Here is a 144179-nt window from a genome sequence, read left to right as displayed (position 1 = left end):
ATGGTCAGGTATCATCAAATTATGTTTACATCAAAACATACTTTAGCAAATATCGTACAAGAACAAAATGGCAAAACATTAAATATTTCTAAACTTTAATGAAATTGTGTTAAACTGATAAATGAAAAATAAAAAAATAAAAAACTAGATAAATGCCAATTTACCCCTTGTGTTGTTTTTCAAATGCTATAAAATAGTAATGACTCTGTGGGGAACCTCTTAAAGTTATGTGTGCAGACAACTCAAGATGAAGAATATAAATGTTTTTTTTTTTCATTAGAATGCAATATTAAAGTATTAGTAATACAATATTTATAATTAAGACCATTTGATAAAATAGTTTGGAAAGATTCAACAGCAAAAGTAAGGCACTTTAAATTTACAAGTTGCTGTAAGAAAGTAATGTTATTTGTATAGCGCATTTATCGTGTATGGCCATACACCCAAAGCACTTCACAATCATGAGGGGGGTCTCTCCATACCAACACCAGTGTGCAGCATCCACTTGGATGATACGATGGCAGCCACAGGACAAAGGCACCAGTGCACTCACCACACACCGGCTATTGGTGGAGTGGAGAGACAGTAATAGAGCCAATTCGGTGGATGGGGATGATTGGGAGGCCATGATCTGTAAGGGCTGATGAAGGGATTTTGGCCAGGACACCCCTACTCTTTATGAAAAAGTGCCATGGGATTTTTTTTATGACCACAGAGTGTCAGGACCTCGGTTTAACGTCTCATCCAAAAGACAGCACTCACTGACAGTATAGTGTCCCCTTTACATTACTGGGGCATTAGGACTCAAACAGACCACAGGTTGAGCACCCCCTGCTGACCTTACTAACACCACTTCCAACAGCAACCTAGTTTTCCCATGTGGTCTCCCATCCAGGTACTGACCAGGCTCAACCCTGCTTAGCTGCAGAGAGTAACCGGTTTTGGGCTGCAGGTTGATAAGGTGTAGTTGCTGCTCCCACAATTTTTGACAAAAGCATGTTGGATATAATGTAGTGTTGTGACATCAAAACCCAGATATCTTTTAGTTCCCCCAGAATTTTTGAGAGGGTTGTTCAGTTCTTGAGTATAACGTGGTCAGATATCATCAAATTATGCTTACTTCAAAACTTACTTTACAAATGAACTGAAAAATCTCATTACAAAAACCCATAGGAAAAATAGCAAGGGAGTCAGCAGCAAATTTATCTTCCTCATTTTGACTGCAGCATAAGGTTAATATTGTATATCTGAAGAATAAAGTGAACAACAAATGGTTGTGTGTACCTTTTGTTGTTTTTTCTATAAAAATGTATGGTAAAATACAGTTTAAATGTTAAACCCCTAGAAATATAGCCCCCTGATACAATACATTTAGGCTAAATTATAAGCTTTGTGGTATTGGCATAGATTTTCCTTTCTTCTCTTTTTTTGCATGCATTAAAGGTGCAGTGGGTGATCTGAAAAAAATGCTAACCGATTAGCATAATAGCTTTGAAACACAGCCCTCCTCTACTGTCCAAAGCCACGCCTCCAGAAACACGAAAGCGCACCTTAAAGATGACAGTAGACAATCCACTAGTTCATGTCAATCGCCAGTTACAAAAACTTTATAGTACTTTATAATACTACAATTCAGAACAAAAAACTGTTGTATCTAGCACGTTTTCAGTCAAAAAAACTGTCATAATAAATATTTACTGATGTTTTGTTGTTAAACTAAATAAGAATCTACATTATCGATGTTGTAAAAGGTACCTTAAGAAATTGAAAATAGTCACATTAATAATTCTCTGGAAGATTTCAGTGGCGAAACAACACTTCTGTGCATATAGCCCGTTCGTAACAACAAAATCTACATCACCATGACTAAAATAGTTTTAAAACATAACATTACTACAGCCATGCTGTCATCCTTTGTACAGCGTGCAAAAGTAACTCCAATATTTATTCAAAAATTTTTAAAGTTTTGATTCAGCAGTTGATTTTACCGCTGTGTCTCGTGTGCACATGAGCGAGTTGCGTGCAATCGTATGTACACGCGCAAATGGCGGATCTGTGTGAACAGATGCGCAGTTGTACAAATCTACATTTGTTGACAGACAGTTTGGGCTACTTATCAGAATTATGGCAATTGCAGGCCCAACAAATTTTAATTGGATAAACATTTTTTAGTTTTATGCCTTATCCAGAATATAAAAATACACAGAAATACATTAAGATCATTTACTTTAATCATTACCATTGGAATGTGAAGAGACTTTCAACCAGCACAACAAACAATGCTTCTGAAGACAATCACCTACTACACCTTTAAGTCGGTATACAAAAGAATAAAAATAAATAATAATAATAATAATAATAACAAAAAAGAAAACATTAAATTATTGAACAACAAATGGTTTACTCTACCTTTTGTTGTATTTGCTATAAAAGTGTATAGTAAAATACAGCTTAAATGTTAAATAAAGTAACCTTTAAAGTGAAGCACCATGATGCAAATGAGACTCACATGATCAACATGTTCCAAAACCAAGTGTTTCACATGATTTTAACATGTGAAGTTCTTTTGTTTTTTTTTCATTGGGAAAATACAGTAAAGAGGCATTTTGCTGGTGCAAGGGAAAAGTTGATAGAGTGATGTTTTCTACTGGGTGTATTGGCACGTCCACAAACTGCCCAGCTATTAGCAGCAGTACATCAACAAACTCTTTTAATGAATCCTGTCCTCTGACCCATCTATGTGTTTACGAATACAAGGCTTGCTTTAATAGCCTCTGATCTAATCCATCACTTGACACAGACACAATTTCAGCCATCGCTGACTGTAACCTCATGGATATTGATTCTGGCTTTCCAGAAGGAAAAAAAAAACAGCATTGTCACTAATAAGCAGTTTCTTTAACTAACCCCGATCCGATAATCACTTCAAAAAATGTTTATTCTGAGATCAAGCTTATAAGATGTAAGAGAGCATCATGGGGTTTGTCAAGACCTCGGAGTACACACAGAGAGTCTACAGCAGATGCAGGAATCACTCAGGGGACGCTATGATCCTAAAGCAGAGAGACAGGGACGAAACAGCAAACAGATCAACGTGTGCGGCCCCTCGCACAGCTGTCTCCGGTTAAATAATGGCTCCTGCTGATCCCATCCTGCTAGCACAATTACCCAGAGCTCCGGAGACCAGAGCGCAGACGCTCAGAATGCTCGGATAATGATTCCCAGCAAATTGATGACACCAGTGGCCTCGTTTGCACAAGCTAGATTAACCTGAGCGGGAGAGTTTGGTGAACGAGGGCTGAGCAGATACTGCGGTAAAAGCAGCATTTTGTATTGTGTGTTTGTGAATTGCATCCTTACAGAAGGGCAGTTTGTCTCGCATGAGCGCTCACCAAAAGTACAACCGGAGAGCGATGCATCTTATGTGGTGCATCTTGCAGGGCTGCGGAATCACCTGTTGATTTGGGTTAACAAAAGCACCCTTTTGTTTATGTACGCATGCAGGAAAGTTTGTGTGGCGAGAATGTCACCTTAAAGGAAACTCAGCACCTGTGGAAATTGGTCCCTCCGGACTTCCATTATTTCAGCTTTTGGTGCTACATGAAAAACAAGCAATTGCTACTGCCGGAGTGGATATATTGAACCGTAAATAACTGTAGCAGGTTTTCGCCCGTCCCATCTCTTGGCCCGTGTTGCTTCGTCAGTGTGTGTGCATTGATTTTCATTCACCAAGATTAATTGGCCTCTTTAATAGACTAATTTCACAGAGGAACGGCAATAATCAGGGACAAATGAGCAACAGACTGGGTTTGTTTACTTTGCCTTTATTATGAAGTGCTTAAAATGCCTTGTGTCTTGTGCTTACATCATTTGAACATTGGCTCAAAAAAGTCGCAGGACATTTTTTTCTTGTTTGTTTTTCATCCTCAAACAGTGGATTCATCTACAGTAAAAAGGTTTTTCCTCTTCAAATGAGTATCTACATGAAGATCATCTCACAAACTGAGCTTGTTATTCCTCTTTTAAGATATAAAAAAGGAAGATTGAGCTAGGTAACATCTACCTGAATCTAGGGTTTTCTTGTGCTACTTTTTAAGGATTTCTACAATGAAGTGCTTTCAACCTCAGGGACGACCAAACTGGAGGAAATGAAGTGTCGGATCTGAGCTGTGAGTGCATTATAGAACGCCTATGCAGATGGTACACCTTCCTATCACTCCAGTCCTTTGCTTGTCCTTGCGTGTCCCTTTGAGTTAACCTCAGAAAAGCCATTACATGCCCCGCACTTCGAGAGAATGGTTCTGAATTGCTTAGAGTGGGGTTACAGCACTTTGGGCCTACATCCTAAATCTACGTTTAAATTCGAGGCAGGCAGTGCATAAGCAGAGAGCAAAGGAAGATGGTTTGGACTTTATGGATTTCGTCTCACTAAACTCTACATTGGCATTTTCCCTGATGTGGCATTTTTAAATGTTTATTAAGAGTATTGGATCCAAACATACCTGATTTAGAAAAAACTGCTATAGGTAATACTTTTATTACTTTCAAAAATACCATGCATTATGATTATTGCTTTTTATATTCTTATGAGAACCCCTAGAAATATTGCCCCCTGATACTATCTCTACATTTTGGCAAAATTATAAGCTTTGTGGTATTGGCATAGATTTTCCTTTCTTTTCTTTTCTTTTTTTTGCATGCATTAAGTAGGTATACAAAAAAAATCAAGAATAATAATCATAAAAAACGAAAACATTAAATTATTATCATGGATCTAAATGCTTTGGCATGTTAATAAGTCTGGCATAACCCAAAAGGCAACATTATTGAGAAAGAAAAGGCCAAATGAAAACAAAAAGTGCATCATAGACAATCATACATCCTAGATGGAGTAATTGAAACATACAATAAATAAAAAAGTCAAATAAATTAATGAAATAAATACCGGTTTACCTCGATTGTGAATATGTTTGGGCCACTTGCAGCAGTATGATAATATCCACTGACAATACAAAAGAGTTTTATTTTAATGAGGAACACGGTGTCACTCAAACCTTCATTCAACGCCGGTCATAGTTGAGTGCTGCGCAGCGTCAAGGTGAACTGTCTGAACGTCATTTGAGGACATGGGTGCTGAAGTGCATGCGAAGATTCCATATTCCTTTAAGGTCAACTTTGCGAAACAAAAGATAAAATTGTGCTATTATTGGGTTTCATTTTGATTGTGAAACTGGGTAAGAGAGCATAATCATCCTAACACGTGACAGGGAAGTGAGCGCTGACAGACCGGAAGTCACGCCTCGATGGACGAGTGAGGTGAGAACGCACCTTTAAAGCACGCAGACTCGTAGTGCTTGTTCAGGTAGGACTTGAGCGCGAAAGTTTTGTTGCATCGCTTGCATTTGAAATGCTTAAACGCAGAGTGGGTCTGCATGTGTGCCCGCAGGTTGGAGCGGTCGGCGAAGGCTTTTCCACAGTGTGCACATCCAAAGGGCTTCTCGCCCGTGTGAGAGCGCATGTGGCCCTGCAGGAGCCAAGGTCTGCTGAACGCCTTCCCACATATGTCGCACTTGTGCTTGAGGTCATGGGTGAGCAGGTGCATGGCCATGGCTGGCATGGACACATACACCTTTCCACACGTCGGGCACTTTTTGGCCATCTTGCTGTCTAAGCTCCGATGTGTCTGTTTGTGCCTGCTCAGGTTGGAAGACGTCGCGTAGGTTTTACCACATTCATTGCACGTGTGCCGCTGGAGGGTCCGCGAGCCACTTATCACTTTCCGACGGGACCTGCCGTCCGTGATGAAGAAGGCATCTACGGTGTAACCCTCGCTCACCGCATTGTCGCCATTGATATAGCCGGATGTGATCTCTGACTGCGGGCTGTCAGGTTGGTCTGAGTCAGGTGCCCCGTAGTCGCTGTGGTTGCTGTCATAAATAGGTCCTGGAGAAGGTACTTTAGTGCCTCCGTCACTCTCTCCATCATAAATGGCCGGGGTGATGTAGTCACTGATGTAGCCTAGCATGGAAAGAACAAGATCTTTTATTCAATTATTCATATTCACAAGGGAATCGGCTGAGGACAATGGGGTTCGGCGATGCAACGACCACTTTTCCGCTCAATTTATCTCCACCTTGGCAAAGGCGACCAGCAACCAGATTGTGCCAGTGCTCTTTGAGATTCATTATATGTTTAACAAATTCAGCATTTCTCTTTGAATATAATTAGACTTAATGACCACTCACTGCTGGAAATTTCACATCGAACAGTGTCAGGTTGGCTTCACATTATTCCAGAGTTATTTGAGGACAAAGTCAGGGAGCTGTGAAGGATACTACATCCGCTGTGGACTTACAGTATGAGCACAGATAGCACTTTTTTACAGTAGGAGATTAATTACCCCTTTCTAAAGGCACCACCATAAGCACAGTGTGCAGTGTGCAGCTGCCCTAAGCGTTTCTTTGATTTGCAGAATAAACAAACACCTAAGCTCATTTGGAAGTGACTGGGCTCCAAGTTGCTGAGAAGTTGAGCATTGTTACCAGTAGATGTTTTTATATAGCGTGCATGCAAAGGTTACTGTGCGTTTTCAGTGCTGGAATCTCACTGATTGTGTTTGAATTGTCATCATGGTTTTAAATAAATCACAAGCAAAGCCTTGGGGGTGCTCAATCCAGCCACTTTCATTACATAGTTTATTTTTTACACTGTAAACGAGCCCCTTTTGTAGCAATCTCTGTTATATTTAATTTATGGTTGCATCTAAAACTAAACGGTAAAAGAGCAGAATAAACAAAAACGCATTCCTTTGCATTTACCTTTGTCGTGAATCCGAAAGCTGAGATCGGTCCTGGACCTGCCGTACGCGCTCTCAAGTTCAGAGGATGAGAAATCATCTAGCTTCACCTTTTTCACCAAAAAAGACCTTGGCATGTTTAGAGCGCAGAGCTGAAAGCCTCTTCCAGCACGTTATCCTCTCTTTATCCACCGCACAATAGAAGAGTTGATCCTGCAGGGCTGAAAGTCAAACACCTGAGCCGGGGGGAAAGACGCGGAAGCTCCGGAGCTTCAGCTGAGCACGAGGCGTTCCGCACAGACGAAATGCAACTTCAGCACTGGACAGCGCACGCGACGACTGAAGCAACAGCAGCAGCAGCAACAGATCCGCCTCCCCGAGCCTGTGTCAGAGTGCGCTCGGACCCAAATGGACAAGCTCCAAAAATGGGCAGTTTTAAATTCGAGCACGTTTCCGGAGAAGCTGATGTTGTTAAAGCAGAAAGACCGAGAGAGAGAGTGAGAAAGAGCTGCGCTCGCGCGGGTCGGTTTGATGTCTGAGCTCTGCTGATCAGCTGCTGGGATTTATACGCCCGCGATCAGGTGGGAGATGGAGATGGAAGTGCTTAATTTCATCCATCAGAAATCTCCCGGGAACAACATTGGACTAGAATGATTTATTGATGCTGTTATTCGTCTCTCAGTCTCATTTTTTCCACGTTCACGGCGCCCGCCATGTTTCCACGGAATAAGAATAGAATTTATTGAGGAAAGTCGAGTTGCGACAATATGATCCTTATAAGCTTGACAAATCCACATTTCAGAAATCAAAGTGAAATGATTTTTTAATGCACTGTGATTTTTCGAACAATGAAAATACGTGTAGTGGTCCTTTCCTTTTTCAACAGCAAGTCACTAGTAAAAATAGCAGAATCACCTCAAACTTGGTCCGATCCTCGTTTTCTACTGTTCTGTCAAAGCTGCGCAAATCACATGGGACATCCAGACGTCCCAAAACCCCTTAGTTTTCATCCATTTACATCAGATGATACACAGATAAAATGAATACACTAGCAGTCATTTACTGTATAACGCTACTGTTTTGTGCAACAGATGAACGAATGTAAATCTCATCCTTATTGTTATTTTAAATAAACACCACTAGCACCATGACAGAGGGAGATATCAAGTATACCAGAAAAAGATCATCAGAGAGTTTAACATTTTCACACTGCTCTCAAACATTCATTTCTTCATTCTTAATCCTTGCTATCATTAACTATTATTTAAAAAGGGGGTAGTTCACCCAAAAATTGCTGCTAAACCTGCTGTGGCTTTTTTTCTTCAGCAGACTGTAAAATAATGTTTTAGCTGAAACTTTGAACCTCGATGATTCATTAAATACCATCAATAAATTCCAAAAAGCCTACAGGCAAAAAATAATACTAATAACTAATGCATGGTGTGTGCCAGACGCTGAACATTATTTACAACATTATTACAATCAATCCAGAGCCTCAGGCAATTCTGTGCCTTTAAACTATCCCTTTAATTGCCAAATCTCTCTGTTATTTGTAATAGATTTAGGTTTATGAAAATTAGAAACCACATACAATAGTTGGAAAGTTTCTAAAAGGATGTAAAATGTTAAACAGCTCAAAAATGTCCCTAAACGGGGCTGATTAACCCCACTTGCACCATCTCTAAAGCTTCCACACAATACAGTACATCTGCAAACTCTATAAAACACTTGTTTATATTACAAATATAAACAGAGAAATGTTAAATGGCGAGTGTGTAAGTGAGAAATGATGCATGATTTCTTCTTAAAAACAATAACAGTAACTTAACTGATTTAAAAGGTAACTGCTTTTACAATTTAAATGGTGGCAAATTGATGGTAATCATGTGTGTGTGTGTGTGTGTGTGTGTGTGTTAATGTTAATTATAAAAAAATCAAGAATAATAGACAAAGATGCTGTTACAGAATGTAGTTTTTACATATTTGACATGTTTTTTTTAAGAATAATAATTATTCCAGGGTTTTCACCTTTAAAGGGCACCTAGGTTACCCCTTTTTCAGATTAAATATGAGTCTTTTGTGTCTCCAGAATGTGTCTGTAAAGTTTCAGCACAAAACACCCATCAGAATTTTTTTATTATACCTTTTATAAGATTCTATTTTATACATTTTTGCACCAGGAGGCTGTTTTGTTGTACTGCACCTTTAAGGCTAGTCCTCCCCGCCTACCGCTTCTACGTGCCTTTCAGCGTGCCTTAATCTCCTCCCTCGGCTGCATCAGACAACAAACAGACATAAAGGAAGCAGATCTCACGTGGCGTTCATGAGAAATACTACAGTAAGAACTCTACCAATGAGTATTTGATGCATTTGCTGTGTTAAGATTAGTCAACTTAACGATGAGTCACACACAATGTCGTTACAAAGTTCATGTGCACACACACACACACACACAGCGCAGCAGACACACACACACACACACACACACACACACACACGCACATAACACACACACACACACAGACAGACAGACGGACAGAGCGCGCATTTAGCTTTGCACTCTTTTTGCATGCATATGTGACAGGTTAATCTCTACTGCTGTTTGGATATCTGTTATGTTAATGTACAAAATAAACCTGATTTAACATCCACAAACCGGGATTGAAGCGTCTTCCTTTATAATTGTTCTGACACGCAGCTGTGCTGATGAAGTAAAGCTGAAGTGAATCGCTGTAATTCACTACACACATGCACTGTTTTAAAACATTTTAAACTTGTGAAACTCACTCTTCTTGATCCTGTTTGATGATGATTGATGATCCTAGCAAACTGAACAGACCTTTTATTCCCGGTTGCTTTGCACTCGTCCTCTCTTGTTGATATGATTATATACGTGACTACCGGGACATGCTAATACGCAGCTGTCAATCAATTCAGTGGGCGAGGGGACCACACTCCTACATAAAGTTGTGGTCGTTTTGAAAACCGCTCCAATTGGTCCACCGTTTTTATGTTGTTAAATTGAAAAAAAGCACTAGGTGTCTTTTTATCACCCCACTATGATGGTCTATACACCATATCTACACATAAGTCTGTCAAAACAGCTTGAAAAGGAGATTTTTCACCATAGGTGTCCTTTAAATGTACAGGACTGTGGAGATTACAGACAGGAAAGTGAGGGGAGCAGAGAGAGAGGAAAGATTGGCAAAGGAACTCGAGCTGGGAATTGAACTCAGGTCGCTGTGAGCACTTCTGTGCTATTCACCTTATTCTTCATGTACGAGTGGGTGCAGCCATTGGAATCTTTTTGGCTCGAGACTTACGGTCTCATTCACGTCCATTCATTTTTAGAGGTTAAAAACAGCTCAGTTTGCTACTTGATGTTGCAAACTGACATTTTCTTATTATATTATTCTACTTTGTCTATATAGTCATGAAAACACTTGCGTGTAGAGCCAGTAGTTTGACCGTTTTCTGCCGTTTATTATTCCTAGTCATTTCTCCCATAGGCAGCTGAGTCGGAAGTTCTAAAACAATCGCAAAAACGAGCGCACTTCCGCATCGAAGAATAAGGTCAATATGTTGACACACTAACCACTACGCCTTTGGCGCTGACATACTACAAAAAAAGCTAACAGAAACTGATATTAATCGCAGCCCTAAAATGTATGTTCATCATTAGCTATGTTTCCATCCAAAAACGCATATTAAAGCGCATACTGGAATTTGTTCGGTGAAAGTGTTTCCATCGCAGTTTATTCGCATCTTTTCTTATCAAATACAAAGTTTATCCTACTCAGTTATGTGCAGAAGTTCTTATGCGCATTTTCAAAATTTATGTGCATCTTAGTGTTTCCATCAACTGATTTTTTATGCGCATATACAAAATTAGGTGGTTCTAAAGACCCACCCCTCACCGACAAAGGTCCGGAATTAGTCCCATACATGAGCTCATTTGTTTTGACAGCTATGCCATAGTAAATTGTGAAAATAATCCATTGAAGAAAGATTTAACACCATGCACAGTCCTCTGTTGGCTGTCACTTCAATGTGACTGAGGAAAATTGAATGTGCTGACCAGTTTGTTATTTAAATTCATGATATGAAAGGAAAATATTTTAGTTTTTAATTTAAAACTTAACAGATTTCAATTTTTTTTCTAATGACATATGATAATTACATCATATATCATTACAAAAAAAAACTGAAATCTGGTTTTTAATTAAAAACATAAATATTTTCCTCTAAATATCATTAATTTGAAAAAAAAAAAAGTATTGCTCTCATATTTCTTCATTCTAAATATTTAGGAATTTTTTTTTGTTGCATCAAAAAGTGTGGCTATGATGACCATTCAACCAGCTAATCCAGCAAAAAAAATTGTGTTTAAAATATCACTAAAGTGCAACCAATTAAAACAACCTAATTAAATAGAAAATGAGGCAAATAACTGTAAAGGGGTCAATTTTTTAAGAAAAAAGAACCACCCCTTCACCAGACCAGCTACAGGCCTGTATGGAGCATTTCCATTGCAAGGTTCCTTGCAGAGGAAAACCTACAATGTAAAATATGCTGGGTTCCACACAATTGCTTTATGTTGTCCCAACACAAATTGATTAAGTTAACTTAACTGTTTTTACGAATTTAAGTGGATTGAACTTAAAACAATTAAGTTGTGCCAAAAAAAATTAAGAGTTGTGTTGTTTCAACTCATTTTAAATAAATAGTTTAAACAAGCAGCAAAAGTCTTTTTTTAGTGCACATTAAAATGCTCTTTACAATCAGAAAATCTAAATGTTTTTGGGAGGGAAAGAAAAATGAGTGTTCTATGCCATATTTGAGGAAAAACTCATGTGACATGCGAAATAACATTGCCTTTGATGCATTGTTTTTGAGTGATTTTTATTTTTTCTCCCTAATTTATTGTTGGTGGCTGGTTTTGCCCTATTGACTTCTATTATAACCACATTATTTTGATTACAAAACCATGACACCATATAATCATGCATCTTTGATTGTTGGTGGTTTTCCCTGTTGAGAAGAGGTGCAATTTGTAATTTTTACTGTTGATCATCAGTTGGCACCATTAACCCTTTAGATGCAAAAAAAAAAAACGTAGTTTCTGGATTTTATATGGCATATAACAGCAAATTGAAGTGTGTGTATGTATGTGTGAGAGTGACCTTTACGCACTTATCTTGCTGTGTCTGAGAAAATCTAAATATGCATCTCAGCTCTTAGAACTACATGGATTAAATAAAAACAAAGACTGTGTATTTATGCACCAACAAATGTGGTTATAATGGGAGACAATGAGGCAAAAACAGCCACCAACACTAAATTAGGGAGAAAAAAAAGAAAATCTAACAATGCATCAAAGCCAGTGTTGTTGGTAAAGGGAAAAATGTTGCACACAATTACTTTGAAATTGAAAATATGTAATTTGTGTGTGTTTTTCACCAAATCAGTGAAATAATTTGTGAACTTGGCAATTAAAGATGTAAAATCCTGTACTTTTTTAAACAATTTAGCAGTTTTGATCAGGACTGAGGTTGATTAACAGAAAGAATGCAAAAAAAATTACATTTACCTGATCTAAAATGCTCTTTACAATCAGAAAATCTAAATGTTTTTGGGGGGAAACCGAACTGAGTGTTCTATGCAATATTTGAGCATATTTTGGGCCTTCGTTTTAAAGTATGCAACACTTTAACATAAAGTAAGCTTCTCAGATAAACATGTGTAGATTCTATATTGTTTACCCTGCACTTCCACTCTGTGCCATCAGTAACTAATCACCTGGCTAATCTGTGAATGTTTTCAGCAGCAGTGCTATAGGCTGCGTAGGCTCTAGTTTACAGCTGGTGCTCGTGTGCAGTGGCAGAGGAGCAGCACATTCAGGCTCTGCAGCTGCTGCGGCTCCTCCACGAGCAGATGGAGCCTAGTGGGAACAAGGCGGAGATGGAGGGGGGCAAGGAGCAGCAAAGGGGAACTCAAAAATCACTACAAGGAAAAGAAGGAAGGAGTTTCAGAGAAGAGTTTAGTCGCAGTGTGGTAGAGATTAACACAAACAGGTAAACAGTCTGAAAACAAGAAGTTGACCCTGGGAAAATGTGCTGTTCTGTGCTTACCTAGTTGCTGTGTGCTGTATGTTCTTTCAATTCAAGGCTAAACTGTAGTCTTTTAATTTGCACCAAAGATTGTTCCAAGGTTTTTAGGGGAAGTCATGTAAACATATAATAAATATTTAAAATAAATATAAATAAATATAAATATTAAAAAACCTTTTCTGAAAAAAAAATGGTAACACTTAATTTTAAGATGTACACGTACTATTTTATTATGAAATCTATATTTATTGCAATTACACATGCATAATTAAATGCAGCTAAACCTAACCCACATTCTAACTCTAACTATAGTCTACATGTAATTAATTAATATTGTTCAGTAGTTAAATGAATAATTACACTGTTCTTTTGCATCTTTTGAAAGTTTCATGTATAGACGGCAATGTCAAATCCTTCCCCATTCACACAAACCTGGAAACTTGACTAAAAGTTCTGTATTTTGTATGTTAGACAATTCTTTTTCTTATTTTTTAATGTATATGAATCACTAGTTTTACAATATTTTTAATGTTTACATGGAGACTTGCACATTAAAATCTGTTTTTGAGATAGATTTGAGATAGAAGAGTTTGTAGGGCTGCACGATACAGGGTAAATAAGCAATATGGTTGTTAAGTGTTGCGATAACAATATATCTTACGATACTTACAAACTTTAAAAATCATTTATTTATAACAATCGTACTAAAATAAACAGTGAATATATATTTTATGAGCTCATAAAATCTGAGTAGACTTTAAAACACCACAAATGATTGAAAACCTCAGCAGAAATTCAGATTCTTTTTAGCTGTTGTCATTTTACTCTCTTGTCTTTTGTCTTTTCAGCTCTAGGTTCACCTAACAGCACACACTGCAAAGGTGGGGATACAGATAGTAAAGGCCCCATCTGATTGGTCAGATTTGGACAACCTATGAATGCAGCACATAAAGTTTATTTCATTTATTGAGGTTTCCTGCTGGAAGTAGCCATCAGAAGATGGGTACACCGTGGTCATAAAGGGATGGATATAGTCAGCAACAATATATGAGTATATTGTATATACCTGGCTGTGGTGTTGACACGATGCTCAATAGGGTATATGCCGAGTGGGTTTCCCATACTGATAAACTTCCGGTGACCTGTTATTGTGAGTTTTTTCCATTTTATACGTTTTTTTTACAGCATCGATGTTGTAATGTAATTCAAATACAATCAGTTAAACAGACTTTGGCATTCATTTAGTTGCTCAAGCGTAAAACGAGACAAAAAGCCGTTTAATCGCACGTGCCCGTCAGATTCGGCAGGCTAGCGCAGACTCTCCATTGAATATACTAGGGTAAAATAAATGCTCATATTATAAAGACATGGTGGGGAAAATTGTTATTTAATGCAGTGCTTCTTGTACAATCTGAGACCCACTTTATATCGGATATCACTTAGCCAGTGGAGATCGCTGATTTTTTAAGAAAACAGACCTTAAACGCGCCGATTTTGCATTGGCATCCAATTCACCGAAAATTATTAACCCAGGTTACTGGCAAATTAAAAGTCCTATTAGCATGCTTCGGCATATACCCCATTGGTACTAATGTGCCCAAAGTGTGTCAAGAAAATATCCCCACACTATTACACCACCACCACCAGCCTGAATCCTTGATACAAGGCAGAATGGATCAATTCTTTCATGTTGTTGAAGCCAAATTCTGACCTTACCATCCGAATGTTGCAGCTGAACTCAAGACTCATCAGATCAGGCAACATTTTTCTAATCTTCTATTGTCCAATTTTGGCAAGCCTGAGCGAATTGTAGCCTCAGTTTCCTGTTCTTAGCTGACAGGAGTGGCACATGGTGTGGTCTTCTGCTGCTGTAGCCCATCCGCCTCAAGGTTGTACATGTTGTGCGTTCAGAGATGCTCTTCTGCATACCTCAGTTGTAACAAGCGGTTATTTGAGTTACTGTTGCCCTCTATCAGCTGGAATCAGTCTGGTCATTCTCCTCTGACCTCTGGCATCAACAAGGCATTTGCGCCCACAGAACTGCCACTCATTGGATACTTTCTCTTTTTCTGATCATTCTCTGTGAAACCTAGAGATGGTTGTGCATGAAAATCCCAGTAGATCAGCAGTTTCTGAAATACTCAAACCAGCCTGTCTGGCACCAAAAACCATGCCACGTTCAAAATCGTCTTGACCATGTCTACATGCCAAAATGGATTGAGTTACTGCCATGTGATTGGCTGATTAAAACAGTTGGACAGGTGTACCTAATAAAGTGGCCGGTGAGTGTATGTATGTAATAAAATTAATGTCTAAAAGTAAAAACAAAACTGACAATTTTTTACATTTTAATTGTTTAACTTTAACTACATTAGCTAACATAGAAAAACACAGAACATAGTAAACACATTTAAAAAATACTCATGTCATATTACTCAAATTATTTGACTTTAAGTGAGCATCAGATGTAGACAAAAAATGAAAAAGTAAAGTACGACTAATAAGCATGCACAATTTGCTGTAAAACTTGATCTCATAGACAATCCTTCACACTCCAGCTACAACAACAGTGGTCTCAGCGCACAAATAAAGTAGACTGCTGGATATTATCCTTCAGCCTGCTGTCGCAATAATAACACTAAATATTGCTGAGTGCAATTCTCAACAGGCCAGAAATGCTGGTCTAGGTGTAAAACACACATTGCAATCTATTATTTTTTGTTTTGTTTTGTTTTCTTGTGACTTTGAGTAAAAAAACAAACCGCATTGGCAAACCAAGCAAACAAACACCAAAGTTAGTGGGTGGCACTACAATGTAATGCGTACTACAAACTCTCTTTCTCTCTCACACTCTCTTTCCCCCCACATTCACAGCAAATTGAGGATGATGCAAGCGATGGTGGGTAATTAGGATTCTCTCCTCCTCTTTGTCTCGAGCGCTTGAGCGATTTAAGTCATCACCACGCAAGTGTCAGTGGGGCTGCGGCGGATCTTCGCCTCGAGCTCTTTCCTTTACAAGAGTCAGCCTCCATCTGCGCCTTTGTACTTTCTTCATCCTGATGAGGAGAGAGGCTCCGAGGTAATTGCCTTGAATCAGTGAAATTGCATTTCTATACTTGACAAGCCTTTCTGTGAAAGAGCAACATACCAGAGACTGGGAATTCCGCAAGAAAAGAGAGAGAGAGATATCATTTAATTCTGCCGACAGTCAAACAATGGTGTGTCAGAAGTGATCAGAGGTTACATCCTTCTGAACCGTAAGACACGGAGCCGAGGGAGAGAGATATTAACACTCGCGCTGAGGTGATATTATAGCCTGCTTCCACACGTAAACACACACACGCACGTACCAATCCACCTCCAGATTCGTCTGAAAAGCCTCTTAGGTGATTTTTCAGGTCACTGCGGGGAGACGAATCACTCAAAGTGGACTAGTGGGGGGTGGGGGGGCGGGTCAGATTCCTGTTGAATTGGGTATTTTGATTAATATGAGGGAGATCAGGGGTGCTTTGTGGCATGGGGTGAGCTGGAAGGCATCGGTTTAACCACTGTATCATATAAGACCACCAATCTCATGAGTTACAGTAAATGTGATGTACTGTAGAAATTGTTAGTCTATAAAACAGGTAGTATTGTCAGATATTCTGGGATATCCAGAATATAAAGATGTTAAATTATTAACTATAATATAAAAACCATATAAGCCATCAAGCAGATTATTGTGTTTAATTCGATGCGTAACATAAAATTTTTTTTTTTTCGTTGAGTCAATCATTCATGTTCCTTCGGGTTAGTCAGAGGTCGCCACAGCTGAATGAACCACCAACTATTCCGGCATACGTTTTACACAACGTATGCTCTTCCAGCCGCAACCCAGTACTGGGAATACACTCTCACATTCACACACACTTATACACTTCTAAAAACCAATTTTGTTTACCCAACTCACCTTTAGCGCATATCTTTGGACTGTGGGAGACTGGACTGAGAACAAAATCGTTACTTCCTAATTAACTGGCACCAAATATCAAAAATAAATGAAGAATTTGCTGCAGTGGGAGAAGCTGCATGAGTCTTTTCTTTATTGAATAAATTACTTGTACCTCAGAAGACAGTATGCCGACACGCATTGAACATGTGGTGGCGTTTAAAGGCGTAATTAATAATCTAATAACACTAATACGGAAACGGTTAAGGCAATTTAGAATGACCAAAACAACATTTCAGATGTTTTATAGTGTGCTCAGCCTGCTGGTTTGTCCATTCACACACATTTTTAACATCAGATGATCGCTTATTAAAAAAAATCTGATGACTTTATTGCGCATGTTTTTGATTGATAAAAGTGATTCCATCGTAGTTTATGCGCATCTTTTCTTATCAAATAAAATGCTTATCCTACTCAGTTATGCTCATATGTTTTTTATGCGCATTTTCAAAATTTATGCGCATCTTGGCCTTTCGGTCAACCGATTTTTTATGGTTAAATGCGCATAAAGATAGGTGGTTGGAAACATCGCTAATGTTACTTCTTAATGCTAATCATTGGTGAGCAGATGAGACTTCTTCCTAAAATGTCAAAATAATCCTAAATGTTTCCAAATTTTTTGTGACAAAAATGAAATAAGCAGTTGAGCACGATGAACAGGAAAAATGTTCCAATTTTCCTGAATTAACTTTAAGTAAAATAAAGTAAAAATCTGGAATGTGGCTGGAAGGGCATCTGCTGTATAACACATATGAACGAATAGTTGGTGGTTCAGTGTGCTGCGGCGACCCCTGATAAATAAGGGACTAAGCCGAAGGAAAATGAATGAATGAATGGATGAATGAATGAATAAATTAAAAATAAAACCTAATTTTAAAAACACTTATTTAAAAAAATAATAATAATGACAAATAACAACAGAAAACACAAGAAAAAAAAAGCTTTTTATTAATTGATTAAATATTTTATGTGATCAATGTACATGCGACTCACTTGAAAATGCTTCTGGACTATTTACTTGGTCCACCAAGTGTCAACTCTGAACTGGTCTGTTGTTTCATAGCCAGAAAAGAAACAGAGGAAACAAAACAAAAACAACAACAAACTACTGAAGACAGCAAAAACGGTACTTGTGTGAAAGGCATAAAAGTTGTCTGCAACTATTTTAAATTAGCACAAAATCATTTTTATTGCTCTTAACATTTGAAGAGAAAAAAAACAATGGGCAAAATAAAAATCTTTCATTCATTCATTTTCTTTTTGGCTTTGTCCCTTTATTAATTAGGTGTTGCCACAGTGGAATGAACCGCCAACTTATCCAGCATACGTTTTACGCAGTGGATTCCAGCCGCAACCCAACACTGGAATACACCCATACACTCTCACATTCACAAACATACACTATTGACAATTTACAGTAGCTTATTCAATTCACCTGTACCACATGTCTTTGGACTGTGGGGAAAACCGGATTACCCGGAGGAAACCCATGCCAACATGGGGAGAACATTCAAACTCCACACAGAAATGCCAACTGACCCAGCCGGGGCTTGAACCACTGCACCACCGTGATGCCCACATTTCCTTGTACACTTTAAATGTACACTTTATTAAATTAATTAACAGTTAAGATAATTAATAATAAGGTAAAGATTAAAGCTTAACTGAATAATGCAGTTTGATATTCAGGATTACTGTTCTAGATACACTCATACCTCGTATCAATAACATTCCTTGCACCCCAGAAGACAAAATGCAATAAATGCAGAGAATTTTGAAAATGCATATGAAAAAAGTATGCGCACAACTAAGTAGAACAAACGTTTTATCAAATAAGATAAAATGTGCATATACTACAATGAAAATGCATTTACCGAATAAATTGTAGCATGTGCATCAAACACGTGATTTTATTTTAACAGATCATGTGACAACAAAAACGACTTTGGACTGTGGGGAAATCCTGAGCACCCAGAGGAAACCCACGCCAACACAGGGAGATAATGCAAACAAACTTCACTCAGAAATGCCAACTGGCCATGCCAGGACTCCAACCACTGGCCTTCTTGCTGTGATGTGACAGTGCTAACCACTGAGCTACCATGCAGCCCCATGTGAAATGTTGTTTTGGTTTTTCTAAAATGCTTTAGAATAAGAGCAAAAGTCTGTCATCACAGTAGTTTGGTATTATTACCTCCCAGAACTGTCTTAACAGATTCATGCTGACACATGACACAGGGGGGGTTAGGGGCAGAGTTAGGTGTATGCATTAAAAGCATTTCATGCAGTCTCAGCTTGCATGTGCACCCGGTCTACAACCAGACCCCTCTGAACTGTTTTGAGAGGCTGCCAACTGTCAAAGAGCGGTCTCGTGTCTGCAAAAGACACCGCACGTTCATTGTATTTCATTCATTCATTCATTCATTTTCTTTTCGCCTTAGTCCCTTTATTAATCTGGGGTCACCACAGCGGAATGAACCACCAACTTATCCAGCATATGTTTTACGCAGCGGATGCCCTTCCAGCCGCAACCCAACACTGGGAAACACCCATATAGTATTGCAATAATTCGCTTATTCAATTCACCTATAGACCTTTTTCTTACAATGCAAAATTACCCATTATCCTTTGCGTGCATGCTGATGCGTATAAACAGTCACAGTTAGACAGCTTTGAATCGATGGTTTTAATCTTTTTTATTTGCTTTTAACGTCTTTGAACTAATACTGTTGTCGATCAGCGCCACCTCCTGGACTGGTTATTTAAAAAATGCGATGTAATAGGATGGAAAACAATTGCTGCAAGGCATTTTCCCCTCGGTGTCAGATGGCATCTTGTGCCATTTAAATAAAGCCTAGTCATTGCTAAAGTCAACCTTTTCTCTTACTTTCAAATATATAACCAACCCAAACAAATGTAATTCACCAAAATGTCTGACACACACACGTAGGCTGTACTGTCCCATGAAGACATTGATTGAATAAGTGGCACAATGTGAAAATAAAGTGATGTTTTGAAATAACAGAAAAACACATACCACGGTAAATATTATACAACACAAACTAATTAAATGAAACATAAACGGCTCTCGATTAGAATCAACATGCAAATCAGCCAGCAGAGTATCAGTAACAGACTTTTATTGGTCATTTTTGTAAATCGCATAACTTACATACCTGTTAAGTTTCATGCCAGTAATCTGGTTTGCTCTTTAATGCTGTGAAGTATTGGGTGCGTGTGTGTGCGTGTGTGTGTGTGTGTGTGAGTGCGCATTGCTGAGCCGCTGAGCTAACAGCTGACAGGTCAGGAACACACTTACACACACTGTATTTCTGACGGCAGACACGTGAACTTGGAGAACGTTTTTCTCTCATGCTTGAACCAAATCTGACAGATTATAATGGCTTTAACACACACCTTTCAAAGTTGTGTGTCACAAAAACACTCTGTAATCCACTCAAAACACTATTGAAACCCATTTTCGGAGCACAAATTACCAGTTGTAAACGCTGTAAATGGAAGCTCTAAACATTCTACTAGAAGACGCCGGTCGCTATGGCGCCCTCTATGCAGCAGCCAGGAAAAAGGTCTATAGTGCATGTCATTGGACTGTGGGGGAAACCGGAGGACCTGGAGGAAACCCCCGTGAACACGAGGAGAACACGCAAACTCCACAAAGACATGCCAACTGGCCCAGTCGGGGTTCGAACCAGTGACATTTCTTGCTGTGAGGCGATCGTGCAACCCGCTGCACCACCGTGACGCCTTGTAATGTTCAATGCAAGTAATTTATCATACTGTATATGATAAAAGACAAGCAAATTCCATTTTTCATTTTTATATTTGGCATCAGTTTATCAGGAAATGACAATTTTGTTCTCTTTCACTTATGTTTTTTAGCAAATGTTTTATGTGATATTCCAGTTTAGGGCATAAGTCTAATTATCTTTATATGTAACGCATAACTACTGAGGTAGTTAAAAGCACAACATCCTGCAAATGATTATTTGTAAGTTCTCTATTGCCCCACCTAATAGAAAGACTGAATACCGTCTGTTCAGTCAAGCTGTCAACCCTCAGCACAAATCAAAAGTCCTGAGGTAAAGAAAAACGCTAACAAAAAAAAGACAAAAATAATAACACAGCAAAAAAATTAAACCAATATTTCTCTAAAAAAAGTCTAATCATTTTTCATTTAAAAAAAAAAAAAACTTTCCCTAAACATCCTAGCTGTCAGATTTCCAGTTTTCGCGAATAGCAGCATAGCCTACCTGGCAGCGTCTCTGACAAGCAGATGGGTTCAGTATTATATTTCATTAAAACACAAACAGACCAGAGGGTGCCCTCACCATGCTTCTCCCATGGCACGTGTGTCTTGGCTACAAGACAGGAGCAGGAGTTTCACAAAAACATTTCTATATCAGGGTTTGTATTCCCTGCCGCAATTACAGCGCAGTCTGCGGGTAACAGTCGGTGACCCCGTGTCTGACCCCGCCGTTTGGCTGCTCTCCATCAGGGTCCAAATGGCCAACAGCTCAAGCGTTCGCTGACCAGCATGTACTTCCACTAGCAGCTGAAAAAAGTCACCTATCACTTGCAGGACTGCGGTCTGGTGACAGAGGGACTACATTAATCTTATTTGTCATAAGCAGTCTCTCGGGAGAGGAACGAGCCAGCCTGGGACTCGGTGGAGCCTCTTTATCTCACACAATCGTGAAAACAGACCTAAACACACACACACACAGAAAGAGAGAGAGAGAAAGAGCTCTATCTCTGGCTGGCAGTCTGGAGCTCTAATTAGATGTGATAGTTAAAGAGACTGAAAACGGGGACAAAAGCCACATTATGCAAATGGTGTTTGATTTTTGCCCATTCTCTCCTCCGTCTTTCTTTTTCCGGGCTCTTTTTTCACACTGTGTACCCGACTTGTGAAAGGAGGGAGAAGAAAGCGAAAGGGAGAGTTTTGTGCGGTGCGGGCTGGCCTCGGTTTGTGCCCTTCCATGTGTGAAGACTCAGCTGAGTAGGTCCGATAATTGGACACTTTGGCTGGAGATAGTTTCATAATGGAGAGGCTTGTCATTGTACTGTAGGAGAGTGTGTTTGCGAGAGTGTGTGTGTGTATGTGAGGGTGCGAGAGGATTTTTAGGCGTAAGACACGGGAGATTTTAACTCGATGGGTTAAGCAAAATCATGCAGCAAAAAAACACGAGGGAACTGTGGGTCAGATAAAAATGCAGCGTAACCAGAGAGAAATGTAACACTATAACACAGCAGATGTGCTGTACTTCAAGAGTCAGAAGCTATTTTGACCCATTTTTCTTTTATAACTCATATATACTGTATATTTGAACATTAAGAATATTTGTTTTTGTTCATGTTAAATTTCAGCATTGATTAATGCAACCTCTGATTGAAATAGTGTTTACGTAAAGAGTATTCAACCGAGTTAACACAAACTAGCCATGAACAGCTGCATGTTTAATTAATTCTAACAAAGACTTCAAAACACTGTAACAAATGTATTGATCATTAGTACTTAATGCATTAAATACTGTTAAATAATGCATCTTATTGTAATAGTTAATAATTTAACCCATAAATAAATAAAAATATTAAATATTAAATGCAATTTTAAAGCATTTTATCATTTATCTATCTATCTATCTATCTATCTATCTATCTATCTATCTATCTATCTATCTATCTATCTATCTATCTATCTATCTATCTATCTATCTATCTATCTATCTATCTATCTATCTATCTATCTATCTATCTAGCTGATAGTTCTATCTGATAGATCTATTAACAGTATGTCTGATAATATTTTGTCTTATTTGTTTTATTTTGGCTAGAATAAAAGCATACTGTGAAAATTTCCTTGCTCTGTTAAACATCAAAAAAAATTGAAAGGGGGGCTAATAATTATGACTTTATTGTATATATATATATAGGATGGCTAAATCACTCGATAATATCAGGCCCCGAGAACTGTTATGGAATTTCATGAGACAAGACCACAAGAATTGCCATGCAATAAAACAATAAACTTTCTAGTCTGAGTAGCAGACAAGAAAGCTAGTTCTTCAACTGCCTCAGTTACCCTTCAAGTGCCCCCCTCTCTGCCATCCCCTTCATTTCTTCAATCAGAGCTCAGGTTACTAACATTCTACACTGAATATTCATCCTCCTCATATGGTGTATCTTGTGAATCTATAACTTTAACTTGTCGTGTTATAATAATATAATTAATAATAGTATCATTTTAAATGTCTCTGTGTGATTGGTAAATGGTCTAAATTTTGCAGTAGTCACTTGTATTATGATAATTATTGTCTGAGTTTGGGAAAAGTCTGACCTACAGAAGTGTTAAATTATCTGTCAATTATGAACTTTTACTCCAGGTGGTGATTAGTTTTTAGGTTAACATACAACCAGACAGAAGTCTTGGTGAAGCTTTTAGTATCTTTAATTTATGGTCTTTGTACTGAGTTGAGTAATTAAGGAAAAGGTGCAAAAATATCATTGGGATCTTGTAGCCAAGACATCCCGCTGTAACATGTGAGTCTCTGAGACCTATATGCTGAAGCGTACTTCTCTGGTCAGGTATGGTTCTCTAACTCTTTGATTTATCTTTGAGTAATGGATGTTGTATATTTACAGTATTATCTCTGAATTGGCTTTTTGATTGTTTTATTATGTAATTGGCATAATACAATTTTACCTGACAAATAAAATGTTATATTTGATTTATTTTGAATTTGACTGAAATCATTATTACCAGTAAAATGTGTGGACACTTTTGTTAACCTTTAGTGTTTTACTGTCAGTGTAGATCAAACTAGAGGATCACATATAAAGAAGCAGATTAGTTGATCTGGTGAGTTGAATGGTAAAAGTATGTGAATCTGTTACTAATTAGAAACATAGTCTAAATTTAATGATCACTTAAAATTGGAGTCAGATTAAATTCGGAGCTGGAAATAATTAATTAAATTCTAATTAATAACAGAATTCTTTTCAGAAGCAATAGATAAGGCTTACACGCACTTAACCTTCGACCATTCATTGGATTCTGTTGTTGGGCCAATGGAATGGACTTCTACAATTTTGTAATATATTTTGGTGGATTTAAACAAAAGAGTTAGTTTTATTAAACAGTTTGGTCACCTATCTTTAGGAATAGAAGAATAATTTTAATTCATTTAAATTCAAAAGTTATTGGAAAAATGAAATTACAAACTACTAATTTGTATTATTGTTTCTCTTGACTTCTACTGTTTATTAAAATTCAATGTAATATTTTCCCCCAAAATATACATTTTGGTGTACACATTTTTGGACTGTGATTTGTGAAGTTTTTTTTTATTTGTTAGATTAAGTGAGAGCTACACTGTAAAAAATAAATCCGTAAAATTTACGGTAAAAAAACGGCAGCGGTGGTTGACAGTATTTCACCTCTAAAAATACAGTACAAACCGTAAAAATAAGTTCTCATTTTTACAGTAAACTACCGTATTTCATTAATTTATAGATGTAATATGTCTGTATTTTGAATTACCAACTTTTTCACATCTTATGTTACACAGATAGACACTTTAACACAGCCACATGCTGGTGGTGATGAGAAAGTTACATAGTGAACCAATCCTCATCACAAACAACTTTTCCCACAAGCAGAAAAGTGTATCAGTGTATAGAAGGTGCTCAGTGTCATTCACACAGCTACTAAACACCAGTATGGTAACATGCATACAATTAAAGTCATGAAATAAACATTGTTTATCAACATTAGATGTAAAATAAACCCCTAATGTACATAACTGATGGGGAAACAACTAAAATGTTCCATAGTAATGATAACAAAATGCATAAAAAGGGATGTGCCCTACAGGGAATTCTGGGAAAGTCGATTTACGGTTATTCAAATTAAGGAAACATACTGTTAACCAGGTTACGGATTTTACTGTAGCATTTTTACAGTTTTTTATAGTTGAAATTTTTTACAATGTAGATTTGGCTTTGATACTGACTAATAATGACTAGTAGCAACAAAATAACCATTATCAACCCATTCCAATAATAAATAAAAATAAAATACAATAAATAATTAATCTCTAACAGTACTACCAAGAACTGATATGAAACTGATATACTGTATGTCCTAGAAACTTCATGACTTCATCCACACAACCGTTAATCAGACTTTCATTGAATCAAACGTCTTTCATTGACTCTCAAGAAGCAGCTTTGGGTTCATCCCCATCGCCCTCTGCATTTGACCTGTTAAAGCTCAGCAGCGCAGAAAGCTGATTATTCTCGCAGCGCACCATTGTTTCCTCGTATGAATGAATCAGACCAGCCACTGTGAATGGCGGCGCACAATGTAACAACATACAGCAGACAATGACCATATAATTAACAGATCACGATGAAAAGAAAAGACCGAGAGCGAAAGTAAAGGGGAGGGGAAAGGAGGCATTAGAAAATAGACATGACTTGGCAGAGAACTCTAACCCCGCAGACAAAAAGGACAAGGTCAAATGAATTAATCTGATTAGCATGTTTATTCTGAACCCGCTCCCTCGAGTACAGGACCCTACAAAACCCAAGCGCTCGCTGATGTAAGATAATCAGCCTCAGAGTTGAAGGGAAGTAAGCAATTTACCAGCGTACGGAAAGAAAGATCTGCCTAATATCCAAGACGTGTGTGCCAATGATCCTAGAGATGACTCTATGTGTGTGTGTAATTGTGAAGTTTATCGTCTCTCTGCTGGAGAGCAAGGCCTTCTTTGCTCTTAAGCATGAAGTCTGGAAGAGATAATTAGCTCATCTGATTCCATTCACTTCACTGGCAGACGTGCTGGCATAGATGCACTCATTACACTGAAGACGCTGGAATAATATTGCTTATAGCTGCCGCTGCTTGAATTAGGACGGGAGTAAATGCTTTAAAATCACTTTAAGACAAGACACTGCAGGTGAATTGAGTAAAAAAGTCAAGTTAATTATTAACTAATACTTACTCAGTTGATTGATTCTATTAAGAATTGCAAACAATTTTTGTATGACATTTTTAGATGCTATGTTTAAATATGCAAATGAGATATTGTTTAATTAAATGTGTGCTAATTTGCATATTTTCCAGCATAAAAAATCTGAAGGTTGGATGAGGTCAGGTCCAAATTCCTTCCTTCATTTTTCTGTGGCTTAGTCCCTTACTCATCAGGGTGTCACCACAGTGGAATGAACTGCAAACTTCTCCAGCATACGTTTTACACAGTGGATGCCCTTCCAGCAGCAATCAAAGAACTGGGAAACATCTACAGACACACATACACTACAGTCAATTAAGTTTATTTAATTCACCTATAGCTAGGGCCAGACAGTATCTGTAGACATTTTTTTGCTATTTCTGCTGAAAATTTTGTAAAAAATCTGAGGACTTATGCTAAATTATTTTGGAATTTTGATTTCATATGCACTTTAACACAAAACAAGATGTTGTGAACTAGTATTCATTGACATCACAGTAGGAGAAACACACTTAAAAATATCCTCGCTTGTGTTCAACAGAAGAAAGGTGTGGAACCAGTGGAAATTACTGTAAGTAACAGAAGTTAATCCTGTTACCTCAACTTGAATAGTCCCATAAACCTTTATACGTTTCTCCTTTCAGTTAAACATTGAACGCACAAGAAACCAGTAGCCACTGACTTTCGTAGTAGGAAAAAAATACTAAGGAAGTTAATAGCTACTGTTTTACATTATTTGAATCTATTTGTGTTTGTGGTTTGGAACAAGTAGAGGTTGAGTAAAAGGTGACATGAAATTTCATTTTTGGGGGAAATGTAGCTTTTTGTGCTCGTTCTACAGGGAAGACCTAATGTCTCGTCACTCATTACTACCAGTTCCACCATACACCATTCCACCTACATGACACAAGGATTACCTAATGTCACATCATTCTTTACAATCAGTTCCAACCAATAGTCACAAGACACAAGGAATATATAAGCAGTTCATTCATTTGTTTGTAAGTACTGACGCTGTCACAATCTCTAGTGATCTAATCCTTGCGGATCGCTGGAGAACTGCACACACACTACATTAAAGAACTGCAACTCCCAGCATGCACCTTGCACAGACCGGTTCCTGTTTTCTGCTAATTGCAAAAGCTGAAACTATTCATGGGCTAATTCAAAGACTATATAAACAGCACACACACACATACATCTGGGCTGAGTCTTGTTTATCTGTTTAGTGTACATTACGACACGTTTCACTTACGATCTTACAATTAAGATCACTGATCTTTGACCATGATTCTGGATTGTCTGTATGTATCTGTTTGACCCTGTTGCCTGCCTGATCATTCTTGTAATACAATTGCATTTGTATGCCAAACTCCATTGTTTGGCATCTATAACATGACAGACGCAGACATTCATCCCCCATCCTCTCCACCACCACCAGGTTGGCTCTGTCCAGGGGGTAGGCTCCGCCCCAGCCTTTGTCCTCTGGAGTTATAGCTGGATCTACAAGCTTCTGATTCAAGCTACGAACGGGGCCTCCACCAAACAAATCCTATGTTTTGTTAGTAATACTTTGTTAAATAATACTCTTGTCAAATAAATGTAATTCAATATCATATTCATCTCCCTGGTCTGTCTAGTAGAACTATTCATTATCTTTAAAATAAAAACATATCAACATTACAATTGAATTTGAATTATTGAAAACTCTAGTTCAGTGTTCTCAACAGGTGGGTCACGACCCAAAAGTGGGTCGCGGAGTGTGTGGTCAAAAAAATGACAAAAATTTAATTTGTAACTTATTTTGCTTATACCGGACTTTTATTTTGAAGTGTGCGCACGACAACTGTACTGTTTGACATGTGAAATTTCATTTCATTATAGCAACAAATATGTCGAAGCACAAGTATGACCCCGAAAATGTAAAGTATTAATTTACACATATTGATGAGAAAAAAGGCTTAAAACCCCAGTGTATTGAAGTGCTCTCACAAGAGAGCAAGAAACCTTCTAAATGAAAACGACATTTAGAAACCAAACATCCTGATTGCAAGGACAAACCTGTGGACTATTTTTAAAGATGACTCCAAGAGCTGAGGGCATCATAAAAGTGCAAACATTTTGTTAAATAACAGCAATAAAATATTGTTTAAAAAAAAATTTGGGCCGTGGCTTGATGACCATGTAAAACTGTGGGTCCCATGGCCAAACCAGTTGAGAACCACTGCTCTGGTTTGTGTAGTCTGAAGACTTCACATGTACTGTAATTCTCTTTGTGCAGCATGAAAATGTGACAAGCACTGAAATCCCTTTGGCATTAATCTAAACTGCTGATTCTCATTGATGAAAACCCTGCTCCTTCTTGCCGGATATTGAACTTCATATGTCCTGACTGTGATTGTGTGACATCATGCATATTTTTCACTGTCAGAGTGAAAGACAAATTACTTGAGAATGAAAATTTGCCGCATGGTTAAAACACAGTGAAAGAACACGTGTTTTCTATCTCATGTTTTAATATATCAAAGACTGGACAGATTGAATGTATTTAATCATCTGCTTTAGCGCATGATGCCAAACGAAATCAGTGACAAATAGCAAGAACACAATGACATTGCCTTAAAAATGGAAGTAAAATTCACAGTATGTTTTGTCATGAATTATTCCTAAATACACAATTTATATGTATTAAATCAAAATTCCAATAAAATGACATATTTTATTGTATAGTGTAAATGTATTTTTATATTTAAAATATGAAGTCTGCATGAAACCAGGTTGGAGGAAAGTCCATACCCCAGGTGGAGGAGTTCAAGTATCTTGGGGTTTTATTCACGAAAGAGGGAAGGATAAAACGTGAGATTGACAGGTGGATTGGTGCAGTGGCAGCAGTAATGCGGTCGATGTATCGGTCCATTGTGGTAAAGAAGGAGCGGAGCCAAAAGGCAAATCTCTCGATTTACTGGTCAATCTCACAATCTGAATACAAGCAGCCAAAATGAGTTGCCTTCGCAGGGGGGCAGGGCAACATTATAGATAGGGTGAGGAGCTCTGTCACCCGGGAGCAACTCGGAGTAGAGCCGCTGCTCCTCCACATCCAGAGAAGTCAGCTGAGGTGGCTCGGGCAACTGTTTCGGATGCCTCCTGGACGCCTATCTAGGGAGGTGTTCCAGGTATGTCCTACCAGGAGGGGGCCTTGGGAAAGACCCAGGACACGAAGTATTATATCATATTAAAATATTATATTATCTTTAAAATGAATAGTTCATCTTCATGTTGTTGCAAATTTTAATGGCTTTTGTCTATTGAAGAACACACAAAATATCATCTTTATTTTCAGTTCTCTTTGACTTTCCCTGATTAACATTACAGATTTACATTACAAAGTTTCCATACAAAGTTACCATTCTTCCAAATATGTTCTTCTATATCCTGCACAAGAAATTAAGTCATCAAAATTTGTAATGAGGGAATAAATGAAGACATAAATGAAGAAATGTTATTGTAGGTGAACTATACTACAGTATATGCACACACTGGCCTTGTGTCTCACCTCTTTCTCTCTCTCTCTGACTCTCGGTCTCTTTCTCTAGCTGAGAAAGATGTGGGTAAAAATCTCATTATCCTGTAAGTGTGTGATGGAGACTGTAAGTGCAGTGAGGTGGACATGAGATGGAGAAGAATGAGCAGAGATAAACCCTCTCTCAGACTGATCGCAGGACAGACCTGATGCTGTATTACTGTGGACTCTGTGACTCGCTGATGTTTATCTCCAGGGAGAGAATCATCACATCAAGGTGAACACAAGATCAACAGTTTACAGTTTATGGCCAGTGAAGGCAAACCCTGGGTTAAGCTGCAGAAAACTCTGACACTGTACAGACACTGAGATACTGTACATACTGTAACACATATGCATAGCTGAAGAAACTGTTTGAAGACTGTTAACTTTATAAAGTCCAATGTTTCTTTTTTTCCCTTCCCTTAATGGTTGTGGTTTGATAGAATGTATGATTATGATTATTAGACAGATTTATCATGTTCATATGTGTCTTATTCTGGCATCCCTGCTATTAAAATGTGCTTTTACAGTCAGATCAAAATGTGTTAACAGTGATAATAAAAGATGTTATACAAAGATGTAAAGTTCTCAAATTTTCTAATTGCATACAATTAATTGACAAAATCTGTTGTTTTTGTTAATTAAGAATTACTCATAGTTATATGTGTAATATTAAGGCATTCTTTATTCTTTTCTATAATAATAATAATAATAATAATAATAACAATAATAATAATAATTATTATTATTATAACTATTATTATGTTTACAATGTTTCTTAAATTATTAATAAATAAAAAATGGTATCTAAATTAATTAAATAAATAATATTTATTGTATATTAATATTTTATATTAAATATTATGTTGTGACTAATAATAATAATAATAATAATAATAATAATAATAATAATAACTATTATTATGTTTAAAATGTTTCTTAAATTATTAATAGATAAAAAAATATTTGTATCTAAATAAAATAAATAATATTGTATATGAATATTTTATATTAAATATTTTGTTGTGACTATTATTAATAATAATAATAATAATAATAACAATATTTATTTATAATAATTATTATATTATTATTATTACTACTACTGTTTCTTAAATTATTAAGAAATAAAAATAATGTTATCTAAATTAAATCATATTTATTTTATATGAATATTTTATATTAAATATTATGTTATGACTAATAATAATAATAATAATAATCATAATCATAATTATTATTATTATTATTATTATTATTAATAATATTAGTATTATTATTGTTATTATTATATTTATAATAATAATAATATATATTAGTAATATATATTATTATTATTATTATTTTATAATATTTGTGTTCGGCGACGCAGTGGCGCAGTAGGTAGTGCTGTCGCCTCACAGCAAGAAGGTCGCTGGTTCAAGCCTCAGCTGGGTCAGTTGGCGTTTCTGTGTGGAGTTTGCATGTTCTCCCTGTGTTCGTGTGGGTTTCCTCCGGGTGCTCCGGTTTCCCCCACAGCCCAAAGACATGTGGTACACGTGAATTGGGTAGGCTAAATTGTCCGTATTGTATGAGTGTGTATGGTTGTTTCCCAGAGATGGGTTGCAGCTAGAAGGGCATTCGCTGCGTAAAAACGTGCTGGATAAGTTGGCGGTTCAATCCGCTGTGGCAACCCCGGATTAATAAAGGGACTAAGCCGAAAAGAAAATGAATGAATGAAAGAATATTTGTGTTTGTATAAATTTATTTAGTAATTAACAATTTTTGAGATGTATTACTAATTAATACCTGAGGGTTTTCAGACTGCCCTTGTCATAAAAAGTTAATGTTTGGACTTTAATTGCATGCTGTGTTTATCACTCTGCTATTCAGCTGATGAATGATTGGCTTGATTCAAGCAAGACTATGATGAACAAACAGAGGCGCTTTATAAAGTGCTGTTTATGCACACACGGTGAATCTGGACAGAGAAATCAGTCAAGATAATGAACAGAAAAACAATGGGCTGATAATTAAATGCTAAGACAGGCTCAAAACAGCCGCATCTTTCTCTTACCTGCAGTGCCTTACACTAATATTTGCACCCTTGGCAAATAGGAGCAAAGAAAGCTGTGAAACGGATATCTCTATTGTTTAACATATTCATCTTTTGATCAAAATATTAACAATAAATAGGCACATTGATATTTTACATACTGAGGACAGTTGGATGACTACAGTAGGAACAGGAAACCTTTCAACCATGATCTGTTTCACAGGAATAGAAAAATGAGGTACCACATATGCCAAACTCACTTTTATTCTGTTCACTTTCAAATTCATCTACATATTCATATGTACATATGTATCAGAAAACACACCTACATATGTATCAGAAAACACCCTTATACCCTTAAATAGTGCACTATTTGAGGGAGCAGCCATGTGTAGTGTTGTCAGAAACGATAGTGGACATTCTGAAGTGCGCTCAATCAATCTCAAAATGCACCACAATAGAGAGAGTGTACAACTGATTTAGAGAACTGTGAAAGTTTGCATGCCTAATGAATTCCAGCCAAAGACTAGAATACACAAGACATGTCACTTGTATAGTTGTGAATGGGGAAAGGTGTAACGGTCAATATGACGAATGAAGCCTCACCTTCTTGTGCAGGAGCCAATCATCAATCTATATAGACTGACTATTCTCCGGGGAGGGCTCTGTCCAGAAGATGTGTGTTTTTTTTTTTAGTTTTTGCTGTTATGAACAAACTGGCACCAGCAAATGTACTTGCTTCACAGATGTAAAAACTTTATCCACATAAAATCTGAATGAAATCTGTAGGCGAGGTACAGTCAGTCCTATCCGAACCTCATAAAGTCCTTCATCCACCTTTCAAATGAAAATGTCATGACAGCAACCACTTGAATGCCCACAAACTTGGAAATGATGAGGTCATTGTCATTTTGAAAAGACATTTACCATCAAGACCAAGTATTATTCAGAGAATGATATTGTGTAACACAAAAACAGAATGTTTTGTTTACATGGCAGAAATCAAAATGCTTTGATTTATTACTAATAGACAGCTCATTCACTCCATTTATATGGTCTACATTAGGTATAATAGGTATAATTTATTTTCCTTTTTTTTTTGGAAACAACTTATAAATGTTCTTCATTTAGATTCTGATTTATTTGTTTATTAATTAATATCAAATTGTTTGTCTTTTTTGAGTATATGTTTTTGTTTGCTTAAGCTATGGACTGTGGGAGGTGGTTAGGGTGACGTTTGCTGCTAGTTTGCATGTTTGTTTAGTTTTGTTGTCTGTTTGTTTTGATGTGTTGCACTCTGTTTAATGGATGTATTTCTTAAGGACCACCTCAAAAATGAGAGTTCATCTCAAGAGGCTATCCCATTTAATAAAGTCAAAAAATAAGGGATGATTTAAAGTAGGTATATCAGCAATTTCAAATAGAGCGTTAGTCATTCATCACAATATGTAAAGACAAAAAAAAGAAGACGTTGAGCTTTACAAAATGAGAAATGGCTATAAGAATACAGCAAAATATAAATTATTTCCATCAGCAGGGCAAGAATTATTAACTTCCAGTCAACTGTAAGAGTTATGAGTGAGCCTGGAAGAGGACAAGTTTCCATCTTGTCTTGTCAGAATGATCCTTTGAGTGGGCAAAAAATCTTTAAAGAATCACAGCTACAGAACTGCAGAAGTTAGTGGAGTCTTGGGCTCAGAAAGTCTCCAAAACTACAATTCAACGTCACTTACATCATTACAAATTGTTTGGAAGATTTTCAAGAAAAAAAAGCTCTAATCTCATGGTCAGGCTTTGTTTCTGTGACTTAATTCCCCTTACTTACTTACTCCCAGGGCCGTTTATATCAAAGTTGAGTCGATAGTCCAAAGCTCAACCCCCAACCTGGAGGACCAGGACATACATGCATACACTACAGACAATTTAGCTTACTCAATTCACCAATACCGCATATCTTTGGACTTGTGGGGGAAACCAGAGTACTCACGAACGCACACAAACACAGGGAGAACATGCAAACTCCACACAGAAACGCTAACTGACCCAGCAGGGGCTCAAACCAGCCACTTTTTTGCTGTGAGGCGACAGCACTACCTAGTGCGCCATCGTGCCACCCTACTTCTAACCACACATAATCAATTTTTTTTAATGCAAGCATATACATACATCTTTGCTGCATATTATTGTAGCAGAATTTGTGCTTAATTATTTCAAATTACATGATAGCCAAGTGTTTATTATAGGTAGAGCATATCAGAGATTATCCAAACATCCCAAAGGCCTCAAAATCACCTTAGACCCCAGTGGGTTAACAACTAATGTGTTAATATTTTGAGCAAAACTTCAATCAATCATTTATTTCCAAACCCTTCTATGCTCAAATTGACCATTTCTGACAGTGAGGACACTGTTTGTACAGTATTTCCCTCAAACATTTCCTTTTTAATTGTTGGTGAATCACAAGAGCATTTTGGGAATGTGGGAGATTTCGAAACGATTAAATATGAATTAGTTGAGGCAATTAATCAAAATTACAAACATCTGTGTACATCTTACAAGCCCATTTAACCTTGATATGGGTGTGTTCTAATTAGACGCACTGCTTGTCATTACTCGGTTTAGAGGTGCAGTGTATAAGTTGGACTCTTATCAGCAGAGCGAATGATTAAACGGCTCTTGGAGGATCATATGAATCTTCACTCTGTCTGGGCGTGGTTTTCCAACAGACTCCCATTGAGCACCAGTCTGCTTCTCAACACCTTTATTCCAGATGGTGCATGACAACAAACACACATAAACACACACACAGTCACATTCACACTATTTGTACCATTCACCGTGCATTGCTCAATAAAGAAAGATGTGGAGCTTTGACAGATGTTAAGTTATTATTACAGATGGACATGGATGGAGTTTCAATACATGAAGTTGTTTCCTCAAATACCACAACAAAATATGCACGAGAAACTCAAGCAAGGGCTTTTAAAGTGCAATTAAATTTGTCAGATGATCAATATATCATTATCTTAATTTTTATCTTTATTGTTTGTGTTTCATATTCCAAAGACAGTAAACATATTTAAGATAATATTGCTTTGCTTCTTTCCTTTCTTCCTTCCTTTATTCCTTCCTTCCTTCCATCCTTTGCTTCCTTCCTTCCTTCATACCTTTCTACCTTCCTTCCTTCTTTCCTTTGTTTGAATATTTCTTTCTATTTACCTGTTCTATTTACCTGTTCTATTTACCTGTTCATCTGACAAATTTTGTTTGGAGAAGCCAAACTTTCCATGTGGGTTTCAAGGAAAAACAAAATTCAGAATAATGAATCAAAAGAGGTCTAAAGTTTTTAGGGGGGATTGTTAGTAGCTTGACTCTTTGAATTTGAATGGAAGAATTGTGCATGTCTATTATAAATTGACAGCCAATTGTGCAATCTTTGTTTGACAAATGTTCTGTTGGCAATGTTCTCTGTGTTGTTAATAGTGCTGTAAAGTCTGTTTTATCCTTGTAAGGTTTTGAATTTTGCTTAAATATCATGTAATAAAGATGTGTTAATTATGTTTTCAATCTCAATCCTTCTTTCGTTCTGTTATCCATCTTTTTATAAATATATTTCTATTATATGCATTAGCATGTATGCATTAGCTATTCAGAGCCCAAGCAAAACATGCACAGTTAAGAACCTGAACTCACAAAAAAACTTCAGTTCATTCAGTGTGTCCCTTATTTACTTACCATTTTGTTAATAGATCTCCAAAGAAAAAAGTCTTTACTCGTTCCAGCTGATTTTTTATCACCAGAGCTGCTTTAAACCTGCTGCTTCCTCCACGGATCCATTTAAAACTCATTAGAATGCTCTCGGGCAGATTTCTACTGACACTTATGTTAATCAGTGCTGTTAATGTAACTCTATTTGGATGCTGTGATGACACAGGAGGCTTACAGACACTGATGCTGACGTCTCATTGACTTTAGCAGGCATGCATCTTTTTTTTCTTTCTTTTACCTAATCAACCTGGTTTGGACAGCCAGGGTTGTTTTCATGTGCAAATGGTGTGTTGTGCTGTGGGTGATAGCTTACATACAAACAAACAAACACCCACGCTATGACCTCTTTGTGGAAATAGAGGGTGAGAGAGTTGTTGTAACTTTGTATGCTGGGCTGTTTTCATCTTATCTGTGCTTGTGTTATTATCACTGAAAGTGCAGGCAGGGTAAACGCCTGGATACAGAGGTAAAAAGCATGTCCTGGTTACTCAGAGACTTAGATTTTAAATATTGTGTTTTAGTGTTTTATAGTTTGCTGTAAATGTATTTTTATTTAAAGAAATTAATTCTTTTGTTCAACAAAGATACATTAAATTACCAAAATGGACGAATCCTGAATAAAAAAAATCATTATAATAGCTTGACAAAGATTTTTACTTTTACTAATGTCTCCATGCAGTGATTCATTTGACATAATGTGTGTTTTTGTTTTATCACTTATGTGTTTCTAGAGCAGCAAATTATCATATAAGAATGATTTCTGAATGATTATGTGACACTGAAGACTGGAGAGTAACATTGCTTGCTGTGTTTTCCATCAATTATTACTTTTTAAGAACAAATTGAAATAGACACAATTATTTTGATTTGTTCTAATAATATTTTTGACCAAGTAAATGCAGATTTTTATTCATACAAATAATATAGTATATAACATAATAAATATACATATACATACATACATACATACATACATATATATATATATATATACATATATATATATATATATATATATATATATATATATATATATATATATATATATATATATATATATATATATATATATATATATATATATATATATATATATAATCTTAACCTATCATTACTGCTATCAATAACTCATTAGCATTAATGTGGCATTTTGCAGATCATGTACATACATTGTCTTGTAAGTATTTAATGTTAGCAAATAGTACTTAAGGCCACCTAATATAAATTATGACCCAGCACAGCTATTTGCTAATTGCTTTATAACGACATCCAGTGAGCAAAATCTGATAGCATATTTTACTACATACTTGGAGGTAAATTACACTAATCACTAAAGCAGCTTCTTTCATTGATTTTTCAAATTGGATCCAACATGGGCAAATTAAGACTCATACGGTTAATTCACCTTTATGGATCCAGCAGGATGTGTCACAGGATTTACTTGCATCCATCTGAAAAACTATGATAAGCTCTGTATGGTGGACCTGTTGGTGCTGGTGATGAAGTTCAGCATTTAATTTCAGAATAACATAACATATTTGACAAAGTGTTTAAAGTATTTTAAATACAGTTACTAAGACTCAAATTACATTATACTCAAAAGTAATTAAATATGTATGTTTAATACATAAAATTACTAAAATACTGCACACCTTCATACATACATACATACACACCCACTGTAAAATTATATCTATAAAATTTACAGATGCCAAAATTATGCCATTAAAATATGGTAGTGTAACAATAAGTGCTGACAACAGAGATGGAGTTATTTTAAGAGAATGGTCAGCTGGCAGGGGTTAAAACAGGTGCAAATAACATTGTAAAAGTTAATTCAAAAAGGGTAAATCCAATAGGCAGGCAGCAAACAATCACAAAACAAAGAAGAGTGTAAAATCAAAAAGGCATGGCAAAACATGAAACCAAGAAACACTGGCAAATGCTACAAATAAATGCACTATACACACAATGAAGGTGTGTGAGTGTGGGGCTTAAATAGAGTGTTTAATGTGTTGCATGTGTCAGTGTAATAATCAGTGTGCAGACTTGTAAACTGTTTCAGCTGTGAGATGCAAAGCATCATGGTAGGTGTGGTCCAGGTGAATGGCTAGTGGAGTGCTTATTTAGTTGGAGTGCCCTCTAGTGAGTCTGGTGGATACTTCAGCAAATGACTCGTAACAGGTAGAAACTATTTGATTAATTAATGGTGTTAATGTTTTAAAGTACCTATATCCACATATTATACCTTTCTTACACAGACAAAAATCACAACCCAAAGCATGCAGAGATGAGAACGTCATATGATGAGCCAATGCTCACCACAAACTGCTTACACACAAGCAGAGAAACATTCACTTATTCATATTTCCTTCGGCTTAGTCCCTGTATTCATCAGGAGTCGCCACAGCGCAATGAACCACCAACTTATGCAGTATGTTTTACACAGTGGTTGTCCTTCCAGCTGCAACCCAGTACTGGGAAACATCCACATTCATTCACACATACACTCTGATAATTTAGTTTATTCAATTCACTTATAGCGCATGTCTTTGGACTGTGGGGGAAGCCTGAGCACCCGGAGGAAACCCACGCGAACACGAGGAGAACATGCAAACTCCACAGAAAAAAGCCAACTGGCTCAACTGACCCAACCGGGACTTGAAACAGCAAACTTCTTGCTGTGAGGTGACAGTGCTAACCACTGAGCCACTGTGTTGCCTAAGCAGAGAAACATACTACTGTATAATACAGTATAATGTGTCACACTACTATTTAACATGGTAACATACATTCAACTTAAGTAATGCAGTAAACATTATTTATGAAGATGATTACCTCTTTTTTGTTGTTAAAACCTCTTTTTTCCATTATCGCAATATCACACATCTTCATTCTTCTCTAACTCTTGCTAATACTGGAATCTTGGTCCATGCAGTAAATCACATCACATCTAAACTATTGGAATGTGTTTTTTTGGACTGCCTAAAAAACTTATTGCAAGGTTGCAATATGTTCAAAATTCAGCAGCATGAGTTCTCACCTCCACCAGGATTTCTGCTCCCATTCTCTACTACTGCACAATCTTTACTGGCTACCTGTGGCATCAGGAATACAATTTAAAATATTGCTCCTGACATTGAAAACATTAAATAGCCTTGCACCTCCATAACTGTCTGACCTACTGCACTCTTACTCTCCTGCCCAATCCGCTCAGATCATCTAAGCTTGGTCTTTTGTGTGTTCCTCGTTGTGGGTTGTCCACTGTAGGTGGAAGGTCATTTGGTGTTTGTGCTCGCAAATTATAGAATACCCTACCCTTATCACTTAAAAATATACCATCTCTGTCTATCTTAAAGTACATATGAAATCTAAACTAACCATATTTATCTTATTAGCTCACATTGCTAGTTTTAGTAGTGAACAATTAAGTAATGTCATTAAGAAAAATTTTTTTTGCCCTTCTAATCTAATCTAAAATTAAAATCTTCCTGTTTGTTTTCAGTTCAACTCTCAGATTATGTCTGTCTGAGGTTAATATTTAACCACCCCCATCTAACTGTCAGTTTTGACGGCACTATGATGACAAACAGAAGTGGTGAGTAGGAGGTGTCTGTTAGGCTGTAATAACTTTACCCAAACACCCAACACCTTTTCCCGATCTTTCTAAATGAAATGATTACTTTACTACATCAATCAGTTCGCAGCAAAAATAAACAAGCCACGCCCTACTGTTTTCTCATTTAATATTTCGTTTCTCTAGGAACTGTCACAACACCAAATAAATATGATCACAGTTTCTGATTCATGCCAACTTTAAGACTCTTTAAGAAAACTTTAAGAAAACTTTCTTTTTAATCTATATTTTGCATAATGTTACCTTAATGGCCTTGTATGTTTGTTTTGTCCACATCAAGTCAAGTGAAGTTAAGCTTTATTGTTATTGCGTTAAATGTGTGGACATACAGGGGAACGAAATGAAGTGTCTCGCAGGACAACGGTGCTACATAAATTAATCATAAATACAAACACAGCACTGGACATAAGAGCTATTTAAAAAGACCTATACATTAGGGCTGGAAGATTCTGGCAAAAATGTAAAATAAAGGTTAATATGATTAGCCTATTATTATTGTTAATTCTCAAACATATGATAAAACAAAAATAATAATATTAGGCCTATGTGTAGGTCTACTGTTGCTTAAAATGCTAAATTTTGTATAGTCATTATGGTGGACTTGAACAGATTTTCAATATGTCCTGTTTGTTAATTCACAGTAAAATTATGACATCCGAATAGAATTATTCATAATTATAAAGTTGATTGACAACATTATTAGACCGTTTGCTTTCACTTGTAAAATTAGAATTTTGTCATTATCAGATTCCTTCTTGCATTATATTCAACATTATATATAGGCTAGGGTTGTTATTCTGACACAGTAAACATAAATTTTTATGCACAACACTTTGTGTTCGCTATGAAAGAAAAAAGCATATCAAATGCTTGTTGTAATCATAACTTTAAAATGCGATATGATCATTTAAATGATGTGCGCACAGGTTTTACTATCACTTCCGAGTGAGGCTCATGGCTGCTGTCACTGTGAGAAAAAACACATACATGCAAATCAAACCTCCCGCACGGCCCTCAAACGATCGCTCTGCAACAAACTGAACATTATTTACAACTTCATTACCTGTTATTCACAGCCTATGCAGGTTGTGTTCACTAAAGCAGGCGTCATGCATGCACTCGCGTGTTCTCAGTAGTAAACAAACAGCTCGCGGTCAGCTCACGTGTGATTTCGCGGCCACGAATACATCAGTACATGAAGACAGAAATGACATTTTTGGGTGAGTTACACCTTATAAATACAGCTACATACAGTTATAATACAGTTATATATAATATAATACAATACAGTTATATGTGACACTTTTAACGCCATTTGAAGATGTCAATGTTGCTGTGAAGACTTGTGCGACTGCCTTGCTTCTCTCCTGACCTTGAAAATATAATTGGCTGAATCGTAGAAAAGCTGAATTAAGACCGTGTGTAGGGTCGAATCGAGATCGTGATCTTTTTTCGATTAATTTAAAATAGAAAGCATAAATTTTCTATATTTTGAACCGTACACCACACTGCTTTTAATGCCAACCGCAGACGTATTTATCTAACAGTCATCAGAAGAGCTGAATGGAGTGAGGACCTAATTAAAAATGCTCGACTCTGCAGTTCTCATTTCATATCAGGTAAGTTCACGCTATGCTGATTAATACACATTACTCGTTTTTGATTGCAGCAATGATTTCAGCAAAAAAATTGAATACTTAGAATGAAATGTAAACATGCACGTTCACATACCCTGCTGGACAGGTGCAGTTGTTTTGCTTGTTGATGATAACCCAGGCCTTGTATAGCTCCGTCTTCTTTCCTTGTCTTTGGCTAGGCAGAACCTCGGTTTTTAGCAATACAAAGTTTTGAATCTGGTAATCATGGAACATTATTTCTTGCACATGACCACACAGAACAAAATTGTTGCCATCCAAAGACTTGTAGGCCTTTAACTTCTCTCTTGTAAAATCACTTGGAGTTTCAATGAGATAGTTGTATATTTCTGGCTGGATGCTAGGCCATTTCGTCTTATCCTATATCCATTGGGAGGGTGCTATCGCAAATGGACCTGTCAGACAAACGCTGCTCACTTTATCGTTAATTTTGCAGAATAACTGTGCTTATCACTGGATGACAAGCTGTTATAATACGCTGAAAGCATTATGGAAATAATATATATCAGGGCTCGAAATTAACCTTTTGCTTGGTAGCACTGGTGCTCCTAACATTAAAAATTTAGGCACACCAACCAAAATCTAGTCGCACCCACCAATTATGAGCACCGTTACTACAAGTTTTATATAAACAGATTTATTGCATTTGAAATCAACACTAATCAAAACTAACAAGCAAAAAAATATATATGCATGCGTGAGGAAAATGTCTCAACGAAATCCCGTTATCACAAGAAAATACATTTTTATAACATAATTGAGTGACCAAAAGATACTCGGACCGTAATCTTAGTCAGCGCAAGCCCTTTTGCAATGGTGTATGCAGTGTTAAATTTTACATATAGCTGCCACTTGCATGGCTGACAGCATCTGGCAATTAAATGAAGGATTAAACAGAACCTCTTGTGCTTAAAATGTGTAGATGTGGCCAACAGTTACCTGAAAATTCCGTCCCACAGACTGAATGCTTTAGTTATTTTCGCAGCAGACTTGAAGCCAATGGAAGTCTTTTATCCACTCTTCGAAAAGTGCAGATGGTGGATTAACATTCACCACATGATCAGTAATCAGATGTGCCATTATTTGTAGCTTTAGGTGGTTTCTAAAACAAAATCTGTCAGTGTTGTTTTCATTCTCTCATCTTCAGCGCTTTACATTTTCGCAGTTGTAGCTCCTGTCATCTAAAGACAGGAGGCGTTGACTGAGTGATTGACAGCTGATTTTAACCAATCCATTCACGTTCAGTTCTGGAGCAGTGGGCCAATAAGAAAAGCGCAAAGGCGAGGCAAGCATTGAGGGCTTTGTTTACTGCAGCAAGTTTATATGATAACTGTTTTAAACTATTCCTGAGTGCTGCGTTTAAAGTGCAAAGATGCATTCTGTGTGAATGTCTCCTGAACCCGCGCATGTGGTGAACATTTTGCAGAGAAAACCGGTCGCACGCAACAATTTTTTGCACTCGCGCAAATGCTCCCAAATATATTTTGAGGTCGCATAGATAAAATTTCGGGTGCAACCCAAAACGTTTGGGCGTAACCCAAAACGGTCGCAATTTCGAGTCCTGTATATAATATGTAATCAATATAACTTATCTCTAATTCAACAACAAACTCTGTACCGCATTGGATGTCATTCCCTCACTGTAAATGCTAGTGCTCCATTTTTTTTGTCAGCAACCTCGATGCATGTGCATCCTAAATGTTTACAAACCGGTAATTCGCCTATCCCTTTAAGTTTATTGTTTGTAGAGTAAAGCTCACAAAAGGAGATCTGTCAGAAGGAAATCTGCTCTTAGAAGAAGAATCAGAAGAATACAACACTTAAAAAAACAGGATGTCCAGTAATGCGGCCTTGTCAAACCAACACAAAAATATATAATTTAGCTAATTTCAAAATTGCTATCCTTTTTTAGACATACGTTATCAGGGAACAGAAAGCTTTAAAACGGTATACCACACACTGGGTTATGAGAATTATCATAGAACACTTGTTTATATTCTTGACATAGCTTAACAATCAATAAACAAGTACAGTAAATTGCTGCAAGTGAGCCCACCAAGTCAAGGCTGAGTCAATTGTTCAGCCTCTGAGTGCGTCTGAGTAATCATAAGTTCTGAAGCGTTCAATAATTCAACATGACTCTGCAATAATCATAAGGATATTGCAGAGAGAATAGGTGCGCTCAGTCTTACTGTACGATTATTCCTCTTTCTCTTTGTGCCTGCTTATTCTAAGGCCGGGTTGTGAATGTTATTGCGAACTTTCCTTGACTCTTCAGGGTCCTCTTTACCACAGTGGATTCAATGAATATGCAGCTCTTCAGAAGACACTGTTTATTTTTTTCTTTCACTTGTTTTTGTTGTCTGTCTTCTCATTCTCTATATGCGGCACACTGAAGAAGAACCACTTTGCTTTCAGCAGTTACAATACCACCCCAGCTTTCTCTCGAATACAAACACTTTACTGTGCTTCACAGTTATTCTCAGTTTGTATTTACACCAACAGGTGGGAGATGTAAATGCCAGGTGGAGGCTTGCTGTGGGTGAAGTAGTTGTTGTTTTGACAGAACTATAAAGGTTTAGTCAGTGGAATATTCACTTGTCTTAATTCAGTCAGCTTTTTTATATTTATGAGCCTTTATAAGTTTTATTCGAAGTGTTTTTTCCCCCAGTTACCTTTTGCTGTTTTATCGCTGCTTTTAAGGGTAAGATGAGCAATATTCTTGACTTTTTTCACACTTCATAAAGAGAGACCATGGGTTGGATTCAGTTGCTGGCTATATTATTTGCTTCATTTTAAATTTGTTTACAAATACAGTGCATCTGGAAAGTATTCATAGCGCTTCACTTTTTCCACATTTTTTTATATTACAGCCTTATTGCAAAATGGATTAAATTAATTTATTTTCGCAAAATTCTACACACAATACCTCATAATGACAATGTGAAAAATATTTGTTGAAATTGTTGCAAATTTATTAAAAATAAAAACCTGAAAAATCACATGTACATCAGTATTCACAGCCTTTGCTCAATAATCTGTTGATGCACCTTTGGCAGCAATTACAGTCTCAAGTCTTTTTAAACATGATGCCACAAGCTTTGCGCACCTGTCTTTGGGAATTTTTGCCCATTCCTCTTTGCAGAACCTCTCAAGTTATATCCGGTTGGATGGGAATTCTCTCTCAGAGCAGAGAATTTTGCTTCTTTACCACATTTATCACAGGTGAACTCCAATTAAGCTGCTGAAACATCTCAAGAATGATCAGTGGAAACAGAATGTACCTGAGCTCAATTTGCAGCTTCACGGCAAAGACGTTGAATACTTGTTAATTGTGATTTTTCAGTTTTTTTTATTACTAATAAGTTTGCAACAATTTCAAAAAAAGTTTCACATTGTCATTATGGGGTATTGTGTGTAGAGTTTTGAGGAAATAAATAAATTTTATCCATTCTGGAATAAGGCTGTAACGTCAAAAAATGGAAAAAGTGAAGCGCTATGAATACTTTCCGGATGCACTGTATAAAACTTTTCTTAAGAGACATGGTTGTTATATTTTAAAACTACTATAAAATGAATCTTTATAACTATATTGCACTATACACTACATTTAAATAGTTAAGGGGTCAGTAATGCTTTTTGATTAATTCATCCTTTTATTTTAGCTAGAATGCTTTAAGTTCAGCAAAAGTTACAGCATTACATTTCTATTTCAAATGAAGAACTGTTCCGTGAGCATTAAATCAGCATATGAAAATAGTTTATGAAAACACTGAAGGCTGAATACACTACGATTGGCCAGAGATCGGTATCGCCCGATAATCACATTTCATGACTCATGAGTAGGCCCGCACGGAATCTGCGCACCCAGAATTCTGCAGATTTCTAACCTATCATTGAGTCTATTGATTTACTTGTGTAAATGTGTGTAAATTTATATTTATTCAGTTTTTAAATTAATTTCAGTTACATTATGGACTAATATTAACATATTCATATGATTTATTTACAATACAGTTTGTAAAGTAATATTTTCTGTCTTTTAGTAAATATATTATTTGAGAGACTTCCTTTGTTTACCAAATAAAGTGGATCTAATTGGATTAGCACTGTAAACATTAAATAAAAGTTAAAAAGGTCTTACTTTTTTATTTCATATATTAAGGTTTTAGTTATGATACTCCCAAAATAATTTGCATAAATCTGCAGATTTTAACACAATTCTGCGCAGAAATAGTAAAAAATGTCTGCAGATATCGTTTGGCCCTACTCTTGAGTTTACAAGCAGAGGAAAAAATGACGAGAGTAAGTGAACGAGAGAACAGATTGAGAGAGGCACAGTGATGTTATAAGCCTTACGTTGGTTAAATTAAAATCTTATGAATCAATTATGCGCTACAAACGTTTTCTTAATTGAGACATGTTGAAGTCTTCTTTCATCATTTGCAGTGTTTCTAAATTGCATTGTTAATCATTTCATACCAAATATTTTTATGTTTTATCTATTATTTTCTGTAAAACTCCTGACCATGCCATGTCCACACTAAATTGTTATAATAGATGTTTTTAAGGGATTATATGCTGCATCTTTAATTTGTTCTCTTAAGTAAAGAGAAAACTCCACTTAAGTATTTTTTGCATTATAAAGCTTGAAGCATCAGAATCGGTACACGGTATCAGCTGCAAAAATCCTGATTGGAGCATCCCTAGAATATTCTGCTGATGAAAATAGCTTTGAATCACAAGATTAAATAACATTTTACTTAGCTGTATCTAGCTAAACCTAATTGAAATTGTAACAGTATTTTACAAGATAACTACTTTTACAGCTATTTTAAATTAACTAATTAAAATAAAATAAAACTGAATAGAATGAAAATGCATTGAATAACTGGTAGTCAGAACTCTGAGTTTTCCCTCTGGTGGCTGAATGAATGGCTACCAGCCCTAATTGTTACAGATTCGTTAAAACCCCAAAATACACCTTTAAATACATCTTTTGTGGAGTATAATAATATTTAAGCCTTTCATTTTGTTTTCTAGCTAAAATGAACATCTCTACCACCTCAGTTAAAAAGACTTATTTAAAAAGGCATCTTTTTTTGACAACTTCAATACGATTATTTTGCAAGTGTGTGTGTGTGTGTGTGTGTGTGTGCGTGTGTGTGTGTGTGTGTGTGTGTGTGTGTGTGTGTGTGTGTGTGTGTGTGTGTTTGAGCATTTATTAAGCAGAGCTCATTAATATTCATGACTATTCCAAATATTTTTTTATAAAAAAAGAAACATTCAAGTTAAAATAATGTAAATTGTTGGAATATTTTGTCTAAGATTTACCAAGTGTTTTCATTTTGCCAAGTGTTCAATATTTACCAAACTTAATTGCAGTAGCGAACCTTCCCTGAGCCAAGAAAATATCCCATTATTATGCAAAAAGACAGCAGAGAGGACAAAATGAAAATCCCACAATCAGAAGTCACCTTCCTGTCATAAGCATTGACTACAGGTGGCTTAATCTGTGAAGCACAAGCTAATTATCAGGATTCTGGTCACACGGATGCACCGGCGGATCTCCTAAAGAACGGAGCGCCACTCCACATATTAATGCAACATACATGTGACCTGTACCACAGCAGGGGCAAAGCGGGGTGCAACATGCAGATTTCATTTGATTATGTAAAGCTCAGTGAGGTGATATGGATTAGTACTAGATTATTTAAACTCGGATATCCCACGAGGGTCGAGGACGGGGACATTTTAGTCAGCAAAGCTGAAAATCAGATGTGATTGTGCATTTGGTGGTAAAGCAGAGACAACACTGTTAATCATGTATATACATTGCCATCGTATTCTCATCTTTTCTTAACAGTTTTTTCAAAAAACTAATCAACACAGAAATCCATGAAAAATCAGTCTGTGTGGTCAGCTGCCACAAGCTTAAATCTTCTTGTGCTTCTTTATGGGTTTTACATTTTGCTGCAACCATAAAAAAGCATTCATTGGTAACTCAGTTTAAGTAAAAAAAAATGCTTTTCGACATTGAACAAAAAGCTGTGACAATTGTTAAGAGTTTATATACAAGAAAAGCAAGGAAATCTAACCAGCTGTATGTGGAACAGGGGCGTAACTCAGTTAAGACCCGAAACTCAGGGTAAAATGATCAAGGAAATTAAACCAAACCAAACATGACCATAACACTTTTTACTCCTTCTCAGACAAATTATGATTACAAATGGTCAATTAGTCAGTTACTCACTTTCACATTGTTAGTTTTACAATACTATTTATGACCTCAAATCACTTCAGCCAGAGTAAAATTTGTAAACTAGCACATTTAAAATTTTGTATTGGTTTTTTTGTAACTTTCTTTCAATGATTTTTTTTCAATGATTTTTTTTTACAGAACAACACCTTCCCCCAAAATTTGATCTCTTAGAGATTAGAAAATGCAAAAATTATAATATAAAAAAAATAAAAATAATAAATAAATAAATAGGAGTTGAGAATGATGAAGAGGGTTGGGGCGAATGCCTTTAACACAGAGATTGTCATTTCTAATTTGACGTAACTGTTTTATGTCAGTTTTTTTGCTGAGCTACAAAAAAGCAAACTGAAATTAAATGTTTCAATTAAATGTTGGAAATGAATGTGAGTTTTTAAAATGTAAATAATGTCTCTCGACAGATATACAACTATTTAGAAGACATCGGCAGGTAAATAAAGGCAAAAACTGTAATTCAGTGTAATTCTGTTATAATTGTTTTATTTTACTGTGATAAGTTCATTATAAAATGTAAAAAAAAAATACTGTATCTTTTAATATAAAGCAATGTTTTCTTGTCATTTTTTAATTTTATTAAATAAATTAGGAAATTGGGCGATGCCATGGCGCAGTAGGTAGTGCTGTCACCTCACAGCAAGAAGGTCGCTGGTTCGAGCCTCAGCTGGGTCAGTTGGCGTTTCTGTGTGGAGTTTGCATGTTCTCCCTCCGTTTGCGTGGGTTTCCTCCGGGTGTTCCGGTTTCCCCCACAGTCCAAAGACATGTGGTACAGGTGAATTGGGAGGGCTAAATTGTCCGTAGTGTATGTGTGTGAATGAGTGTGTATGGATGTTTCCCATAGATGGGTTGCGGCTGGAAGGGCATCCGCTGCATAAAACATATGCTGGATAAGTTGGCGGTTTATTCCGCTGTGGCGACCCTGGATTAATAAAGGGACTAAGCCGAAAAGAAAATGCATGAATAAATGAGATTAGGAAATTAGCCATGGCAATTATATTTACCTTCGGCCCACTAGCCTAAATCAAGTATGGTTTTTGGCCCTTCATAAGAAAAAGTTTGATCACCCCTGCTTTAATTGTACATATCTAATTATCTTGTGATACTGTACTTTTCCAACTCTTCTAAAAATGTCAGTCTTCATTTGTAGACATGCAGTGATTTTTTCCCATTACATAGACCTGTTTAAGTCTCTAAATCCATTTATTGCTTTTTTTAAATTCAGAAAATTTGCACTGCCGCTGATACAGGGTTGCTCTTTCAAAGCAGGACAGGTAAAATACAACTCAGGGAGAGAAAAAGATACAAACACTAGGTAAAATGCCATGATTTTTTCAGCAAAAGCATTTTTTGTTGATTGGTTAAGATTAGGATAAGATTTAGCTTAGTAAACATATTAAAACAAGTCGCCCCATTTATCTGCCATTTGATTTCAGAACTGCCACAATATATCCATAAACCAATGTCATAAAATATTGCCATCTGCCTCTGAGAAAACTGAACACACTTTAGCATCATTCACAAGATATTTCACTTTTTAAAAATGCACAAAAAGTAAAGAATATGGGTTTTGGTGCACTTTTTATTTAAGAGGCTGTGTTGCATATGACTCAATAAAGTGTTTTGTTTTCCTTAAGTTTTATTATTGTTTTTTTTTTTCCAAATGTAACAACCACACATGTTAAATGGCATTTTTTTTTACATCTCCAAGCAAGTGTGAATCTCCCCTTCTCAACTATGATTTTTCAAAGCTTGTTTTTGCACTTGTAAGCAGATTTTCAGTTTGGCAAGGAAATACATATTCTTAAAGTTATATATAGATGTATTACTATAAGTACAGTAGCTCTATAATGCTTAAAGTTTAATGCAACTGTGCCTTAGGCAGCAAATAGTTCCAGGCGCTACCTATAGAATCCTTACAATAGAGTTCTGTAGGTAAGTACAGTACATAAAAGCACATATTAAACTTGACTCATCTTAATCTTTCATTCATGTGCAAACCTTTCTACGCTCCTGTTTTTCATATAAACCTGATGAACTTGTAACTTCTAACAGAGATCTCCAGCAACCTGAAGAGCCTTTATTGATGCTACTCTGACTCCTACTCTCTAGGTGTCCTTGTTGTGATGGAGGTGGCTCAGAGAAAGAGGGTTTTTATTGGACCATGAGTGATTTTTGAGTCTCTCGACGATTCTGAGTGGGTTATTTCCACTGTGTAGCCCATCAAGTTCTGGGTCACCATCTGGAGTACCTACACCCTCACAAGCAGCCAAGGAGATTGCTCTTTATCTGCCTGTCTCCTCTCTCCCTCATCATCTCTCTTTCCATCCTACGTTCCTTTTTTTTCTTATTCACCGCCTTATGATTGCTTGACAACCTGCCAGGATAAAGGAGATGTGTAATAGGGGAAGAAAGGAGGAAAAAGATGAGAGTAAAGCTAAATCTCACCCACATCTCCCTGGACCAACCTGCTCCGCGTGGGGAGTCCAATATCATCATACCAATTCAGTTGTAGGATTGATTTCAGCTGTTTGTCAAAAGCCCAAAACTTCCCATGGGAGGGCATTTTCTGTGATTTAATAAGCAGGGATCGAATGCCAAAATCATCTGAAAAAAAAAACTGGATTGCCTTGAGCAGAGCTCATCTAATATTATTCACTTGGTCCATTTTTTTTCTCTTACAGACGTAATTTGAAGCATTATGCTAAATCAAAAACCAGCTGCTAAGGGAAAGAATGAGAAAATGGGGGAAAGTAAATGGGATAAGAGGAAAAAGAAAAGAGAAAACAGATAAAGCAAACAAAAGTTAAAAAAAGGTAAGAAGAAGGGAGGGTAAGATCAAAGTAAGATCAAAAGTAAAAGAAAAAAATAAGTTAAAAGGAAATGAAAAGAAAAAAGTAAAGTAGACTGAATAAATAAAGCAAAAAGAAGGTAAATAGTGGAAGGAGACAGGAAATAAAGCAGAAATTTAAAAGGAAAAATAAATAAATCCCAGCAGCACGGTGGCTCAGTGGTTAGCACTCTCGCCTCACAGCAAGATGGACACTGGTTCTGTGTGGAGTTTGCATGTTCTCCCCGTGTTCGTGTGGGTTTCCTCTGGGTGCTTCGGTTTCTCCCACAGTCCAAAGACATGCACTATAGATGAACTGAATAAGCTAAACTGGCCGTAGTGTATGTGTGTGAATGTGATAGTGTACGGGTGTTTCCCAGTGCTCAGTTGCAGCTGGAAGGGCATGCGCTGCATAAAACATATGCTGGATAAATAGTCCCATATGCTGATAAATAAGGGGACTAAGCTGAAGAGAAATGAATGAATCAAGATATAAATCCAAGGGATAAATTACATTGTATATGAAAAGGAAGCAAAAAATATTAGAAAAGGAAAAAAACAAAGACAACAATAAAGAAAGGAGGAAAGACAAGAGAAAAGAAAGTAAACAGGAAAATAATTAAAGACATTGGGATAAGAAAATTGTAGAGACTGTACTGAAAAAAAATACAAGGGAAGGATACAGGAAGGGAAAAAAATCTAGCAAGAAAAAAGGGAAACTGAAAAGGTTATGCTAAAAGGAAACAGGATCAGAAAGGAAAAATGTGGAAGGACAAGAGGAAAATATGAAAAACGACAAAAGAAACGGTAAAGGAAACAACAAGAGAAAACAAAAGCAAATAAATACAGAAAGGGAAAAGAAAACATTAAGAAAGAAATAATAATAGTATAAAAAATGGGATAGAAAAAAAAAGAAATAGGAAACAGAAAAAGTAAACAGAAGAAGCATACCAGAAAAAAATGGAATTTATAAATGAAAATAAATAAACAAAATTAACAGGTATTGAGAGCATAAAACACAAGACCAATTACTTTTGGACCCTTAACAAGTGGGAGGCACACATGCAAACTGTTGTAATTCCTAAAGTGTTCACCTGATTTGGATGAAAATACCCCTTAAATTAAAGCTGACAGTCTGCCGCTAAAGCACATTTTGCTTGTTTCATTTCAAATCGAGTGTGTTGGTATATAGAGCCAAAAAATGTTATAATTATGTTGATGTCCAAATATTTATGGACCTAACTGTATATAGGGGAATGGAAAAAGTATAAAGTAAAAAAAAAAGGAAAAAAAACAGTAAACTGTAAAGAGATGATACCAGAAAATGGATTAAAACAGTCAAAAGGAAGAAAAGAAAAAATGAAAGGAAAAGTTGTCAGATGAAAAGAAAGGAAAAGATAAAGAAAAAGAAATTAAAGAAAGTGGCAAGAGGAAAAAACAGGAAAAGGAAACAAACAATGAATGGAAAAAGAAGGGAAATGTGTATATTTAAAAAAAGAAAAAGAATGACATAATGAAGGAAAAGACAAAAAAGCATAACGGAAAGAGTAAAACATAAAAAGGAAAAGAAAGGAGAACTAAAATGTTCTTAAAGTAAAAAAAAACAAAAGCCATTAAATTGAAATCAATTGCAGTAAAGATGTCTTACAGGAGTCTGTGTGGGATACTCTGCTTCCACTTTACCACATTTACAAACACAAGCGATTCCCCGAGGAGCTTTTATTATAGACAAACACTTCTGCTTCTACAGCATAACTATGTGTAAACCCACACTTATTCTCTATGAGCATTTAGAAACACAGCCTCATACGCAGTAGAATAAACTTTTAGAGTCTTGAGCCTCCCCAAAGCTTAAAGTGTGTGTGTGTGTGTATGTGTGTGTGTGTGATGTCTGCTGTCCTCGATACAGGCTACCTGCTGCTCTAGGCTGATTTTCTCACTGCTTATCTCTAGTTTACATGGCCCACAGGTTTCAGGGAGCTTTTATTTTGCACTGTAAACACAGCTCTGAAAAAAAAACTTAAGAGACCACTTCAAAGTTCTCTGAATTTGCCGTTAATAGGTATGTGTTTCGTTTTATCCTGATAAAGTGCTTTCAGATTTTCAAATTTTATCATTTAGAGCAGTGTTTCTCAACTATGTTCCTGGAGGACCATCAACACTGCATGTTTCGGATGTCTCCTTTGTCTGTCAAACCCATTGCAGGTCTTTCTGTCTCTGATAATGAGTTGATAATCTGAATCAGGTGTGTTTGATAAAGGAGACATGCAAAATGTGCAGAGCTGGTGGTCCTCCAGGAACGTGTTTGATGATTTACAGCATATACTGTATTTGTAGAAAAGTGACAATAACTGATCAATGTAAGATATTCATGTCTTCAGATCTTTATATTGAGGAAAAAAGTCATATTTTATTTACTTATCCAGCTATAGACTTCCTAGACCCTAAACTTTACTTTATTATGTATGGGCGTGAATAATTATTTTGGCTTTATTCTTTAAGGTCATTTAGAGAATTTATTTGTCTGAATTAATTTGTTGTAATTGAAAATCATTTCATGAGAAATTAATGTCTTAACTCTTATGAAGTTAAAGGGCTCTATTTTAATGATCTAGGCGAAAAGTCTAAAGCGCTGGCGCAAAAGCATTAAGGTCATGTCCGAATCCACTTTTGCTATTTTAAAGATAAAAAACATACGCTCTGCACTACGGCCCATGGTCTAACAGGGTTGTGCTTTTTCTCTTAATGAGTTATGGGTGTGTTATGAGCAAAACATAAACCAATCAGATTGTCTTCTATTCCTCTTAGAAGTCAGTTGCGTCACGCCATCATGCATTTGCTATTTATGCTGCTGACTTTGTGAGTGGAAAAACTGAATGCTTCACTACTGAGAAAATAGTTATACAGACCATCTGCAGCGCGAGGATAAAGAACGGCATCCATTCGGCATCTTTACTTTCTCTTTACTTTACTTTCACTCTGTACTTTGCTCCTTTACTTTCGTGGATAAAGAAAAGGTGTTGTATGCACTACGCTGAAGACATCCATTAGCCTACATATTTAATTTCATTTGTTAAGCACAAATTTGTTTCAAAACTACTTGTAAATTCAGTTCTAATTTCCAGCAAACAAATAAAAGAGCAATAATAATGATTTATATCCAAACATACGTCCTATTCTTATGCCCCATATGGTGATGCATACGTCTCTAAAAGGTGACAGGTGGACAAATCTAAACTTGTTAATAACATTACCCAAATGCAAATTGTCATGGATAAACTGAAAAAGCACATGGTTTTTTTTTTTTGGAGGCGGTAGTTTTTGTATTTATGGAGAAAATAATAAATTTTGTAACATTTTAATCCTTTAATTTTTTTTTTATATGTAAAGATATTTGTGTATTGCTGTACATCGTGTGCGTATTAAGCAATGTGTACACGTTTAAACGCATAGGCACACACCTAACGTGGTCTGCACTGGATATTAAACCTGCTTTCATTTGGTCAATGGCACGGGCTATTTTCAGTTCCTCAAAATAGCTACGTGCCAACGATGTGCCTTAACACACCTCCTCTCTAGACCGGCACACCCATGAGTCCACAAAGTGGTGCAAATGAATTTTATTTCAACAACGTGGAGCAAAACGTGAAAATTAGTGTTGCGCTGGTCTCAAAATAGCAAAAAATCGTGCAAAACACGTCTTATGCTATATTGCGCCGGGTGTATGATAGGGCCATAAGTGTTGATTTTGGATCATCTATTGAATGAACATCAAAATGTCTGTAAATGTTTTTGTAAATTTATGCAAAAACAAATTTTGCAATAAATGACAAAAAAAAAATTTATTTGTCATTACTAGTTTACAGAGCACTCAAATGCATAATTTAGAGAAAATTTATTTTTCAAGTGTCTTACAAATATTTATCTGAAGTATTTATTTATGTGGAATACTTCAGATTGACCTATTATCATTTTAAACAAAATAATTTATTTATTTTTACTGTAAATAAATGCTGATTTAGATTTTTTCTTATTTGAAATGTTAAGTCACATTATAAGTAAATCATAAAATATGCAAAAAAGAGAACATTTAACTCAAAACACGTACCTAATCTCTGTAGAACTATTAATAACTCTACAGTCGTCTATTTTACTTATTTTTATTTTTTGCCAAAGCTGTAAATCTCATAAATGGGCCAAAAATGACCAAGGTTTTCCAAAACATATGATGTGTCAAATGATATAAGACGCCAGATTTGCTTCGTACCCTCTATTGTGTCTGCCCCTCCCCCAAAAAATATTATGCAGACGGGACTCATGAATATGCATGATTATTTTGGGATGAATAAATTCATAGCATTTGAGTTTTTTCTTTTTTTTCACAAATAATTCAGCACTCGCGACTCTTTGAAATTCAAAGCTTGCACAGCATGCGCACGCAATTGATTTGGGAAAAAAAACATTCAAGAAATAAAACAGTGATAAAAAGTAATGATTCACAAACTGAGCTGGTGCATGAGATGCTGCTGCTGCTTCTTCTTATAATTTTGTAATTCGGTGTTTTTATATTTATGCAGAAGCCTGAAGGAGGTTTGCTGACTTGGCCATTTCCTCAATAATAATCTTGTCTTATCTCTTCATTTAGTCTGTTTTTGTGCCACCACACCTCATTATTCCTTCTCCCCTCTGCTTACACTTCCCTGAAAAGCTCCCAAATAACCCTGAAGTGCCTATTCACCATATTAATGTTGTGCTGGAGCAACAAAGGCAGAGAGGAGCAAAGGAAGGTGGGAGTGTGGTGAAGGGGGGAGCTTTATATATGCTCAATGACAAAAGAGCTGGCAAGTCTGAAAGCAGTCTGGACCATCACACAAAAACAGGCTTCACCAACACATCACTTTACTTCTAACACACCATTACGGCCAACACAAACAAAAGCAAAGCATACGGTAGGTCTCCATATGGTACACATACATGTATACATATATATGTATATATATATATATATGTGTATATATATATATATATATATATATATATATATATATATATATATATATATATATATATATATATATATATATATATATATATATATATATATATATATATACATATATATATACATACATATATATATACACATATATATATACATACATATATATATACATATATATACACATATATATACACATATATATATACATACATATATATATATATACATATATATATATATATATATATATATACATACATATATATACATACATATATATATACATACATATATATACACATATATGTATATATATATATATATATGTATATATATATATATATATATATATATATATATATATATATATATATATATATATATATATATATATACATATATATATATATACATATATATATATATATACATATATGTATATATATGTATGTATATATATGTATGTATATATATGTATGTATATATATGTATATATATATATATATATGTATATATATATACATACATATATTCCTACAAATATATATATATTTTTTTTCCATGTGTCACCCTTGTTGAGTGTCTGTTATAGTTTTAAAGGCACTAAGGAGAACAATTACTGCCACTGTATAGGGGAATATTTGTTGGAAGATCTAGATTTAATTTAGTCGCTATCAGTGTGAAACAAACTGGCAACCCCAGAGGTCTGACATGGTCTGATAAGAGCCGTGCCACCAGAACACCCCAAAACACACACACACGCACACGCATGCGCGCACACACACACACACACACACACACGCACACGCACACACGCACACGCGCACGCGCACACACACACACACACACACACACACACACACACACACACACACACACGACACTGGCACCTATGAATGGTGAACATCCACCATTAGAGAGGCAATGACATGTAAAAAAGAGATCCTCAAACTGGTGGTCTTCAACATAGTCTGTGAGTTGAATGAGTGATAAAAAGAGTGAGATGCAAATAAATAAAATAATATAACTACTATTGATTAATTATAATACAGGTCAATGTTAGAATTGGCAAATGCAAACTATAAAATGCTTTACAGTGTTTTTATTTTACTTGCACCACATTTTCATTTTAATATTAATTAAGAATAAATTTCATTTTAACATTAGTTTGAGTTTTAAGCTATCTTGATAAGCTTTCCAGCATTTTATTAATTGCTTTAAAAAGTTATTAAAATAGTTTTAGTAATTTTACTATATAAATTATTTTAGTTTCAGTATATAAAAGTTTAAACCTTCCTCCACTTTATTTCAGAAAATAAATAAAATATTTTTTAGACTTTTAGTAAAATGACAAATTAATCGTCTTTGTAAACTGTTATCGTCTAATCAGAAGCTACTATGTATATTTTAGACTATAAATAAAAAATGAATATAAAATAAATAAATAAATAAATATAACAGTTCTGTCTGTTTTTTTAATCTGATTGGCTGATAGCCATGCAATATTACGCAAATAACAGCAAATAACAGCACTAATCCAGCCTCTTCACCCTTCACCTTCACAGTATTACTCTGCCCATATACAGCAACAAGCAGAGGACAGTTTAACAAATCATGCTGCTGTTAGACAACATAATGTACTTTTGAGGCTTTTTTGGTCAAGAATGTCGTTGTTTAGATTGCAATTATGCAGTTTGTTTATAAAGATTGTGGCTATTTAAAATATTTACAGTTTCTGAGAGACAGCGCGTTGGTAGCCATTAGCGCGTCGGTAGCCATTAGCCTGTCATGAGCAGAGCAAAGACGTTTGATGTTGTCCATCCACAAGATGTCGAAAGAGACCACATACTGTAATAAGTCCTCAGAGGAGAAAAACAGCCCAATTTCTAACTACAGCTGATCAAAACATTATTAAACTGGTAAGTGACTTTCTAAATCGATCTCTCTGTTTTGTATGTTGTAGTCCTGTATTTATAACATAGTAATTGTAGTGTATTAAGTGTGATATGGGACTCATATCAGGAATGTATGTATTTTGTGTTGGTCACTCTTTGTATAACCCTGAGTAACTTTTTGGTTGGCACTTGGTTTGTTTCTATTAAGTCTCCTGTTTTCGTTACTGCAGAATAGTTTAGTAAAAAGAAAAAAAGAAGAAAAGCCTGCATGTGTTTAGTGTTATTCCTTATCACAAACACAACAATAATGGTAGTGTTTGTGCTGCTTTGGCTTTTTAGGGATAATCTAAATATCTCAATTGCAACAAAGAAATACTGGGAAATCTCATGCCGTTCAGCCAAATAATCTTATAATGTCAGCAAAATCACCTGTTTTGTCATAACCTAAGACATTATGCTAGAGATTCATTCAAACACTCTAAACTCTAAGTGATGTTAGTGATTCAGTAGCAACTTCTGCAGTTCTGACGTCAGCTGCAGATGTGAATGAATGGTGGAAGAAAGTAGTTCCTCATACAAAAGGGTTTTTAGACTCTCCATGTTTGATTTTCTTTTTTATTTCAACGAGTATAGCGTCAAACTGTTGTATAAATGCAATATCACTCTCGTAGCAGTGCGATATGGCTGTATATCGTCACTGGTGGGACACTAAGACAGTCGGCCTATGCCAATATACAGCCATATCCCAATGCTACGATATACATATATAAAAAATTCACATTGACAATTAAAAGTCTTCTAATATTAATTTATAAAGTGATCAAATTAAATAATTTAATTTATATAATTTTTATAAGATAAATGTCAAGTTTGAAAAACCTAATAGCAGACACAATTAGTATCAAAAGGTATCAAAACTGAGATTCAAAACCCCACAGAGAAATAACTGAACCTGTTCATTTCATGCGAGTCCATCCAAAACAATCACATTACGCTAAAAAGAAGACAAAAGGTCCGAGATATGTGTACAACATGCCTATAAAATGCACTAGAAACGCAGCAACACATGCCAGCAAGCAAAAGCAAGCAATCCTACAATGCAACTGCATAATAAACAACCACACCAGCAAACAAAGCAGGCGTCCATTGTCCAACGACTGTCTTATCAGTCCACTCAATAGTGATTTTGCAGAGCGCTGATAGCACACAATGAGAAAGGAAAGCATCAAGAATTCGGTGCTCATTATCACCGATGTGTGTGTGTGTATGGAGCTTAATGTATTCTGGCAGCCATGTGCTAGGCAGTGTGTGTGTATCCTTATGTATTCTTCCAGCCGGGCCACTTAGCATGCGCTACAGGTCTCCTTTGTCCCCCGAGACAGTGATGAACGAGTACTTCTCTCACATAAAGACCTGGGAGTTTCACCCAGCAAACACTCGCACGCACACACTCCACAAGTGAAGTGACACACTCCGATGAGCTATAATTAAAATGGGCCTGAAATAAACATATTCGGCTGACAAACGGGGCTCGAGATGCTCCTGTGTGAAGAAGCGTAAGACATATGGCCTGTGTTACATGCGGCCTCGCACATATACATATGTATGATCGCATGTGTGCTCCTGTCTGTATGGATAGAAGCTGAATAATGTACTGTACAGCAGCACAGATCACTAATCTTTCAATAATAGAACATACACAAACATACAAAACGCTTGTAAGGGTGCTGTAGGTACTAAGTGGATGAATAAATGAACAGTGTGAAGAATTATTGCATGCATAGGATACTGCGCATTCATTGATGGGTCGTAAATATTGTTGTGGTGTAATTGATCAATTATTTATTTATTACTTTTATTATAGAATACATTTATCTGAAGATGCATATTTATGAAGATAATTAACATGTTTAATAAAGCTTAATTATTTATAAAATAATTCACAACTTGATGTAAATTGTATGTCCAATTACTTTTGTAATTGTTTGTGTATCTGTCATTTAAAAGTAAACAGATTTTCATTTAAATATTATTTTATGTATACCAAATATTCATTCTAATATCAATTATGAATAAATATTTTTTTTATTTTAGTTTGAGTTCTGTATAATGTAAGCTGAATATATCTGAAAATAATATCTCAAAGCTGTGAAGAAAAAAATGCAGCTTAGAGACCATAGAAAAAAGGTTTTGACACGACTAAAGCAAAAGGCAGCTGAGAAAATAATAACAGTTAAAGTGTGGTATATCAAAGCTTAATCAAATTCAACTTCAGTTGCTTGCTTCACTTGTGATGAGAAGTGTGGAAATGTGTGTTTTTATAATTAGTCTCTGTTGTGGACATTATTGCAGAGCTCTGGGATGTTTTAGCGCCTGAGGCGCAGCATCACACACTTAGGTCTGTTAATAAGCTGTCCACAAGCACAACATCTGGACCCGTTCTGCTATTTTTAACTGTCTATCTTCCTTTTCTCAACATGAAAACTTTGATATCTTACTTTCTTCCAAGAAAGTATGGCATGTGAGGTATTATATTCTAATAAATTCAACTTCATCAACTGCTTCAGCTCAAAAACTGTCATTTTATGCACAGCAGGGTGGAAGTACAGAATAAGATCTGCCAACATGCTGCTTCATGTAGAGGGTTGTGTTTCAATCCTCTCTCTTTACACTGGAAAGTGAACCATTTCTAGCGTTGTCCAATTATCAAAATATTCCAGCCAACTCCACAGAATGAATTTGCAGCATTCACTTACCAGAATTGGTGTAAAATCATCTGCACTTTCTGCAGGACAAGGCCCAATCTCTGAAACATTTAGTGACAAACCAAACATCAAGAAGTGTTTTATTTTAAATTATATATAGACAAAGTCTCAGAATGTGCAGATTAGAGATGTCAGGATGCATAGTCACCTCACTTTTCTGCAGCATCAATGCTTCATCAGGTCAGTTCATAGTGTAAAGACACTCAGCCAGCCATGATCTGGACAGCAAACAAAGTCATTAGGCACAGGTAAAACAACGAGGGTGACAAAGAGACAAATGACATTAACAAGTGTCTATAGTATATGATTTAAGAACGCACAAAGCAAGAAATTATGAAAAATTATGTTTACAGCAACACAATCATTACAAATGCATTAACAGAAAAGTCTTAATAATCAATGATGTAAGGTTTTAAGGGTGCATGTTTTGTGGTCCACTGTCTTTATTTTTTAATTTTTGTTATGCTAATGAGCATGTTTGAGGTTGTGCTACATCACAAACATGAGCATCTTTTGAGACCTGGAAGGGACGTAATGGTGGGTAAAAAAATGGGTGGAAAAAAAAAACTGGGTGGGAGAAAAAAAACAGTAACAAGAAAATATATATCTTAAGTTTTTGCGTTCTCTCGTAAAGATGTTTTGCAGCAAATTAATCTCTCATTTTGTTTTGTTTGATAACATTGGTGTCACTTTAATTTTAATTTTAACAGATCTATAATGAAAGCATTCAATTACTTTAGTAACTGTTTGAGCTCATTTAAGAGAAACTTAGTTGTGTTTATAATGAAACACGCAGAATGAACATGTTAAATATTATTAAGTGTACTTGTCTGTTTAAACACACACCCGAATTCCAAAGTGTTCTGCACTTCCGCTTCTCTTTCAATGGGGTGTACAGAAGTTTATCATACGGAATGCGTCCGTCAGTCAGTGCGGACTAAGAGGTTGCATATGAAGGGGGATGATCGACACACAGCTTTAATGGAAAGAATGTGAATGCAGACATTTTTATATTTATTTCAATGTGCTTTCAAGATTAAAAATACGTGAGAAATACGGAAAAATACTTAATGATAGGATGATAGTGGGATAGAATGGTAAAATATGGGAATCCCGGAAGGGTAAAAAAAACTGGATACACAATGAAAGTGCTTTTACAAGAAAGAGGAATGAAATGTTTAAGTTTTAATAGTTAACACTTGTGACTGGTAAGCTTGTATTAGTTTTTGTTATGTTAGCTCTTTACTGCCAAGCACCATATACAATAGCAAAGTAGCAAAGTTTTCACATTACCGGGTTTCTCAGAAGTGGAAGGCGTCATAGTTGGGTAACTTAGAGCGCAAGAAATATTTTTTACAACCCTATTTGCTGAAATAATTTAAACAAAAAAACTCCACGATGTTGTTATCAAGACTTTCAGAAAAAAAATAGTGTGAGACTGATGATGGCAGCCAGAAGAGAGAATAACGCCAAATTTACTCTCAGCCACATAGACGCTGCATTAGAAACACCTCGCATAAGCAGTAATTTGTTTTTTTGTGTAATTTGACATAAAGATGATGTAATCCATTCATATATGCATTTTAATGTTCATACATTTTTTTTTAAATCTAAATAATAAAAACGTTCAAGGATTTAAGATTATGATGACCAATCAATGCATCATAATAGTCTTGTGAAAAAGGTCCATAAGAATTATCATAAGAAACTGTGTCTATCTTTATGCACAGGGCACAGTGATTATACTGGCATAGTAAATTATACAAAAGTTGTCATAATTTTTTTTCTTTCGCATTTCTGCTAGGTGACATCTCTGCTACAGACACTACAAGCATCACCATATACTTCAGAATTTATTTAGGTAGAAACACTAAATCCAATAGGGTGCCTTGGAACCCTTTCGAAACCTTGCGTCCTTACAAACTCTGCTTTTCTAGCCATCAACTTACAAGTAAGTAAAGCAACATGGCACCTGCCTAAGGTTTCAGACACAGCCGATATATGTTTCGAGCTTGAGTTGACAGAAATGCATTACGTATTTTCAAGTGCCGCAGTCATTCCCTCCTCGTTTCTCCTCAGGGCATCCCACACTTTTTTCTCGAGAGCAGTCTGGGCAATTATTCCAATTAACTACAGAGCGAAGTTATTAAGCATATGCACAGATCACTGAGGGAGAATTTCACCAGGTGTTTCTCTCTCTTTAGCCTCCTCTGGGTCTGCTCCACCATTTAGAGGGGGGAAAGAGAAACAGAGTGTGGAATTTCTCCGTCCTGCTCGTGTCAGACTCTATCGTTCGTCTCTCAGGGACAGCAGATGCTCACTCGGTAATTATTTTCGGTGTGGAAGCTGGCGGCTGACAGAGTAGATGTGCATCACTCTAAATTGGCTGGGAGTGACCCCTGGCCATCCAGGAGCACACGGGGCCAGCGGAGATGGAGGGGAGGGGAGGCGAAGGAAGACAGAGGTCCTGGCGTACTAACAAGCAGCCAACTCAGGACACCGAAGGCCGCAAGCATCAGTCCGACCTGCTGAAACTTTATTCTTTCTCTGTGTGTGCTTCCTCTTTTCTTACAGTTACATTTCTTCATTGTTCTACCTTCCTCTGAATGTGTATGTGGGATCATTGGCCGGCTCAGCATCATTCATTTGTGCTTCCCAACAACATAAGGATGAATTCGACCACTTGCTGCAACCTAAACAGAGCAGAACTCACTTGTTCATACTGGGGGAATGAATTGCACTCAGCAAAGGAAGCATTTGTTTGCACACACTGCCTGTTTAGCTTTAGGAACTATGCAACAGACTGAATAAAAACAAAAAATTGTGTTGAGCTCACTTTACTTGGTGCAATTCTTCGTCTTGCAGGAATAACAGAGGCTAGCTAGTAGGAACTGTGCGGGTAAACCTATCTCTCCTGGCCTCAAGACACACTCGAGACTGATGTTAGAAGCTGAAACCTTTAGCGTTCTTACAGCACTCAGAAAATGGTGCCGTGACCTGGAAACTAGTTCTGTTTGGGGGTTGAGAGTTAAATCCCTGGATATACAGTCTCTGACAAAAGTCTTGTTGAGTATTAGCCTGACTTTTAATTAATCAATTGGTGTTAGAAATAGTTCATATGAAAAGCTAAAACCATTCCAAATGATGTTTAACGCACTGAAATAAATTAGTTTCACTGAAAAAAAGATTTATCATTTAATCAAGACAAAAAGGTCAAATTTTGGCAAGACAGAAGTTTTGTTGCCTTTACAGAAATTAAAGAAATGTACTGCAAATACAATAATATGTCAGCAAATTAAGCAGTGGTGCTGTGAGATCCAAATTTTATATATTGTATGACTTCCATAAGCTTGAAGGACTGTATCCATGCGGTTTGGCAAGGATTCGTGCAATTTATTGATAAAATCATCAGGAATGGCAAAGAAAGCAGTCTTGCATATATATATATATATATATATATATATATATATATATATATATATATATATATATATATATATATATATATATATATATATATATATATATATATATATATATATATATATATATATATATATATATATATATATATATATATATATATATATATATATATATATATATATATATATATATATATATAAACGTTGGGACATTATCCTGCACCACTCTATTAGGCTGTCCATCAAGAATCCTGATTTGCCCAAAAGACACAGGATTTGTTACAAGGTTTTGCAACTTCTTAATAAATTACCTCCTCTATCTCTTTCATATACTTTGACTTTGTTTCTGTCCCTAAAAGTCTATTTTTTTCCCTATGCCTCCTTGTGGACCTCAACAGAGGTTAACTTTTCTGTGTGATCCTGGGTCAGAGTTAAAAGGAGTCACAACATGCTGACATCACAGCAGCATGCAATTATCACCTCTTAATCAGAGACATCTCCAAACTGGCTGTCCTCTCCTTAGACACATATTTCTGAACAATTATGAGTAATTTCAACATGTTTGAAGTTTTCCCTCAGAAGATCTTGACATCATTAGCATTAATATTAGACAACGGCGCAGAGCTGTGATGAGTTTAACCATCTGAGAGTTGAATTCATTAATTGACAGTTATTAACACGCAAAGGTAGCTTGTCCTCTACCAGAACGACACTTTAAATTGATTCTGAGTGGCTCAACCAGACGTTTAATTTGGAGAGGCAGAGTAATTCTCTGAATGTCCTCTTGACAAAATAATTCTCCTCTCTCCCTGAAGGACGTTTGTCCTCTTCAACTACTGAAAACAATTTAAGAGTGCTTCTGATAAAATGGATCAAATGTTGTTTAATTAGTTTAAAGGAGTGGGTGATTTCTGGTTAATTAAGACTCTATTAACAGTGGTGATTCCTCATTAAAAATTGAGCACAATTAACTAAATAATGCCCAGTGCAGATGGTTCTGATCTATCATGGGGTGCCTTTTTGTCACTCTTAAAAATAGCACCTGTGAGTCCATGAAGAACCTTTAGCAAATAGGATACATATCATGGGAAAAGCTTCTTCGGGTTATTAAAACATTCTTTACATAAACAAATCTTTACAATTTTTTAGGAGAAAGCAAAACTGTTCTTCCATTGCATGATTGATATCACCAAAGGAAAGTCTGCTCACTTGGTGGCCATATTTGAAGCGCCTCCGGGAAGTTCTTCCAAAGACCAAGTCTTATCTAAATGAAATGGGGGGGGGGGGACTAAAATCTCAAAAACTGCTTGTTTAACACAACAACAAAATCTGAAGTGACCTGTCCCATTACCTTTGTTGCTGATTTATGTTTAAAACATGTTAATTCAAGTTTGCTCCGGCTACTGCACATGCACAAGAACTTCCTGAACTCAATCTTGTTTATGGCTGTTTCAACTGCACGACACAGTTACAAAAAATAAAAAGAATACAGACAATATTATATGAGATGGGTTGTGATGCAATGTCATTTTCCTGAGATGTGCTGACGCAGTACTTGCCAAACTTCATGGATTGCCATAATGAACAAGGGAACCTATACAAATCTCTCCCCCAAAGATAAAGATTGATGCGATAAAGATTGATGATTAGCTAATCTGACCAGAAGGCAAGACTTCCTTCACTGACATACTGAGCATTGCAATTTACCCCATTCACAGTAATGCAAGTGAACCGTTTGTGAATAGTACTTGATAGCACCCATCTGGAACCTTTATTATAAAGCCTGTTGTCAAGGGTCTATTGCTGGGTAGAGATATGCATCTATCTGTAAATCAACCAACCAATCAATAAAAAGTTTATCAACTAAAGAATGGACATGAAATTAAAATGTCACAAATATTATTTACATGAAAAAATGTTTTACAACCCTGTGTCACGGTGGCTCAGTGGTTAGCACTGTCGCCTCACAGCAAAAAAGTCGCTGGTTCAAGTCCCGGCTGGGCCAGCTAGCATTTCTACGTGGAGTTTGCATGTTCTTTCAGCCTGATCTCACGAAAAAACATAAGTATTTTACGTTTTGACAGTTTAGTGGCTAATTTGTACGAGTTCAGTCGTACGAAATTGTACGATTTTAAAAAGGAGGCGTGGCACCTAACCCCACCCCTAAACCCAACCGTCATGGGCGGATGAGCAAATCGTACTAAATTGTACGAATTAGATCATACAAATTCGTACGAATTAGCCACTAAATCAAAAAGTTACGAATTGCCGTGAGATTGTGTTGGTTCATCCCACATTCACATGGGATTCCTCTGGGTGCTCCGATTTCCCCCACAGTCCAAAAGACAAAAGGGTATAAGTGAATTGGATAAGCAAAATTGGCCATAGTGTATGAGTGTGTGTGTGAATGTGAAAGTGTATGGGTGTTTCCCAGTAATGGGTTGCGGCTGGAAGGGTATCTGTTGCATAAAACAACATGAAAGAACAGTTGGGGGTTCACTTCATGGTGGTGACCCCTGATAATCAGAGACTAAGCCAAAGGAAAATGAATGAATGAATAGCTGCATCCCAAATGGCACACTTTTCACTATTCTATGCTATTTTGTAGTATAAATAGTGCAAGTCCGTTCACACTAAAAGCTCTAAAAAGAATAAATGCACTTTAAATACCCAGATGATGCACTTATTCAACCATTAAAATGAAGTGTGGAATGTTGGACACTTCACGCACTCAACGATGCTGATTTGCTCACTTGGCGGAAGGGGTGGAGCTTTTGGGCACTATTGTTGGTGCAATATATCGTAAAACAAAAAATAGATATCGTGACAGGCCTAATTAAAATGTATAATTCTTATATATATTTTCATGAAAAACTGCAGTTCATATTATAAATGATTTATCGATGAACATGCATGTTGTTGTTTTTTTATTTTCTAGCACCGACAACTGTTGTTCTTATTGAGAGAAGGGCTAATCCAAACATACAATCATTTGCCCATAGACAAAAATCAAACACCAGCCCTACATGTTTTCTTTTTTGAGAAGCCTTTTCACTAAGTTGGGAAGAAAAGACTATTCCATCTTCCATCTCATGGCACCTTCAAGCAAAAAGCCAACATTAAGTCATCAGAAAATAAGGCAAAAGCACTAACTTTACGCAATATATAAACAAAATAATACCCTCATCCTCTTTTTGTCTTCATCTTCTTTTAATATTAATGTTGCTTTAAGTTGGTTTCCAAAGCAATATTCCCTGAAAAAGCAGCAGCTAATGCAGAATTCCATTTAGAAAAAGTTTTAACATCCACAAAGCTACAATCTATTTTGGCCCTGGCCTGCTCCGGCATCATCCGCACTGAAATATAATACCCTCAGAACTCTGGAAGGATTTTCTCCCATTGCATCACAGGGTATGAATTGATGGGCACTATCACATGTGAGCCAAGCAATCGAGTCTAAGATTAGATCCATATGTTCTCAGAGAGCCAGGTCAACTGCAGATACGCATTCGCTGTCTCTCTCTCTCTCTCCTGCTCTGACACCGGGGAATGAATGAGTGTAATTTCAGAGAAAGGGTGAGGGAGAGCCAGAAGGATGGATAGAGAGGGGGAATGAGAGGGAGATAGAAACTTTCCCTTGAAAGTGTGCGGAAATCATTATGGTGCAGAAATCGTGGCGTTTGTGGAGAATAAACAATTTGAGTTCTGTAAAGTAGCCCTGACTGAAAATAACATTCAGAAAATTATTCTGAAAACAGGGTCGATAAAAGTAAATAAACAGCATGTGCTCTTAGTTTTTTGCTCTGTAGGTACAAAGACATTTCAGGAGATTACTGCTGTACTTATAAAGCTGGAATGGGGTACATTAAAAAACTCAAAGCTTTTTATATGCAGTGATGTAAAGTAACAAATTACAAATACTCAAACTACTATAATTGAATAGTCTTTTTTAGGAATTGTAATTTACTAAGTAGTTTCAAAATATGTCCTTTTACTTCCCCTTGAGAACATTTTCAGTGCTGTATTGGTACTTTTACTCCACTACTTTGCTTCAACTTGTAGTCACTACTTTATTTTTTATGGGGATTAGAAAAATCAGTCCTGTGACTCTTATCCAATCGAATCACACATAGAAGTAAAGCGGTAAATCGCACATAATAAACTACCTCAAGACATGGGCGATTTACAATTGCAGCAAACTGTATGGAAGCATTAAAAGTGTCCAAGAATATGTTCAAAATCTTTACATGCATTGACCCAGAGACTGTTTAGATGCATGTCACTTATGAGAAGATGACGGATGTCTACTGCATGATGAATGAAATGGCCTTAAACAACCAGCAGGCACAAGACATCAACGTGACGTCAGATTGACATTGTATCCCAACGTCGTGGGGATGTTACATTTTGTTTGGAAATGAAAATCGGGTTGACATCAGAACTCAACGTCAGGCTGATGCCAATTTCCAACGACCAACCTAAAATCAACCCAATATCAACATCTAATGATGTTACAGCTTCATGTTGTGTGGATGTTACCACTATGTATACTATCAGACATTGGATTTTAGTTGCCATACCTGACGAATAAATGTCAGTATCAGACGTAAGTGACGTTGGATTTGAGTCATTTTCTAACACAACCTAAAATGAACCAAATATCAACGTCTAATGATGTTACAGCTTGATGTTGTGTGGACGTTACCAATATGACGTCTATCAGACGTTGGATTTTAATTGCCATACCTGACGAATAAATGTCAGTAGCTATTTGACGTAAATATGATGACGTTGGATTTTGGTCACTTTCTAACACAAGTTAAAATCAACCAAATATCAACGTCATTTAACTTTGTTATTGGAGGTCAAAAAAACGCTGTCCTTATAAGCTGGCTAGACATTAAATTTTGGTCACCTGACGTCACAACCTAAATCTAACCTAATATTAATGTCTTATGGATACCTGTCAACCCTCCCGTTTTTCCCGGGATTCTCCCGTATTTTACAGTTCTCTCCCGCTATCATCCCGTAAAAGTATTTTCCCGTATTTCCCCTTCATGTGCAATCTTCAAAACAAACAGTCATTAACGGTCCGTGACTGTCAGCTGACGCGCTCCATAGTGATAAATAGACGCTGTTTCCCAAACGGATTCTGTACACGCGATTTGAATTGGAGTGAAAGTCTGGGTTTTGGGTGCGTGTTTGAACAGACATATACACATAATTAATAATAATAATAATATCTAAAGATGTCAATCTTGGTGGGTTTTTAACTAATTCCGTCCTAAATGAGCATAAAAAGTTAGGAAAGCAATCGAATGCTTCTATTATAATGTTAGATCTGTGCATTTTTAAAGTGACACCTGTTATTTATTGCAATGAAAATAAAAAAATCTAAATAAATAAGAGATTCATTCGTTTCTCTTTGAACAGCTCCAAATGAACATATTTAGTATGTTTTGTACATATTTAGTATATTTAGTATGTTAGTAGGATTTTTTAAGTGGGGGGGGGGGGAGACATATCCCTTATTATGGTGCATATCCCTTATTTTCACATCCCAATGTTGACAGGTATGGTCTTATGACGTTGTATGCCTACTGAGCAATAACTAAACGCACTACAGAATCTTACGTTTACACACATATCCACAAATTACATGTAAATGCATCAGCTCTTTATAGCGTAATACTCACTACTCTTGAGTACTTTTAAAGGGGCTACGTTTTACTCGTATTTGAGTAATATTTACAACAGATACTTTTACTCTACTTGCACTACATTTTTTACGCAAGTAATAGTACTTTTACTTGAGAATGATTTTCAGTACTCTTTCCATCACTGTTTATAAGTTATATAATTACTGTACGTTGAGCAGTGTTAAGCCAGTTCTTTAGGTACAGTAAATGGAAAAATACAGTAGGCTACTCGGTGTGTGATTGTATCAGCTGAACTTCAGCTCTTGGCTCCAAATGCAGTGATGAAGCCTCCAAATTCTAAATGAAGCCTTGAGGAATTATCTGATGTCTCAGCCTGTTTTTAATGAAGAAGGGCCTGCTGTAATAATTGCTATGATGAAAGGAGCCATATTAATGTGAAAAGTGAGTAATTCACAAGCTGAATATTTGTCGGTGTGGCCTGGGAGACACGGAGGATGACTGAGGACGTTTTAAAAGTTCATTTATTTTCTCCATTTTCAGCCTGTTTTTAAAAATGAGGGACGTGCACAATGAAAACGTTATCAAACTGCAAACAAATGAAGGCTAATCTGGCTGCTATAGCCGGCAGAATAGGTGGAGAGAGTCAATAGACGTGAGCCGAAAGGCAAGATGAGTTTGATTAGTGAGAAGGACGGCGGTGCATCCAACAGAGAAAATTACCCTCAGGTACACACCACGTGTCCACAGTCACAATCTCATGTAGTCCTGCCTCTAATCTTTCAAACACCTTCATTAAGGATTAAAAGGCCTTTCTATTTGCCTGCAAATGTAATGTGATTTTGAAAATCAGAATCTAATCAAGGTAGCTTTGACCTTTTGGTCCAGTAGAATTATTGTTGAATGAGCAATCTCATTCAGTTAGGCTGGTCATTTATGTTGTTAGTCAGCTTTTAATGGTGGGAGAGGTGTCAAGGGGCTTCATTTACACACGACGTGGCGGCCTCTTGTGGCGGGAAGTGAAATATACACAGTAGTGTGTATTCAGGTTCCATTACAGAAAAAACAACACAAAAACGTGCACGATTATATCAGATGTTGAAATAGTACTTATGTGTTTGAAGTATCTCTACGTGAATGTGTTTTATGGTCAGTATCATGGTCTCGAATTTTGTATTTCTTTAAGAGGAAATGCTTACCTTCACAACAACAAAGCCTCGTCATGTCGTCAGAGAAAGTGTTAACAGTAACGACGACGTCTACATGTTTATAGCCAATTATAGCCATATTAATTTTCAATATTAAAACATTATTGAGATGATAAAAGCTTATTTTAAGACATCTTGGGGTAGTTGATAGAACATCAAAATACCTGAACCGGAAGCGCAGCCTGTTTAAGGCAAACATTTGACGCGCACGTGCCTTACGCACATAGGCCACAGCAGCTATATTACCTTATCAAATAAGACACAATTATCAGAACCCAGCGTCGGAACGTTTTTTGTTATTAGCCTAGAGTTGAAATGTTGTATTTTTGAAAATTATTTACATTAATTACGTTTTGTAAACTTTTGCAATTTTTGTTTAAACTATGATAATGTTGTAAAAAAATGGTTGAAAAGTGGTTACCTTGGTTAAACATAAAAATATTAAACAAGATAACACAGATTAACTATGGTTTTACTATAGACCTACCACTAACCAGTTCAAACATGGTATTTGTAGTAAAACTGCTTCCACAAATGGTAATAAATCCACCAAAAACACATTCACTATGATAAAAACATGGTCATTATTCATATACAGACAGACAGATTAGATAATATGAAAGCATCATGAGAGTTCTAGATTGTCAAATATAATAACTTTAATGATTCTGTATTTTCAATCGCCATCATCCAGAGATCAGCTACATGATACAAAACAATTTTGTCAAACAAAAAACATTTAAAAACAAGTCGATGATGCACATCAGACAACATGATCATCCAGCAGACCTGTGAAACCTCCGGTGGCAGTTTGATTGCAGACACGAGCATTCAGTGCTTTTATCCAGAAATTAATTCCACAATCATTACTACAATAAGTTCCTGACCGAATGGAATAACTGCCACTAATTGCTAAATTCTAAAGTATTCAGATTAATGGTCTGTGTCCTTAGTACAATAATGTCTTTTAATTGACTTGTGCTAATACATATTCAACAACCTGAGCAACAAAACAGATGAAATATTTTTCTCAGTTCACATCCAGAGCTTCAGCTCTTCTTGTGTCAAATGAAATCCACCATTTTGGAGAAAATCATTTATAGATATACTGTATAGTTCAAATATCTGAAGTAAATCCCCTCCTATTTAAGAGTAAAAGACAAATATTGTGTGAAATATTTGTTGTTTCTTGCAACGTGCATACAGTGATTTCATGCTCAATAAGGATTTTTATTATTATCTGCATTAAAACAGTCATGCTGCTCAATTGTATTGCAGAAACCATTATACACGTTTTGCTTTCAGAATATTTGATGAATAGAAAGCCACATCAAACCACTTATATGAAATATAAATTGTATGTAAAATGCCTTTACTGTCAATTTTGATCAATTTAATGCATCATTGCTAAATATAAATACTCAATAACCCCAAAACATTTGAACTGTAGTGTATTATACTGTATACAAGGTGATTCAAAAAGAATACCACAACTTTCGGGTTGATGTCACTCGAGTGTCTGAAGGGGGTCATATTGAACATCTATGAACTTGTTTTCTACAAAAAAAACTTTAAGTACTCTACACATTGATTAATTACCCAAGGTTCCATCAAGTTTCTTTGATTAAATACAGATTTTCTAAGTTGTGGTATTCTTTTTAAATCACCCTGTTTATTAAAATATAGTAGCATTTGACTCATGATTACTTTAATTATTTAAGACTCTAATGTTTGCAATTAAAAATGAGGCCTTTATGAATCACACTGGCATTCAAAAATTAAGCCATTTATCACTTTTTAAGAACCTTTATCATCCTTAGAAACTTCCATTCAACAAGCGGTTCTTCATAAAAATGTAAAAATAAATCTAGATTGTTCATCACACTAAGAAAAAATGGTTCTTTAAAGCACTGTTAAAGTGTTCTTTGGGGAACTAAAAATGGTTCCTCTATTACATCACCCTTTATTTTTAAGACTGAATGCCGTTTACAGAGGGGTTTGTTTACTAATTCTTTAATGCCTACATTCATTAAATATTAATCAGCCAAATCAATTAAGACATTATTAGGCTATTTACACTTAAAAAGACCCACTACATCAACTGTTTAATTTACAATTCTGTGGTTACATAGTGCTTCTTGAGGACATTGTAGGTGTTTTTTATCAAACAAAATAAAAAACACTTCAGATTAATTCTCTTCATGCTTAAACTCTGAAACAGTTGCAATAAATGTGAGCCTTTTAACATCCACTTCACAGATATAATTTACAAAACGGAACAAGACAGCTGGCACAGAAATACCAGCATTTATGTTTTGCTACACAGAGACGACTATGAAACAGTCAGAAAACCTTAATATCCACTATAATGCATTTTATTCTTTACAAATCTACGTTTTGGCACTGTTTTTGTTGCTTTTCCGACTTGGACGCACAAGAAGAACGCACAATTGTGTTTATACTGTATTGCATGAGATACGATCAGAACCACAGATGTCACAGCAAAACACTTTAAATGCTTACTTACAGTAAATATCATTTGTTTGATTGTGAAAAACAGATTTCGGTTGCTCTTAATGGCTTAGAAGCTTATGATAATAAACATCCCTATTAGGGTGATTTATTGCTGAAGCTTTATGGTGGTCAATATGACTCAACCGTCTGCTTTAAACATTGGATTAAACTCTGAGCACTACATCAGATTTCATTACCCCAAAAAAACCCTGCGGACTGGATTTCGGTTTACAATATATCGATTCATCCTACATACATTTTTAATGGTTTAACGATTCGAAGTGTTGATATGCATTTAGCAGGCTACAGGAATGGTCAAGCAAGTAATATCAGTGTACCCATGTAGAAACTTCAGTTTGACTCTCTATAAAGGGTTTTTCAGGTACTTTTCTCACTTTATTAACTGCCGCAGATAGAACAAAAAAGCATACTAGGAATCATACGCTGAACTTATATGTGCTGTAACGTCAATAACGTCTTCTCCTTTTTATTCTTCTCTTATCTTACAGAACTAGTGCACAGTCTTTGGTCGATAATAAAAACCGTTCAAGGCTTATTATAAAGCAACAACTCAAGGTTTCCTCCTCATTTAAAGCCACAAACTTAAAATCAAAGACTAATCTGATTGGTCGCAGGCAACGTCAGTGAAAATGACCCATGGCTTCTGCGGCTTTCACTCGTACAAGAGGATCTGGATCCTGCAGCAGCATCACCAGACCTGAAGAGGACAAATGTATGAGAGAAAATCATTTAGTTTGTCCATTAAATCAAAGATAAGGGATTGCTATTGATAAGCAGCATGGCTGACTTGTTGTTATAATACTTTTATATTGACTCCACCAGACGAATTGTTATTAAAATAGAAGCAGAAATAATAGATTCCTTAGGTGCTACGAAACAGCAAATGTAGCACAATAACAAGGATGTGCTGTCCTTCCTTAAATATGTCTCATGACTGCAGATATTAATATAGAACTGCAGTACCTACCCTTGGTCACTGACCCCATATTCATATGGGAGAAATGCTCATCAGGCAGGTTTCCAAGCAGAAAGCCTAAAAATACACAAAATATGGTTACAAAACAGACACAAAAAATATAAATACTAAAATAATGTTGGTTTCACTTTTCTTGACATTCCCCTGGAATCCTTCTGTTTGCTCTCTGTCATTTTTCCACTAAATGTCAGCTAAGTCTTGTTAAAGTAATACCAGACTGTAGTTAGAATATTTTTGTACACGCATCATTTAAAAAAAAATCTTTATTTAACATTTTCTTCTCCTCTGTATCAGCATAGGGGGCATGTTTATGAGCACTGTGCACTGTTGTATACCCTGGATTCCCGTACGCAACTTCCTGTTTGGAACAAAGCACAGGTGTATCTGAGATATATGTGAGCAAAGCAATATAGGACGCATGTTCATGAGAGAGCTGTGCTTTTTATCCATGACACACATAAAAAAGTGCACACATAAAAAGCACAGCGCTCTCGTGAACATGCCCCGTATACTGACCCCGAGAAGAAGAAACTGTTGAATAAAACTTAAAGAAAGAAATAGAGAAAAAAACACTGAAGGCATATGGACTGTTTTGAGGATTTTTCTTTTCTGGACTTTAAATGAGTCGGAAACCTTCTGTCTATGAGAATCTGGGAGCTCTCATATTTCATTCATTCACTTTCCTTCAGCTTAGTCCCTTTATTAATCACAGTTTTACTGAGTGCATAACCCAGTACTTGGAAAATATTTAATTCAAAACATCTAAATTAGAATTCCAAAAACAAACATACAAATGTGAAATTTCATATTTGTGTGAGCTAACACTTTAAGAAGTCCACCAAAGCATTTTCTTTCCAAAGCTAATGTATTTATATTTGATGTATTTTATTTTATTTATAGCTTTCAATGGAAGTGCCACATAAAAAGCAAGCATGGACAGAGTACATGGACACCAATTATCAGATTTTAATGCGATTAAGTCAATACTCTGATTAAGTATCTACCATGTAAACAGCCATTTCTGATTAATTTAATCCGATTAAGGTCATAATTGAACTAAACAGAAATCTAATTAAGACTTGTGGAGTATGCCGATTTTAGTCGCATTATTGAAGTGCAGTACAGACATGTAAACACCGCAATCAAACTATTGCCATCATGTAGGATTTTCATATGGACAGGATAGTCCATACACACGCCTGTTTGACACTATTTGCTGCATCTACTGAGTCTGTCAAGGATCACTGACTAATACACCACGCAATGCGGAGGTTTGTTTTTCCATACGTCATGAGGGATCAAATTCCATTAAAACTACACTCCTCCAGCAGTTCATACTCGCACCCAATATCTCGTTTGTCACAGGCAGATTGCATGAAATTTTCTTGAATGAAAGTAAAAGTGCCAAACTGCAGTTAAAGTTGACAAATAAAAAATGATACACCCAAAATTACATGAAACTCTGGAGGAAATGTGGATTGCGTGGTGACGTTAATCAAATTATGTGGTATAACATGTAAAACGGGATCATAAAAGGAACATTAAAAAGGCAACTCATGTAAACACCTTAATCATATTATTGTCTTATTCAGATTAAGGCAAATCATTCGATTACTGATGTCCCTGTAAACGTAGTCACTATCATTTTTAACCAGCCATCCAATCGCACTGGAGAAGGGGTAGGGCAAAAATTACACCAACCTACTAGTTATACAACAAAATCAATTGTAGCAGTATTATTCCAAATCATTATTTATTATAGTCCCACTTTATATTAGGTGTTTTTATCAAATAGGAACTTGTTGGTTCTAGGTATCATGTTAATGTTTTTTTTTTAAATTGCAAAACAAAAAAATTTTATTTTTAAGCTAAGGTGTAAGTTTGGTGTTTATGTGTAGGCTTAGCAATCGCTGTGAGAAATGTGAGTGTTATACTTTTTAAACGCTTTACAGTGGAGTCATTTATACAACATGTATGCTGTAAATATTGGATACACAAAGCTTACTGAGAAACAGAAGGCTGCTTACAAATGCTTGCATGTAATTTTTGTGTGAGTCCATTCTGAAGAGCATTCATGACATGCGGCTGTGCGCAGGCAGTTAAATGCATTTGCATTTCCAAATGCTTTTATGATGTAAAATTAATGTAAACACAGCCTGTTATGTCTTAAAGACGGAGCAAAACATCTGATATGTTAAAACGGGTCTGTGCATTAGGGTGAATGCAGCCTGTTAGACCTGCTGCTGCTTATGATGTCATCATTTATAATCAAACAGCAATAATGCTGTGAAAAAACAGAAACATTGTGCATTTCTAAAGCAGTCAGATGGTTAAAACACTCTCATGTACTGAAATGACTTATATTGATTGTATACGTTTTATTCTTTTCCTTTATTACTGCACTAGGTATATTGTGAAGCTATATTTAGTTAGAAGTTTATTTAATATGTATATTTTTTTAGTGGCTCTGAATTCAAAATTCTGTCACCAATTACTCTCCGTCCACTTGTTTCAAACCTATTTGAGTTCATGTCTTCTGTTGAACACAAAAGAAGATATTTTGAGGAATGTTGGAAACTGGTAGCCAGATGGATGGATTTCAATGGCAGTTTCCAACATTCAAACATTCAACATTCAAAATATCTTCTTTAGTGAAAAAAAACTCAAAAAGATCTGGAACCACTTACGGGTGAGTAAATGACAAGATTTTTCAAATTTATTTATCAATGATCTGTTCCTTTAAGTGTAATGTCTACAAATTTGCTGCTACATGCACAAGTTTCTTCTTCGGTCTAATTTTTGCAATGGCAGGACGTATGCAAATATACTTGGATAGAACATTACAGGGAAGTTGTCACATCCCTAAAATTAGTTTTATTCGTTGCATTTTGCAAGTTAATGTATTACGGATTCCCAGTGTTGGGTTGCAGCTGGAAGAGCATTCGCTGCATAAAACATGCTGGATAAGTTGGCGGTTCATTATGCTGTGTTTAATAAAAGGACTAAGCCGAAAAGAAAATGAATGAATGTATTACAAATATTTCCATTTCAAGGTACTAACAAAAGCTTGTATAAAAAAAAGATGAATAAAGCAAATGCTGTAAAATATACTGTACTGTAAATATACAGTCGAAGTCAGAATTATTAGCCCTTCTGTTAAATTGAAATTCTTTTATATTTTTCCCCAAGTTCTGTTTAAGAAGATTGTTTTCAACACATTTCTGAACATAATAATTTTAATAACTCATTTCTAATTACTGATTTCCTTTATCTTTGTCATAATGACAGTACATTATATTTGACTAGATATTTGTCATTTTACTAGAAGTATTCCGCTTAAAGTGACATTTAAAGCCTTACTGGGTTAATTAGATTAACTAAGCAAGATAGGGTAATTAGGCAAGTCACAGTAAAACAATGGTTTGTTCTGTAGACAAATCAAAAAAAAAAAATGCTAAAGGGGGCTAATAATATTGACCTCAAAATGTTTTTTTTTTTTTAATTAAAACTGGTTTTATTTCAGCTGAAATAACAAAAAATAAGACTTACTCTAGAGGAATAAATGATTAAAAATATTATGAATAGTGTTGCCAGATAAAGCTAATGTTTTCCAGCCCAAAAGCTGTTCAAAACTTGCCCAAATGCACAAAAAAAGCCCAAAATATTAGATTAATATTTTATTTTATTTTAAATGATTTAAATCGAAATTAACCTAGTTACTTTAACTGTCATAATTTTTGACCATACAGCAACCAGCACCAGCACTCACAGCATAACCGGATCACATCGAAACACTGCCCCCTCTCACCCACACAACTACTTCATGTTGTGTAGATTACACTAGAGTATAATTTTTGAAAGTAAAAATTCTTTTGGAATTCTTTTGGACATAATTAGGTGCTGCTTGTCAATCAGACAACGCTTCTATGTTTGTTTTTGCCGTCAATTGCAGAAAAGATTTATCAATAAAAGTGTCATGATAAAACATTGTGAGTTTAACTGCAGGTGCTATGAGTGAAATTTTGATAAAACTTTCCTTCACCTCCTGTTGCGGGTGGGGCGACGCAGTTTGCGCTATGCACTGGTCACTACTAACTGGATGGATTAGAAGCACACAGTTATGTCTTATATAAAATTTAAGTTTCAAAACCGGCCAAATTCTGTTAACCCACCAATGCCATTTTATACTCGCACAATTAAATTCAAAACCTCAAAATCTGGCAACACTGACTGTGAAAATGTCCATACTCTATTAAATATTACTTAAGAAATATTTGAAAAAGAATGAATATTTCACAGGAGGGCAAATCATTTTGCCCTAAACTGTATTTGTGAATCAAATTTAAATACTCTCCTCCCTTAAATTGTGTCATTTTGAGAAAACACCAACAAATAAATATAAAGGTCTGCTGTAAAAATAATGCTTCACTCCGTGTCTTCAATAAATCTTGATAGTACTTTACTAAAGCCTAAAGAGGGTTTGAGTTGGTGCAAATGGTTAGTAAATATGGTCCTTTATATGATTATGAGTCCAAGACAACTATTCAATAAAGCACACTAATGGAAAATATTTGCATACTAAACACTTAATTAATTTAAAACATGCTTTACCAATAAACATGGCAGCACTGGCTCTGATTTCAGCCCAGTTACTCTTGAAGAACTGAACCACTGTGATGTGGTAAAAGTTCAGCATGCCTGGGAAATCTTGGATCTGTGGGAAAACGCATGATAATTATTGTCATATGCATATCAGTAGCAACCAGTGAAGTATTAACATTCTGTTAGTCCCTGTTTCATAAAGTAAAACCGCTGAAATCATCAAAACACTGAGTGTATATATATATATATATATATATATATATATATATATATATATATATATATATATATATATATATATATATATATATATATATATATAAACACAACAGAAAGCAATGCTACTGTGACAAAGAGCAGTGATTATAATAATCTTCAGAACTCATAAGAATGTGGTTAGAATCAGATGAACAGAAAGGACTGAGAAATTGCATACCAGATATTTGGTGAGGTCATTAATAAACTCTCCATAATGCAGACCCTTCTCCTCAAGAAGATGATTCTGGAACATGGCTGAGATTTGCTCTGAACCTACGACCGGAGCACATATACGCATTGCATATTTGCATGCCTGGGGGGAACAAACACACACACTCAGCTTTTTACATGACATCAACTACAACTGGCTTTCAACATTGACAGCTATTAGCACAAAAGTAATGTATGGACTGAACACCGACCTTCACCACATGAGGGTTGGGATCACTGAGGTGCAACAGCAGGCTGACCAGAACATTGTGGATCTGGTCTTTAAAGACTGGTTCACCCGAGCCAAACTTCGAGAGGTTCCCCAGCAGCATGATGGAAGCACATCGGATCTCATCGTTCTCCTGAAAGCAAATGACAAAGAAGTTTTATTATATATATATTTTATTATATTTTAGACATTATATTTTAGACATAATATTACTAATAATACGTATAGGGTTTTTTACACTTCTTTATAAAACTGTCAGTAACTACATGTGTTCTACTTTTTATCAAATGCTGACGGTCAACAAATAAAAGATGTACGTATATATATATAAATATATATTTTGTTTGCGTTAACTAACATTATATAGTGTTATAGCATTCTATACTATATCAATACTCTATGCTGTATAAAATACATTAAAGAATAAGTGATCGCATTCAAATATATTTAAAATTATTTTAACTTAGTGGTTTAAAGGATAGTGTAACAGTGTTTAAAATGATAATGAATTAGTATTTTGGGTCTGAGCTACATCTGTTGTTATACTACTATACAACTGTTGTTGTATTGAATGACATATTATTAGGTGTCTTCTGTGAATCATGATAAAACTGTATGCTTGTCATTATTTTTTAAAATTCTGTTCATAAAAATGATGTTAATTTAAACAGGGTTCAAGTAATCACTTACAATAACTGGTAAAATGTTTTGGGAAAATAAATAAAAGAAAATTTTTATTGTATTTTTATATTTTTTATTATTTTAATTTAATTTAATTTTACTTTTTAAAAATAAAAAATATTATTATTATTATTATTATTATTATTATTATTATTATTATTATTATTGAAATTAAATGTTATTATTAAAAGATGGAATTTTTTATGTCGTTTTAACCAATAATGCATTTGAGATTATCTTCTATTATCCACTGAAGAATTAATAACATTTTTGCAGCTACGTAACTTAGGTTTAGATTGTTGTGTATTACTGTATGCCCTCCCTCAACACACTCACATTCTCCAGAAAGGGTTTAATCTTCATGAAGATGTACACCACCAGCAGATTGACGTTCTTTTGGTCCAGGTAAAGCAGTATCTTGGACATCCCTGACATGGCCTCTAGTGTGATGAGTTTTCCTGGATCATCTTTCTCTTCCATTCCTGAACTCATGGCTGCTAACAGCTCTTTTGCATACTTGTTCACCTGAAAAAACAACAAACATGCAGAGAGAGAACACAACATATAATTTGATGCTTAACAATGTTATCAAACATCACTTGACTATAGATAGACAAAATTAAATGCAAGGAACAGGGTGCGTCAGGGAGTCATAAGCAAACAACACTGTGGACTTTAAGGCAGCAGTTGTTAGAAGTTACTTTCTTGCCGATAGTTAATGTTGCTGATGTTGTCAAGAATCACTCCCAAAAAAAAATCAATGGCAACTCCTCATCCAGTGAGTGTTTTTAGATGTCCAGCGGAGTGTCTGTACCTTTTCAGGTGAGCCCACAGCGATGTTGCCCAGGCCTCGGACCGCCAGCATGCGGACTGTACCACAGGTATCGGTGATTCTTTCCATCATGTTGTTCATCAGCATGTCCAGAATCATCAGTTCAGTCACCACGTGGTGGTTCAGCAGCTTGAAAGAATGAATAAATAAATAAACATATTGATTTCTAATGCAAAACTATGTACACACTAAAATGAGAGTAAATAAGTTACTGTAAAAAAACTGTTCATTCTTTATTTCTAATTCATTGTTTATTTATTTATATATACACATACATTTAGTGCCAACTGCACATGAAGTCACACTTTTCCACTGCATGGTACAACTCAGTTCGGTATGGCTCACTTTTGGGGATTTTCTACTGTGCTGTGTCTATACACTCACAGGCCACTTTATTAGGTACACCTGTCCAACTGCTCATTAATGCAAATTTATAATCAGCCAATGACATGGCAGCAACTCAATGCATTTAGGCATGTAGACATGATCAAGACAATCTGCTGCAGTTCAAACCAAACATCAGAATAGGGAAGAAAAGTGATCTAAGTGACTTTGAACATTGAATGGTTGCTGGTGCCAGATGGGCTGGTCTGAGTATTTCAGAAACTGCTGATCTACTGAGATTTTTATGCACAACCATATCTAGGGTCTACAGACAACTGTCCGGAAAAGAAAAAAATATGCAGTGAGTGGCAGTTCTGTGGGCACAAATGCCTTGCTGATGACGGAGGTCAGAGGAGAATGGCCAGACTGGTTCCAGCTGATAGAAAGGCAACAGTAACTCAAATAACCACTCGTTACAACCGAGGTATGCAGAAGAGCATCTCTGAATGCGCAACAGGTCGAACCTTGAGGCGGATAGGCTACAGCAGCAGAAGACCACACCGGGTGCCACTCCTGTCAGCTAAGAACAGGAAACTGAGGCTACAATTCGCAAAGGCTCACCAAAATTGCACAATAAAAGACTGGTAAAAACGTTGCCTGGTCTGTTGAGTCTCGATTTCTGCTGCAAAATTCGTCTGGTAGGGTCAGAATTTAGCGTGAAGAACTTGAAAGCATGGATCCATCATGCCTTGTATCAATGGTTCAGGCTGGTGGTGGTGTAATGGTGTGGGGGATATTTTCTTGGCACACTTTGGGCCCATTAGTAACAATTGAGCACGGTGTCAACGCCACAGCCTACCTGAGTATTGTTGCTGACCATGTCCATTCCTTTATGACCACAGTGTCCCCATCTTCTGATGGCTACTTCCAGCAGGATAACGTGCCATGTCATAAACCATGAATCATCTCAGACTGGTTTCACTGTACTCAAGTGGCCTCCACAGTCACCAGATCTAAATCCAATAGAGCACCTTTGGGATGTGGTGGAACGGGAGATTCGCATCAGGGATGTGCAGCTGACAAATCTGCAGCAACTGCATGATGCTATCATGTCAATATGGACCAAAATCCTTGATGAATATTTCCAGTACCTTGTTGTATCTATGCCACGAACAATTAAGGCAGTTCTGTTACTAAACATGACATGTACACACTCCTGATCATAAATTGGTGAGAGGAAATCGTCACAACCAATGTCATTGGATTTGCAACACAAGATGTCAAAACTGCTATATTTAATTAGTCAGCAGTCACTTGTGTATTGTTGGTTCGCAGGACTAAACCATTTTTATACCACTGCATAAAAAAGAAACCTAAAATGGCATCTTGTAGTCAGAAGAAAAGGTCCAGATGTTCCTCTTGTTGGCATCTTGCGATGAAAATATTTTTCAGGATGTCACACACAGCAGTAGAGGTACTTCAACTACTCTATAGTAATAGTCCCATCCACTTTAAATGGTACTAAATTGCAGTGGAAATGCAAACTCAGCCTAGCAAAACCGAACCCAAGCAAGCCGAGCTGTGCTAAACTATAGCAGAAACAGAAAAGTGTGGAGAAGTGGAAAAGAAGAAGCGAATCTAGAGCAAAATGAATACGTTTTCATATAACCATTGTAAAATATAAATATATTCTGATTTAATATGCACATGATAACACTTCAGAAATCCCTTTTGCTCAAATTTTTAATTTAATTATTTATGTTCTTATTTTTACAAATTGATATTTACACAAATTGTTCAATTCAATGTTAAAACACACCAAAAAAATCTGAGGGGACCATTTAAATCACATAACAAAATATAATTTTCTCACCTCAGAAAAGAAGGCTGTGACTGTGATCCTCTGGCACTCATAAATATTACAGAGAGAAGGGCACAGACTCTCCACAATGGCAGGCAGTCTTGGACCAGCATGCTTTGCCATCGCTCTAACAGAAAGAATAGCTCCTTTAAAACGTGGCATTACAGAAAAAAACACACTTGACTTGTTAGCTGCTAACTTTAACTTTTATGGTTCCGACCCTGAAAACATCCCCAAATTATTTGCCGTATGTGATCCAACAGCTTGAAAATGACACACGGTGCTCCTAAAACATTTGTGTCTTCAAGAGCAATTCCGCTGTCAATTCTGCTTGTCTCCTTTACCAAAGAAAACAATCAACAGTCCAAGAGCAGTGATGTGTGACGGAGGACAGGTGTGTATACCTGGAGAGCAGAGTGACTCCTGTTGTGTGCTGCTGCGGGTCCTTCATCTTGTCCCAAGCTCCCTCCTGATCTAATGGTTTGACGACAGCGTCCAGCTGAGCTCGAGCCAGCAGGACCCGCAGAGCCTCCACTGCCACCCTGACAAATGAAAGACAAAACACAGATGACTTATTAACTCCAAACTCACCTGGTACTTCATTTATATACACCATGGTAGTACCGGATTGGATCTACTTTTGACTTCACAAATTCTTCTATTACTCTCTGTACATCATCCCTTGTAACTACACTGCAGTTACAAGGAATGAGGCCAAGATGGATCCATGCTTTCACACTGTTTATGGCAAATAATCTAAAATCTAGACTCATTGCAGCAGGAAATCTTTTTTTCAATCATTTATTGAGCAATGTTGGTGAGCTTTGTGATTTGTAGACTGCTGTTGTAGCTCATCTGCTTCAAGTTTAAATGTGTTCAGAAATGCTTTTCTGCAGACCTCAATTGAATTGATTGGATATTTGTGTTATTATTGCCTTCCTGTCAGCTCCAAACAGTCAGGCCATTCTCCTCAGACCTCTAATGCCAACAACAGAAATTTTATATTAAGTAAATAAACTCTATCCCCCAGTTTCACAGACAAGACTTAAAGGGTTGGTCCACTACGATATCATATTTTAAACTTTAGTTGATGTGTAATGTAGATGTGTGAACATAAACAACATCTCTGAATGTAATACACTCAAAGTTCAATGCAAAGCGAGACATTGGCTTTTACAGAGTTAGCTTAGCAAAGCCTACAGTGAACAAAGCTTGGGGACTACAAAAAAATACACCTGGGCATGTGAGATCACAAACGCTTCAGGTTATGCGCATTCATTAGGCGCATACACCCCACGCAGCAAAGGGCCATGGCTAAAGGCGCTGTAATGCTGTAATGTAACAGAGAAAGCTAAAATACCGCTCAAAAGCTGCTATTGCCACAAAGCTTGTTCTGTTTCTGTATTTGGGCTTCCAAAGGACACGGCACAAAGAGAGATGAGCTTACAATATAATTTTAATTTTGTTCCAGAAAATTACAAAAAAAAATATATATATATATATAGCTAGCATTTGACAAAGGAGTGCTTCCAGAATGGCTGGATTCAGCTAAAAACTCCTCCAACCATAATAGACGAAGCTGTGGATTGTGAGCCACAACCTGCAAGTATTCCATTTGTTAAAATTGATCTATTACATGCATAGTTTCTAGCTTTAACTGTTTGTTGTAGCGAGGACATAAACATGGATGTAACCAACGAAAAATGCTGTTTGCCACCGTTGACAATTTAGCTACAAAAACCCTGCGTTCTACATCTCAAATAACAAACACGCAAAAGATATGTGAGCATTTCATATCACTTACACATGCTTATTCCAAACATATGTGAATAACACTTGTCAGATTTTATTTTAGAGAGCAGGCATGAGGTTCAGCTGTATCCTCTGTGTCATTTTCTGTTTAATCCAGGATCAAACTGATACGGCTAACAGCTACACTGACTGACAGTGTTTACACAGCGCAAAAGTGCGTGCTTGTAGGGGTGTAAATCACATCACATTATGTTAGCTGACTAATCAGAGCCTTGAGGGCAGGCCTTTTGGAGGAACTAGAAAATATGACAGCCGTTTTTATGTTAGCTAAGGAGCTGTATATAATCAAAGTAAGATTTATGAAAAATAACTTGATTTTCTACGAATGAAGCATGAGCACACGTTGCTTTGCATTTTATAAACACAAACAAGCCTTAAAAATACACTCTGGACCACCACTTTAAGGCTAGTCTCAGACCAAATGGCATTTTTCAACAATCTTAACAAAAAATACCCTGCACAAACACATTAAAATTTGTCCGTGTTTTTTTTTCTAATATGCTTTTCTGGGAAATTATAAAAAGGTGCTTAAATATCCTAATTTAACTGAGGCCTTGTTCTGGCTTAAGGTCTGTAAGCTAACGCCTTTATCTGACAACATTTTGTTAAACCTCCTCACTTGTAGCTCTCTTGTCTACTCCCTTTGCACATTAAGCAATTATTAACTCTTAAATCTATATATTGTTCATTAATTTATATATTTATCAAGAAACTATGTAGTAAAAACAAACAAAAGTAAACCTCAAGTTCAATCACTTTAGTTGTCTACATAAGAGCTCATAAAAAGACAGAACAATAAACTTGATTAATCTGTTAGAAATTTCAAAATTCTGAATTATGTATTTATGCCACTCACCCACACACATCAAAATTGATCACACTGTTTTTGTTGGTTGTTTTGCGGTCTGAAATGATGCTGTTGCTGTTGAGATCTTTCGGTAGCTGAACTCCCACACTGGAGCCCAAGCGCACCAGAAGAGCACTGAAGAGCTTCGGAAACAAGTGTGCCACAGCATCAGCTGACTGACCATTCAGCATCATCTCACGCAGGGCACAAGTCATCTACAAAACAGAGAATAAAAATCAGTAACTATTAATTGGCAAACAGGAGAATTCCTTTTTTATTCCACATGAATGCATACACAGACAGAAAGTAAATACATTTATATATCACAAAATTCTTCCATTTCATACAATGGTTGTTCTTATGAACTTTCTATTAATCAAACCACGTTTCCACAAACACATCAAGCAGAGCAACTCTTTTTAACATTGCTAAAAACTCTTTTTACCACAGATTCTTGAGGACCAAGTCAGCATATCGGAATGATTTCTGAAGGATTGTGCAACACTGACGACTGGAGTACAGTAAAAAATAAAATGTTAAATCAGGCTAAAACAGAAAGTTAGAGGTTATTTTAAATAGTTATAAAATTTAAAAACATTACTGTTTTAATGGGGTATTTTTTTCTAAAAAAATGCAACCTTGGTGAAGAGACATCTTTGGAAACATTGATAAAAACTCACTGACCCAATTATGTGCCCTTAAGTTGTTCAAAATCTTAATGAATGTGTTTTTGTGATAAACTTGTAAACAGACATTTGACAATAGCCACTGACTTCTGTAGTAGCACTGATATGTTTTTGTCTTGATGATGACAATATGTAGAATTCAGGGCAGCCAATGGCCACGTTTTAAATAAAAACGTTTAAAGGCCGAAATAAGATGCGAATCTTTTGGCCGTTTCGCTTGGCAGATTTTCTTTTTTTCTCACTTGATTTAAAAAAAAAATGCAACCGTTATGTAATCAGATACAGAAAATTGCTTAAATTACATAATTAAATACAGAATTTGCTTTAATTAAACATTTATTGAAAAACAAAAGGCTGACCAATCAGTGCAATATAATAGACACCTTGCAGATTGATCGAATTTCGCTATGTAATCACAAGTAAAAAATGCACAAATTAAAAATAAACATTTCACAAAAAAAGACTTATGGTATATTATAAAATTATGATAAAATATAGAAAAAAATTAAGGTATATTTTGTATGGGAACCCATTTGGTAGGGAAATGGAGATTTTCCATATGATTAGATGATTGATTTGAATAAACAGTATAAATCTACAATAACCTCTATAAAAATAAATAAATAAATAAATAAATAGCTTATTCAAAATATCTTCTTTTGTAATGGATAAAATAAATAAAAAAACACTCATTTAGGCCAGGGAAAAAAAGTGTAGTGTGAATTAAATGATGACCAAACTTGAACATTTTTGAGTGAACCTTCTCCTTAATAAATAAATAAATGAAAGAAGCTTAAATGTTTAGCACTATTTCATAACTAATGGAACATTAAAGAATCAAGCATTTAACTGCTTCCAATAGCAGATTAATTTTAACAACCTATGACTGTCAATAGCATTGTGCAAAAAGATAGAGTGGTGCTCACTGCAGAGCCACTTGGGCAGAGCTGAGCTCCAGCAAGGGGGAGCTTGAGCTCCAGCTCCTCCTTCCTTGCACTTCTTCTACGAGTGATGTCACTGGGGGTTGGGGTTAGGCGTGGGGTGGGTGTACGCATTACAACAGTTTACAAGAGGAGGAGCGAGAGCTCAAGCTCCCCCTCACTGGAGCTCAAATGGCTCTGCAGCGAGCAGTGTCTCAAAAGATTTCATGATGAAAAGTTCCTCTTTAGTAAAATATCTAAATCCTTCTTCACAATGCTGCATTTTACACATCCATTTTAACATTATTTGTTGTGATTCTGTTGATATCTCCCTCAGTGAAGACAGAAAAATTATATAATGCTAAATAATTGACACACTGTGCCTGAAGTGTTTGGTGTTTTAAAAAGGCTGTATATATAAAACTTACAGCCAGTGGATGACTTGTAGCAACTTTGGTCAACCCGGGCCTCAACATAGACTCCTTCTTATCTACATAGGGAACCATGACATTGAGCTTCTCGATAATCATCTCCATGATTTGTAGGGCCAGAGTGCTGTCCGCTCCCAGAGCCATCCACATCTCACAGCTCCAGCTGAAAAGAACACACATAAACACATCATCATTATTAGTATGCTTGGGACACATGACAGACAATGAATGCCATGCACATAAGCACGCACGGATGGTAATCACCTGTCGTATGGTAGTGGGTAGGCGACGAGCGTGTTGACCACAGTTTGCAGATGCTGTGTGGCGAGGATGAGGATGGACTGACCAATGGCCACCTTCACCTGCTCTTCTCCAATCACCTGCAGCCGGTTGTGCAACACTTCTAGCATTTCTGGCACCTGACAAAGAGTCAAAGACACAGGAAGTGAAAACTGACAAGATAGAAAATAATTACTGTTTCATTGAACATGAAAACTGGAGCATGAAAAGTTCTGGTCAGCGAAAAAATACAGTGTGAAAACGGCATTTTCATTTTCATCCGAAAGAGAAAAATGGAGTCAAAACAACAGAACTGGAGATTTGTATGTAGTATATAGCCAAAAGAAATTTCAATAAAGAGCTACTGTATGTTCACTTGTATAATAAATACTGACTGATGTAAGAATGTTTGCAGATACAAAAATGTTTAATTTCCCAGAATCTGATGAAACTGTAATGTACCAGATCCTGCAGGCCAGCGCCTCGGTTCTTCAGTAATGTGTTGAGGATCACACTGGAAGCTCTGGAACAGTTGGATTGAGAGTCCACCAAACCATCAAACAGCATAAACAGCAGGGTGCTCAACTGCTGCTGGGGTAAACGCTTACTGATGATCTAAAACACAAGAGAGATGAAGCAAAACAGGCTATTTCAGAAAGAGAGATGCTGCAATGGCATAGTTCACCCAAAATAAAATTCCATCCTCATTTATTCACCCTCCCCTTGTTCCAAATCTATTTAAGCTTCTCCCTTAGATTAAACACAAAAGACGTTTTTGAAGAATGTTAGAAATCAGTAGGCATTGAATTCTATAGTATTGATGGATAGCAATGGCTACCAATTTCCAAAATTCTGTGTTCAACAGAAATAAGAGACCGTTCACACAGAACACGTTGTTCTGTTCCATTACGCTACTTTTCTGTTGTTTTTTTAATGTAAACATGTGTTTGATGGACATGTGTGACCGTTATGCTCATGCAGGGGCGGATTAAACCAATAAGCGAAGTAAGCAGCCGCTTAGGGCCCCAGGAAATTTGGGGGTCCCCAATAAATACCTAGAAGTATTGTATGATAACAAATTAAATTTTAACATAATTATTACATATACACAAATGTGTCTTACTACCCCAATCATGGAGGAGTCCAGCAGTCCAATCACGTAAAGATTTAGTTTAAAAAACAATTTATTATTTTTAATTTATTCTTTTATTTTGTTGTTGTGAATTCATTTTAAGAAAAAAAATCCTTTAAAATGTAGAGATTTCATTAAGAATGAACATGGAAAAGGGGATTCAGTGATATAGGAAAGAAAACTGGAAAATAAATAAATAAATAATTTATAAAACTGCAAATAGCCCCATGGCTGGAACTGCTTAGAGCCCCCAAATCACTAAATCCGCAAATGCTCATGTCTTACATCTTTTGTAGAATTTTTTTAGATGCTGTGTCAAGTTGAAAGAACTTTCACAAGGAGCGCATCTCAACACTGTCAGTTTCATAGCAGTGGACCAATCAGAAGAGCTCGGATATGGGCAACCATTGCAACAGTTTTGTTTACAGGTGCTCTGTGGCTGTGTCCGGATACTGTCAGTTTTCACAGCAGTGGACCAGTCAGAAGAGCTCGGAATTCTGTATCCTGTGCTTTTTTTTTCAAACTATCCGCATGTTTTTAGAAGCAAAGACGCAATCAGCGTGAATAAGCCCTAAAAAGCTCATAAACATTTGGAACTACTTGAGTAAACATTTTTTTTTATGTGTGAACTACCATTGACATATTACATAAACAATAGTTCTTAAGGAGAACATTATATTACATCAAGTCATTTTACCTTAGTCAGCTCGGAACAGGTTTTATATAAGACGGAATGGTCAGGATTGCTAAGCTTCTCACGAACATCTAACAGAGCCTCAACTGAATCATCTTTGTAGTCCAGTGAGAAACCTGTTAGACAGAGAAAAACAGGCATTTCCAGCATCACATAACATTGTAAACAACTTTATATTGACACAGTGTCAATCTGAAGCCTACTGTATGTTAGGTCATTCAAAAGTGAGCTGTGTTTTGATAATCCAGCGAGTACCTTCATAGCGCAGCTGAATGTACATCAGGCTATAGATGCAGTCTATTGCTGCCCGCCGAACCTCAGGGTTTGGGTCTGTGCAGCGCGGGGCCAGGCGACCCACAAGAGCTCCCAGATTATGAAATGTCACTAGATTCTAGACACACAAGAGACAATGACAGAGATTTTAGATTTCATAAAACCTTTATTACAAAACACAATTCATACAAGCAAAATTAAATGAAGCATTAATCAACACAACTTATCTTTAATAAGACTACTGATAATTTTACAAAACAGTCTTTTCTTCGGCTTACTCACTTCGGTAACATTTACTTGAAGGGGGTGTTCATTAGACTGTCATGACACCTTTATAATCATAACATGACATGCTGTGAAAATGAAAATTTCACGCATACTTAGTTTTGTCATTTTAAAAGCAAAAACATCAGTTTGAAATGTCTTTGTTATGACAACTTGACATAACCAAATACATTACAACAAAGCCAATGATGTAAATTAGCCAATGATACTTAATGACAGTTGTCATAAGAATGCATAAAATCTTATTCCTATTCATGACATAACATTTTAGATCCCCCTTTAACAGAAAACGAGAACTTTGATTTGCTAAAAACGTGTTTGAATGTTGTATACGGGCTTCCAACTGCGGAGATAGAGTGAAAGAAGAAGCCTTGGATCCACAGCAGAGACAGGTCAGAATTAAATATAGATGTTTATGCAACCTTTTTAACGGCTGTACAAACCAATCCTTTGAAACCTAATTCATTTAAACTGTGTCAGGTCATTTATTGCTTAATAATAGTTTAAGTCAATAGAAATTCTAGACTTCATAGAATTACAAAACACTAAGCGGTTACATACACCTTGATCGATTGTTCCTTGTCATGTAAATTGATATTTTTGCATGACCAAGAATAAAATGATACAACTGACATTAATATTTCTGGTTCTTTTGATACTTAAAACCACAAATGAAAACCTTTAGAGAGAAACTCTCATTAAAACATTTAAGAGAGAGAGAGAGAGAGAGAGAGAGAGATCTATTAAGATTTTAACTACAGTACATTTGTTTCCCAAAGCACATATTTCATTAATCTGCGCCTTGAGGAAAATAAAAAAGATTTTAGGGAGAACAGAATAAATGATCCCACTTAACATTTCAGCTTGGGCAGAATAAGACTAATAGCTGTTTAATGTGAATGCTTTGCATCTAAAGGATGTGAGAGGATTTGCCAAGGTCTTGAATACACTGGTTGACAGTGTTCCGAGTACAGACTAACAAATAACTACAAACTCAAAGCACAAAGTAACAATTCACTTATACAATTTACATCATAAAGACTTTAATAAGTTTATGAAACATTAAATGTATCTAATCAATATTATTTATTTCCAAATTTTGGGATTACAGTTTAGTCAGACTACTTTTCATTTAATCTGTGCCAGCCAGAAACTATGCATGTACATTTTCAGTGGCCTTATTTTTCATAAATCACAGCTATGGGTCACTTTTTTTGTTTTAAAAAGGTTTTACAAATCTGACTACACCACGTACACCTCAATTCAGTTCTTAAACCACATAACTCTGCCCAATCTTTATCTCAAATTAAGTGCCACACACACAGTTAGTACGATCTCTGTGTGTGTCTTTACTCAAGAAACAGTCTTAGGAGTGCCTAAGACTCATTCAATCATTTATTTTCCTTCGGCTTAGTCTCTTATTTATCAGGGGTCACCACAGCGGAATGAACCGCCAACTATTCCGGCATATGTATATGTATGTATACACAGCGGATGCCCTTTCAGCCGCAGCCTGGTACTGGAAAACACGCACACACGCTCACATTCACAACCGCCACTTTTTGTTTACCCAATTCACTTATACCACGTCTTTGGACTGTGGAGGAAACTGGAGAACAATCCACATGAACATGAGGAGAACTAGCAAACTCCACACAGAAATGCCTCCGGGCCCAGCGACCTTCTTGCTGTGAGACGAGAGCTAACCCATGAGCCACCATGCCGCCCATGCCTTAGTCTAGTATTTGCAATTTACTGTAGTCAAATAATATTTGCAAAGTTTTTGGATAAATGTATTTAAGAACTACAGCATCTACATTGGTATAATAGTAAAACTTAATAAAACTGCATAAATTATTGCATATTCAGACATGCTTATATTCATTTTTTTTGGACAAAAAAATACTTTTTTTTAAATTCAGAAAGCAATATATAAATATAAAAATACAGTATTCACTAACAAAGTTAAATGTGCACTGTAAAAAAATAATGCTAGTAACCGATTTTGGTTGCAATAATACTGTATTATTTTAAAATGCACTGTAAATTAACTATTACAATTGTCCTGTATGGCTGTTCATTCCACTGTGGCGACCCCTGATGAATAAAGGGACTACGCTGAAGGAAAATGAGTGAATGAATTGTGCTGTAAAACTACAATGCACTTGTACATATTACCAGTAATTCTGTAAAAATTGTCAGTAATACTGTAAAATTTACAAGGGCACTGTAAATTAATAATTACAACAGTGCTGTAAAACGACAGCACAACAGTAATTGTTAGTTTACACTGCACAAATTTGACAGTATTACTGACAACCATATTATTAACAGTATTACAGCTTTTTTTTTACAGATCAGCCTATGTTATTAGTTATCTGTTATTGAGGAAAATATGCTTTGGAATGCCATGATTGACAAATCAAAATTCTAGACACAACAGCATTCCATAGTGCCTTGTAATAATAGCATATTGTACCATCTCCACACAGGTCTTTACCTTGACACTGAGATTGTCCAAGTAAAATTGCAGTAAGTGTGCGGTGGTCTTTACTGCTCTCTCCCTCTCGTGGTCTTGTCCCGAGCTCAGCCAGCTCTCTATATGCTGAGAAAAAGCCAAGGCACTCAATAAACCAGATTTAAACAAAAGCACTACAAAATGGCACATAACTTTTACACGTTTTCCTTTACCTTGAACACAGCCTGCAGACCGTCAGGGTTCAGATCTCTGGCTAACACATTCCTCAGCAATTCATGAAGAGCGTTAAAAGTGTCTGAATATAAGACCTGAGGGGGGGAAAAGTACTGCAGTGAAAAACATGCTTTATATTTAAAGCGTACAGGAGACAGCAGGAAAAGTTCCAAGGGATGCGCATAAACATTTATATTTAATTCTGACCTCTCTCTGCTGTGGATCCAAGGCTTCTTCTTCTTTCACTCTATCTGGAGTGTCCGCAGTTGGAAGCCCGTATACACCATTCAAACACGTTTTTAGCAAATCAAAGTTCTCGTTTTCTGTTAAAGGGGGATCTAAGTTTCTGAAGGTTAGAGTTAAGTATTTAACAAACTGCGAGCATTAGAATGACACAGGTTTTACGTTTAAAAATAGCAGAGATGAGCACAATAAAGATTAAAAATAGCACATATGAAGCAGATCAAGAATGTCAGGATACATAAGGTTGGCACACGTGGTCAAAACAAGATAGCGAACGGGAGTCCGCATGACTTCTGGTGGTTCAGCTTTGATGAAATCCTGCAGGAAAATAAGAGATAATGTCAATCAAGTCACATGATGTCTTGTTCATCAATATATTTGTTCAAATGAAACAGGTCTGTATGTATACATCTGCTGCGTAAAACATATGCTGGATAAGTTGGTGGTTCATTCCGCTGTGGAGACTTCAGATTAATAAAGGGATTAAGCCAAAATAAAATGAATGAATGAGACATGAAGGATTACTGGTCTTTTGGTTTTGATTGCTTGTATTGTCTGATTTGTCTTACAATCGACTAACAGCATTTATTACTAACACTTCATTTTATTTTCAACTGTTTTAGATCTATGTATTTAAAACATTGCTTTTACATTTCTACTAATAACACTTCTCCAAAAAAAATTAAATAAATGTGAGCTAAATCAATTACACTCCATACACTTATTATTTTCCACTTACTCTCTTTTTAAGATGACTTCTTTTAAATTATTTATTATTTAATATATTAATTGACTTTTTCAACTAACTCTTCTACCATTTATTCCCATATTATTTTTGTTATTTAACATATCATTTTCTTTTTTCCTCTCTTTAATCCATCCTTTCCAAACTCAAAACATACTAAAGATTTAGAGATCTGCATTTCATCCATTTCACCATAACTACATGTACATTTAATCTCATTGATTGTGCTTTTGTTTTATCTTGTCTTGTTTGTTGTTATACCTGATGTGTAACAACATGTGTGTATGCACAACCATTTTCTCCTATTGTACACTGTTTTTTCTTCTTCTTTTCTTATGTTATAATTTGTCCAAAATGAAAGGCAAAAAAAAAAAAAAAAAAAAACACACTATTTTATATTCTACACATTGTTGTCTGTTTATGCCTTTCATCACTTCTTTTGTCCTCATTTGTAAGTTACTTTGGAAAAAAACACCTGCCACATGATGAAAAGGTAATGATCTTTAAGTAAATTTATCTTCCTTTAAATTAAAATAGTTTTTTTAGATGTTAGCATCAGTGTGTTAGTTTAAAACATATCTACATTATAAGCTAGTGTGCACCAAAGCGAAAATAGAAACATCCAAAGCTTGCAGCTTTTCACATATCTGAAATGTCCGGCCCCTTTTAAGTCGCTTCCCATTTGCTTTTCATTTGATGCACTTGGATCAACCAGTCTCAAACAGACTGTTTTTTTTTTTTTTTTAAAGGGGAGGAGCTACTGTCCCACCCTCTCTTTGTTTCAGATGAAATTACAAATGCGCATTTCCAGTTATTTCATTGGACCTTTAAAGTCAGCGTTAACCAGAAGTTCCTGAGACTTTTCTTTCAGTATGTTGATGTACTTCCAACTGAAACTGTATACTGCTCTACAAAGGTAAATGACCTTTTACGGTTAGAGTGTTGAATTGAGAAAAATTACTTCAAAGATTTTTTTTGTTGCCCAGACTTAACTTAGAGTTATAGATAGGACATTGGAAAATTGGCAATTACATGTTTTAGTAATGACATTTATCTACATAAAAAAAATCTTGAGCTCAAACTTGACCTTTGACCCCTATTTTGAAGTTACTGCATTGAATTCTTTACCTTTATTATTTTATAAATGAATAATGTTTCAAATAAAAATAATAAAAAGAAAAATATGCAACTATAGTAAAAATTAAGTTATCCATGTATTAGCTAAAACCGCCAATAGGTGGCGGTAAGGCATTGTCTTAAGACATTTACACAGTAACAAAGAAACGGTTGGATTTATGAATAGGTCAATGAATCGACACTCACAATTAATTAAAACAAAAAAATTATTCATATAATTCAATAACCCAGTCTAGCCTAAAGAATGAACTGACCGATGTGTCACCAGCAGGTTGGAGTAATGATCAATATTCTTGTGGATTAAACATCTCTGTGGAAATTAATTGCAGTGGATTTTATTGGGTAACAAGAAAAGCTAGGAAATGGTTTTAACTGTGAACTGTACTGATTTTATGTGTGATCATGCTACAATGCTAACATTGTCATGGCATTCCAGTTAACTAACTTGGTGCAAGTAGTCAATAGCCTTCGACTGCACTGAGTGAGAAATATTAATTATGAAGAAAAAAAAAACTGATTATTTAAGATATTTTTTGCTCGCAATTTATAGTCTTTGCTTGTTTAGGTGCTTCATATTTAGCAGATTGTTAGCCTATTTATGATAGTAAGTATGACAGTAAAACAAAGGCAGAATATTGCAACTCCAGGCTGCTCACAGTAACTTCATATTGACACGCAGCTGAACAAAGGCAGAGAACCGTAACTTAATTGGAGCATATCAAAACCAAGTCAAAGAGCGGTAACTGGTGTTACGGTGTTCTGCCTTGATTTCGCTTGGACTTTTGGAAGTCACAGTTAAGAAGAGGCATTATTTTCTTGAAAAAAAACAATGATATTGACTCAAGATACTGATCCACATGGTAAAGGAGGTCTTCATTGTCCCAAAAATAGCAATAAATCATTTTCATCAGAAAACTAAGTTACGGTCTTTTGCCTTTGCACAGCAAAATAATGAGTAAGGGGCGGGGCTTCGATTTTACACATCATTCCCTCATAGTAAACTAATAGTAAGAGGGGTGTGGTTAAGAATATTGCAAATGAAGCCTTCAAGTTGACGTCAACAGAGAAGTACCGCCACTCCAAACACAAAAGCACATGATCAGACTTTGAAGATTACTAAAACAGAAGATTAACGTGAAAGAATTAACTGTTTATCCAAGAATAACAATGTGTGCTAGCAAAATAAACATAGTAAATTTTGATTTCACACAGACTTTAAACCTCTTACCGTCATAACGCCCATCAGCTCATGTTTTCGAGTGAACATGAAGCCCTGTTTACGAACACTGTTGCTGATGGCCTTGGCAATGAGCCCGACACTATGAATGAGACTGAGCTTCATAGTCAGGTCCTTTGACGTGCCCATGTACATAAATACACACAAGAACACAGAAAAAAGACAAAAAGCATACACTCAAAGTGTGCTTGACAAAACTGTGACATCCTGCAAGTCATTCAAACAGCAAAACCAAATCAATCAACCTAGAATTAGAGAACAATCACACCCAGCATGCTCATCATAGACAAATATGTAAACGTAGTTCTATAAGGGATTAAAATGACAATGTAGAACAATATAATTGTGATTCGATAGAAAAAGAGTTGAACTGATAAACCAAGCCACCTACAGAAAAGCCAGAAAACCAAGAATCTGAAGGTTATCATGTTAGTGAGCACTTTTTGAGCTTCTAAAAAAACAGTAAACTTATATTTACTAGTTTGAAATGTCATCCTTATATTAACCTCTATCAACAGACCTTATAAAAACATAGATCTGGCTTTAAAAAAACAGTGATAAAAAGATACCTAGGTGGTTTATGCATTTTTCTGAGAAGCTCAAAAGGTTATGCTGTAAAGTTTTTGATTGCGGCATCAAGACTGAAGAGAAAGTGAGTTAAGTTTAAAAGTCAAAGATAAGAGAAGGTCCTTATAAACAGTTTCCTTCACGGTACCTTGGTCTCTACTTTAATTCCCAGAACCTGTTTAACAATGAAAGTAATGATGCAATGTAATTCAACAAACATAAAAGAGAATTTATTACATTTAACAATATTCAGCAAGCTGTGATTGTGCAAAATTTGTGGTCCAGCTTTATATTAAGTGGGCTTAATTAATATGTACTTTTTAATGTGTAATATTTAATTTGTACTCTACTGCTTAGGTACAGTAATATGTACTTAAATAATTGATTTAGCACAATGCACTTTTTTGTACATGCATGTTTTTAAAATTGCATCTATATTTTAAAAATGATCTGCATGTAACAACATCTGTAATTAATATTGGTAAATATATTTATAATTAGGGATGTCCAGATCCGATCACATGATCAGAAATCTGGCCCAATCACGCAGTTTCAGACTCTATCAAAACCAGACGTCACATCCAGATCATTATGTAAATATATATATATATATATATATATATATATATATATATATATATATATATATATATATATATATATATATATATATATATATATATATATATATATATATATATATATATATATATATATATATATATACACATATACACACATATACACACATTTATTCTCAATATACCTTAACAAATCTATAGTTATGCGGTGGCACAGAGTTAGACCTCTTTCTTCTTGAAGCGGAAAGGGCGAGAATGTCTGTGGTCTGGAGGTATTATAAAGTTGATGACAACAACATTGCCACAGCAAACTGTGAGATATGTAAACTTGGGACTGCCTGCCGGGTATTTTAAGTTGAGGTGCTATTTGTTTTCACATTAGATTTTTTTTATATTTACTTTTGAGAAGAACGTATGTTATTTATTGTTTGATTGTTGAAGCTACTTCACAGAAGTGCTCTGTTTGTTAACAGAGTTGTTGAATGTTAAAATAGGGTAAATTAAATAAAAAAGGAACATCCTGCATCTGTTTCTTTACTCTTCTTTTTTCTTTTTTTATGTAATACAAAATCAAATGACTCGGACTTAAGAGCAAAAAAACCTGATCGGGACATCCCTATTTATAATTACACCTTAACCCACCTTTAAACCTACCACCAAACATGTCCCTTACCCGTATCCCACTTCAATAGCACCAGTATTGTACAGTACAGTATCAACACAATTAGTTCACAAACAGTTAAGGGCACTTAAAATAAAGTGGCACCAACTTTGCTATACAAATTATTAATTATATGTCCCTTCAGATTCTGTATGTACAATGTGATAAAATGCAAATACCTATAGTCTTTCATATATAAAACATCTTACTCTAGTGAATTCAGTGACAAACTCCTAAAATCTACAGCAAAAAAGAGCTAAACTTTGATATTTAAATTTGAAGTGCAGAAAACAAAATGAGTTACATGGTTCCCTAACAGTGAAATGATTTTAATTGTGCTATTACATTATGAATATTGATGAGACATGATTCAGCACTCATAGAGAATTAATGATCCTTGTCATTAAAAATCATTTAGATCAAACTGTCATAACCGCAGCCTCAAAAGCAGCCGAGTGAATCTCGTCAACAATACACTAGGACATTCAGAGGACTTATTTAAAGCACCTCACAGCAGCAACACATCATTTTTTCACTTTTGTGCCTCGCTGCTGCAACAAACAACAAGAAATGATTAATGTATTATTTCTGATCAAATAAATGAGCTGTTCATCTAGCATAATGGAACTACGGAGGCATGACCGTTTCAATGTTTCCAAAAAGAAAAAAGAAAACTCTGAATGCAAATGCAAGCTGACTCGTCAATATGTTTGATCCACTTTCCCAGATGAACGAGATTGTAGATTATAAATGTTTACATCAGCTAAAAGTTACTTTTGTCAACTTAAAGGATTACACTAACATACTGACTAAATGAGACAAACCTCAAAGGAATAAATAAACAACCTTTTAGAATTTATAAATGTCGACAGGCAAACAAAAAAAAGCTGTGTTTTACCTTAGTGTTGAAGTTCTTGGAGATGTTTTGGAGAATGTCACTATCAATGCGAGTGAGTAGTTGATCTTCTGGAGCGTGTAACGCAACATAGCCATAACACAAAATGAGTGTGCTCTTCATTTTCTCCACATCAACATCATTTTTATCCTGAAGGACAAAAGAGCGACAAATCACATGTAGAATTGCAAGTGATATATTATAATTACTTAATATTTGCACTACAAACAACTGTATATACAAAAAAAAACATGCATTTCAAACTAAATTAAGAAATGAGATCTTTTTTTGTTAGCATTACGCAAACAGCACAATGAAACTTGTCCTACTTTGAGAAGACCAAATATCCCTGAGGCTTTCCTGAATGCATCAGACTTCCCAAACTCCTCCAGTTTCTCCAGAGTGCCGTCCAGATGGCTGCTGGCACACAGCCCGATTCCCATGGCAACACCCTGCCAACCAATTTTCACCTGTTACTTCCAGTATCTTAAATGAGCTTTTAAATAGCTAAACAAAAACTTTAGGATCAATTTTGCATCACATTAAAGATTCAAGACACTCTCGAGTTTTGACAGATTTGTGTGTGTTGAACATCAGTTAGGACAACGTTAGCACCTGTCAGTTTTAATTATGTTGAACTATTTTGAGCTGTTGTCAGATAATTTCATCTTGCAGGCTTAAAATAATTATCCTATGAATAGACCCTGCTTCTGAATTATTCATGAGAGCATGTGCTTTCTGAAGGCAAGGCAGACCTATCAAATTGTGAGACCCAATGACTGGGTGAGACCACGTCTGCGCATGGCAAGCAGTATTTAGCCATTCAAGAAGGGTCGTAACGTTATGTGTTTGTTTCCATGATTCACAGGGTTCTGTCAGGGCTGCAAGCATTTTTGTAGGGAGAGCTGTACGAGAATTGGAGAATGGCGAGCTTTGTCTTTTATGAGCTGAGATTGTTACCATTCAGACACATCGCCTATATCTGTGCTGCTGTGTTCGCCTGTGTTTAAAATCCTCCAGATTATTATATATTTATATAATTTAAAAAATGTTAACAAATTTTATATATTTATAACCACCTGAGAGAATATTGGGGGTCGAGAGCGACTAGCATTGTTACTTTGGGGGTGACAGGATTTTTTCCAACCCCATCAGTCAAACGAAGATTCGTGAGGTCTTAAAATGCTTCTGAAATTACCGATGCTTTAAATAGCTTTAGTCATGTGACCTGGGTGTTTCAAATCACCTTTGTCACGTCACCTGGGTGTTTCGGATCATGGTTCGGTGCAGTGTTTCGAAATACTTGTCAGCCATCCCTACATTTTTTGCCTGTTGACGCTGATTTTTGGATTGTCCCTCAAATGTAGTTGTTTGTTTTGTAAATAGTTTGTAAATAGTGTATATAACATTGGGATAGTAAGGAGTCTGATGGCAGTTTATTTGTAAAACCTTTTTATCTCTGTTTTGGTGTTAGGTAGTTAGGGTAGTTTAATTGTATTTTCATTTCTTTTATTTTGAACAGGTAAAGTACAAGTTCAAAATAAAGACATATAAGACATATTTTGGCCTTTTCAGCTGCTGAATTCAAACCACAATAAATTTTGATGTCATATTTTCTTTGTCCTGTCTTTCATGCTGTGCACCTTCCCTAAAATCCTCCATTGGCTGTATACTCCATTCGCCGAATTTACTTTGCTCATTTAGAGAACTTAGAAATGTATTAGCAAAGGGTTGTCAGTACAGACTGGTCATTTCAGTTTTTCTTTGAATAAATTCATTTAAGCTTGCAGTTTTGATGTTTTACATGTGTATTTTTACATTTTTATTGTGGAGTAAGGGGCATTTTAAATACATATTTACTCAAGAGTGCTTATAATGTTTGTATTTTTTTAAATATTTAGATGTGACTTGTATACCAGATGTGACTGTTGTTGTTTTTTTTTCTCCCAATAATGCAATTTTTGAACTGGTTTTATATGCGGTCAGTTGCAACTTGTTTCTAGAAAATATGGGGGGCAGTTTGGTTTATTTTCCTAATATTTGGTTTAGTGTGTGGTAAAAGAGGTGACCTATGAAATTATTTAGTCATGCTGTCATGCATTAGCAAGCTGTTTGACTCTCAGAACAACTCTCATTGTGCCTATATGAACTTGTGAAGTGTTTATTGTACAAGCCCTCAGAGCCATGTACCGTTCTCTCCACTGCATCATTGTGACGAGTGTTAATCAGGATCTCCTGCAGCTGTTTCCTGACCAGCTCTTTATTATAGCACTGCTGGAGAATCACACCGACACACCTATACAAAAAACTCTGACAAATAGAAGAGGAGACAAACAGAGTTTATCAGAATAAGCAAGGGCATAAAGTAAAGTTCACAATCAACTGCTTATTTAGTTTGAGCAAACAGTGATGTTCATTAAAGAGATGAACATTTTATCACCATTTACATTATGAATTTCTTCCTTGTGCTAAAGACAAAACAAGATATTCAGAAGAATGTTGGATAAAAGCAGACATTGTAAAGAAATATAAAGTAATTGTTTAACGAGTGCGGATCATGACCATTTGAATTATGCTGTTTACAAGATTAACGCAGTCAACTTTACATACTGCAAAAGTGCAGTGCACACTTCACTACTGAACTAAAAGCAGCCATTTACATAAATAGCAGGAACAAAAATACTACAAAAGTCAATAGCTGCCTTCATACCTTCCTTTGTGTTCAACAGAAAAAAAAGAAACTCAAACAAGTCTGAAATAATTGGAGGATAAAAAAAAATCATGGCACAGTATTCAGTAATTTTTTGGTTTAACTATATCTTTAAGTATGCTATACTGTGTATGCAAACCAGAACTATATTCCTGATGTACATATTTGTATTAATTTTATTCTCAAACAAGTTGTTACAACAGAAGCATTCAATGCTTCAATACCAGGAAACTGTTTACTCAAAGGGCACCTACAGTATGATGAAAATCAACTTTTGGCAGAACTGTGTGTAGGTATAGTCAGGGCTGGATTAAGAACACATTGGGCCCTCTTTTTATTACATTTTTTTAATTTAATATATATAGTAGTTGTTATTCTTCTTATTATTGTTATTATTATTATTATTATTATTATTATTATTATTATTATAAATAATAATAATAATCAGATAATAATAATAATAATAATAATAATAATTTACTAATTCATATTATTATCTAATTTTTCACCATTTGATTGATATTTGATTATTATATAATTTTTTCTATTTTATTAAAATGGGCCTGCAAGTAGGCTATACAAAATTAAGTAATAACATAATACTCCATTCCCCCACCCCCAGTCTTTATTTCACTTGATCATAAGCATGATAATGGGTATTTTGAGCTGAAACGTTACAGACACATACTGTAGACACAAAAGATGTATCTTAAATCTTGAGAAAGGGATAAAATAGGTGCCCTTTAAATAGTTCTTTTACAAATGAAGGGAAATATTTCACCATAAAAGAAAAATTTACTGACCATTTACTCACCCTCAAGTGGTGAAAAATACTATGGAAATTAATGGCTACCAGTTTCTTAAAAGAAAGCTTTGAACAGACGAAAGAAATTTAAACTTGTCTGAAATGTGAGGGGCGAGTACAGGATGATGACAGAATTTTGCAACAGCTGGAATCACAATGATGAACATTTATCTGAGTAAATGTGCAGCCCAACAGAAACATAAAATAGTCAGACTGATCTCTTTGTGCCATTAAAAAATGATTTATAATACAAAGAGTCACAGACGGATTTGTAAACTGACCTTCTCCTCCAGAGAGTTGTTGTAGGTAGGAAGGTATCGTGTGGCTTCTACTGCAAGCTGACTGGTCCACTTGCTGTCGTCAATGGTTGCCAGAGTTTTAGACAGGAGCTTCAGAATTTACAAGCAGAAGGCACAATCCGATCAATAACTATCAGCATATTTGGACAAGAGGATGTACTGTATAAATGGTGCTCCAGTCAATGTTTCACTTTTACCTAAGCCCACATTATAATTTAGATTTTTATATGTTGCATTAAGTGCATTTGACATCACTTTTAAAACAGTCTGTGCAATACAGCCATTTCCAACTGTGTGCAATAAATTTACAAGTGCACTATTGCATAACTTAAGCTGTTTTATCACTATCATGCCAAATGGCTCTAAGAACAGTCAGGTACAGTTGCAGGTGTATTTTCATGTGAGCCTGATATAGCACAGCACGATTACAAACCGTTCTAGGCATTTTCATTTATTACACAATTATTTAAAAGTTCTATATAGTATGAACGTGAGTAGCATGAATTCGGACATACTACATCTGCTATTTGTCATTATCACGTGACCTATCGGTGTCAGTTGCATCACTTCACTCCCATTCATGAATTTTCTCACGCGGTATCAAGGAATAGCATAGCATCCATTGGATGTGCACTTCAGAATCTCGCCAGAAGTAGTAGGTCATCTGGGTACTTCTCGCCAGTGTTGGATAAGTTACTTTAAAAAAGTAATAGATTACAGATTACTACTGGAAAATTGTAATCTGATTACATTACTAATTACTTCCTGTAAAAAGAAATCCAATTTCTAATTACTTTACTTTGGAGTTACTATTAAAAAATATAAAATATACATATAAACATACAAAAATAAACTGCAGCTCTTTTAGTAATTTAATATTCACTAAACAACATTACAACGGGTTGATCACAGCAGCTTGACATATTCAAAAGACTTAAAGAGTTCGCCCAAAACTTAAAATTCTCTCATCATTTACTTGTTCAAAACCGGTTTGTCTTTTTTTTAACACAAAGAAGAAAACTGGATACCTGTAACCACTGTTCACTGACATCCATAGTATGAAAAAGCACTGCAGTGTTTGGATGTTCTATGTTTGTCTGAGCTATTTAGTCTACCTAAATGTGTATATATTCCAAACAACGAAGCTGATCGGACAGTTTTTGTCGTGTGACTCAGTTTTCAACTGGGTGCGCCTGAGAAACGAGAACGTTCGCAATATGCGCTCCCAACATGCCCGAGCACAAAAGACACAATGAGCAGCCTCTTCCCTTCACATTCAGAAGATACCTTCCCTCCCGATTCTGCACATAAAAATTCAGTGTAGCCTGTTTTTGCTGCTGTGTTTTTGGGTGCCGATGTCCTCCTTGGTGACCAGTATTGTCCTAGAATGCTTTCTGTTCAAGGACTAGAAGAAGTTGCTGGTCAAGTTAAAAGCAGTCAAAAGTGTTTAAGACTGCATTTCACAGAAATATTTTTGTATTTACGAATTTTGCTTTTGAAATCAAAGTAATGTTCGCATTTCCACTTAAAGAAGCAGTCACTCTTGACAGCAGCTATTTCAGCTCGCGTTCCTCCAGCAATTTAAGTGCATGCTCAATAACTGACGTTTCAGCACAAAACGTGATTTAAAAGAAGCATTTTTTTTAAATGAAATGCGTTACATCACTGCATTCCCCAAAAATGTAATTACAATACAGTAACGTGTTACTGAGGAATGCTTTAAACCCAACTCTGGTTTTCGCATACTGTTTTTTAAATAATCGGAATTCGGACATACTACTCTGCTTGCATACTGTTTTTAACATACTATATAGTATGGAAGTATGTATTCTCACACGCAGCCCTGGATGCCAGATTCTCCATAGTGGAAATGAGCCTGTTTTCATGTATTCTTTGCTTTTGAACAAAGGAAATATCTGACTGGTTGGTGTCAGAAAGTTTCCTCAGGTAGCAGATCTGCAGTTTTATACGCACTTCTCGTCTCTCGCTCTTTTACTTCATTAGCTGCTGTCTGTGGAGAGGAGGTGAGAGAGCGCTCTCATCCGCTGCTCTCTTCTCTCTGTTGTCCATATCACTGTTTACATTACACTTGCATTACCAAGGCAATAACGGACACATTTGTATTACATACCAGAGAGCTGCATTATCAGCAACACTGTGAAAAATTAAACAGTATCTGTGGTGACCGTTAAGAAGAGAAAAGAGAACCATTTGACCTGATAGTGGAAAAGGAACTAGTTTGTCCACAAAGTGTCCACTCTGAGCAATCCATTGTTTCACAGTCAAGCAAACTACTTAAGATGACAAAAACAAGACTGAAGCTTTGTTAAATACATTTCTGTGACAACTTTGCTGTTGTGAACAGAATTCTGGTGTTTTTTGTGTCTGCAATGCTGTAAATAAATTAAGTGATGTGGTGTGTGCTGTGTATTGCTACTTGTTGTTGATTACATGAGTAGCCACAGATGCTAAAATAATTTCAGTAGGGGCAAATAATGTGAAACTTAGGCTGCATTTACACTGCAGATCTTGATGGTCAATTCCAATTTTGTGACTGTATCAAATTTTTTTTTGATGACTGGCTTACATCATCTTTTAAAAGTGAATCGTATCCGATTGTCTGCATTTACACAACACCCGCAAAAGCGCAATGACCAGGAAAAAAAAAAAAAAAGAGCGGACATTGACTGTCAGCTGATAATTAAGGAGCCATTTTCTTCTCAATTTCTGTATTTAATGTGTTCATAAGGTAAATTTTTTTATTCTTTTGGATTTTATTGTAGTTTATGACCAAAAATATGTGCATTTTGTCATCTTTTTTTAATGTGGTGCTCAACACAGTTCCTGGAGATCGACATTCCTGCAAAGTTCAGCTCCAACCCTGATCAAACACACCTGAACCAATTAATTAGGACCTGAACAGCACTTGATTATTACTAGCAGGTGTGTTTGATATGGGTTGCAACTGAAATCTACAGGAAGATCGATCTCTAGGAACAGGGTTGGTCATGCCTGATCTAGGCCTTTTTAAACCAGTAGGCATTTGTAATGTCCATTGCTTGATTTATGCATGTGATGTCTGAAACTGTTTTATATTAGTTTATATTGGTTATGTGGCAGATGTTGTGGTTTTTTTAGTCCTCATGTATGGGACTCTGCTGAAGTCTGTTCCGAAATGAAAGCGTCAGACTTGACGTTATTCTTTACGGTTTTTGATTAAGTGCGACTCGCATTGACAGGTGTAAATCCAATCTACCTGCTTACACTGCAGACACAAGGGCATGGATTCATGATTCATATAATATACATTTACACATCTGAACAAGGCCTGAATCTGATTTGAGTAAATCAGAATCCATGTTATTTTTTTTCTGCTTACACATACATATGCCATATTCGTTCTGTGCCACACAAGAAAAAAATCTAAATTGAGTCACTTGAACCACACAGTGTAAAAGCAGCGTAGTACTCTATTAAATGATTACATGACATATTATCATTACTTTTATGGGAAAGAAAAAGCATCGTGTGCATGTATTGAGCATAGTGTGCATGTATTGAGCATAGTGTGCATGTATTGAGCATAGTGTGCATGTATTGATTTTCTATGTGCACTATCATGAAGTTAACTTTGTCAGACTGTGCATTTAACTGTGTGTTACTAAATTACTCTACATTATTTTTATCATTATTATTATTATTATTATTATTATTATTGTTATTACTACATACATAATTTATTCCTGTAGAATTGCTGATGGCATTATTAATAATGTAAGCCATTATCAAATTCAAATACATTTCTACAGACCTGAAGTAAACTTTCATCCCATTTCTTTTTATCCAGAGAATCTTCAGTTGATTCTGGAAGACACGTGAAAAAAAAATGAAAAATCACTCAGACATACAGTACAATCAAAGCAAACTCAAATACTTCAAAGGTATAATTACACTCCAGTGCGACTTTTTAAAATGGGATGCTTAGATGATAATAAATGCTGGAAATGTAAACAGGAGATTGGTACATACTTTCATGCATTATGGCAAGAGATTCAAAAACATTCAACCCTTTTGGGAATCTGTTTTAGGACAATTAGGTAGATGTCTGGGATTTGATATCCCTCTCTCACCCAGGATATGCCTTTTAGGTGACAAAACTGAGGTTCCACATATTACAAATGATGAGTTCACCCTTATAACTATGGGCATTACTACAGCAGCACATATAAAACTGAGGTTTAGGAAAGATATTCAATGCCCTACACTTAAATTATGGATTGAATCCATGATTGAGAATGTATCATATGAGAAAATGTTGGCCAAAATGAATAGCGATTACAAGGAAATAGATATATGGAAGATTTTCATTTCCTCACTTAAAATATGAATGTTTCAATCCTGTTATGCTCTGTACTATTATTTTTAGTATTTTTATACTTTTGTTACTGGTTGTCGAATTATTTATTTTCTAAATTGATGAACAAATTTATAAATTGTGAAGAACTTGTATACATTTTATATATTTGTATGGTATTGTATGGTATATCAAGAAAAACTAATAAAAAGTTCATTAAAAATAAATAAATGAATAAATCAAAGCAAACTCTGGAAAAAGTCAAAGCTAATGAAATACCTTGTATTTCTCTTTAATGCTGCACCGTGTAACTATCTTGGAAGAGTCACTCAATGTGAAATATGATTTTGGCAGTGTCTTGAAAACGTCTGGTTGTCTTGTGAGTCTCTAAGGGCAGGTGGTAGTGCTTTTGGAAGACACTTGATAGGCTTCATTGAAACCTCATTATATCAGTCTCTCCTTTGACTCACTCTGACAGAGCTAGTTTTAAGAACCTGTGAAGTATTAAATTCTGGACTAAATATCTACTTTCTACTACTATTGAATTATTGCAGCAGCTTAAATTAGACAGTCTGCTGTTTCCTTGCAAAGGTCATCAGGTTATGTAGACGCCATTGCTCATGATCATCAGATTCAAGATGACTGGACTATTAGGAACTTTGTGAAATGCTGAAGTGATGTTGTGACCAATAGGTGGTGTGGCCTGGTGATCTTGTGAAGGCACTACATCAAAGTTGAGTATTTTAACAAACCTTCAAGATAACTGAGCAGCTTTGGAATCTCGTTTTCCCAGAACGTCTCGGCTTTGGGGTGAATGTTAGGACTGATGGCATTGAGTAGACTCAGCGAAGGAGCGCCATGTCCTCTGTATCGAAACGGGAATGAAGCATTCACCTGAGGACGGGGTGAAACATTCATTTTAGACTTTTAATTAGGAATAAATGACATGGTGATTTAAAAGTGTATGACACGAAACAATACAAAATGTTTGGTTTAATAAAATGCAATCAAGTCTAAAAAATCCAGTTGAGCAAAAATTGTTAGTTTGACACCAGCATTATGATTATGATTAGTGTTGTGGGCTTAAAAAAAGTTTAGAACTGGTAAGTTTTTTTTTATTTTATTATTAAGTTATTTTAAGTTTTTTATATGTACACATGGCCTCCACAGTCACCAGAGCTCAATCCAATAGAGCACCTTTGGAAATGGGAGTTTCGAATCATGGGTGTGTAGCCGACAAATCTGCAGCAACTGCGTGATGCTATCATGTCAATATGGACCAAAATCTCTGAGGAATATATCCAGTACCCTGTTGATTCTATGCCACGAAGGATTAGGCAGTTGAAGACAAAATGGGGTCAAACCCGGTACTAGCAATGTATACCTAATAAAATGGCCAGCGAGTGTATACTAAATATTCCAAAGACAAATCTGATATCAACACTTACCAAGAGTCGAATCAACAGGATATATTGTGAAGGAAGACTAGTGCCTGCAAGAAGAGGGAAAAAAAAGAAGTAGTAAAACAAAGAGTAGAGGAGGCCAGACAAGGGTAACGCATTAGTTAAGCACATGATCCAAAAGCATTACAATTAACGGATAAATAATCACTGAACCTGGGACTTATTTGTCCCGCTAGAGTTCAATTTAATCACTGTCAGTGTTAAAAAAAAACTATTACCCTCTGCCCCAAAAACTTTATTCCGTTGATAAATACCACTTTTCATTTGACTAATTAGAAACAGACTCAACAGGCAAAGCAAATGACTTTCAATAAAAACAAAACGTCTGTGAGTCCAATTTAGTTTCAGGCCAACAATGGAAAAAAACGGAAACGGAGGCTGCTGGATCTGCTGTACTGTTGAGGAGTTAGAAAGTGTGATTTCAGGCTGTCTTTGGGTCAGACTGTGGAAAAGCTCTTAGTCTGGCTCAATGACATCATGATTGTGTTTGTGTGTGTGTGTGTATTTGTTTGTGTGATTTACGAGGACACGAAATTGCATAATGACATGGCCTAGTTGTACTCTTTATTGTGGTTGTCCTAATTAAGGTATGTCCTCATAATTCAAAATGCTTAAAATCAAACTTAAGGTCTTATGATATATATATATATATATATATATATATATATATATATATATATATATATATATATATATATATATATATATATATATATATATATATTTAAATTTACTGTAGGTTTCTCTTGAGGATTGGGTTTATGGGTAGTGTAAGGCTACATATTAAGTGGTTTTTACAGTTTAAAGTACATTACCATAAAGTAATAAAGTACAGCAAACCATACATGTGTGTACATGTGAATGTGTGTTTGTTTCCACACCTTGTGCATTGAAGTCGATCATAAAGTTGGGTTCTTGTGCCGCTCGCTTCTTACTGGCCAGCAGAATTAAACTTTTGCACAATGGGGTGGTGGCGTTGGCATACTGATTTGGGGTCAGGTAGCAAAGCAACATTGGCCACAGAACCTACAAAAGTGCAAATGACAATCAATTAATTCAGATGTACAGAGAGTATATGCAGAAAAAACAAAGACCTCTGCAGTACCATCTTAAAACTTTAGTAGACATTAAAAAGCACACCTCACTTCCAATAAATGCAAGTCACTTTGCGTTTTGTTACTTTAGATAAGAAAGTCTCACGTTTCAAATTATATCAATTTTATTGGGAAATTTATATTACATATAAATGTCAATTTTATTTAAATGTGGACATGACTGCATAGGCTTCAGTTCGAACAGGAAGCGCAAGTGAACACAATCATTTCTTCCTCTTTACTACTAGTTAAAGCACAAAATAAACATGATCTCATGACTCATGCAATCATTCAGTCAAGAGTTTTAACCACAGAATGTGTAAATGACTCTGGTACAGGTAAACACTATCATTACAACCCTCCTGAATGCTCAAAAAATAAAAAACAAAACCCCAAAGAAAATGAAAAACTAATCCTGATAAATCCCACAAACACAAAGCATAAATCTGAATCAACAATAAATCTTACAAAAGACTAAACTGAGTGTTTCAAAACAACATGCTAACAAGTAAGACACACACACAAAAAAAGTAAAAATAAGTTTGGCTGGATGTGCATCTCCTGACATTTTCCTGGTTATCATTCTAATGGTTTTTGGCGAAGGGAATGGAAGCAGTCTCATCGGCACATAAACTGTCTTTGTCTGTCTGCCGTGGAGAGATCCCTGTCAACGGCTTGCTGTTGATGTTGGGACGCTCGCAGGGAAAAAAGGCTCTAATATTTCTCTAGACGCTCTCTCTTACAAGCGGCAGTGCCGGGCTGAGGCTGCTGACTTTGGCTGTGAAGATGATGGACTGCGCTGAATGACGGCAAAGCCCATATCTCACTATAGACTTTCATTGAGTTGTCTTTAGGATAATAAGATGCATTGCAGATGTGCATATGTCTGATTTCAGCGCCAGCAGGACCCAACCACCACAGGCACTGATGTTCCCTTTGGTATTTAGTGAGTTATCAATATAGTTGTCCAATAACGGATTTTTAATTGACTACATTTGGTCCCCCATTATTAAAAAAAATCAGGTCAAAAGTATTGGGGGTCAGCCATTGATTTCACAGCATTATGGAATATATCAAGTTCACTTATTAGAGTATACAATTATTTATAAGAATATGCTAAAACAGCTGCACTACAGTAACACAGGGAAAAAAACAATAAAGGTGAATTTTCAGGGTTCTTACAGCTTTTTCAGTCAGATTTAAGTATTTTACCAGCATTTTCCAGGTACATTTTTCAATTTTTACAGCACTTTACAGAAATGGTGTGATGGATCACAAATCTCATGTTTCGGACCACACTATGGTTTTTGAGTCATGGATCAGACCATTTTTTGAATCATCAAAAAAGGGAGGAGACAAATGTCATTTGATTTCCATTTATACAAAAATATTACTGCAAAAACCATTGATTTTAACAAACAGAACTTAGAGCTGTAATTTTTATAAAAATTAAAATCAAGAAAGATCCAGCTGAAAAACAGGAAAATAATCAATCCAAAAAATGATCTTTGCTACTGTTGCTAATAATATAGAAATCTAACATCTTGTACAACAGATTTATTTGATTGTGTATTTTCAATTGATGATTCAACAACTCACACATAAAACTTCTTGTTTCATTATAGGTGGATCATTTTTGAAAACCTAACCAGTGACATCATTTTGATGGTTGTTTGTCGCCACCCATTGGTGACACAATGTAATTGCTACAACATTCACGATCGTCAAGTTCTATTAAACTGTGATTTTAATCTTTACCATAAACATAAGTGTTTATATCTGAACTATAAACTGTTATCCCAGTACTCTTTTGTGTTATTTAAATGTATGTAACTAACTGAAAACTTTAAAAACTGAATCCAAACATTGGAATAACCTACAAGTTCAAAGCACATCACGTGGGCCCCGAACTGTGGGTTGTGATCTGTACACCCCTACTTTATGGCTGTGGTAAATTGCATATTTGTATATGTACTTTAGAATTAAATTATATTAAACACTATTTGTTATTGAATTCTATAGTATTCTATCACAGTACATTATCCTGTTTGTTTATGATTGTGAAGCACTTTGAGATGCATAATACAGTATGTAGAAAAAGTCCCAAAGCCGGTTTATCAGCATTGAAATACTGTGAATTAATATTCTCTTAAAATGTAATTTCCTCACATCCTAAATGGATAGTTCACCAAAAAATGAAAATGCTGCCGTCTTACCTTTCACTTGTTCTAAACCTGTTTAACTTTCTTTCTTCTGTTGAACACAAACGAAAATATTTTAAAGAAAGCTAAAAACCTGTAACCATTGACTTAGTACTTGTTTTCCCACTATGGAAGTCAATGGTTACAAGTTTTCAGCTTTATTCAAACTATCTACTTTTGTGTTCAATGTAATAAAGAAACTCATAATGGCTTGGAACCATTTGAGGGTGAGTAAACACCGAGTACATTTTTATTTTGAATGAACTATCACTTTAAAGTGTAATCTTTCATTACATTTATATTCATATTAATAAACTTATTTTTGTTCCAAAGGTTAAATATCACTTTATTTGACAAATGTATTTATTGTTAAAAAAAATACATATTAAGTTAAAATAAAAAACTACAATTGGGTGGCGCCAAGTCTCTTGCTTTGTCACTGAATCATTCAAATGTGACCTCCGGTGGACAGTAGCAGACTCCGAAACGAGAGACGCAGATTCAGAGTTCCACATGAGGTTATTAATTAGCAAATAAGATAAATATAACGAACGTAAACATTAGCTGAGCAAGTTACATTGTAACTCTGTGTCCTAACAACACGCTACGTGACGAGATCTGTGGTGATAAGAAATTGGACTGTTTGCACAAGACTAAACATGACAGAAATTTAAATACAGCCATTCCGAAGCACAGAATATGCACTTTCTCATGAAATGGTAAAGTTTATAATCTAATTAATACATATTAACCATCTTTACCATTATTAAATGCACATGCTGAATCACTGTGTTGTTTTGACTCACAGCTTTAAAGTTCAATTTTAAACGTTTTATTTTATTGTCTAGATCTGAGGTGAACTATCTGCTGCTGCTTTCAGTAGTATGGCAATAAAAGTCATGTAAAATGGCATTCAAACTCACATTATTAGCATTTAACACTGACAAAAACACCTTTTAATATGGAAAATATTCCTTCTATCGCATGCCGTTGCTTTAATTTAAAACACAGTTTAAATCAGCCTTTAGGCTCAATCGTCAGACTCGCTCCTCAATCTGGCAACCTGCGCTTGCGTTTGTTGATCCAGGACTGCAATACCTAGTTCAACCACTGGGTGTCAAACTTGCATACTGCAACTTTAAGGATTTCCAACACTTGCCATTTTTATAAGAAGCTTGTTTGAGAAAGATCTAAACCAAAATTGCATAATTCAGAATGATTCACAAATAGTTTTTATTATTGAGATTGCTATTACGATTGGAGAACTCTGAACCAATATTCATTGCTGTATTGAGCTTGAAACGCATTTTAAATTAAACAGGATTTGAATTAGACAGTAAAATAAAAAAATAATCAGAAACTGGTAGAAAAGAGTGGTGTTAAAGCAAATGCAGTTATCAATATACTGAAGCTATCACTAGCAGTCTTTCATTCATTCATTTTCTGCCGCTTTTCTGGGGTCGGGTCGCAGGGGCAGCAGTCTTAGGAGAGAACCCCAGACTTACCTCTCCCCAGACACTTCCTCCAGCTCCTCTGGGGGGATCACGAGGCGTTCCCAGGCCAGCCGAGAGACATAGTCCCTCCAGCGTGTCCTGGGTCTTCCAGGAGGCCTCCTCCCGGTGGGACATGCCTGGAACACCTCCCTAGGTAGGCGTCCAGGAGGCATCCGAGACACATGCCCGAGCCACCTCAACTTACTTCTGTCGATGTGGAGGAGCAGCGGCTCTACTCCGAGCTCCTCCAGGGTGTCAGAGCTCCTCACCCTATCTATAAGTGTGCGCCCTGCTACCCTTCGAAGGAAACTCATTTCGGCCGCTTGTATCCGAGATCGTGCTTTTGGTCATGACCCAAAGCTCATGACCATAGGTGAGAGTAGGAACATAGATTGACTGGTAAATTGAGAGCTTTGCCTTTCGTCTCAGCTCCTTCTTCACCACAACGGACCGGTACATCGACCGCATTACTGCTGCCGCTGCACCAATCCGCCTTTCAAGCTCACGTTCCATCCTTCCCTCACTCAAGTGTTGAAATCGTTATCTTTAAAGGAATAATCACAAGCTCAAGTGTGTGTACTTACATCAGTCAATCGGCCCACTGTAGTAGTGAATAGATGTAATGTATTATCACACATGCTGCGAAGAGCCTCATTGGTCACTTCCTCTGGATCTGGAGGTCGCTGGCCTTTCTGTATGAATACAAACACAATGTATTACCACTACTGTATTTACACAGCCAACAAAAACTAAGGCTGGGCTAAACTAAGAACAATCCAAAGCTAACAAACTGAGTGAATCACCCCAGCTAACGCAAATATTTAAAAAAACTGAGGAATGCACTTGGAAATGATGCAACGTGAACTATGGACTGAATTAAATAAGCCTTCTAAATCGAATGCTCAATAAGTCACAGATCAAATTAAAAGCAGGGGAAGTCATGTGAGATTTGTTGACTGAAGAGAAGTTAAAATGTGGTCAGAGAGCAGGAAGTTCAGTTTCAGTCACGTAAAAGTGCAGATGGTGAAAAGTGTTAGACATTAAAGGTTTGTTTGTACGTAGTAAGTGTCCGGCAGAGCACAGTGTTGGATGATGAAGCGGACGAGCAGATCTCCTCCGTCAAGCTCCAGGTAGCCATGATGAGCCATTGCACTGATCACCTGCACAACCCTCTTCTTCACCTGCATAGGTAAACACTGATATTAGGACCAACTCTGAACACTCAACATGAAAAGTTGAACACTGTTTCTGTAGAACTGTCCTGCATCAAAAATCCCCCATTACTTTAAATAAAATAAACTCCAACTGAGCAAAAAAAATTATAAATAAATAAATATCAATAATAAATGAATTAGCTTCAAATATTCATGTTTAATTTTTTCTTTCTAAATTACATAACATTATTTTTCATTACTCTCAGTTGCTCTGAATTTATTAAGTATGGGAGTGAGTACAATAATTGGTTTACTATAAATAAATAAATAAATAAATAAATATCAATGATAAATGATAGCTTTAAATATTCGTGTTTAATTAATTGTTTTTTTTTATTACATAAAATTATTTATTTACTCTCAATACTAAATTAATCATCTTAAAATATTTGAGTTTAATTAATTTTGTTTTCTAAATTACATAAAATTATTTATTTACTCTTAGTTTTTTCTGAATTTATTATGTAAGGGAGTAAAATAATTGTTTTATTATAAATAAAAAACAAATAAATAAATAAATAAATTAGCTTCAAATATTTGTGTTTAATTAATTTTGTTTTCTAAATTACATAATTTTTATTTACTCTCAGTTTCTCTGAATTTATCAAGTATGAGAGTAGGTAAAGTAATTGTTTTATTGTAAATAAATAAATAAATAAATATCAATAATAAATTAATTATATTTAAATATTCGAGTTTAATTAATTTATTTACTCTCAGTTTCTCTGAATTTATTAAGTATTGAATTGAGTAATATAATTGTTTTATTATAAATATATAAATAATCTTCAAATATTCGTGTTTAAATAATTTATTTTTTCTGCATTACATAAAATTATTTATTTATTCTCAGTTTCTCTGAATTTATTAAGCATGGGAGTGAGTAAAATAACTGTTGTATTATAAATAAACAAATAAAAATCAATGATAAATTAATTATCTTTAAATATTCGAGTTTAATTAATTTTCTTTCTAAATTACAATAAATTATTTATTTACTCAGTTTCTTTGAATTTATTAAATGTTTTATTATAAATAAATAAATAATCTTTAAATATTTGTGTTTAATAATTTTTTTCTTTCTAAATTACATAAAATTATTTATTTACTCTTAGTTATGGTTAAGTATGGAAGTGAGAAAAATAATTGTTCTATTATAAATAAAAAAAAATAAATTATCTTCAAATGTTAGTGTTTAATTTACTTTTTTCAAAATTACATAAAATTATTTGTTTATCTATATATAATTTATTAAGTATGGGAGTAAGTGAAACTATTATTTGATTCTAGAAATGTCGGAAATATAATTTATTGCAAATTTCAACATTTTCATTTTAAATTTGAAAGAAATGTCATGAGCAGCACAAAGTACAACAAAAATTATAAAACATAATAAATCATCTTCTGATGATCTATTATCTGTTCCAAACTTCAAGATGTGTTCATTTGGTGGTAGAGCTTTTAGTTGTGCAGCACTCAAGTTATGGAACTCTTCTGCACATTCTCCAGCTAGACACAATTTCCATTTTTAAAGTTCAGATTTTTATAAAAAGGGTATTTGTTTAGAAAGCTTTTAATAATCAGCTGATTTAATGTGCTGTTTAATATGCTTGCATTTATTTTAATATACTTGATTTTATGTTATAATTATAAAACATTTGATGATGAATTAAATCTTGTTTATCTTGACACAGAGAAAAAGTATACAATAAAATTTGACAAAAGTTAAAATATTTGTCATTGACAGCTGTATTTTTCCAATGACAAACTAAGATTTATGTACAGTATAATTTGCTATAGGTGCTGTTGAACAATGTGTTTTAAGTTGAAGATTTTTGAAGAAATATTATAGCATAGGTGTTACATGAAGTAACAAAGAAAACTCAAGTTAATTAACAGCTGCAATCAGTAGTTTTAATAGGTGTTGTTTCAAGATTTTCAAGAGGTGTGAAAATACAAGCTTACTGTAATCTCAAATGTATGATAATTACATTAAACATAATGCAGAACTTGAGATGGGGTGACAATGACACTGCGGCAAAATGATAAAATCAGTTTCAGAGACAGAGAGAGAATAAAAAAAAAAAAGAGTTCTCCTCTAATTTATATACACATACTGTTGAACATGATAGACTAAATAAATCAACTATAGTAAAAGTGAGGAAAATATATTTCAAGGCAGTTTATTTTCTAAAGGCACATTCGGGTCAATAGTGTCGAGACCTAACGGAACACTCTTTACATTTTACAAGATCCCCTAAAGCTAAACAGTTGATTTTTAACACTTTTTAATCCATTCAGCCAATCTCTGGGTCAGGCGAGAGCATTTTTAGCTTAGCTTAGCATAAATAATTGAATCGGATTAGACCATTAGCATCTTGAAAAAAATCCTCTCAAAAATTTTAAAATAGAGGTGCACAATGGTACACAATGTAAAAACAGAAGAGTCAAGCATTAGATTTATTAAAATGGTCTTATCAGATTTAACGATTTAAGCTAAGCTAAAAGTGCTGTCTTCAGACCTGGAGATCAGCTGAATAAATTCAAAAATGGTAAACCAAACAGTTTATATTATAACGACTTGTAAATTGAGCCTATTTCCAAAAACAGTGGCATGTTCCTTTAACGAAACACCCCTATTTTGTCTCTTATCACACTGAGAGGATATATTTATATACCTTATTGCTGTGGTCAGCGAGAGGTTGCCTGATGCTGGCTAGAATTAGAAGCTTCTTGGTTTCCATAGTGGAGGCTTGAAAAGACAGAGCAGGGTTTTAAAAATACAGCTCTATACACATGTCAGTGTCAGCAAAACTCTGGGCTCCTTCCAAGGCCTGGATCAGAGCATTGGTGACATATTTGATAATGTGTAAAAACTCACTGGATGAGTTGATGAGGTGTCTGAGAACCGCCAGCGAGCCCATTCGGTTCCTTTCATTACTGTTCTCCAGCCTCTGGAGGACAAACACCATCAGCCGGTCCGGGAACGTGTTAGCTAGGGCCAAAACAGCCAAATATAAATGTGAAAATGAATGCAATTGTCAAGTTCACCCTCTGTTACCAGCACAGACTTCGATGATGTTCTGTGCCAATAAACAATCTATCAAAACCTCTAAGTAAAAGTACACGTTAGTGAATAGTGTCTGGTATTAATGTATGCTAAATGATCCAATGCCTAAATATGCCATGTAAAGCATCTACTCAATAGTGGTTCTCAACAGTTTAAGTATTTGGACCAAGATTGATTGGTAAAAGATTGGGATATTTTTTTAACATAACCAAGATAAAACAAAAATGTTTAAACTATAGATTAAAAATAGGGGTTATTTTTGTAGAATAAAATAAAACAAAATTAGAGTTTACTTACTTATTTTATTACTTTAAAATAAAATAAAAGTAGAGTCAATTTTACTAACTAAAATAAGGTAAAACAAAAATGTAAGCCTTTTAAATTATTGATTAAAAAGCTGGGTTATATGCAGTGCTTAATTTGTAAATGAATATTTCCCGAAAAAAAAAACTGAAAATAAAAGTTACCATGACCGACGTCCACCACACAAATTTAGTTTTTCGGAACATGACGTCATTAAACAGTGATAGCGCAAAAAATTAGCATCACATTTCTGAGTGGTCTTTAACTATTTTGTGCCATATAACGTTATAGGTCAGTCATGGATAATGAAAACATGCAGCTCCAAACATAAATTGTATGAACAATCACTATTTAGCTCACGTCACTATTTTGTGCCAAGTGAAATAATGACTCAGTTTAATCTTCAAGAAGAGCCCACAGTTACCTCTTCTGTCATGTTTTCTGGCTGACTTTACTCATTTTGCTTCTGTCTCCTGCTATCCTGATCCATTCACACAGTATCATCTTCTCAAGTTCTCTTTTGATCAGGCTCATTATCAGATTTACTTGTGGTTTTAAATAATGAAAATATGCGTGACTGCCTTTTTGAAAATACAAATATTATTTAGGTTGGCCACTATGCCATTATTTATTTTTGCTGCTAACTGCGCACAAAACAATCACCAACCAATAAGAATGATTGTAAACATAAGAAAGATGATTGGCTGATAATATTGTTGAGGGCCAATAGTTAAACATGACTTTTGCTTTAACTTGCGCTTGGTGACTACTGTCATGTGTGTGTGTGTGCGCACCCACAATCCACACAGCCTTGGCTTGCACTCATTCGCATTCTGTCTCTCTCTCTTTCTCACACACACACGTAGGTATTCAAGACACAAAAGTAATGCTGGATCCATTCAAATAAATACCGCAACGCAAAACACGAATTTCTGACATTTTCCAGACCCGGCAAGATCCGGCTCAAATTAAGCAAGGGTAATAATGTAAAATAAAATAAAATAAAATAAAACAAAACAAAATTAAATTAAATTAAATTCTACTTTGCATATGGACACTTTACACAAGTTTGCTATAATGCATTTACAGTCTTCATTATCTTAAATTCTTTTAAATATTTTGCTAAAAAAAAAAACTTCTGAATATTTATATGCATTTATGTATGTATTATATAATCTTTGCGTCAAATTACAAAAAACAAATAATTACCGCTTCTGTTTTAAATGCAGCTTCTATGGAGCGGGACAATAAATTAGATGTTATTCTCTCTTCTGGCTACCGTCATATTATATACTATTATGCGTCTCATACTATTTTTTCTCTCTTTCTGAAAGTCTTGATAACACCATCGCTGAGTTTTTCTTTTGTTATTTTAGCAAATAAGTTTGTAAAAAAATATTTGTTGTACTCTCCCATTCACTGTGCTTACCAACTATGATGACTTCTGCTGCTGAGAAACCCAGAACTGTGAAAAGGATCTATTTTAAAAATTTAAATAAAACTAAATTAAATTAAACCAAATTCTACTTTAAATATTATAAAATGTTAAATAAAATAAAACTTAAATAAAATTTGTTTAAATTCTACTTTACATATTATAAAATCTTAAATAAAACAAAACAAAACTTAAATAAATACTACTTTACATATTATAAAATCTTAAATAAAACAAAACAAAACTTAAATAAATACTACTTTACATATTATAAAATCTTAAAATAAAATAAATCTTAAATTAAATTAAATTCTACTTTATATCTTATAAAATCTTAAATAAAATAAAACTTAAATTAAATTAAATACTACTTTACATATTATAAAACCTTAAATAAAATGAAAGGAAATAAAAGTGGGCTAATTTTCACTAAATCTATCTAAACATAAATCGAAGATAAAACTAAAATGTAAGCATTTTAAACTATTGATTAAAAATCTGGGTAATTGAAAAATATATATAATAAAATAAATTAGTCATTGTTTTAGTTTATATATTACAACATTTTAAATAAAATTAAAAAAATAAAATAAAATAAAATGAGTTTACATATTACATACATATTACTTAGAGCAGCATTTTATTTTACAATAATGCAAATTATTATAATTATTATTCTATTATTACAGTATTATTATTTTAGTGGTAGTAGTAGTAGTTGTTGTAGTATTATATTATTATTATTATTATTATTATTAATAATAATAATAATAATAATAAAACTAAAATTATAATAAACATAAAATACAAAATACAAAACAAACAAAAAACTAAGGATTTATTTGGTTCTGGTTACATTTATAAAGCTGTTCCAATTTACACATTTTAAAGCTTCAGTACAATCCCAGTGCTAACACCAATTATTCTCACAGCTGAAAAAAACCCTCCTGATTAAAACATCATAACTGACATGTGCGCAGACACAGAAAACTCTCAACATCTCCTGGACTCCAAAACAGAAAAGCGTGAGAAGAGAGAAATCCAGCTGCTGCGTGTCTCCTCAAATCAGCAACTGTATGAACTCATCAGTGATTGGAGGAGCCTGCTGGTCTGACAATTTAACTTAATCTCAGCACATGACAAGGATATTGCTAAAGCAGTCAGATGACTGACAGCACAACCTGCCCTCGGGTTCATGTTCACATGGCTAGTTTAACTAAATTAGATCTACAGTAGAGGTTTACATTTGCAAGCACTTGTGAAAAGAAAGAAAAAGAAAAGACAAAAATGAGACCCACCAAGGATACTGAAACATCGTAGGACCTCGTTGTGATTTTTTATAGTTGGAGGGTTGCTGAAGTCCACAGGTGAACATACCTCGATGGGGAAAAAAAGACCAATATAAATCAACTGACAATAGGGGAATATGATTATTCAGGGGAAATACAGTTGAAGTCAGAACATAAAAACAAAACATAATAGTTTAATAACTAATTTCTAATAACAATTAAGTTTATATTTCTCTTGATGACACTACATAATATTTTACTAAGCTAATCAAGTTAACTATGGCGGTTAGGGTAATCAGGCAAGTCATTGTATAACAGTGGTTTGTTCTGTAGACAATAGAAAATAATATTGCTTGAGGGGGCTAATAATATTGACCTTAAAAAAATTTAAGAAGTATTCACTTTTTATGTGTATCGTATATCTTTTTGCATTTTCCTTTTAACATTTATTTATTTTTGTTTGCCATTACTGTATTGGAGTTGTGTATGTACCCTATACATACACTTGCTGTGCATTTGTGTGATGCTTGAAGACTTTAATTTGCAGACTATTAGCTACGTGTCTCTTCTGTTAAAGCCACAAAAGGGAAATTAGTGTTGGGGATGTTTGTTTGTATATTTGTTTTTTGTGTTGTTGTTGTTGACTGTTTGTTTTTCTGTTTTGTACAAATAATTAAAAAAAACTATAAATAAAGTATAAAAAAATTAATAAGTGTTTTTACTCCAGCCAAAATAAAACATCCTGTGAAAATTAAATACCATTAAATATCACTTGAGAAATATTTGAAAAAGAATAAATATTTTGGTGGAGGGCTAATAATATTGCCCTCAATTGTATGTGCTTCATTTGATTTAGTATCTTTACAGAAATACTTAATACCTAAATATTTAATAAATGGGAAAACTGAAATATTTAATGAAAGAAAGAAAATCTGTCAAATAAACGATATACAAGTGGGATAAAGACATAATGAAATTCATTGATCAAATTTAGTTGAACTTGCTAACAAAAACTGTATTATTTTTTAAAAATAGACTTAAATAATTCCAAAAAGAATTAAATATTAGTAATAAAAAAGTCAAATTTAAAACGTTTGCAAATAAATATCAGTCATTATCAATCAGAATCAAAATATCAGTGTTTATTTATATTCCACTGTAGTTTTTAGACAGACAGACAGATGGATAAGATATAGATTTCTTTTAGATAAACATATAGATACAGTAGACAGACAGACTGACAGACAGTCAGACATAAAATATATAGATATCTTTTTAGATAGATATATAGATAGACAGACAGACAGACAGAAAAGATTTATCTTTTTAAATAGATATATACACTGTTAACGATTTTTGTAAATAACACAGTATTGTAAAATAAAATGAACTGTTTTTACTGAAGAGAAGTTATGCAGTCTGTTACTGTATTTTAAAGTTGCATTGTGAAAATTACTGTATTACAGTAAAGATATACACTTCTGTAAAAACAAATGGTGCTGTAAATGTAAATACAGTATTTTTGCTGAAATTGATTTACAGTAAGTTGCTGGTAAACTGCTGCCAGTAAGTTACTGTGGATTTTGCAGGAAACTGTTAGCAGTGTAGACAGACAGACAGACAGACAGACAGACAGACAGACAGACAGATTTATTTATTATTTGATTAATTCATTTTTTAAGTATCCTGTTTAGTTTTTTGCAATAAAACCATAAAAGTGGAAAGTGGGAAATTCATATTATGAAATAAATGTTTTGATTACAAATAACACAAATTATTTTAGTCTTATGGTTTAAGTTAACAAATAACTCTGAAGCAAAACACTGATCTAAAAGATCAAAAAACTAAATCTGTAAAGTTATCATGTTTATTTTATTTCTGTTATTTTGATGAATCATTTTTAATGTATTTTACATTCTGCTAATGATCATTGCATTTCAAAAACTGTGAAATATCTTCTGAACCCATTGAGGCACATTCTAAAGCCAATGTGGTGAAGCTGTGTGATCATTCCCTTTTACAATAAACCCAAAACCTGTTCAACCAAAACACCAATGAATACAAGAAATTGTGCAAGACATTGAGGGGAAAAAAAGTGTGTAAAAGGTGAAGCACATAAAGAGCGAGTGAGAGAGACACTTACCTGCTGGTGCAGAGCGAGTAACAGTCCATCAATCTGAGTCTCCAGCACTCGACTGCCCATATTCACCGAGGCTTCCAGGACCTGGCACAAGCTCTGAACAAACACAAACAGCACTACAGAGGCTCTGAACAAACACAAACAGCACTACAGAGTCCTGGCCTTTCTCATACACGCCTCATTAAACCTAATCTGAAACTGACAAGCAACTGTTCATTTGGATGATGAACAACTGTCGTCATATTTTTTTATGAAAAATAAAAATTAAAAACTAGAAACTAAAGAGAAAACTATTGAATGACAAAAACTATCATGAAAATGGGTAATCAACTATTAGGGTCACATGGAATCATTCTTTCAATCATTTTCTTTTCAGCTTAGTCCCTTTATTAATCAGGGGTTGCCACAGTGGAATGAACCACCAACTTATCTAGCATATGTTTTATGCAACTGATGTCCTTTCGGCCGCAACCCAACACTGGGAAACACCTATATACTCCTGCATTCAAAGACATACACTACAGACAATTTAGCTTCCACATGGAATCACCACCGGCAAAATTCAATCCATTGATTTACTCATGTAAATATATATTTAGTCAGTTCTTATATTAATTTCAGTAATATTATTGATTATTATGTAAATGTTTAAAGGATTTATGTACACTATAATTTGTAAATTAATATTTTCTGTATTTAGTTGATGTATTATATGCGAGACCTGCTGTTACTTTCCTTACCAAACAAGTAGTTCTAATTGATTGGAATTGTATACCTTAAATCATAGTCAATTTATTTTTTTTAATTTAGTTTGTTATGTTTTCAGCCACCACCTTGACAATATCATTTTGCATAAATATGCTGAGATTTCTTTTCTTTACAAATGTCTATGCAGAAATAGCAAAAACAAAAACTCACAGATTGTGTCTGGCCCTGCCTATTATCCATGAATTGGCTTTTAAAGTGACAGCAGCCTAATAAACCATTCTGTAGTGAGAAAGTAATTGCTTTTGACCTTATTAATTTACAGTAGCTTTAAGAAATAAGAATTAATTGTAGAAAACTTGTGCAAATAAATGCTTGATTTAAAAAAATGAAGAATGCTATAAATAAACAGGCTAAGTTTATTTATATAAACTATTTCCTGTTAGTTCACAAAATTAAAATTTGTGTCTATACACTATAAAAAGAAATCTTGCCGAATTTATTTTTTTTCATTCATTCATTTTCCTTCGGCTTAGTCCCTTTATCTATCAGGGGTTGCCACAGCGGAATGAACCACCAACTTATCCAGCATATGCATTAGAAAGCGGATTCCTTTCCAGCTGCAAATCAGTACTGGGAAATTATTATTTGTTTAGTTGAATCAAATTAACTTTTCTAGTCACCTTAACTTACATTAACCAAGCTGGCTTAAATATCAAGTTAAACTTAATTAAGATAGAATATAAATTAAAAGACATTAGTTAAAACCTGATTAATTTTAACAATAACTTTTTGTAGTATTTTTTGTTTTGTTTTATTATTTACAACAGTAATCTCTTGAGTAAATTTAACGAAAGCTGTTTTATCATTTTATCAAAGCTGTATTTTTGTTGATTTGTTGATTGATTTGTTGATTGATTGATTGATTGATTGATTGTAGTCTGGTAAGAATACAGTTTACCAGAAAGTAGTCTGGTAAAACTTTATGAAATATATTTATATAATACATATAGGTAATATGTATACTTATTAGCCGACTAATATGATTCTAAAGACAAAACTATGATTACTACTAAATGCAATACAATGTGTCAAAACACTAATAATGAGCTTAGAAATGTTAAATATATGCTTAATGTACGATGTTTTAACCAAATCATTTTGTCTAATGATTCTGTCTATTGAGTCTAGAGTGGACTAGATTAAAACTAAATCTATTCAGCTGACTAAAATATGACTAGAACTGAATATCATTTTAGTCAAAAGCCTAAAACTAAAGTCTAAAATTGCTGTCGAAATTAAAACTGGAACCAAGTCACAGCAATTTAAATACAGCAATACACAAACAATCATATGTTCCCATATCTTTGATGAACACTGTGTGGAAACATTTACAGTGCAGAGTGGAAGTAGTAAGTGTTAACCTCCAGCAAGTCTATTAGTGACTGTACTGTACCTTGCTGATGATGTAATGCTCTGTGTTCTTCTTGTAGAGGCCCAGTATAGTGGGAAGGAGTTTGGGAAGCTGTTCTTCCAGTTTATCATGTGCCATCAGGTGACTCATTGACCCAAGAGCCTCTGCAACAGTCAGACGCAGCTGCAGAACGACACACACACACGCACGCACGCACGCACGCACGCACGCACGCACGCACGCACGCACGCACACACACAAACACAAACACACACACACACACACACACACACACACACACACACACACACACACACACACACACACACACACACACACACACACACACAACAAAACTTAAGCACAAGCACTACAGTAATCAAACTCAGAAACAGACAATAACAAAAAACAAAGCAGACAAAGCAGATTAAAAAAAAGATATGAAGTTAATTATTAGGTTTATACTTAAACTGAATGAATCTAAATGGTTATTTCCATTATGATGTTTGATTCTGATCATGTGTTCAAAAAGATGCATTTTCCCATACAATCTTTATTCTATAAACGTCATAACTTTAGTTTTTTAACTAAAAAGTTGTACCTGATCAGAAACTTCTCATTAATAAACAGGCATTAATTAAACATATTTTTCAATGTTTACTGTGGTTCAAATTGACCTCTTTTTATTAACAAAATTAATTTTTCATTGAAAACTATTAGAGATAACTTTACAATAAGTAATCCAAACTAGTGTAAATGAGCCAATTTTTTAAAATGATATTGTAAAATGTATGAATATATTCTTTCAATAAATACAAAAAATATAATTAATAATAATAATAATAATAATAATAATAATAATAATAACAATCTTATTTTTATTTTATTTGCAGTTTTATACCTTTTATTTTAGTTTTTATAAAATTATTATTAATAATAATAATAATTATTATTATTATTATTATTATTATTATTATTATTATTATTATTATTATTATTATTATTATTATTATTAATTCATTCATTCATTCATTCATTTTCTTTTCGGCTTAGTCCCTTTATTAATCCGAGGTCGCCACAGCGGAATGAACCGTCAACTTATCCAGCACATGTTTTACGCAGCGGATGCCCTTCCAGCCGCAACCCATCTCTGGGAAACATCCATACACACTCACTCACACACTACGGACAATTTAGCCTACACAATTCACCTGTACCGCATGTGTTTGGACTGTGGGGGAAACCGGAGCACCTGGAGGAACCCCACACAAACGCAGGGAGAACATGCAAACTCCACACAGAAATGCCAACTGACCCAGCCGAGGCTCTTCTTGGTGAGAGGCGACAGCACTACCTACTGTGCCACTGCGTCACCCATTTATTATTATTATTTTTTAAATGTTTTTATTAGTATTATTTTAAAATAACAATATGATAATAATAATAATAATAATAATAATAATAATCTTAAGGGAAAAAGGATAATAATAATAATGTTTTTTATTAATAATAATAATAATAATAATAATAATAATAATAATAATAATAGTTTTGTATACTAATAATAATAATAATAATAAAAATAATAATAATTACATTTTTATTTTATCCGCAGTTAAATTTAAAAAAAAGTTTTCGTATATTATAATAATATTAATAATTTTAATAATAGTAACTATTATTATTATTATTATTATAATTATTATTATTATTATTATTTTATCAGTTTTTTTATTAATGGAATAGGATAATAATAATAATTATTATTATTATTATTATTTTTATCATCATTTTTATTATCTTTTTTATTTGCACAGTTTTTATTAAGGGAATAATAATAACAATAATAATAATAATAATAATAATAACCTTTTAATTTAATTTAATTATTAAAAAATACATTGTTATTATTATTATTATTGATTCTTTTTTATGGTTTTGTAGCATTTTTCATATGTTCTGTCCCCTTAATAAAAAATTTGCATTTTTACAATTTTTATGCATCTTCTCGACTCAAAATAAACCCAAATGTATTACATCCTTGATGATCAGTGAAGTATTTAAAACACAGCCTTAAATACAAGTTAAAACAAATGATCTTTTATGTGGTTTGCAAAAGTCTCTATAAAGTGGAAGCAGTCTTTTATTTCTTGTTATGACCTACATCCGAAGGGGAACCTTTGAAAAGACTTCAAGCGTGGGTAAAAAAAAAATACAAAGAAAAATAATGATGTGCATGAATAAACTATTGATAATGAATCCATAAAACAACAATCCTGATTTCATGGTGAAATCTTTACTGCACAAAATAGTCTTTACTGCAAACAAAATAACTAGACCCAATTCAATCTCTTTTTAATGGCTCGTTTCCACTGACTGGTACGGTACGGTACGGTTCGGTTCGGTACGGGTCACCTTTATCAGGCTTGCGTTTCCACTAACAAGGGTACCCTTTTGGTGGGCGTGGTGTACGACAGAAAGTTTCAGTCGACGTCATTCTAGCTCGAGGAAATGTCTACAATAAAGCTGTATGGGTCATTCACATATCATATGAGAAGCACTTCTCACAAAACAGATGCTTCATACAAATAAATACTTGTGTCGAAATGTTTATTACTAACTTTTCTATGAACATGAGTTAATTATAACTGCAGATCAAAGACAGTGCGAAACAGCCTACTGTAACGTCTGTAATTATATTAAATAAATGAACATATATAAACACATACAGCCCCTTACAGTCTCCGATATGTTACCAACTACAGAAGAACTACATATAGCAGACATTTCGCCCGTATTTAGGTTCAAAACAACAGAAATTATAGCCTACAGTGAGTGAAATATATATCTTATCTGTGTATGTAAGCTTCAGCAGCACATGTAGCCTCTGTTAGAGAGTAATTCCGTCATTCCCGGTTCATATTAGTCCAAAATGTGAAGATAATAAGTTAGTTATACATGGCATTTTATTTGCGTTTGTTGAAAAAATAATGTGCTCCTTTTTTCCCGGCTTCTCCTTTGTTTCTTCGCGCTTCACTCTCGCGTTTGTCAGTGTCTGACAGGATCGGGTTTTAAAAGCACATCAATAATCAAGCACAGGTTATTATCATCAGCTCAAGATGTTTGTTATTTCAGATATAATGTTAGACGCGCGCGAGCGCAAGCAAGAAAGCGAAACCGCTCGCGCCTCAGACTGGCTCGTAAAAAACTATGGGGCACAGGGTAAATCTGCTCTTCTTCTTGGATTTGTGGCTGTCCATCAAGATGACGACAAGGTTTGTTTGAGCCCAGATCGACCATGGCTCGTTATTATATGTATTTATAATTCCGCTAAAATCTCTCGCTGTGTTTTTCAAACATGGCGGGTTTTTTGTTTTCATTCTGGCTTGTTGCGTAAGCGAATGACGTATCTCTGTAAACCAATAGCGTTCAGCTGCGCGTCTAGCTCCGCCTTTTGGTACCCTTTCTCGTGTTTGGTACCCTTTCAAAGGGTGGCGAAAAAGTGGTACAGTACGGTTCGGTACGCTTTTTGACAGTGGAAACGGCCATAAAAGCGTACCAAACCAAACCGAACCGTACCGTACCACTCAGTGGAAACGGGCCAATATGGAAGAAAATATAAGAAATGCACCTCTCTAAAAGATGCAGATTCAGTTCACAGGCTCACATGCTTTTCCTTGCTTGAGTTCCAAAGAAAAGCGAATTGAATCCAGCTGGCACACATCAGCGTCCCCCTTTAGTCTGAAAGTGAGTTAACTGTAATTGGATGTGTGCTCCGGCTCATTGAGTGTACCTTGGCCTCTCGGCTCTGGATCCAGCTGTTGAACAGGATGTCGTAGGCTGAGAATATCTCGCTGGAGAAGGTGTCTTTACGCACGGTGGGGTCAGGGGCTTTGTCCAGGTTGGCTAGATACTCTAGGATGCTCTCGCTAAAGTGGCACAGCGCTGAAACCAATCATTAGCATAGGAAAAGCCATGTAAGTAAAAGACAATGCGTGCACTTTCCAAAGAGAGATTTCTTTAATATGGCAATGAAGCTTTAAATTCATCAATAGTTAAAGTAAACACAATTAAAATATTACAAAATAATTACATTTTTAAAAATATCATGGTCATATCACAATTTTTTTCACACTGATAATAGTTATTATTGATTTAAAAATTCATTAATAATTTCATGTGGCAATGAATAATGGAGCAATTATGCTGAAAATTTAGCTTTGTATTTTTATATATATTATATTGTAAAATATTTTAAAATATATAACAGTCTATTTAAATTATAATACATTTATTACAATTGCAATATGTTTATTCATTCATTCATTCATTCACACACATATGTACATACATATACACATACACACACATATGTGTATGTGTGTGTGTGTGTGTGTGTGTGTGTGTGTGTGTGTGTGTGTGTGTGTGTGTGTGTGTGTGTGTGTGTGTGTGTGTGTGTGTGTGTGTGTGTGTATATATATATATATATATATATATATATATATATATATATATATATATATATATATATATATATATATATATGTACATATATATATAGAAATTATATTAAATAATATTATTTTAAATATTATATTAAATAATATACATACATATAAATTTTATTAAAATATGTATGACTGTTTATATTGTATAATGTGATGCTTTATTTTGAAATAATTGTCAAATTATTTATTGTCAAAATGTATTGTCCCAAAGCCCAAAAATACCCCAAAAAATAAATAAATAAAATGATAATAAATACTTACCTGAAGAAAAGACCCATTTCATGTTGTCATGTTTGGTCATTCCCAGCATGGGCAGCATGGTCCCCATTATAGCATTGAGAAAAGGCACCATACCATATACTGTGGGCAAAGACATGAGGTCAGACCGATTAAAACAGATTAATAATACAACCAAAGACTTAAACAAGAAAACAATAATTAAAAATAATCAAAAAGTCCAAATCTACATTCTTGTAATGATACTTATTTTTCTTATAAATAACCAGGCCTTAAGTTATGTAACTGTATGTAGTAAGGATATTGGTTGTTTGGTTTTTGTGTGTTTTTTATCTTTCAAATGCATATTCGCAAAAAAAAAACTACATAATAGAAAATAACTCATTTACATGAACAAAAAATGAACAGGGATGTCATAAAAATATTACAAAACAAAGTATACATACTCATGTGATGCTATAAATAAAAACAAGGTTCAGTGAAAAGAGGAACTGAAAAAATAATTATCAACTGCCAAATGCTCAAAGCATGATTCAAGAACTTCCTGACAGGTTGCAGGTCATACTGCAACTTCCATTTCATTTCTTTCTAGTTTAACACTAAAAAAAAGTTAACCCTCACGGTCAATAATTTAATAAAATTGTGAATAAATTTGTAGTCAGTTTTATGGATACGCAACAGAAACTTTTAAATTGATTAAAATTGCATCAGGGTTTTGATTAAAGATACGTACCATTAGAGTCGGACAGATTAGCTAGTGTTTGGACCACAAAGAAGTGAGGCAAAACTCCTGGCTGGAACTTGCTGAGTATCTCCTCCATGATGTCATTAATATATTTATTTCCAACAGCTACCAGAATATTACTGGCTGCTTGCTGCCAGTCCGGGACAACCTCCTGTGTACAGAGCAGGAAAACGTACTGTTAAATAAGAGTTTATATGTTCATTAAGTACACAAAGAATAAAGAAATGCCTAAATAAAAGCAATGCTTTTAAATTGGGTCACATAACTATTTATGTTTCACACAAGATGTAAAACAGAACCAGTTATTTCAAGTCACAAATGTATAATGTTCACAATTTTCAAGATTCTTATGATCAATAATATATTAATGTACATGTCATTTATTCTGATGGCAAAGCTAAATTTTCATCATCAATAATCCAGTTAAATGATAATTCACAATTCAACCTAATATGATGATTTGGTGCTCAGAAGAAAAGAAAAACATTTTTTATTATTATTTTCAGTCGAAAAATAGTTTAATTAGTTGCTTAAAATGTTTTTGGAAAACACAAAGATATTTTCAAGAAATGTTTTATTAAAGCTTACTTACAGTATTTAAAATACATTTTAAAAAAAAGCATTTTTACCCACCTAATCAATTTGATTTATCTTTGTTAAATGTTTGAACAAAAGTATTAATTGTCTTACCTTTGATTTGGTCATCTCATCTGATGCCAGCTGAATGACATTCTTGATCTTGGGGTAAGTGATGTCGTCAATCCTGCTTTTCACCACCAACTCAATGGTTTGCAAGACCACCACTCTGTGACCGACCACCAGCTACAGGGCAAAAAAGTAAGGTCATGCACACATACTAAGGACATGGAGCACTTTAAATAAGCTTCCATTAGTTAATGTTAATGTTTTTAACAATGAATGCTGCAATAATAGACCCTTTTCACGAGACAGTGACGATGCTTCAGCATCTTAAACAATTAAAAGCTTTTAATATTTAGCTAAAAAAACATGTACATTTATAAAGCTATGCTTCACATTATATCACCTTTGCATCAAATTATAAAAAAACTAGTTAATAGTTATGAGAGGTGTTTGTAATGCAGTGTCTATAGGGACGGGGCAGTAAATTTGACATTGTTCTCTCTTCTGGCTGTCATTATCATTCTCACTTTTTCTTTTATGTCATGAAAACACTGAAACACTCTTTTGAAATTTGAGCAAATTGAACTGCAAAATAAAAGTGGTATTCTCTCAAGTTTTATCCAACTCTGATGACTTCTGGTTTGGAGAGACCTGTAAACATGAAAAGGGTCTATTAAACATAGTAAATGTTAAGTACAACATTTAGTTATGCTTTAAAAATCCTGAGTTGTGCTTTAAACATTTGCACTTAGCAAGAACTAACAATAAACAGTCGTATACTCATTACAGAACATTATCAAAGATGAATAAATGCTGTTATATATGTATTGTTCATAATATTAAATACAATAACTACCATTAACTAATGGAAGCTTATAATAAAGTGTTAGCAATATATAGAACAAAAAGTGTGCTATCACAACTCCAAATCAGAACACATACTCTCAAAAGCATTACAGGCTCATACATCCTATATTGATTCTAACTTACAAAGCAGGTCAGCTATTAAAAACAGACATGAGCCACATCAAAAACCCTGCAAGAAGTAGATTTACCCTCATCAATCAATAGCGTTTATCAATCAATAAATGTGAGAAACAGAACTTAAGTAGGAAGTTTAGAACAAATTAGTTTAATGAGTGCTTATAAGAAATCTTCCAGTTTGCGGAAAGGTGACTCCAAATGGTTCCCTGAGAAGTAAAATTCACTATGCATACAAAAAGAGGAATCATACGTTTGTGTAACATGAAAACAGGGCATGACACTACTAAGCGCACATCGAAACAAAGCAAATATTTGTTAAAGCAAACAACATGTGCTTGAAGACGACACGCATACATAAAGACTTGTCACTTCCTGTTTGTAGACCAACTCAGCAATGTACTGTTAAAGGGATAGTTCACCCCCCAAAAAAAATCTAATCTCTGCCATCATTTACTCACTTATACCTTGTTCAAAACCTATGAGCTTTATATTAGGTGGCTTTAACTACTATGTACTTGCATCAAAAAATAAATACAGTATACTTACGGTGTTCATAACGTTTTACAGAACACTTCTGGTGCTCTTGAGGTGGGATACTGGTAGGGTTAGGGACTGGTTTAGTGGTATGTTTAGGTTTAAGGTTGGGTTAAGGTGTAAGGGATGGCCAACAGTGACCATAAATGTAACTACACAAATTAATTACAGATGTAATTACATACAGGTATATAATCAATCATTAGTACAATGTAAAAACATGCATTTACACAATAAGTACATGGCAACAAATCATTCATTTCAGTGCAAGTACATATTAGTGAAGGCCATTTAATCTAAAGTGGGATCATCTTTTTCTTCTGTTGAACACAAAATAAGATATTATATGAAGAATGCTGGTTGATGTTACACACATAGTATTTTTTCCTTACTGTGGAAGTCAATGGGTCCCATCAACCAGCATTTTTCAAAATATCTTCTTTTGTGTTCAACATAAGAAAAGAAGTCCATAAATGTTTAAAGCCACATATGGGAGAGTAAATGATGAGGTAATTAAAATTTTGGGGCAAACTATCTCTTAAAAAGCCCTGCTCACACTGCACAACTTCAGCAACCATTTGGGAAATCCTAAAAGATTCACTGACAGCTCCTTAATGGCCAATTCAGTCAAATTGTCCTTCTGGCGAAGTTCTGGCAGTGTCAGAAAGTTTCAGACACTTTATGTGTGACTTGAGTCGCCAAATTTGATGCCACAATAAGCACGACAACTTCAAACCAGTGGGGGGGATGGCAAAACAGCCTTTTTCAGACTTTATTATTGATGCAAGCTGTGAGCAAGATTACTGCTATAGGTATCACTTTAGAACGTGGGTTACTGGATTTGTCACAGATGGATGAAGTCAAACTTTGGTTTTCTAGTTTGTTTTTGTGCTCGGCTCATCTTCATTGTCATTCAGTCTGACATTATGACAACTGAGTCCTTACAGTGTGACATGGGAGTCATGTTCATGCAGTCTGACAAGCTGTAATGGTTTAGGATTATTAAAAACTGCACAATGTGAGCTAGGCTTAAGTGTGCATGCCTGGCCATCATACAAACATCAGCTCAAGATATAAAAGACTGGAGTGAAAATTTACCTGATTTACTTGTTACATTGTTACTATATTTTGACCAAAAAATGGTGGACAACATATATACAAAATCTTTTGATTCAGTAAGTCTTAAAAACACATTATCAACAACATTCAGTCTGGCTGCATTTGATTAAAAAATACAGTGCAAAGAGCAATACTGATTTTTTATTGTAATACCTTTTATTCTCAATAAACTTTTTTAAGTACTATCAAAAAAGTTGAAAAAATAAATTATTAATTAAGTGCTGCTTAATATTTTAGGGAGAACCAAAGCATTTCTTTTCTGGTTTCTTTGATAACAGCTAAAAAAAATCGGAATGTTTATAATGTAATGTAATGTAATGTAATGTAATATAATATAATATAATATAATATAATATCTACTTTTATTGTAATGTTTGATTAATGTAATGCATCCTTGTAAACTAATAAATAAATCTTTCTGACCACCAACATTTATGTTATAGACTGATTTCATAATAATTTATGATTATATGATGCTTTACTGATCTTAAAGGTCAGATTAAATCCATGACATTCAATTATTATCCACATAACCCATGATAATCATCACCAGAGGAAAGCACACAGAAACATATAGAAATTTGAAGGGAATATTAACCAGTTTTCTAAATAAAACAATCCTCAACACTGGTTCAGATGTTATAAGGAGACTCTTTGGCTAACCTTTGGGTGCTTGAGCAGGTAATCCTGGCACATGGAGAGGACTTTATCAGGCTTCTGGTTCCCCAGAGTCAAGATGGACTTCCTGACCTGTTCCTGTACCACCGGGTCCCTGTCATTGGCGGCATCCAAAAGAGCCAGGGTCACCTCTGATTAGATAAAAAAATAAAGAAGATACACACATATATACATATATATATATATATATACATACATTACACACATAAATAGTATAAATGCATCCAAAAAGGAACAAGAAATTAATTTCTTAAACATATTTACTAAAATACCTATATACAAATACACATTAATGGAAATGCTCGAGGTTATTTTTTGTTCAACAGGCAGCATTAACTTATTAAAAGGGTTAGTTCACCAAAATGAAAAGTGGCATCCTTTACTTATACCTCAAATTATTCCAAATACATTAGGATGACTTGAGTTTATACATTTTGATGACTTGAACTGATCTTTTTCTAAATCTGAGAGACTTCTGTCTTTCCAATAAAAGCCTGTTCACTTAAAACTGACACATTAAACATTTGGAAGCAGATACATAAAAAAGTTAATCTGCGAATATAAACAGTAACTTCATAAAAAACATAGTTTTTTCTAACAAGTTCAAACGTGTCATTTCACACACACACACAAATGAACCTAAATGGTTCTTTCACGTCAAGCTAAGCTCACTTCATTTGAGCTTCTGTTGCCAAATTTAAATGATATTTCATAATAGAAATGTGACCCTGTCTCTTCAGATGACATTGATTTAATCACATGATTTTTAGACACCTCTGAGATTATATTTAGATTACCTTTTTTTGTTTTCCAAAATGAACAAATTTCGTATTGGTTTGGAATAACATGAGGGTGAGTTAATATAATTGTATTTTGCGCTTTAATATATATTAAAAAATCTATTTTCTACATTCTACATTATATAGAATATTCTATGGTAAGTTTCCCAACATTCTTCAAAACATCTTTTAAATTCACCATTGAGTAAGAATCCCATGCAGGATTGGAACAACTTAAAGGCACACAATGTAAGATTACTTTATTGAAAGACCCAAAAACTACTAGAACAGTGTTCTACTTTTGCTGTCTTTTGTATCTACATTATCCCAAATTTTTAGAATGTTCAAATCCAGAGAAATAAGCTATTTTCCTAGTGACACTAAAGACACCGATGATTTTTCCTGTGCTGTGTGCTTATGAAATCACAAAGCCTCAATTTCTGGTTTTGGTCAATAGAAAACAGTGAAACACTAAAGATGCTTTAACATATTGTGAATTTTATTAGACTGCACAGAGCAGCATTATGACAGAACTCCAAAATGTATTTAGTATGATAAAAACTGTTGCTTCTTGCCCGTGTTATCACTAGTAGAAGAACTGGAACCGGTCGACTGTGGCTTAGTGAAATCTTTGCTGCTTTCATGCAAAGTCTCTCATCAGCAATTGCTTAAGCTGATTTCAGCCTTCCTCTGCTTCATATTATGATAATAGGTTTTGAATACTTTATTTCATCTATGAACTTAATTTCTGCAGTCCCATAAGATGTAATGAAGGTGACAACTTCCATGATTCCCCACTCAGTCATACCATCATCAAACTATGCCTTTGTTTGTTTTGAATAAGAAAATTACATACTGTGCCTTTAAGGGTGAACAAAGAGGGGCTTTATCTTTTTTTATGAACTATCCCTTTCATAAAATATTTCATTCATTCATTTTCCTTCGGCTTTCCTTCCTTCAGTCTCTATTCAAAGGCCGCCACAGCAAAATGAACCACCAACTATTTCAGCATACATTTAACGCAGTGAATACCCTTCCAGCTACAACCCAGTACTGCGAAACACCCATACACACTCATTCACACATGCACTCATACACTACGGCCAATTTAGTTTTTATCAATTCACCTATACCGCATGCCTTTGGACTGTGGAGGAAACCAGAAATGCCAACCATCCCAGCCAGGACTCGAACTAGCGACCTTCTTGCTGTGAAGTGACAGTGCTAACCACTGAGCCACCATGCTGCCTATTTAATTCAGGAAAAAATTTAATGACCCAAAACTATGGACCACTAGTTATGACAAGTACTTCTTTTACATTGTTTTGCCTCTATGCCCATTTCTCAACCCTAAAAATTATTAATCCTACCATCTCAGACTACATGGTAAATCCAGATACAACATTCCAACACAAATATCTTCTTTCAACACCAAACATTACTGCTCTCATCAACTCAAACACACTCGTGTGAGCGGGTGATCAATTAATCATTGGGATTAGTGTAATTAACTGTCTGAGAAGTGCACTAATAAGTCACGAGCTCTGCGCCGAGGACGTGATGGATGCATATGACTCACTCCTGCTCCTAAACTCACACTACAGACAGTGCGACATCAGAGAGAAGACCTGCAATGCAGATCTTAAGACAGACTTTGCGACATCTGGACGTTTTAACCACACTTAATCTTCCCATACAGTCTCGTCTGATTAGATTATTCTAATCTACCTACAGCGCGCAGAGTAAACGAGTTGCCTAAACATACTCATTGTGCAATTAGCTTCAGATCCAACCTGAGGAATTAATTGTTGAAAGACGCTAATGGGATAAGAGAAGCCCATGACTCTTTTTTTAGAGTGACTGAATTCATGTGGGAGTTTTAAATGAATAACAGGTGCTTTCGACATCAATGAAAACAAATCTGTCTGCCTCTGGATCTCAGTTAGGGATGAGCTAATGTGGGCAAATAATTATAATGAAGGGGTACATTTTGCTTTTGTATTTTAACAATTATTCAGCATGAATGCACTATATTGGCTTTAAAACTTACTATTTCATCAAGCTTAAGCTTCATCCCAGTCCATTTCGAACCAGCTAAATTAATGTGTTCTTTAAATGTATATCAATAAGTAAATCTATTTTGTTGATCATGATGAAATGCATTTTGTTTGAGGAATTGTTTCAAGTGTAAATCAAACCATTGCGTATTCTATTCATTCTATTATATGTTTGCACTTCCATTAAAATGTTTTTAAAAATGATGAAGTTTTTAAACAGGGAAATCACTTTTGCTCACCAGGATGCATTTATTTGCTTCAAAAACACAATAGTACTATGATAAACAATCAATTCAGTTTAAAGTTTTCTATTTGGATATTTTTTAAATGTGACTTGTCCAGTAGTACTGTTTTTACTGTATTTGTATCAAATAAATGAAGTTCTAGGACAGGATTAGAACCTCCCACTATCTCTAAACCTATGAGAAGTGGTATATTTTAAACGTTTATGTCTGAAATATGAAATAAAGCAAGATGTGTAAATTTTAGGCCTGTCACGATATTTGTTTTTTGTTGTATGATATATTGCACCAAAATATACTGCGATAAACGATAATATTGTCATTTCAAGACCATTTCATGCCACTTATTATATAATGCCAGAATGATAATATAATGTCATCACAATGCAAGTACACTCAAAGAACACATAATATTGATTTCTTAAGAATATTTAATTTTAGTCATTTTAACAATGAGGCATTGGAATCAGAATGTGAAAATGCATATGCTAAATAAATAGTAATAAATGTTTAAGTCATGTGCAAGGTAAACTTAACATAGGCTGCGAGGTCTGCTACCAGATCTATTTTCAGTTGTCAAACACCTACATGAAAATATACTAAAAGAATTTATAATAAATATTATAGTGTTTTTTTAACCATACTGACACTGACACCTCCAATAGAAATAAAGATGTTGCACAATCAGCTAAAATGTTGCTAGAACTGGTTTTTATGCATGGGTGATATATATATTACATCACCAAAAATGACTGAGTTCATGTTCATGTGTTGAGAGATAAGTCGATATATTGATTATTGTGACAGGCCTAGTAAATATTCTATGAAGTATTCATTGTTAAATGCAATGTAAATCTGCATTTAATGTGTATATATACACATTTTAAATAATCTACATAAATACATATATGTATATAATAATATAATTAAATAAAATACTAACACATTACTATTGTGCATATTTTCTCAATAAGCTGAAAAACCCATATATTTATATAAGTACCCAGTGTTACATGATAAATGAGGCCAAAGTTTAACATGAAAATCATTTAGCATTTCATAATTTTAGGCTACATCCTAAATAACACTTACAGGTGCTTGTGTGCAGAACTAACATGACATTTCATGACATAAATAATGGATAAGTGTTACTCACGCTCTATGTCAGTGTCCTCTATAACGCCCATTATGAGGCCAGCAGCAGAGATTCAGGAATGCATTTGGTACAATATCTCTCAAATAAGCCCACTCTACAGAAACAAACCAACAACATGAGAAGTTAAACAAAATTCTGCTTTTTCTTTTATTATTTTTCACATTTCATAATATTATGTCTAATGGTAAACTCCAAATGTTCTGCTTTCCTTTGTTCATTCATCAACAATACACTGTAAATATAATGGCAACACTTTATGTTGATGGTCCATTTGAGTACTAGTAGACTGTCTGCTTAATTTCTGGTGATACTGCTGCTAAACAGACATTTAACTGACTAAGAAACTTTGCAAGTACATGTCAACTTACACTAACCCTAATCCCAACCTAACAGTTTACATATAATCTAATGAGAATTAGTTGGCATGTAGATGCAATGTAACTTAAATTCCACAAACAGACCATCAAGATAAAGTGTGACCCTGATGTTTTTCTCCCTGTAATGATCACAGACAGAATAAGGGGACCATCAAAATAAAGTGTGACCAAAATTACTGTTAATTAACAGTTGCCAATATCTTGGTGTTTTTTCCATTTATTACCACTTTTTTACCAGCTGCATTATATTAATCTTTGCCCTGTTAACTTTTGATGCTGAAAGTTTAACTCTATCGATTAACAAGTTACTTGAAAACTAGGGGAAATGTGGAACTTGTCTGCCTGCACTTTTTTTGGTTATACAGTTTACTGTGAAAATAGAAAAAGTTCTGGCAGCCAATGTCCAATTTTTATACCATAATTTACACAACCAACAAGACGAAATAAAAATGTCAATAAAATACACAGCAAAAATCAGTCAAAGGCACTCAAAAAATGTGAAAAAAAATATTAAAAGATCTTATCTATATCTTTTAATCTTTTTTCCACATTTTTCGAGTGTCTTGGACTGATTTTTGCTGTATTCTGGATCCCTTGCCCAAAGAGCACCGACATATTATTTAAGATACCCCTGCGCACTTTTTGTTTGATTTTGGATGTCAATAAAATACACTTTGTAAAACATTAAAAATCAAAAGCTATTAAAGCAAAGATCAAGGGCCCAAACAAAATCAGAACCCATAGATTAACTGAAAATGTACACATCACAATGTATCACAAACTACTGCCAATTTTTTTTACAGTGCAATATTGTTCCTTATCATTATGACATAAATAATTTTTGCAATAAAATTCACAACAACTGCTTAACGGTTGTGATATAAAGATTACTTAAATTTAATTGGCAAAAAGTATATAATAAGTAAATATTTAAAACTATAAATTAATCGGTTATGACTTAATTGATTACATATATGAGTAGCATTCATTGAGAATATCTCTAGACAACGGAGTTTCAAAACATAGATATTCAGCATAGGCAAGTGTACTTACTAACCAATGCTGACTAGGTAGGCAGTTCACTAGGTTTTGAAGCACAGACCAACAGCATTCCATGTGATTAAGCAACATGACACAGAAAAGACGCACAATCATTTAACATGCACTGAAAACTGGACGAATGAGGATACTGACATATAATAACATCTGCTCCTGTCTTATCGTTAGGCTGTCGTTGTAATTCAGTATTTCAAGCTTAATGTCAACTTCCTGAAAGCCACAGCGACCTATTAAACTAGCTTGACAGTTGGTTTTTCATGCGCTCGTGGTAAATGCAGCAAAACAAACGACTAATAAGATTTTATAACAAAGTGACATGTCTAAAGATGCACAATATGTCAATCTTATGTTACCTTTGCCCTCGTCTGTCTGTCTGCTTTGCTCGCTTGCCCGGAGGCTACACACTGAGACTTCCTTTTCTCAGACGCATCGAGCAGTTATTAGTGAGCAAAGACCCTGATGTAAATCCAATAAGTGATTGCGATCGTGAACGTGACCGTAGGATTGATTATTTGGCTGAGGTCGATGATGGTCTCATAGACGCTTCATTGTATCATAGGTAAACACGCCTAATCACGTGCTTCTGCTCAGGAGCAACGCATCAGAGTGGGCGTGGGCTTTCGCGCAGTCCAAACACCAACGAAGAAGACTGTCTGCATGCAAATCGAGCTACTAAATTATTCATATGCAGGAAATATGAGGAAAATATACATTTATGATGGCTAAATATCTATATTGAAATGTGTTCGGTAAAAGTGTATCTATTATCATGTTAAGACTATCTTAAATAAAATTACATACTTTCACACTACTTTCCTTAAAAAGTAACTGACCTATGCAGTTACTTTTACCTAATGTAACTTTACTTAACACTATATAAAGCATATTGTATGTGTCATACATAAAATAATGTAACTTTTTATTTAGGCCTATGCATGTTTTTGATAACAATAAGTAATATTTGCTTATGCATTGCCTAGTATCAGTAATTATTACATTTGGTTCTGATTTATACATATAATTTTTATTTAGAAAGAGAGAGAGAGAGAGAGAGAGAGAGAGAGAGAGAGAGAGAGAGAGAATATTGTAATAGAAATTTCTTCTGTAGTATTGTAGTATCACCATTTTTTAAAATCAATAAATGCATTTATATAAATATTTGATTATTAATATTAATCTGAAAATTACAATTTAATTTAAATTTTAAAATCTAGATGTAAAGGCACAAACAAATAGTTAGATTTAGAAATGTTTAAAGTAGTGCTGGGCAATAATTAATAACAATTAATCACATCCAAACTAAAAGTTTATTTGGACTTAATAAATGTGTGTGTTATGTATATTTATTATATATGAAATGGGCTATATGCACACAGACTTTAATTTTTAGCCAGGCAGCCCGGTGAACTGTCTTTTACATTTCATTTCCCCTCACTATGTCTTTAAAATATGACCGTTTATTTTACCCCAGTATTTTCAATGGAATTTCTGCGATAGCCTGTTGCTACTGATGGCATTAGTGGTTACAACAGTTTTTCTTCTCGTTTCATGCTTGAAGAACTGAATAAATGCTTAAGTCTATTCACTGAATGTATTGTAATTACATTACAACATCGATGCTGTAAAAACAACCTTGTGAAATTAAAAATAGTTACATTAAGCTTTCACCGGAAGTTTATCATTGGCTTTAGAACTCTAGCTGGGCATAGAGCCTATACACATGCATACATAAAAATACAAAACAATTTTGTTACATAGATATTTAATTTTACAAATCATTACACAGTACATACACATATATTATGTCAAAACAAACTGTTATTTTAGATGTGACTAATGATGATTAAATTTTGCCCAGAAATAAAGTTATATAAAATTAATATGGAAATACATACTATTTCTTATATTTGGATTTTTTTTAACTCACAAAATTCTGCCTTTTTGCATAATTACAGCACAAATACTGGAAATATCAACAGGTTGCAGTATCGTATCGTATTGTTGTATAAATATTGTTGAAAGGATTAAGAATCCCTTTTTCCACTCATTAATTTTTTTTGCATTTGTACCAATGATAGTAATATGAAAAAAGCAGCACATAAAAACATTATCATCTTCTATATTTGTACTGTATTAGTAGATCTGCTATGAAATCTAGAATATTTCTTGTTAGCAGGTATTGTTCTCAGTTCACACTAGAGGGAGCCGGTGAGCTCTGACATGAAACGTGTCAACAACCCTTCAGGCTGTCAAAGTCTTCCTTCTGGGCCTTAAAACTTTTTCCACCAAGCAGATTTGACTCAAATCATCTCTAGTTAATTGTCTATAGTCCCAGCTATAACAGATTAAAAAACAGTATGTGAAAAAGAAGTATCAGTACTCATAAATAAGTCAGAAAAAAAGTAGCAAGGTGACCTACTGAGGTGCTGAAGTGTGCATGAGGAGATTTGGAGGCCAATGAAGGAGATTTGTAAATGGCAGTGAAGAGACACGACTCTGGTAGGTCATGACAATTTGGCAAATATTGTACTTCCAGAATACATTTATATGAACAACAACATATTTATTTGTAGTCACAAAGTATTATTTTTACCTACTCAAGAGAGTATAGACCAGGCGTGGCCAAACTTTTTCATATGAAGGGCCAAAAACCAAATATTATTGAGAGCCGTGGGCCAAAGATAAATATACCAAACTACTTTACATGAAAGTTGCAATGGGTAATTTCCTAATTCATTTAATAATATTTCAAAATAAATAGAAAATATTACTTGAATCATATTAATGCAGAATATTTTTTTTAATTATAACTTGCAATAAAATGCAACAAAAACATAATCACATTTATAACAGGAATGCTGAATACACTAGTCAAGCAGAACCATCCTTTGCCTTGATTCGCTCACCAAAGTCTCTGCATTGTCCTCTTTCTGTCGGGTGACAGTATGCACATTTAAAAACTAAATGTGATTCATTATAACTATTTAAACTGAAATATTTAATTTCAGTAAGTTTTTTGTAGCTCAACAATAAAACAAACAAATAAAAGGTTCCCTAAATTTTTAAATGACAATCTCTAAACCATCCCCAGCATTCTCACTTTCTACTCAGATGGAGTGGTGGGCCAAATCAAAGCTTACCATGGGCCAACTTTGGACCGCAGGCCCTAGCTTTGGCATCTCTGGTATAGACTATAGTCTTTGAGCTAACTATGCAAGGCTATATTGACTAAAGAATCCTACTTATGATACCAGCAGTTAAAGTCTGCATAAATAGAAAGTTACTGAGACTTTTACTTCAGTATGTTGATGTACTTAACTGAAATGAAACATTGAGTAGGCAGCAGGGCTTTCTTTTTTGTGCATCATTTCCTCATAGCACACTAATGGCAAGAAGTTAAGAATATTGTGGCTGAAGCTGTCAAACTCCTGTGAACAGAACGCAATTGGTCAAACTTATCAAAAAAAAAAACTGTGTTTTTCAGTGGATTAATGATTGATTGGTCACTTAAAGAGTAACAAAATATATAATAGCAAAATTCACACACACTTTAAGGCAGGGGTGCCCAAACTTTTTCTTATGAAGGGCCATAACCAAACCTGATTGAGGATTACAGGCCAAAGGTAACTATTGTATCCATGGTTAATTTCCTAATTTATTTAATAATATTTTAAAATAACTAGAAAACATTACTTTATATCAACTAATACAGCATAACTTATTAAAGTAAAAACAAAAACTATTTCATTTATGACAGAATGGAGTTACACTATTTTGCCTTGATTTGCTCGCTGATGTATTCTGCATAGTCCTCTATTTGTCAACTGACATTAATTACTTTTTTTAATCTGATTTATTTACAACATTTAATTAAAACATTTCTTTTTGGTTTGTTTTTTTTGTAGTTCAGCAATAGAACAAACAAACAAACAAAAAGGTTAGGTCAAATTAGAAATGATGATCTCTTTTAAAGGCATTCACCCCAACCCTCTCCATCCTTCTCTCTCTATTTTCAGATGAAATTGTGGATCAAATCAAAGGTTGCAATGGGCCAACTTTGGCCCGTGGGCCCTACTTTGAGCATTTCTGCTTTAAGGGGACAGTTCACTCAAAACTGTAAATTTACTCACGATTTACTCACCCACAAATGATTCCAAACCCTTTACGAGTTTCTTTTTTTCTGTTAAACACAAAAGAAGATATTCTAAAGATTGTTAGAAATCGGTAACCATTGACTTTCATAGTATTAAAACAAATACTATGTTAAAAAAACAGCATTTTAAAGTCATAATATTCAAGTACCATTTGAACATTTCTTTGAACGCAAACGTCCTGAAATGATGTATTGCATAAGTTGATTTGTGTGGCCTGCTGTTCAGGCACTGCTGTAATTACACAGCTTTTATTTGCACAGCATGCACCATATTTTTCGCTCTTTATTTTCTTGGCCTTGTCAGAGAGTTTAATGAAAGTTTTACTGCAACTGATGGGACGCAACAGGGATTTTCAGTCTTATTAAACAAAAGTCCGCTAGACTGTGTGGCCTTTTTAATTAGGAATGCAAAGCTACCGAGGCATTTTCTCCTCTGTTAATGCACGTAGAGGATTGGCAACCATTAATGTCAGTCTGTTTCAAACCAGTAGGGACTGAGAGAGAATTACAGAGTCAGTCTCGTAAACAGAGCTCAGGATGGATCGCTCACAAAAACCTGCTGCTTTTACTGAGAAGCACCTAACGTGTGACAGACACATGTGTGCACCATGCAGCCAAATACGCAGATGAAATATTTTCAGTCGTGAAAAATG

At 34.9% G+C, this 144179-nt stretch overlaps 2 protein-coding genes across 3 annotated transcripts; both read right to left on the bottom strand.

The window, feature by feature from the left end:
• Window positions 1-3823: 3823 nt before the first annotated feature.
• scrt1b (scratch family zinc finger 1b) lies at window positions 3824-7317 on the bottom strand. Its single transcript, XM_056475550.1, has 2 exons — window positions 6819-7317; window positions 3824-6018 (listed from the first exon to the last, which is right to left on the bottom strand). Exons 1-2 carry the CDS (start codon window positions 6931-6933, stop codon window positions 5294-5296), a joined length of 840 nt encoding a protein of 279 aa, XP_056331525.1. The 5' UTR covers window positions 6934-7317; the 3' UTR covers window positions 3824-5293.
• A 62966-nt stretch (window positions 7318-70283) lies between these two features.
• mroh1 (maestro heat-like repeat family member 1) lies at window positions 70284-139953 on the bottom strand. 2 transcript variants are annotated; one of them, XM_056474679.1, is made up of 43 exons: window positions 139727-139953; window positions 137938-138031; window positions 133689-133834; window positions 130437-130568; window positions 129735-129897; window positions 129026-129124; window positions 128050-128201; window positions 124299-124439; window positions 122141-122233; window positions 120007-120085; window positions 116782-116895; window positions 116579-116652; window positions 113745-113867; window positions 113271-113378; window positions 108780-108924; window positions 107884-107927; window positions 107188-107329; window positions 105893-105945; window positions 102064-102171; window positions 100458-100577; window positions 98597-98719; window positions 98271-98417; window positions 96279-96305; window positions 95555-95677; window positions 92683-92762; window positions 92409-92547; window positions 92201-92296; window positions 92010-92114; window positions 89207-89342; window positions 88955-89067; window positions 87588-87740; window positions 87111-87265; window positions 86844-87009; window positions 84819-85024; window positions 82555-82692; window positions 82163-82277; window positions 79948-80094; window positions 79470-79658; window positions 78436-78585; window positions 78192-78326; window positions 77765-77867; window positions 73145-73210; window positions 70284-72874 (listed from the first exon to the last, which is right to left on the bottom strand). In XM_056474679.1, exons 2-43 carry the CDS (start codon window positions 137966-137968, stop codon window positions 72798-72800), a joined length of 4956 nt encoding a protein of 1651 aa, XP_056330654.1. In that variant the 5' UTR covers window positions 137969-138031; window positions 139727-139953; the 3' UTR covers window positions 70284-72797. The 2 variants fall into 2 exon arrangements, with proteins under 2 accessions (XP_056330654.1, XP_056330656.1); XM_056474681.1 differs by lacking the exon at window positions 96279-96305.
• Between the last annotated feature and the right edge of the window lie 4226 nt (window positions 139954-144179).

This window comes from Danio aesculapii, chromosome 16 (assembly GCF_903798145.1).
Source record: "Danio aesculapii chromosome 16, fDanAes4.1, whole genome shotgun sequence".
NCBI lineage: Eukaryota > Metazoa > Chordata > Actinopteri > Cypriniformes > Danionidae > Danio > Danio aesculapii.
Note: the sequence above shows the minus strand (reverse complement) of the source record. Positions and strands in the feature narration are given on the sequence as shown.

Bases quoted from the DNA above. Each gene is read 5' to 3' on its own strand.
- mroh1 (XM_056474679.1), bottom strand. From the start codon at position 137,968: ATGGGCGTTATAGAGGACACTGACATAGAGC. The intron at 82,693-84,818 runs GTGAGTGGCATA...TTCATTTGTCAG, and splicing joins ATCAATTTTGATGTGTGTGG to GGTGGCAGTGGAGGCTCTGC. The intron at 73,211-77,764 runs GTAAAGCATGTT...GTGTATTTTTAG, and splicing joins CAGTGCTGCCATGTTTATTG to GCTTTCTGCTTGGAAACCTG.
- scrt1b (XM_056475550.1), bottom strand. From the start codon at position 6,933: ATGCCAAGGTCTTTTTTGGTGAAAAAGGTGAAGCTAGATGATTTCTCA. The intron at 6,019-6,818 runs GTAAATGCAAAG...TTTCCATGCTAG, and splicing joins CTTTCGGATTCACGACAAAG to GCTACATCAGTGACTACATC.